The 144,179-nt window shown below is 35.9% G+C and overlaps 1 protein-coding gene across 1 annotated transcript; it reads right to left on the bottom strand.

Annotated features, from left to right (window-relative positions):
- Positions 1-36,467: 36,467 nt before the first annotated feature.
- Positions 36,468-116,655, bottom strand: tox3 (TOX high mobility group box family member 3). Its single transcript, NM_001128012.1, has 7 exons — positions 116,351-116,655; positions 60,595-60,657; positions 52,273-52,524; positions 44,301-44,570; positions 42,639-42,866; positions 40,394-40,474; positions 36,468-37,782 (listed from the first exon to the last, which is right to left on the bottom strand). Exons 1-7 carry the CDS (start codon positions 116,447-116,449, stop codon positions 37,033-37,035), a joined length of 1,743 nt encoding a protein of 580 aa, NP_001121484.1. The 5' UTR covers positions 116,450-116,655; the 3' UTR covers positions 36,468-37,032.
- Positions 116,656-144,179: the final 27,524 nt, after the last annotated feature.

Here is a 144,179-nt window from a genome sequence, read left to right as displayed (position 1 = left end):
ACCATAACCCAACCTCACAAACATTTATTGTCCCAGAACCCATACCATTTATACTAGAGGTACCAAAACCTGAGTATATTTGTAATTTAATACAGCCGTTCATACATGACTAGATTTGGGTACTCGGTTTGTCAGATAGGAGTATCTGGGCAGGGGCAGGTCACACAGTAGTGATGTTTAGTCTGTATGGGACCGGTGGGATCATTTAGAATTGATGAATCTAATTTCATCTTTCTATTATGTTCCCACAAGGAGTTATGGACATTGGTATCATTGGACCAGTCCCATACACTCAGTCCATACACAGGAGGCCATAAAACTCACACTGTGTCCTGCTAATGGTGACACCCCTTGCATTCCTGAGGGAGGGGGGAGTGTCCAGTTACCTGATCCCCTGCAAACTGGGATAAATAGTCAGCTCTTCTGACTATACTCTGATATTCTGTGGAGGACCAATTTCTATTGGAAGTTTATCCTGTGGTTTCCCCTTGCCTCCAGGACTAGAAGGACTTTGCTTGGTATAGTATAGGACTTCTATATTTTTCCCTTTTATTTTAAAACTGTTTGTACTTATTTTATCGTATGTCCTTTTTTGTAACATCTTGTTTAAACTCGCACTGTTAAACTTTTTATAATATTAAATATAAAATTTAATAAGTTTGTCCGTGATGCTCTAAAACGTACCTAACCTCCGAGTGTGTAACTGTGTTGTGTGCCTTAGCCCTCTGTATGCTGTATGCTGATTAACCCTGTGACTGCTGGTAAGGAGTGTGTGTGTTGGTTCTTTACATTAACCCTTTCTCTACCAGTGTGCTTGGCATCTCTCATCGCCAGTGTAAGAAGTTATGAGAGTGGTGGCAGCAAGTTGTGTATGAGTGTGGGAGCGTTGGTTGGTCTTTGGGGTGCTGTGACGCTAGTCTGACCTGGGTGTCAGGTGTGTGAGACTGAGCAGGGGACCCTCTAGACAGCCACGCCTAAAGTCACGTGCGTCTGAAGTGGCGTTTTCGTGACATCTTCCATAAAGGCCAACTTTGTGCAGTGCACAGAAAAAAAAATAAAAATCCAGAAAAAATCCAGAAAAAAATCGCCAGCGCTCGGTCTAACTCACGCTGTAGTGTTGACCAGCTGCTAGAAACACACTATTGTGCCAGCGCTCGGTCTAACCCCCAATCTGGAGTTGACCAGCTGCTATAAACGATAAAAAGCCATTACCTATACACAAAGAGAAAGAAAGTTTGCCAGCACTTAGTTTGCCTTTAAAAATAATTTTTACAAAAAATGAGGTGTTAGTACCACACTTTGGCCAAAATATGTAAGCTCACATGCCACGTCAAGGCCCCTCATTATACGTGAGTCCTACACTGTCTAATGACTTTGAGTATATGATGCAATTAAAATAAAGTCCCCCAACAAAATGTGTTCTAGCTGCTATGTAGCCTTTAAACCAATGAATCACTTTCATGTGTGTGCTAATGAGCTGGGGCTTAAAAGCTCCCTGCTTTTTCACTAGAGCCTTTTTGAGCTAAAGGTAGGTGCAATAGGTCTTAATACTCAGTCACATTGTTTGTTGGGGGACTTTATTTTAATTGCATCATATACTCAAAGTATAGGTTAATATGAGTAACTTTATTAAATTGGAGCTTCATCTTGATTTATATATCTGTCACGGTCGGCACCCTAAACCAGAACTGATGCCAAGTTCCCTGGTCTCGGCTCGGCTTCCCCAGTATTGTGACCGCCTTTGGCTTTGGGAGGAGCCCTCAGCCCTCAGCTACTCTGCAATTTTGTTGCAGAGTATATATCCAGGTCTCTACTACATTCGATGACATAGGTTTTTATACAAACATTCTCAGTTAGGATGTATTATGCTGGCTACTGAACCTATTTGGGTTGAAACTGCCTATTAGAGTGAAACTGCCCAATAAGTATTGAGCATCTGTATATATTTCTGTATATTATTATAGGTTTTCCATTTTGCCCATCTACAAGCCAAAATTACAGCAGGCTAAGGCAATAGAAGAGATCACTGAATCCTTACCCAAATAGAAAATATATATATTATAACATTTTATATTTTAATGTTGATTTATCGATTTTCAACTTGAAAAGCTAATTGACACAATGTTCAAGATTACACCTTAATAGACATATTTGGGACATAGCATTTACTGTATTAGATCAAGTGTATTAGCAAAGCTATATAAAGAAATATTTTTATTATCTTAATCTATATGTAGGAATAACAGAACAACTGTCTACTTGGCTGCTGCAATCTGCATTATATTACACACATTGCCAAATTCAATTTTAAATAATGTAGCATATTTTTTTCTGAAAGCACTGTGTATTTGAGTGCATTTGGAACAGAAAAAAAGACTCAAAAGGACACAAAAGAGATGCTGAATTATGGAAAGCATTACTGAAAACAGGGATGTCATGCACTTTTCTGTATAAATTGAATTAGAATAGTGTTTACAATCTTTCTTGCAAGTCAAATAAAACACATCATTTTCAGAAGAAAGGTAAAATGTATTCCACTTCTTGCAAACCCACCTTTAGTTTTCCAAAGATCTGTTTGAATTGTATAATTTAGAACATTTGACTGTAAATGATCATTTAGCAATAAGATGGAGGATTAGCAAAGATTCTGTAATGAATAAAACTATTGTCATTTTGCCTCAGGAGGAGAAAGAAAACACATTACATATAATGCCGTAGATAATGACCTCCTTGTACAGCTTTGCTACAGAGATTATTTTATAAGACACCCGAGTCATATGCCATTAATCAGAAACGACAGTCTTTATTCGTGTATATTTGACTTCAAGCTGCATAATGCTCAACTTTAATAGATCGGGATAAATGACCCTACCTAGAATACTTTTTCAAACTGACAATGATTAATGGTGAAGCACCATTTATGAACAGAAGAGTAATGCTGAAGTAAACAAGGAAAAAGGACAGCCATTTCATTTAGAGCAGAAAGGCTTTATAGGTTGAACAAACTGTTATATATCCCTCGGAGTCATTAGATAGAACAATCTGCCAATATCTGAGTTCACTGAACAGCAAGATGTTTATAGTTTTAGACTGTTTTCAGTTAACATAAAAAAATATGTAAAACAAAAAATGTAAAGCCCAATTTAACTAAATGATAATAAACAATTGTTTAATTTATATGTAATAATTTATATGTAATATATATTTTTATTCCTTGGATCAGTGTTGGTTATTTATACACACTGTACAAACTCAAAATAAGTGACTCTTATGATGGGAGGCAATGAAACAACAAACATTTTTAACAATAGTCATTTCCTTTTCAATAATTTATTGCAAACATTCTAAAAAATAGACTCTCTATCTTCGGAGCACCAGAAAATCATGAACATGACTACTTATTTCCCTAGTCTCAGATGTGGAAAGAATAATTATCAGCATGGCAAACACTATTCGAAGCAAGTATTTTAGTACTCATCTAATTTAAGCACCTACACTTAAAGGAGAAGGAAAGGCATTTGGGCATTTTGCTGCAAATAGATTTGCCACATTAGTGCCACCTAGAACGTTATGTTTATTCTGCAGAAAGCTCTACCATACCTGATTAAACAGCCCTAGAAGCTCCCTCTGTTTGTTTAAGATAGCAGAGGTCATTTTAGCTTGGTCTCTGTAGCATCCTGCTGCAGCTTTAGCCATTGGCAGCTCAGAACACACATTCTGATGGGAGGGGGAATTAATTCTTATGAATTGTTAGGGAAGGGGGAGCAAAAAAAGGGAAGGGGAGAGGGAGAGAAGAGAGAGCTGCGCAGACATGTGCCCCAAACCTGAAGGAGCCCTAAAGGAGAGGAAGTCTGATACCGAAGAACATGTTTGCATAAAAGAAGACAAGAAATCCTGTGTTTCTTTTGATAAAGAAATGTAGGATAATATTTATATATCAATATCTACACTAAGGGGGAGATTTACTAATCCACGAACGCTCCGAGCGTTCAATCAGTGTATTTTCAGCAACTTTTTTGTATCTGCACAACTTTTTCGTATTTTTCGTGACTTTTTCGTACTTTGCGACAAAATTTGTGCAACAAAATTGTATTGTCACGCCGAGTATGAAAGTTTTGGATTCATTCAAGCTTCGGTATCGTGACTTTCCTTGGGCCAGGTTGGAGCTGCACAGTGCCATTTATTCCTATGGGAGGCTTCCAAAATCATGCACAGAAGGATCAAAGTTGGAAAGGTTTTCCTGCATTTTACGATCATTCGAATATGAAAATTTTGTGACTTTCTGATTGCCAATAAGATATTATCGTGACTAATACAATTTTTTCATAAGCATATTTGTGATATTTGCGATCTTAAGAAATTATCGTATCCAATCCGATTTTCGCATTTTCATTAATGTGCCCCTAAGTGTAGATTTTAGTATCACTAGTATTAGATATTATAGAAATCCAAAAACTAGGAAAAAAGCTTCAGCAGGTTAACTGCAAAACATTTATTGTGGGTAGTGGTAACACAACATGTTTCGGGTCAATACCCTTTATCAAGTTGACCCGAAACATGTCGTGTTACCACTACCCACAATAAATGTTTTGCAGTAAACTTGCTGAAGCTTTTTTCCTATTTTTTTTTATTTGTACAATTGTATTTGGTTGCAGCACAGAGCAACAACTAGGAGCTAAAAGCTTTTGTTCGCAAGTATTTTATACAAAGTTCACCAATCATTTTTTATTTTTGTAGATATTATGTTTGTTCAAGAAATCATCCAAGCCCCTCTTAAAGGCATAAAAACTGCTATCACTCACTCAGAAGGGCATTCTACAACCTCAGTGACCTCACCGTAAAAAATACCACAGCTTAAAATGAAAGTTCTGTTCTTCTTATTCAGTGCTGCATAACTGGCGGTCCATGGTCCCCCTCCGTATGGCCACACCTGTATGGCTGCTGTGACTGCTTACCCTTGTGTAAGCTTTAAATAGTGTCAGTACTGAGATTAACTGGCCCCCTGCATTGTTCACAGGCTGTAAACCCCTGTATTGCTTAAGCATGTAATCCCCTGTACTGTTTACACCTTTTAGTCCCTGAATTGTTCACCCCTGAATTGTCCACACCTCAGGCTCAGACTATAAACCCCATATTGTTCAGCATGTGTGTATGGCAAACACAGGCACCATAGGGCAGGCAAAGCATGGGACACACAGGTAAGGAAGAGTATGGCACACACAGACAGCATAGGGTAGACAGAGTAGGGCAAACACAGGCAGGGTAGGGCATGTCAGTCTAAGTATTATTTATTCTTGGTTGCTATGGGTTACCTCACCAGAGCAGCTGTTTGAAAATGTTACTAGGTACCCTTATTAGTCATACTGTTTTCAAAGTTTCTCTCACAAACTGGCAATTGCAATTTTACAAAAAGAACATTGATTATTATATTCTGTTTCTTTACTCTGTTTAATAAAAGTCCAATGTCTACTAAATAAAAATATTCATACCAATCTTATAAATATAAATCCCTTATTTTCTATCTATCATCTATCTATCTATCTATCATTTATCTATCATCTATCTATCTATCTATCTATCTATCTATCTATCTATGCATCTGTCTTATCTATCTATCATCTGTCATCTATCATCTATACATTAAATTGTCAAAAGAAATGTTTAATACCATCTGCAAAACCATGCTTTTCAGTTGAATTGTATTATCTGTTTGTTATTTACCATAACTTGATTATAATTTTGTAAGGCTTTATAACCTATTTAAGTAACAGAAATGTAGTGATGCAGCTAGTTCATTATCATCTGTGCTGTGTGTGAATCACTGTACATTTGTCTGATTTACTACTGATGCCAAGAATAGGATAAACATGGAAGAAAATAAAATCAAAGTGGCATATGATGTTTTTATATTTTATGTGCTCATTTGGTAAATGGGAAGTCCTAATGGTGGCTGCCTAAAAATCTAATATAGTAGAAAATTAAGTTCACTACATTCATAACACATTTATTTGCTTGTTTATTTAAAAGAAAACTCATTGCTTTTTCTTGATAACTACGAGTAATTTTATGTACGCTCCTCGAGCTTTGCAAATACCTTTTTGTCTCAAGAGTTCTGACTTTTCAAAATGATTTAAAAATAGCAACTGTAGTAATCTGAACATATCTTAAAAAAATATTTATATTTAAAGAGGCAATGTAAACGAGATTCAAACATAAGTCTTTTCACACTGTTATTCACACTTCTTTAATATTGCCAGGTGCAGGGGTTTTCTTGATATCTGTCACTGCTGGGAATGTCAAACTCTTATGTGTATTGGACTCACTTTCCAGGGTGTCACTTTTGTCAATATGTTGCACTATGTTTTCCTGATTCTTGCAGTTTGTTAGCATCTCTCATTCTGTATTATACTGTAGGATTATTCTAATTCTGCTAAACTTTCTTATTCTGGGGCTTCTGTCTGGAGTCTTTGTGTTCACTTATAGAGGTTGCATGAATCTGGGCTCTCTTCAGTCTTATGGAATTTCTTATTCCAGGTTCCTGTTAGAGTCTATAACCCTGCCATTGGGAAAAAGGTAGCTTGCTACAACCCGGTGAGTACTGACATGGAGTGAGTCTAGGGTAAAGGGAAGATTGTTTCATACTTACTGTGCTCTTCCTTTCCTTGATGAACTCCATGTCAGTACAGCCCACCCTTTTCTGATAGTTTAGAAGCTTGTTACAAAGACGCTGCTAGGTGCTATGGTTGGTCTTTTAAAGATTTGGGGAGGGTCCTTCTGATGGGAGCAGAGGGAGGGACTATTCCGGTGAGTACTGACATGGTCAGTTCTCAATCGTTAACATACAGAAAGTTGTTATCTTCCTGATGTTTCTGTGGTGAATTTGACTGCCAGGTATTTTTCATTTGCTTCCTTTACCATTCTGTAAAAAATAATGTTATATCATCTTTCCAAATGACCATGATGTCATCCACAAAACAAAGATACAAGGAAATGTGACTTTTAAAATGATAAAGGAAAAATTCCTTTTCAAGTTTGTGGAACAACAAATTGGCAAAAGCCTTTTACTGCAATCTGCAAAGGGGTGGGGCAAACTGACGCCATACTGAAGGAGTGCTCAAGAGACACAAGGAGACCATTGCAGCATGTAAGGCAGCAAATTTTGAGAGAGACGAGCGAGATTACCAGCAGGACAAAGTTTACTGTTGACGAGAGCAGCAGAGGAGACAACGCACACACAACTACACACTGGTACAGAGAGGTTCAAGGTTCCAGTCTGTACAGAAAAACGGTAGTGAAGTAATTGCGGCGAGTTCATCGCATGACCCATCTACTGATTCCAGCCTAGCATTTGCACTTTCTAGATGCAACTGACAAAGCAGTGGCTCTGTTTTTAGACCAAAAGTAAACTGAACAGCCAGCCACAAAGAAGAAGAATCCAAGGGCCCCTATTGACTGGGAAGACTATACCATTCACAGCAGGAAACAGACATAGTGATTAATTTATCTACACATAACCTCTCCTTTACAGAAAAGTTTATATTAAACAAAGGGTTGGGCTTTATCTCTACCTATAATAGTGACTTTTTAAACTGGGAAATTGATTTGCCCAAAGTACAATGTGATGCTTTAATAGCCTTTGAATAAGGTTGTTTTGACAGAAGTTAGTAAACTTTGGGGAAAATTTAATAATGGTGCCAATTGTAGTAATGGACAGGGCTCTCTACATTTTAGAAGCTATAAGACAATTACAGACCCCCGGTAACTATAAGTTATTTGAAAAGGATCCTGTCTTTCATAGTCAAAGGGAAATCGGTTTACTGGTTAATAAGGCATATACAAATCTGATTTCGGAAAAAGTAAGAGAGTATTTATGTATTGAACATCCACATACGCCAGTACTTTACCTCTTACATAAGATACATAAATCTTTAATGGAACTTCCGGGGTAGCCAATAGTGTCAGGGATGGGATCTGTAATAGAACCCCTGGCCAAATTTGCAGATCAATACTTGCAGCACTTAGTAAAATATTTCCCTTGTATTTAACTACATAATAATGATTTATTAAACAAATTGACAAGTGTACATGATGGTGCAGATAGCACCCTCTGTAATATAGACATAGTAAGTCTATACACTTCTATTCCTCAAGATTAGTATGATTTTTAAATAAATAGTCGGTCAGTCAGGTTTTTATCTTCATTTGTAGGGTCCAGTGTCACAACCTAAATGGTTTATTTCTTTTTTCACATGGGAATTTGTATAGCTGTACAGCAATTTATGCATTTTATTTATAAGAACATAAGGTTGTTATTGTATAAAAAAAATGGAAACAGAATTAAAAAAACATGGTTGTATGCTATGTACTATGGTGACACATTGGAAAATTAGAATTGTATAGATTTTCACATTGTATTGCTGCACAACTTGTCGCACTTTTTGTCGCAAAGTACGAAAAAGTTGCGCAAATTAAAGAAAGAGTTGCAAAAAGATGCACAGTACAAAAAATACGATTTTTTTTTTATTCGGAAGCTATCATACTTTGATAAATAAGCCCCTGAGTTTTGTGTATTGTCTTTCTTCATTTGAGGCCTGAAATGTAACAACTTTGACCCACTGTGTAAGTTTCTTATGCGGTTGAGATCTGAATCTGAAGGAATACAATGTGTTGGAAGAGCCATTAATAGAAACAGACCTTTTCTTTGTTGGATTGTTTAACCTTGGAAAGGCACTATATCAGGTTTGAAAGTAAATATTATTGGAAATGTCAAGGGACATCAATGGGGGCAGCAGCCACTCCTGCTTTTGCCAATGTGTTTGTCCACAATAGCAGTATTGGGGAGCTCATCCATATGGCAAAGATTGTTTTTTTTAATGTGAACTATTACATTTAAGAAAGTTTTACAAAGGTGAACATGCCCTTTAATAATGCAAAAATTGAGAGCACTAACACAAGAATCCTCTTTATAAGCCAGCATCATCATAATAATGATCAAGTTGTATATATGTTATGTTATGTGAAATGTTATTGAAGATACTCCAACAGATATGTTGTTATCTAGACAATCACAGCTTCAGTTGCTGGTGCTGAAAATAGTATGTACCCCACAGAGAGGTGGTAATGTTGAAAAAACTACTCCTCTAAAGAGAAGCCTTTTGGATAAAAAAGCTAAACAGTTTAGTCACAACAGGGTTGAATGAATATTGGAGTTTTGCACGTTTTTTTCTGACTTTTCTATTTGAATATTGATCTCTCCTACTTTGATTATAATATGTGCTCCCTTTTCTTTACAGATGATTGGCTGTCCTATACTAGCATTATTTGACTATAATAATGGTAAAATTAATGTTACAGTTTTAAAAATTTGTTTTAAAAATTGGGCAGTTGCTAGTGATGGGCGAAATGTTTCGCCAGGCATGGATTCGCCGCACGTCCAAAAATTGTCGCCGGCGTAAAAAAAGAATAGTCGCGGGCGTCAAAAGAATAGCCGCACGACAAAATAATAGCCGCGGGCAAGGAAACAATACCCACGCGACAAAATAATAGCCGTGGGCGACGAAACAATAGCCGCGCGACAAAATAATAGCCGCGGGCGACGAAACAATAGCCGTGCGACAAAACAATAGCCGCGGGCGACAAAACAATAGCCGCGCGACGAAATAATAGCCAAGGGCGACGAATCAATAGCCGCGCGACAAAACAATAGCCGCACAACGAAATAATAGCCAAGGGCGACGAATCAATAGGCGCGCGACAAAATAATAGCCGCGGGCGACGAAACAATAGCCGCGGGCGACGAAATAATAGTCTGTCTTTGTCTGTTTGTGTTTATCCCTTGCAGGTGCACATTACTGCTGACGGGTTTAGTTTAGTCTTTAATGTATCCTTACCTTCCCCCAAATATACAAAAGCCCCCTTATCTGTCCAATATGAAGGGCTGTGGGGGAGGGAGGAAGGGTGGGAGGCAAGGGTAGCATGGTAGGTATGGGTGGTGAGTGTGGGAGTGGCCGTGGTGAGGGTGGGAGAGGCCACGGCGAAGGTGGGAGAGGTCATGGTGAGGGTGGGGGAGGCCATGGTGCTGGCCGTGGGCAAGCTGCATCTGTTACCCCACAAGAGCCCAGCCCATGTGGTATGCCCAGCAGCAACAGCAGCAGGTGGCATTGTGTTTCAGTGGGGCAACTGATACTTGCAGGTCTTTGCCAAATTTTTTTTGCAACTACTTACTGACCTATACAGTTGCAGTAGATACAAGTGAGCGGCAGGAGGTGGCATCACCTGTCAGCTTGGTGCTTGGGGACATCCCATCCCCCTTATTATTTGATCCTGAGTTGGACTTGGGCCTAGACATCCAGGATCTTTTTGATGAACAGACAAAGGAGGAGGAGTATGTGGCACAGCCCACCATATCAGCAGTAGGGGATGTTAGGCAGGGTCCCCTAATGACAGGGCAGCAGGCTGCTGGTGATGAGTCTGACACCAGTAATACGGATGTGGGTGTGGATGCCACATACAATGCAGGGTCTGGTCTGGGGAATTTGAGGATGACGGCTCAGGAGGATAACGGCAGCAGTTCAGAGGGGAAACTGTGTGTTGTTGATGATGGTTATGAAGTGCCGGCCCTACAGACAGGGTCGGACTGGGCCGCCGGGATACCGGGAAAAATCCCGGTGGGCCCCGGCTGTAGTGGGCCCCCCGACGGCCCAGACCCGACCCTTACCTGCGCTCCCCCTGCCCGACCGCTCCTGCCCCGGCGCGTTTAATTAAGCGCATTCAGGGGAGGACGTCGGGGTGGGGACCTTCAAGGGGGGTCAGGGGAGGCCCTGCAAGGGGGTGGGGAGGAGGGAATTAGGGGACATGGCCGGCGGGGGCACCTGCAGGGCCCCTGGGGCAGAAACCCCGGTGGGCCCTTCACCCAGTCCGACCCTGCCTACAGAGGCAGAAGACCCCACCAACCACTGCTAGGGAGGGTAGGCAACAGGGCAGCATTGCACCTGGGTCTAAAAGCTCTGGGCATACGGGCAGGGAAATTCAGCCTTCGGATCCCCAGCCCTCCACAGCAGGCAAGTTGGTGGCCTGCACTTCAGCAGTGTGGGCATTTTCATGTTCCAGGCCACTATGCAGCTCTGCCTCTTCTGCAGCCCCCTCTGGTTCCTTCTCACTGCCATGTCCTATGCAGCCTCTGTTCCAGGATCTCCCAAAGCTTCTGGCAGTGCAGCTGCTGCCCTATCAGTTGGTTGATGCAGCCCCCTTCCGACAGCTTGCGCTGCCCCTAAATTTGCCAGGAAGGCTGTTCCTGCCCTCCATTAGAAGGTGGTGGAGAACGCTGTTGGTGGTAGGGTGCACTGCACCACAGACATGTGGACCAGCAGGCATGGGCAGGGATGGTCTATATCCTATACTGTGCACTGGGTCACCCTGATGAGTGCTGGGGAGGGTGCGGGCAGGGGCGCTCCCCTCAGGCTAGAGTTGCCTCCCAGTGGGGGAAAGGGCAAACCCCACACATCCACTTCCTCCTTCTCCTCCGCTATGGATGAGCCACACCTAAATCGTCCCCGCCGTTATGCTTCAGTGCCGCAAAAACACTGTCAGGCTGTGCTGAAACTCCTCTGCCTTGGGGAGAGAATTCATACTGCACCTAAGCTCCATGCCACCTTCCAGACTCAGGTGCAGCAGTGGTTCACCCCCTGCCAGCTCCAAGCAGGTCATGTGTTATGCAACAATGGTTGCAACCTGCCTAGTGCCCTTCACCTAGGCCAACTGACCCATGTGCCTTGCCTCGTACATGTCCTCAACCTTGTTGTGCAGCTTCCTGAAGAGATCAGGGTCATTGTACTGGAGAAGGCACGTAGGATATGCAGCGACTTCCGCAGGTCCCCCACCACCAGCACGTCTTTGGAACAGATGCAGTGGCAGCATAATTTGTCACCCAACTGGCTGATTTGTGACCTGCAGATGCCCTGGAATTTGACTCTGCATATGGTGGAGCACCTTGTAGAACAGTGCTGGGTGGTCAGCAATTACCTGCTGGAACACAGTGCCATGGATAGGGCAAGGGTGGGGTGGTCACTGAAAAGTGGACACGGCTATCCACTGGCAGCGTGGATATGCTTGCATTCAAAAAGATGAATGAGGCATGGATAAGCGGGGATATCCAAATGCTCATTGCAGACATCAGAGGCTAGCCTTCTCTCCTCCTCACAGATGTACCCTCCTCTCTCCATTGCTGCCTTATCCTCCTCTATACCCTCTTCTCATAGACTGCCTATTTCCCATCTGGCTGCTATCTGTGCTGCTGCTACTGCTGCTACTACTAGTAATACTGCTGCATTGCTGCCCATTTTTTTTACTGGTTGGGGCCTGTCAAGGCTAATTTTCCTGCTGCCGCAATATCATCAAATTTCTTTTTGTTTGGGGTCTATTAAGGCTCCTAATAATGTTGTTGCTATTCCTGCTAAAATATTGTCAATTTTTTTCTTGTTTGGGGTCTGTTAAGGCTCCTAATAATGTTGTTGCTACTCCTGCTAAAATATTGTCAAATTTCTTCTTGTTTGGAGTCTCTTAATGCTCATTATAATGTTGTTGCTACTGCGGCAGTATCCTCACATTTCTTCTGGTGTGGGATCTGTCTTTTTTTTTTTAATAATCTTCCTGCTGCTGCTAAAATATCATAAAAATTCTTATGGTTTGGGGTCTGTCAGTTTATAATAAATTTCCTGCTGCTGCAACATTATTTCTTCTTGTTTGGGGTCTGTTAAAGGTCTTTATAATGGTGTTGCTACTGCTGCTGCAGCAATATTGTCAAATATCTTTTGGTGTGTTATCTGTCGTTTTTTAATAATCTTCCTGCTGCTGCTAAAATATCATCAAATTTCTTATGGTTAGTGATGACTGAAAAATCCGTGAAACGCATTAGTTGCATGAATTTTTTGCTGTACGTGTCTTTTTTTGCTGAGACTGGGCCTATTTTGAGGTGCCTGCTCCTTTTTTTGATGCAACTTCACCCATTTTGACACAACTGTGATTTTTTTGACACGTGACGAATTTTTTTTGCAGCAGATTTCGCTGCAGTTTCGTGAAACAATTTGCTAATGGCGAAATGTGGAAATTCACTGCGAATCCATACAAAAATTTGCTCATCACTAATTATGTTTTTGGGTCTGTCAGTTTCTACTAAACTTCCTGCTGCCGCAATATCATCAAATTTCTTCTTGTTTGTGGTCTGTTAATGCTCCCTATAATGTTGTTGCTACTGCTGCTGCCGCAATATCGTTTAATTTCTTCTGGTGTGGGGTCTGTTATGATGTCTTGTTATGATGATTGTGCTGTTTTGTTATTTTTATATTAAAATAGTTTTTCTGCCTTATACATTTTTTTTTTCTTTTAACTACTAATCACAACTATGACTATTCTTGATGTCAGTCATGTAACATTACATTACATAGCATTTTATATTCATTACATTTACACATAAATATATGGTCTATTCATTTTAATGTGGGATACAAAGCACCCAGATATTATCTGTTCAGATTTAGTATTAGTTATGCCTGTGTTTGTAAGCTAGTAGTAATATATAAACTATAGATGGTACTATTTTAGTGTAGTAGTCTACACAGTAGTTTCCCATTACCAGTCGAATAATCTTAAAAATCCCAGACATGTTTTTAAGAAACTGGCAAAATTGTAGCCTTTTTTTTCTTTTGAAAAAACACTTGTAGCATAGCAGTTCTCTAACAATGTAGGGCATGTGTGTAGCAGACAGTATACTAAGCAATGCATGCAAATTGGTCTTCCCATTGACTCCAATGCAATTCAGCAAATTTTGACACAAATCAAAAGAGGTAGTTCTAATTCTAAGCAACTTTACATTATTTATTTTGCACAGTTTTTGAATTATTTGCCTTTTTCTTATAACTCTTTGCAGCTTTCAAATGGGGGTCACTAACAGCAGCCAAAAACTATTTTATTTTTATTGTTACTTTTTATTACTTATTTTTCCATTCAATCCCTCTCCTATTCATATTCCTGTCTCTCATTCCAACTCTACCTTAGCAAGTCTATGGTTGCTAAGGTAATTTGGACCCTAGCAACCAGATAACAGCTAAAATTCCAAACTGCAGAGTTTGATTAATCACCATGATTAATAAAAAAATGACGACCAATTGCAGATTGTCTCAGAATATTACTCGCTACATCATACTAAAATTTAATTTAAGGGTAGACAATCCCTTTAACACATTCAACAAAGCTTGAAAGTAAGGGAACATTGGTAGTCACAAATATTGGTAGTCACAAAGCTGAAAAAAAGTTGCCACCCACAAACAAAAACCCCTAGAATCTAATTTAGTTTCACACAAATGCCACACCGCAAAAAAATCTGATGCACAACAAAAAAAGTTTGCATCAAACCAGTTACACAAATTTGCTCATCACTAGTCTCTAATACATTTGTGAATTATTTCAGCCTTTATGTGTCCAAAGGCAGAGCTACAGGTACTGCTAAGGCATTCTTGGAACCAGTTTTCCTAAAGCATGAATGTAGGAACTGACAGTATATTATATAATATTATATAATATATTATATAATATGTCTGATATTTTGATATCTTGTTGTTTAAGGTAAGAAGCCAGTTTCAAGAAGTTTTTTTTTTATTATGGCAAAACAACCCCCAAAACACAAGCAGTCCTGGTTTTACTTAAAGGAACAGTAACACCAAAAAGTGAAAGTGTATAAAAGTAACTAAAATATAATGTGCTGCTGCCCTGCACTGGTAAATGTTGTGTGTTTACTTCAGAAAGTCTACTGTAATTTATATAAATAAGCTGCTATGTAGCCATGGGGGCAGCCATTCAAAGGAGAAAAGGCACAGGCACATAGCAGATAACAGATAAAACACTATTGTATTCTACAGAACTTATCTGTTATCTGCTATGTAACCTGTGCCTTTTCTCCTTTTTTCCATCTTGAATGGCTGCCCCCATGTCTACACAGCAGCTTATTATATAAATTATAGTAGTGTTACTGTAGCAAACACACCAGTTTTACCAGTGCAGGGCAACAGTGCATTATATTTTTATTACTTTAAAGCTGTTTCATTTTTTGGAGTTACTGTTCCTTTAAGATCAAAACTGCATTTTCTAAATTTTGTTTTGCCTTAAATAATGAGTACAGGAATATAATTCCTTAATATATTAAGAGAAACAATATATAAAAATGAAGAAATATAATTATGCACACAAGGGAAAGAAAATGAAAGAGAAATTCAGGGATGGATTATTTTAAATTGAATAGGCAGCTTTGCAGGTTCACATGCAACCTGTGTGTCATGTCATTGGACAAATGTGTACTAATTTCTATTGGGCTCCCGCAACACAGAGTACAAAGTGTATTATAGCTGCAGTTATAGTTAGCTATAGTTACGTTTACGGCTATAATTCTCCACTGCATTCAGTAATTCTCAACATACAAGTATACAGATTCTCAACACAAGTATACATCAAATACGTTACACAATGTGTTATTATAAAACTCCTTTTCTGGAGGAATAAAGCACAAGCACAACACTGGCACAAATAAGCAGACAGTTTTATACAGTGTCTGCTCACTGAACTTTACATGACCCTCTATAAACTATTCTCAGAAAAAAAAAATTAAACACTGCTTCCATATATTGACACTGATTTATACAGATACAGCAGATACATATGTATTCATTACATCAATAAAGGAACAATGCTTATATGTTATTGCATTACACAAAGCAGCTAACTGCTGTTAAATAGACTGGTATATCAGAAAACACTACAATATACAGTATATATACATATGAAGCCTACAGTAAATATAGAGTCTATATACATATGAAACATAAATATATGCACTCATTCTGTTGGTCAGGGATGGGTATCAGGTATTTACTGGCTGTGGGTGCATTACATTGTAGTTGAATAATTAATAGTAAGACATCAAATAAATGAAGTTCTGTATTTTTTTAATTAAAGTGCAGAATTCTTAAACATTTTTTTAATTGTGTATCATGACATATCTAGAATTGAATAAAGTCATTCAAAATTGAGCAAAGTTAACAGATTTGGCAAAAGAAATGGAGGGCCTTTGCTGAACCCAAACATAGTGTTATCTATATTTAATTAATGGCAAGGCACGTGGACAGATACATATAACAGCAAAACCATTTTGAGTTATTTAGGAGCTGATGTTTTATAGCCTTTTCACTGTCTCTGCTAATCATAGATAGAGCTAGCATACAGATCTCAAGCCAATTGAGCAATAACCACTGCATCAAAGATCTCTGGGTCACAATATTAATGGGTACCTTTAGAACACAACAAAAATGTAAGGAGAGGGAATTCAAACTGATGAAACATTTCAACACTCTAGAATGTGGCCTAAACAGAGACAGGAGTTTTATGTCTAGATATGAATTTAACTAAAAGATCTGCCACCTAGAAAAACACAGATAAGCACAATTTAAATCTCAAGACACTTTCCTTAGGTTGACTTCACCTCACAACAATGTGCTAATTGTACTAGAATTTGCTTCCTTGGCAGAGTATAAATATGTTTATCAATATCTGGGATGAAATATTATCTTGTCTTTACAGGTCATAATTCCTATTTGTAGTTTATTTATTACAGCCTGATATGGACTTGTGAAGTGGATAAGATCCCGATCCATTTGTTATCCCATCCAATAGACCTTTATCTTGTATCTTCACTTTTTTCTTGTCCAATTACTACTTGTGTACTCTCTTGTTAACCCCACCCTTTTCTGTCTTGGTCTATGTCACACTATGTGACCTGACTGAATCCAGACCCCTGGACTATCTACAACCCACCCTAATTACTTTTTTTATCTCTATCTGTAAATTCCTAATTTATAGCCCATGAACCTTTTTCAATGATATAACAGTATAAATGCTGTGCCTTTCCCAGCTTTCATTCGTATTGTGCCTGACAAAGGGGTCTGGGTGCTCCCAAAGCTAAATTACTCAGTTAGCCAATAAAAGGTATAACCTAACCTTACATTTTCTGCGAAAAGGGGAATGAATAGAAAATTTTAGCCTTTGATAAATTACCAAACTTTGTCTGAGTGAAAACTCTGGCAAAACAGTGCAAAAATTCTCTAGCGCTGAGGTTTTTCGCTAAAGAAATGCCATATCCGCCTTTTGGTAAATCGGTGAATTTTGCCCAAATAATAACACTTCATCGTTTAGTAAATATGTCCCTAAGTGAGACAGTTTCATTTCATAGAAGGAATATTCAGACTGAATACAAAAAATCAGCTGATTTGAGAACACTATTTCCCCAGATCTATCTAGAATAACAAAATCTATGCTGTTTTAGTATCTTTTAACTGCATGTTTAATTCTTGAGGTTAATAAAAAAAAAAACCTGAGAATTCAGTCAGTATACATGGATTTTCCCTAAAGCTAGAGGTGCAAAACAAGGAAGTTTTACTGGATTATGTATTGTTATGTCAAAGCAAGACCCCCATACACAAGAGAAACACGAGACCCTGTTTCTGCTAGTCTGGGAGTAGAACTTCTGACCCCTTGCACATAATGCAGTTCTTATGGAAGGGAAAGAAAAATAAATGTAATGAACAAGTAGTATTGTTATTCTTTTTTTGGTGCGGTTGTTCTTGCACTTCAATGCAAAATGGGTGCTTAATATATTTTATGTCTAGTTAACATCACTTCTGGCACTCACCTTTACTCATATGTAAAAGAAGTTTATTATGTCATAATAATACATACCATTATGTAAGTATATCAGTGGCTCCTCCTCTGCTGTAGTACAGCAACCCCCAACACATTTTAGTGGCCCCCTAACAACTTTTTCTAAATGCTAACAAACTCCAAGTACAAACCCCTGCCAGTTTTACCTCCCACAAGCAGTGTAGGGCAGGCAGAGTATGGCACACAGGCAGCATAGACCAGGGCAGGCTGAGTAAGGAGGGAGGCAGGGAACCCCATCATGACTACTCAAGTAACTAATCATGACCACTCAAACATGAACAGTTTGTACTATTATGTACAGTAACACAATGCTGGCACTATTTCTACAGTCTGTTTGAGATGTGAACAGGTGAACAATGTAGGTGCCTCAGGTCTTGCTTGCACCATCCAGGACGTAGCCATGATGGAATAAATGCTTTCTAGAATTTTTTTAACTTATTTTTTTTTGCTGCTCTCTACATATATGGTGAGTCTGAGGTCTTACAGATGTAAACAATACAGGGCCTTACAGTCTGAATCTGAGGCGTGAACAATGTTGGGGGCAGTTAATCTCAGTACTGATTCTATTTAATACTTACACCAGGGGCGGGCCAAGTCCACCGGGCACCCTAGGCAACCAAGTTGGCCAACTCCGCCCACCTCCCCGCCCCCGAACAGCGCATGTGCGCCAAAGCACAGGAGGAGGTGCAGGGGGGGGGGTGCTATTAGATCGTTCATTGCCTCTGCCGCTAATGACAAGCGGCGGAGGCAATGACAAAGTAGCACTAGGGGTAGGCAGGAGAGGCTCCTGCCTGGCGCCCCTCAATCGTTGCGCCCTAGGCAGCTGCCTCTTCTGCCTACCCCTAGTTCCGGCCCTGACTTACACAAAGGTAAGCAGTCACAGCAGCATACATATGGAGGGACACACAATGGGGGCCCCAGGCCGTCATTTGGATAGCACTAGTCTAAAGCAAGATTTTTCTAGTTTTGGAGCCAAAAACACAGTATCTAGAAAGCTCTTGAGTATTTTTAAGAGTACTGGAATTCCTTTTCCCATAGTTTACTACTTAAACAAACTATCAGTCACCATCTTTTTCGTCTCTGTAATAGGACACTACAGTACCTTATACTTAATAATATCGAAGATAGCTGTTTATGTCAAAAAATTTTATTTTTTTTCTAAACCTTTAGCAATTGTGCTTCACAAAAGGATAAGTTCCCTTACTGCCATTTTGTAAGCAATCCAAAAGATAAATCAATTAAATTAGTACCAAATGTTATACAGTTGTTACAGCTTAATGAACACCAAAAGAACAAACGTGAATGTTAAGTAATCTTCCCACAAATACAATCTCCTTAATTGATTTATTTCTATGCAATATTTAGAGGCATATTTATCAAATGGTGAACTCTAATTTTCACCCTTTGATAAATACACTTCTAATAATCTCTAATAATTTCATATTTTGATAAATCTGTCCCTGTGGATGTGGAGAAAATCCCTATTTATCAAGAGAAGAAAATAAAACATACTAACAAACACTGGCATTTGGGATCCAACTATCAATAATTAAAAGGGTACACAATAAAAAATAATTAAACTAAAGTAAAACAGTATGCCCTCGATTCTTTCGGCCATGATGTTTCCTATAGATAATTCAAATACTTTATTTTCTGTGCTACCCACGTCCTTCTCTGCTTATGGACAAGGAGCATTAGGAGAAGTCAACTAATCATCTGTAACATACAAAAATGACCCTTGATATTGGATCTGTACCAACCAAATCTAGAGATTAAAACAAGGGTGAAGGATATTAAATTCTGATGAGTAGGAAAAACTTTTTTATTTTTCTCAGTCTAAAAATTATGGTGACAATTAGATATTTCAGTGGCTGTGTTTTTCAACCTGTGTAAGTAAATTACCTATTATGCATAAACATCTACGATTTCTTTGTTTGAAAAATCAGACTGATCCTTTTACACAAACAATAATCCTATATTGAAATGACTGCTATGTATCCCACTGCTTCATATTTAAAATGCAGTGCTTTGTTTTATTTGAGCATACTGTACATATATTTTTTAAGCATTTGTGAAATGATCATTTCTAAATTTGTATTTTCTCTTACACCAAGTGATTTTAGGGTTTTCATCTTTTTTTCCTCATTGTACTGTGTTAGTACAGAACTAAAAACACTTTGGGATATTTGTTTTCCATTTATCTACCACTCTCTATAAGGGTGTAAGGGGAGGAGGGAATAAACCCAGAGCACTCACTGCTCAGTGTATCACTCAAGATGATTCCCCTGTTACAAAGTACAGGAATTAAATATTGCCTGTCTCTTAATGGTTACAGGCCTTTAACAAGGTTAGGATCTTGTTTTCTGCTACCTTATTGCCTATTAAGAAAACGTAAGTCAGGCTAACCTCTTTTGAAATTTTTTCCTACCTTTCTAAATGCCTTTGAAAAACACTTTTTAAAACATAACATGAGAGCAAGAGATGAAAGCCTCTAATGGGATGACTTTGGAACAAAATAGACAAACAGCAATGTAGAATATGCCATTAAAGTTATTTTCTTTATTTCTTCCCAGTAAATGACTAAAGGTTGCTTAGCTTAAAATGTAATATACACACACAAGCAAACAAGTATGTTTAGCATAGTGTGAACTAATTTCTCAAATTCCCTTTACTTTTATGTAGCATGCATTTTTGATAAGTCTATATTAAGCTACATTTGAACTGTAACAAAAAAGAAAACTTTTGTAGACTAACATAGTTGTGTCCATTTAGATGTTAATTTGATTGTAATCCTTTTTTATTCTGAGGGTTGCATTTAACCAAGGGATAACAGCATGCACTGCTAACTGATCCTTGCACCTGCCGTTTGCATTGTTAACTTTGCTATAAACAGGGGAGGAGCCCATCAGGACCAGCTGTTTGTGTGCAAACAACATACAGGTCTTTACTTTTGCAGGTGTGCAAGCAGATAGCACTCCAGGGACTGGCTGCAAAGGATTTATTTACTCAAAGTAGAGTTTATGCTGTTACATTAGTAGTCTCATTCTAATGATTTAATCAGATATGTGTATTTTTTTTAACTAAATATTTCTTATAAACATTTTAGGGCTTTAAACTTCAAAAGTAAAACAGTCTTATTTTTATTTCTCCTTTTTATGCATTTGTTGCTTTTGTTCTTCTTGCTTACATTTGAAATCAATCATCTCATCAGTTATTATTTAATTGAATATGTCAGAATCTGACCGTAACTAAAAGCATCTTGCAAATCAGCAAAAAAATGAAGTAATAACTGTTTTGTGAGTGAAACAATTTATTAAATATTATACTAACGTGAAACTAGGAACAACATAGCACTAACTAATGTGATGGGGCAGAGTGGACATACATTTTGGATTTGAAAGGTACAAGTAAAAAACAAAAAGAGGATTTGAGAAGTAAATGTTCTGATCAACTACTCAGCACCCAAACATGACATTAAAACAGATTTAATCAACGTAGAATGTACTTTAAAATGTCAAAGAACATTTTTCATTTAACAATCTTTTTCCATGGCAAAGATTTTTTTACTGACTGTTGGCTGAGCCACGTTTTGTAGTATATCACCCCAAAAAAGGTCCAGGGTGACAGATTAAGTCAGTAATTGGTAAACTCTCTGCCTTCCATCAAATACCGTGACAGTTCAGGATAAAATCTATGTTTTATGTCTCTTGCCGTAAAACTATGTAGCCATTTTCAATTTCAGATGAGAAGGCATGTGAACTATTAAGAGTGTAAATCATTTATGTGAAAAGTTATTGAGAGCTAAGTTAATAAATTGGCATGTCTCTAGGTATCAGTGGAAAAAACATAGATTTTAAGCTTATAATTTAAGTTGACAAAATTATATTGTTTAACAAAGTTAAGAATGAAAAATCTTTTATATATGCAATTCAGGCCTAGGCATTTTAAGAAACAAGTCTTTTTAAGTGGGCAATATTTTAAAGTAAAACAACTTTTTTAATCATAAAAATGTTATCTACCTATGCTGCTCACCTGTTTCCTCAGGTAAGGAGTCAGTCTCCACCCCCCCTCAACAAAGTCAGATTACTTTAGGACTGTAATGAGAGTTGCCTTTCTTTGTGCAATGTCTTTACTTTATAAAAACCCAGCAAATGCATCTTTAGCATATCCGTACCACCTGCCCTAAGTACAGGTGCTCTGTTTCAGCCTACATACATCAATGCTCCCTAACATTTGTGTCATGTGGGAGGAGGCGCTTATGTGTGACCCCTCCCCCCCACCCCTCATGAATACAGCACTGGTGAACATGGGTGAGGCTCTGTTTTGGAGTGTGAAGAGCTGCGATGAGTCATTTATACTGGAAAACAATGCAAAGTGCAAAAATGGTGGATTGCGCTGCCTTTCAAGTTGGATATGAGCCTTCTATGTATTACTCAGTAACCACACAATTTCTAAGGGCACATTTATTAATTTTTAAGTTGCAATTTTCCTGCTATTGTGTTTTTATGTTGCTCCGTGGTCTTTTTTTTTGCATATTATTTACCTGCAACTGTAGGTCTTTTGTTTTTCTTTTAAAGTAAAATCTTGGTAGGTTTTAAGCGAGATTTTTATGTTTTAAAAACTCATAACAAATGGAACACAAAATGGACCTTCTTTCTTCCTCTGCTAAAATTACCTGTGCAGTACTCTGGCAAGGTCCTACCTCTGCTGTGACAAATAAAACTTAAAATACATTATCATATATCCACTGTTTTGATCCAGAGGAAAGCAAAAAATCCAACCTGAAGCCTGTGCCAATTATGCCTCAAGAGGAAAAAATTCCTTCCTGACCCCCATGGCGATCAGAAACATTCCCTGGATCAAGCAATTGTAGTTAACATGAATTAAATGCAATGCTGACTCTCAAGTTTATACCATATAAAGATACAGAAAGCACAATATAACAATGCATTCAGGAAAACATCCACATTTAGTTATTAATAGATAATATGAGAACAAAAAGAGAAACTCCTGACATTTTGCAAAATATGCAAAAAGGGGGAGGGTGGATGGGATGTTTCTACCTGCTCAGAAGATAAGGAAGGGAGTGCTTCTTTTTCTGACATCAGATCCCTCTCTTTCTCCGCCCCCAGGCCGGCTTTCTCCTCCCTTAAATCTTTCCTTCTCACCTAATAGCAGTTGCACCTGGTTCTGCCAGTTTCTAAACATAAACAAGTGTAATCTGGCTGCTGGTCATTCGGATCCCTTGTCATGCAGCCCCTGCGCTTATCGCCCCAGGGCTTTCGTTTATTACATTAAGTTAAACACCCTCCAGGTTGAATATAGCATAACAGTATTTAGCAAAAGATAAATTTATAAACAGAATCAGTGCCCACCACCTCTCATCCAGAAAAGATGATTCTTTTAGCTAAACATTAACTTTACACCATTATCTAGCTTATACCATATGAGATAATACACTTTGCATCTTTGCATTGACTGCAAACTGTCCAGGTCAGCCCCAACCCCCGGTTAATAGTAGAGGAGAAGGTATTATGAGAATTATCTACAATACCAGTTATACCGTAATATTAAAAAAAATATTTCTCTCCAACCATAATGATTTTTACAAAATGTCCGTAATAGCTTCAGAGAAGCAAGGGGAGCAAGATGAAAAATATTCACCTTCTAATTTTTCTATAACACAAATACAAGGGACAAAAACATGAAGTTAAAGCCAGTGGTAAAGCAGACAGAGGGGGGTGTGGGATAATGGGTAAGTCAGTGCACACATGAAATTGTGTGCCCCCCCCTAAGTTACACCTCTCTATACAGCAACTATGAAAATATATTTACCTTGACAATGTGATAGTTTGCATATTTTATCAAATTTCCTTAATTCTGTAAACCACTTTGAGGGTATTGTAAACCCCCCCAAAAATTGGTGACAATTACATTAACAAATAGTTTTAAAATAACTAAACATTTGTAATTAATATAGTATAATTGAACTTTGCTTGGAATTAAATATATTTTTTATTATGTAAAATTCTATACTGGACCAGCACTACTGCTGTGTTTTTCTTGTCATTTTAATTCTATATAATGATAGAAAAGAAGTTGATCTTAAGCATTTACAATTGGAACTCCCAAATATTTCTATGAAATCATATAGCAGAGGAAAAGATGCAATTTATTTTTTGGGGGGACCTGCATTCCCCCCAATCTGCAGTTGGGGGGATGCAGGCACAGGTAACCTGGTGCCTTTTCATTGTAACCAGTTCAGAGCAAAACACTTGTTTTCTTGAGCCTGAACAATTTTGCATCTCAACAGCAGCTTTAAGTTAGAAGTGCAAATTATTTGTAAATGGGGCTTTAACCTTGTGAGTTTAAACTTTAAAATAATGATTTTCTTCTATACTGTCTGTGTTGGTTTCTTGTTTTTTGCGAATAATGTATAATTTACATGTAGCCTCGTCACGGCATTTTGTCCTAAGATGGATCAAGTACAGTTATAGGACCCATTATCCAGAATGCTTGGGACCAAGGGTATTCCGGATAAGGGGTATTTCCGTAATTTGGATCTCCATACTTTAAGTCTACTAAAAAATCAATAAAACATTAATTAAACCCAATTAGGATTATTTAATACTTAGGGGCTGATTTACTTACCCACGAACGGGTCGAATGGAGTCCGATTGCGTTTTTTTCGTAATGATCGGTACTTTGCGATTTTTTCGTATGTTTTGCGATTTTTTCGGATTCTGTACGAATTTTTCGTTACCAATACGATTTTTGCGTAAAACGCGAGTTTTCCTATCCATTACGAAAGTTGCGTAAAAAGTTGCGCATTTTGCGTAGCGTTAAAACTTACGCGAAAAGTTGCGCATTTTTCGTAGCGTTAAGTTTTAACGCTACGAAAAATGCGCAACTTTTCGCGTAAGTTTTAACGCTACGAAAAATGCGCAACTTTTTACGCAACTTTCGTAATGGATACGAAAAACTTGCGTTTTTACGCAAAAATCGTATTGGTAACGAAAAATTCGTACAGAATCCGAAAAAATCGCAAAACATACGAAAAAGTCGCAAAATGTTCGTTTTCAAGTCGGAACTTTTCCAATTCGGGTCGGATTCGTGGGTTAGTAAATCAGCCCCTTAGTTTGGATCAGTTACAAGGTACTGTTTTATTACTACAGAGAAATCAGTTTTAAAATTTTAAATTATTTGATTAAAAATGGAGTCTATGGGAGATAGGCTTTCCGTAATTCAGAGCTTTCTGGATAACGGGTTTCCGTATAAGGGTACCCGTACCTGTACTGTATTATGCAATGCATATTAGGGTTTTATTCTGTAATTAGGGTTTTATTCTGTAATAAACATATACATATATATATACAATTACAATTTGCCAGGAAGCTGCACACCATGACGTACAGATAATACCTGGGTGCCAGTGCAAAAAAATAATAATACCGGCATGGAGTGATGGCACACACAGGATTTTCACAATTTCCGACTTCTGTGTGAAAATCATGTGTGTGCCGTCACTCCATGCCGGTATATATATATAGATATATATCAGTCCTGATGGTGTCTGCACTCCAAGGCTTTAATATTCTGTGGGGTGCACAGCCAAAATCTGAGTATTTAGCATGAAATAATCCATGGCCGGCACACCCTTAAAATTAAAAAAAAAATGTTATTGAAAACTCATTGTTTTAAAAACCAACGTTTCGGTCCTCATTAGGACCTTTATCAAGGATCCTTGATAAAGGTCCTAATGAGGACCGAAACGTTGGTTTTTAAAACAATGAGTTTTCAATAAAAAATTTTTTTTGAATTTTAAGGGTGTGCCGGCCATGGATTATTTCATGCTATATAGATATATATATTTTTTTTTTGGCACTTACTAGTCAAACCTTTTGTATAATTAACTCGTCATTATGTGTAAATACACAGGAAAGGGTCATTTTTACAGGTCTAATCATCTCTATTTAAACATAAAAAGCAATGATCCATCAGTGCTTTATAATAAGAAGAATGTTGTAATTAAAAGAATCAGCATAAAACAGTGTCACAACAAATACTCTTTAACTGTGCCTATGTTACGCAAAGGTGTATAGATGTATATATTGTATAGATTGTATATAATAACCTGAGTGCTTCTGGTTCTATTGTATAACTCTGCTCCACTCCCCAATACAAATGTCTTATTGCCAGTAGTATGGAAGAATTAACTCAGGTGGACCAGTGTTGGCCTACTCTATATGGCATATTTAGTGACAAGCATTCCCCTGCATAGGAGGAGGATCGTGATTAAAATGAAGAGAAAAGAACAGCTCCAACTTTTTGCCCCAAATGCATTAAGATAAAACAATGCAATTTCCACTATTAAAGATAAGGAGATAATGTTACCATATAGCTTTCACACTAATGAGGGAAGTAAAATATTAGCATAAAAGCTTACACACAAGCACAATTATAATATCTAATTCCAGGTACATAACATAATGCATTTGTATGGGATTATTATTGTAAGTTTAAACCAATGAAAATGTTTCCCTATTAAGAACAGCACAAATACTTTCAAGGTTTGATGCACATTTAAAACAAATTTCTTTGTAATGACAACGTACATTATACAATGTTTTTATTACCTTTGTCCCTGGGGGCACTTTTTCAATTCATGAAAAAGTACAGATGTTTAAGCATGGCAGCATTGTGTCATATCAATACAATCAATTAAAAATAATACTTGATAATGTGCTGGGACAGATTTATCAGTGATTGAACTTTAAACCTGCAGGATTCCCAGCTATTTGAATGAATCAAACAGGCTTATAAAGTCCAATAAATTTGATAGGCCAGTTGAATTTAATCAAATCCATTTTTAACACTGACCAAGCTTTCCATGGATTCAATATGTTGGTCCACCCACCCCAAAGATTAACTGGTTGGAGATATTGGATTTCATAGAAGGCTACAGACAATGTACTTTTGTATTTCATTTGATCAGTATCAATATTGATCAATTAAGTATGGATGTCATTTTCAAGGTGATATATTTTAGAATGATTTAGTCCCAATTCATTGAATTGGATTGATAATGTTTTTTTGCAAAGGTCAATCCAATAATCTTTACAGTTAAATCAGAAATGAGCCTTAATGATTATTAAAAAATCTGCTTCCATTTTACTTATAAAAAGAATAGTAAGGGGGGGAAAAAGAAAATTGTTTTGCAATTAAAGTGCCTTGTTATAAGTATCTGTTTAAATATTTCCTTAGAGCAAAGTATGTCTGTGATGCCAAAATATATTAGCAAGAAGAATAATGTGTAATAAAGTAACCTGTGCATGAGAATAAGGCATGTGTATCTTATTCAGGCTTAAAATTACCTGTCCCACTTGTATATTTTGTAAAAACACAAGCATAAAATGATCCTATTTTACTCCTACCTACTTAGCCCTTCTAATATATGCTATTACTGATTGTGTGTTTCTATGGCAGCGAGGCCTACAAACTGTACCAGGAGACTGCCGTGATAGATTACACATACATGCTGTGTCATTTCCAATTAACTCAAATTGACTGTGTACTGCATTATGCTCTTAGTGCAGAGAGGATCAAAAATATGTACAAAATTCAGAGGGTCTCTCTCTTTTTCCCATCCTATTCTAGGTGTCGGGCAGATCATGCTACCATGATGTTTAATGCTGCTGCTGAGGGGGCAGGTGGTGTATAGACACCATTCAGACTTAGCCTATTCAATCCAAAGTCTCCTAACTCTCCATTCATGCATAGCAAAACACCATCTGCTCCTGTTTTGCCTCCAGCAACCACAGCTGACCAAAAAAATGATAATAACAGCTGTTGCAACACAAAAGCCAAACAAAGGAAGGGAGGGAAAGGTTAAAACCAAGACTGATGCTGAGATAGTGGAGTGGGGAAGGAAAAGGCAGCTAATTCAAGTGACCAAGAAACCTCCATTTAATTAAAACAGATGAAGACTTTACTTAAACCTGAGAAATGTAATCTCTCTGCAGTAGGGTAAAATATATCAAGCACATCACCTGATGTTCTCAGCACACAGAGGTTATTAAAACCATTGCACAGTTGATACAATAACAGTGACCTGGGCAGAAGTTAAATGCCAGTGGGCTGTTTGTTATGACAAATTTGCAGAGCATTGCTTATTAGAAAAAAAATGTTCTAGCCCTCCCCCCTTTGCCATGTAAAATGTGCCTTTGTTTTCCAGAACAGGTTAATGCAGGGTAGAAAATATTTAACCAGAGCCATAAAACACCTGTTAGGTTTTCCATAAGGCTTTCTATTAAATGTTGACTAACACTTTACTCAACAGTGTTATATATGGCAAGCACAAACATCCACAAATCTAAAGCTATGGAAAACAGAATATGTTTATACCTATATCACATCCAGGATATCTTTATCACTTCTCATAGTATAAGCATGTACAAATGTTACATAGATTGAATGATGCAAATCCTCCCTGTTTTCTGAAAAATTATGTGTTATTAATACTTGGCTTTAAATATACATTGTATATACTGCTACTGTAAACACTGAATTATATTTAATGACATATACACATAACTGTTTATTTAGTGACACATTATCAAACAATATAGACATACATTTTTTTGCTTGTGATCATTTTATCATCAAAACAAAATATTCCCAAAGATCCGAATATACAGATGTGTAAGACAAAAGGTGATTATACTAAGACAAAATAATACAAAAAACATTGCCTCTGGTGTGGGTGTGTATATATCTATATCCATATATATATCTATATACAGTCTATAGAAAGCACTCACGACATGAATATCCATTGGATATCTATAAGAAAGAACAGCACATCAGGTCACATTAATTTCTTCTCTTTATTCACCATGCGATTGAGTGCTGGTTCTTCTTATAGGTATGTTTTTTTTCTGGTAACTTATATTTTTAATAGTTTTTTGTTTTTGTTTTTTAAAGAAAGGAAAGAAAATAAAACCAATCAGATAAAATACAATAAAGTAAAATAAAGCAGATGACTGCATATTTTCTCTAATTTGTACAGTGTAGTAATATCCTATTTCCAATAACAGCTATCAGAGAGAATACTGCTGTGCTTTGTTTATCTTTCCACAACAGCGTGGAAGTATGATGTGTGGGTAAATTTAACATAGTAGTGTTAGTAGGTTAAACTTTGTAGGACCTGCTGGATTTATTTAAAGAATGATATCCAGTGTGATTATGCATTAACTATTAGCTATATACCCTGGTCATTTCTATGTGGACGAAAACATTTACCAAGTGGTCCAGACCTTAAGATATGTAGGGATCATGTTATGCAAAGGAGCAATTTTGTATTCAAAGTTACTGTTGCTTTAAATTGTAGGTAAATTTCTTCCCATGGGGGGAAGGCTGGTGTCTTCCATTTGTATGCAATAGCAATCTATACTATGGTCAATACATGGTTAGCAAGTTTCTGCTGTGGCTTGGTAAGTCCAGTAATGGGTTTGCCAGGGAGAAAAGTAAGTATATCTACCGGGATTGATGCATAAGATGTTTCAAAAAGTCATGTACCTTATCCCAAAGCTTTTGTATAGGAGGACAGGAGCAAAATATATGTGGTATATCACTTGGTGCTCCATTGCATCTCCAACATGTTTGTGAGACCTATGGGTACATTTTATTCAGTCTTACTGGGGTTAAATACCAAAACATCAATACCTTGTATAAGTTCTCCTTGGTATTTACATGTTTTGACCTAGCACCCAATTATTGCACTGGTTTAGAGTGCAGACACACAATTTGACTTGACAATTTGAATAAACTACATCCAACAACTCCACCCCTTGGCTCTGCATTTGCTGACATGGTACAAGCTGGAGGATAAAATTACAAATTCTACCCTGACATTTTATTCTGTGATATTTTTTCAAAGAACTATACCTACAATGTTTAATTTAACATTGCTTTGTGTTCAACAACATACAATCTTTAGAAAAAATGCTGTTTGCTTAAGTATTATTTTTTTAAGAATATGGTAAAGCCACCTTTTGCAGCATTGGTAGCTTTGCACACTATTCATGAGTAACCTTGGTTATTTAGGTTAGTTTGTTGATGCTTTTGTACCTCATGCCACAGATTCTCAATTGGATTAAGTTCAAGACTTTGAATGGAGCATTGTAAGGTTTAAAGTACTAAGTGGCAAATCCTATATGGTTTCAGCTGGCATCACTGCACTTGTCACTCCAAATCCCACAAAAGCAGTCACAGCATTTGCATTTCAAGTACTTTTAATAAAATCGCATGCATAAAATCACAAAAGCCAGCACAATGTTTCATTGTAATATTGCCTTACCTTGATTAGGGGCTCATTTACTAACCATCAATTTTTTATTTTAAACTCGATGCAAAAAGTTGCAGAGAAAAAACGCTGCAACTTTTCTGAGATTTATTATGCGTCGAAATGGCATTTGCCGATTCCCCAGATTAAACTTGCAAAGTTCATGTAGAAGTCAATGGCAGAAGTCCCTTTTCTTTTCTATGAAGGTCTTTCTTTTGTCTCAAAACTTTAGAGATTTTTGCTGGGTTTTATCCATAATTGTCGCAGCAACAATTTCATAGTTTTTTTCATGGCGACAATTCGAAAATTGGGTTTTTTACAACTTTCCTCAGAGCGACTTTTCCTTGTGAGTTTTTTTTAGTAAATATCAGATGTTAGGGAGAACAAATTTACTCGAATTTGAAAATAAAAAAAAAATGAGAACTTATGGTGTTTTGGTAAATCTGTCCCTAAGTGTTGATAGGCTCCACTAGAAACAGCACATTATATTTATGCTCAGTCTTTCAAACAGCCTGTTGATAAATCTCACTGGTGCAAGACATTAAAATGTGGCTTTTGAGAAGCAGGATTTGGCCAGTAATTCAAGAGACAAACCTACCTTTTTAGTTCTTCCATTTGATTATTGTCCAAGCCCTATCAATCAGAAGCATGCCATAACTAATGAAATCTTACAAGACAGAAAGAGGTTATGTGTAAGTTAGAATTTACAGATCTGCATATTCAGATATACCAGGTTCTTACATGTATGTATGTATGTATGTATGTATGTATAACTTTATTTATAAAGCGCCACAAGGGTATGCAGCGCTGTTCAATCTTACAATATACAAAATTACACACAGGGAGGACAAGTGTTATAATAAATACAATAAATAAGTATAAATACACAGGGAGTAAGTGCCATGTGGTATGAGACACCGTAGGAAGGAAGGCACAAACTGGAAGGTAAGAGTGCACTAGGTATGGGCATTTGCCCTTAAGCGCATTACTGGGCAAAATAATGTTTTAGTGCTCCAGAAGGTAACAGCTGAGCTTTTTCTTAAAGAGAGTGGGTGAGTGTTCCCTACAGAGGGATTCAGGGATAGAGTTCCAGAGGTAAGGAGTAGTGATAAACAAAACTGTTCCGTTTCGCCGAAAAATTAGCGAATCTTTCAAAAGATCCGCAAAACAGTGAAAAATTTGCGAAACGGCGAAAATGTCGTGCAACAAAAAAAATTGTCGCCCGCGGCTATTATTTTGTTGCGCAGCTATTGTTTCGTCGCCCACAGCTATTATTTTGTTGCGCAGCTATTGTTTCGTCGCCCGCAGCTATTATTTTGTCACGCAGCTATTATTTCATCACGCGGCTATTCTTTTGATGCCCGCGTCAATTTTTGGAAGTGCGGCGAATTTTTCCGCGGCAAATTTTTTCATCCGTTTCGCGAAACAATCCACCAATGGCGAAACACGGAAATTTGCTGCGAATCCATGCCTGGCGAAACATTTCACCCATCACTAGTAAGGAGCAGCGAGATAGAAAGGTTTAAGACGAGAGAGCGCAGTGGGTGTGGATGGTGTAAAAAGACAGAGGCTGTGAGAGGAGCCGAGGAGACGACCAGGAACGTGCAGAGAGACCAGTGAAGAAATTTAGTGAGAAGCAGAGGCGTGAAGGGCTTTGAATGTTAGCAGAAGGATTTTGTAAGCTATCCTTCGCTTAACAGGCAGCCATGCCAGAGAGCTTAAGTGAGGCTGAGCAGGTTCCCTCTTAGGAGAGAGCAGGAAGATCCTAGCAGCAGAGTTTAAGATTGATTGCAGGGGAGAGAGGTGGGAGTCTGGGAGGCCAGTTAGTAGGAGATTGAAGTAATCAAGAGGGAAAGGATAAGGGCATGTATTAGTGTTTTAGCTGTTACTTGTGAAAGAAAGGGGCGTATCTTGGCAATTTTGTGGAAGAAAAAGCAGCAGGTTTTGGCAGTGTTATTAATATGGTTAGAGAAGGAGAGTGACTGGTCAAAGATGACCCCAAGGCAAGGTTAACGGACATGCCATCAATAGTAATGGTGAAAGGAGGAGGAGGGCCAGGTTTGGGCGGGAAGACCTTGAGCTCTGTTTTAGCTAGGTTAAGTTTAAGGTGGCGTTGGTTCATCCAGGAGGAGATAGCCAGGAAGCAGTTAGCAATCTGGGTTTGGACATCAGTGGTTAGTGCAGGGGTGTCTAAATATATCTGGATGTCATCTGCATGTAAGTGATATTTAGACCAAAAGAAGAAATAAGGTCTCCTAAAGAGAGAGTGTACAGGGAGAACAGCAAAGGACCAAGCACAGAGCCCTGAGGCACTCCCACACTAAGCTGAACTGGTGTAGAGGATTTGTTAGCAAGAGCAACAGAGAAGGAGCTGTTAGAAAGGTAGGAAGAGAACCAGGATGCAGCTTTATCCCGGATACCCAGAGAATAGAGAATTTGCATAAGGACAGAATGGTTGACAGTATCAAAAGCAGAGGAAAGGTCAAGGAGAATGAGAACTGAGTAGCGTCCCTACTCAGTTCAGTCTGGAGATCATTTGCCACTCTACATAAGGCCATCTCAGTGGAGTGCTCAGGCCAAAAACCAGACTGCATAGGGTCCAGCAGATTATGGGTGCAGAAGAAGTTAGTGACACAAGAAAAGACAAGACGTTCCAGGAGTTTAGAGGCTAGGGGCAGGAGAGAGATGGGACGGTAGTTAGAAAGGCAGGACGGATCCAGCGTAGCCTTTTTAAGAATGGGTTTGACACATGCTTGTTTGAATAGAGAGGGAAAAGTACCAGAAGCCAGAGCGGAATCGAATATGTGGGTAAGAGCTGGAGTAAGGGCAGGGGCACACTGTTTTAGTAGGGATGAGGGCATAGCATCCAGTGAGCAAGTAGTAGGCAGAGAGGAACGGAGAAGCTGAGAAACTTCAGACTTCAGCAAAGTCCTGGGGTGTATGTTCAGATACAATTGATTCATTAGGTGAAGGATGAAGTAGTGCGTTAAATATGGAAAATAATCGCCGTGGGTTCGATTTATTATTATTCAAGTGTGTTATAGTATACTTGCTTGGCCTGGGATAGGGCAGTATTGAGACACACCAAAAGAAATTTATAGTGGAGGAAATCCGCTTTCGCACAAGATTTCCTCCAAATGCGCTCAGCAGATCGTGCACAGGAGCGCAGAAATCGCGTCTGTGGGTTAAGCCCTCATCTATATAAGAGAATATTGTTCTGTATACAATTCAATCCATGATCTAATGCGGTCTATTATAAGAAAATTAAAAAGGAAAACCATATTTCACAAATGGGCACATTTATATTTTAATACAATAAACAGTAGCATAGTGATGATTAAATATTAAATAGAAAATAAATTATTAATACTGCACAACACTAAACATATTCTATTCATGTTTCCAGGACAAAACTCTGTCTAGTAATGTTAATTGTTTGGGAATTAGGATTCTGACCAGGTCTATGAGTTTGCTGTTTTTAATTTTCATTTTATCATAAGCAGTTTGAGATTGTTGCCAGCAGTAATTTGCAATTTTTATCAAGACCTCTTCATTATAGCTTGTGACAAGACAGATGCTGTAATTAATCTTGCAAGACAACTGGGGAATTGTGTCCGTAACACTCGCTGTACTGCAGGAAAAGGGAAAATACAACGCTGGCATTAAATGAACCCACTTTGTTGTAATATGTAAACAAGAACAAACAGATCTGACATTATCCCTCCACTGTATTTCTGAGCAACCAGGTATCTGTCATGTCACATAAAAGATCATTTGTATAGCACCTTCAGTGCCTGAGCTCTGCTAAAACTGTATCCTAGTCGTTTACACAAAGAAATGAAATGCAGCTGGCCTACTAGTTAATATTTAATTTAACATGACTAACGTTGCAAGTTGCATTTGCTTGCCCTGGTGATTTATGCACTGGCCATCAAAAAATGATTAGCATGAATTATAGGCCGATTGTGAATGTAGGTTATTTTAGACTTGTTGCAAAAAAAAAAATGTAAAATATAAATCTAAGATTTTTTTTTTAAGCACAGAAACATTTTCAAGCATTGTTGTTGGCAAACTGTAAAAAGAATGAGAAGTAGTTTAAATGGATAATAAAAAGATCATAAAAGATAAGAGACAAGAAAATTTTGTTTTTTTTCTCATTCATGTTGGCTAAATAAAAGCCCTCTCAGGAACAAAAGAAAATGTAGCATATTTATAAAGAGGTTTAGGGAGGTTTGGCTGCAAAGCTAAACTTCAAACGCATAAGGCAACACTGGCGATGCAGACTTCAGTGGGTATTGGTCTAGAAAATATGTCCTTAGGGCTCATTTACTGGGCAGCCTGGCAAAATGGATATAAACCAGATGACTCTCGAGGACTTGAGCATAGTGCCTATATATAAACTGAGCAACAAATCTGAATGGGACAAAGCGCTAACAATATCATACGTTGCCCTTGTTTTTTTTATTTTGAACATTAACATACAAGAAATGTTAATGTTAATCAAAGGCAGACTATCATGGTTTCCCCTCAATTCCTTAATTGGGAAATCATGTATATCTATGTATATATTTATTTATGTCACTTCAGAGTATTTATACAATTTTAAGAAAAAAAATTATTAAAAAAATGAATATATATAACAAGAGCACTGTTTAAGAATGCCATTAGCCTCATACTAATAGCTAGAAACTGGCCTGCAGATGAACTCATGGCATGCCAGTGGTAATTGCCAATTTAGACTCATTGTAATTGACTTGTAAGTAGTGAATGAAAAAAAGGAGTTGAGAATTGGTTTTACAAAAAAGACATGTGGTTTATATATTTTATTCTAGGCTGGCCAGAATGTAAAAAGCTGCACTGTCCCTTTCTCCACTGCTCAGAGGAATCTCCTGAACTAGGTGCTCAGGAGCCATTAGGTCTCATTTACAAACTCAAGTGCATTTCGGATGTTCATAATGGAGGTAATATCAGTTTTCGTGCTTAGTATTAAAATTACATTAATGTTTGTATTTTTGGGAAAAAGTCTTATGCTCCTGTTGGTGCACCACACTGAAGGAAGCCTGGAACTACCACCAGAGTGGTACCACCAAGTTGGCGGTAGCTCCAGGACTCCCCAGCGTCAATAGGAATACTTGTGCTCAATTAAATAACAAGGGCGGGAAGCAATGGAGCTGTGCGTGACTATAGATAAGTGCAAGAAGACTGTTTGGATGCAAGTGTCTTTAATGAATGATATCAATTGCATTTACATTTGTATATAAGCCCTATTTTATTTGGTTTTAACCCCCCTTCCCCCACAACTGTGGGCAAATTCCAATGAGGCTTATTGATTAAAAGTGCTAAATTGCATGGTGCCACTATATATTTAAATTTCACTTTGGAACATGTAGTAGACTGATCAAAACTAATTGCTGATTCTTTGCTACTGGTAACTGCACTGGTGCACTTTAGCAGCTATACTAGTTAATCAGTCCCAGTACATTACTTTATTGATATAAATGTGCACAAATACAGGATAAATAATCCTATCTATGGACAATCCATGGACAATCCTTGGACAAAAAAATCTAGCTTATAATGAATATAGCTAATAAATAAAAAAAAAAAGTTAAAACAAAATGAGGTTTGACTATATAATTATTAAAAAAGAAAGTGGTTATGCTTCTTTATCTCTAAGGGGAGTCTTTATCCCTTGTCCGATTATGGTATTATGTGAATAATAGGTTGCAATGAAACTGCACAGTTCATGTTTCTATATATTAATGTTTCTGCTACCATGTTTTGAACAGTGAAAATTACCTGTGTTTCTAGGAAGGAATCTGGGGTTTGTTGAAATCTTAAAATAAACACCATGCAAACTATTAATGAAACATTTTTATTCTATCGCAAGATAAAAGCATTTCTCAGTTAAGCAAAAATACAAAGAACTTAACTGCTGCTATCAGAACTCATAAAAAAGTATAAAACAGCATAAAAACACAATAAGCGATGTAGCAATTAATGGTTGTGTAACCAGTGTTACATTAAAGCCTTGTTTATGAAAACATTGTACAACATATTTTAAAACTTACACCCCAGAAAGAAAATATATACACCTTACTCAGGGTACCCTTTTTAAATATCTTCTGTAGTACAGTATTTGTAGCATTAGTTTAACATTAGCTCTTGAAATAACCATCATTAAGTGCCTTTCCCCTTCCAAAAATACATTGTTTCAATAAGAAAAGTGTCACTTACGCACATCATATTACCATTTTTTTTTTTAATCAGGATGTATACGGTGGGCCACAAAAGCAATATACTTTTACAGAGTACTTGAAAATCAAATTTTGGTTGAGAATGAGTCGTTTCATTTTTTTTTTTCCAGCATACACAAAAAAGTTAGACAAAATAAGAACTTTGGCAAACATCTGTGATTTACATTATATCATATGACAAAAATGCCATTGACTACATATGTTCTACAAATGCACTTGCATGATTGTGAAATTATCACATTACAGGTAGTTACAAATGCATGTTTGAAGTCTTTCTCTCAATAGCTTACAATGCATTACAGTCCCTTAAGAAAATGCACAGTGGGGTCCAGCATAGAAGTTCTGAAATCTACAGCATTTTCCTGGTAGTTTTTTTTTTTTTTTTTTTTTTATAGACCACACAATTCACATATTGTAGGAAAATCTTCAATAACTTAGAAAAGGCATCACATGAAAAACAACAGGGCAGATTTATTTACTTTGAAGAAAGCTGCTTCATTGGATGCTAAAATATAATTTACAGTTACATTATATTTTTTATTGCCTATCTAATAGACACTTATGAAAATCACTTGGTCCATTATGCATTCAAGCATAAGCTACATAAATAATTTACAATGTACGCACCTTCCCATAAAGAGAGGAAGAAACTAAGTGAAACCAACTGAAGTATTAGAAAATACTGACTTGGGATAACAATTGAGTCTGTGCCTGTGATTGAGTTAGTGGTTGATGGTGCTGAGATACTGGAGATGGACTGCTAATATGTGGAATAGGAGATGCTATCTGGGCGGGTACACCAGATTGGGAGCCAGCAGGTGACTGCTGTTGTGGAGACAGCTGAGACTGATGTTGAATATGTTGCATCTGCTGCTGCTGCATGTGTTGTAAGTGTATATGTTGTAGTTGTTGTTGCATTTGCTGCTGGAGTTGCTGCTGTTGTTTCTGTTGCTGGAGCTGCTGCTGCATATGATGCTGAAATTGTTGCTGCTGCATTTGTTGTTGAATCTGCTGGTGCATCTGGTGCTGGTGGAGCTGTTGTTGCTGCATTTGATGCAACTGCTGCTGCTGCAACTGCTGAATTTGATGTTGCTGACTCTGCAATGATGGACTCACTTGAGAAGAAGGAGGGGTGGCAACCATTGGGGCACCCATGGAGCTCATCAAAGGTGTTCCAATGTTAGACGGCATATTTGGAGCAATGGTGACTGAAGTGACAATCTGATTTGAAGGTAGCCTCATGGTTAAAGGTTTAGGTGCAATTGCCCTAGGAATTGATTGCTGAAGATTCTGAGAGGCCACAGAGACAGCTGCATGCTGAGAAAGTGATGTATTTAGCAGAAGAGTGGATGATAGATTCGTTGATGCCAGTGTTTGCTGAACAGACCGGATTGTTTGAGCTTCAGCAGATTCTGCTGCAGCCTAAAATTATAATAAATAAATAAATATGCAGAATATATAAATATATAGTTTTAGGATTACATATAGTGACTTTATACCTTTGGGATTGCCCATACAATTTAAATGGAAATCGATTTGCCATCTGTTGATAACATTACTGTTTATAATGTTTGTTTTTCATAATAAGCTGCCCAGCCATCACACTGGAGTAGCAAAATGCTTTTCTCAAAATGAAATAGGATTGCTTTATACTACTCTAAAATTGCAGTAATACTGTAGGTGATATTTCTTTCTTTACTACTTAAATGCTCTTTTTAATTCTTTAAGAATTTTCCCCTTCGTTAGATAATCACAGTTCTATTATTTCTCCTCCAGTTGCTAAAAACCAGTGAGATACTTCCATGTGTTGTGTTTCTATTTGTTGGAAAAAAAAACTCCAGCATTACACAATTCAATTGCATCAAAGTTGACAACTGTTTTACATTCAAATCTGGTGGGGCTTTGGTCACTATGTTTTTATATATAGATATATATATAGTTTTCAAGTAGAAGAACTGTCTGAAAATGTTAAGTTAGCTCTAAGGCTTTTATTAGGACAAAAAGGGGAGCAGGCCAGCAGACAAGCTAATTTGGCATCATTATAAAGGACCTGGAAGGCTCCTTAATTTTGTATCTGTTTTCTTATTTGTTTTATGCATAGACCTGTCTCTTTGCTTCTTCAAAGCACTTCTGCCAGGAAGACTATTACATCAGTTCTTCCTCCCAGTTAAAGGAAGAGTAACACCAAAAAAAATGTGTAATAAAGTAATTATAATATACTGTTGCCCTGCTCTACTACTACAGTTTATATAAATACACTGCTGTGTAGCCATGGGGGCAGCCATTCAAGCTGGAAAAAAAGGAGAAAAGGCACAGGTCACATAGCAGATACCAGATAAGTTCTGTAGAGTACAATGGTGTTTTATCTGTTACCTGCTAAGTAACCTGTGCCTTTTTTACTTTTATACACTTTCAATTTTTGGTGTAACTGTTCCTTTAAAACCCTAGTTACATTTTTCCTTATCTATACTGTAAATTGTTCTTTAGATTAAGAGCAGAAACTCTTTAATATGCACACTAAATTCATATCCGGCATATTACAAAACAACAGTGAGCAAAATTATCTTAGCAGAATTTATATTTATTTGCACATTTCTAAATGATTTGCAGTCAGTTTAAATATAAACAAATCCATGACTTTAATGGGGAATTTAGCTGAATGGATTAAATGTCTAAAACATACTGTATATACGGTTGAAGCCAAAATTTGAGATTCTGTTTTTAAAATGTAAACCTTGATCTTGAGGTCGCTCAGTCCTAAAATTAATATAAAATCAAAGGTTTTATTTTCAAATAATATGAAGTCGTTCAGACCCATGCAGAAATGAAGTCTCTCCTATGTTAGCACAGATGATTTTGTTAATAAAACTGTTTATCTAAATTACATCTGCTAATCAGATTACAGTAGAAAACTAAACAATCATTCATTATGGCTAAAGAACATCACTGTTGTTAATTGCTTTTGCTGTAGTTAAATTAATATGTGGATAATGGTTCCCATATAATAAATGAACATTAATTGGATGGCTCAAGCAAACATGTTATTGCAGATTTTAACAATTTCAGAAGAGCATAGGGCATGACTTAAATAATGACAGCTTTTGAAAGTGATATTTAAATGATTTTCTTGCTAAAATATAACAATATATTCCAGTTTTAGAAATCATATTATTATATCATATTATAATGCTGCTAGGCTTATTTTCAGAAAGGGGTTGTGGGAGCACTCCAAGGCTAAATAGAGTATACAAATACAATGTAAGTGCGACTGATCTGGCCAAATAAACTACAAGCATACAAAAAGAGAGGGGGATTGATCAATGCACATTCCCTGGTCCCTTGTTTCATAAGTAAATTGTCTATGCTAGTGCATGTATTGAGAAAAAACGGGTTTTTAGTTACAAAATTATGATCATAAGATTGGTAGGCTTATTTTCAACCAGTGGCATAGTGGTAAAGAGTGATGTCTGTGCAATACACTCTAGTTTAATGCTGACATAACTGATTTCATCAACATGGTAAATATTTCAAAGCACATTACTTAAAATCAGCCAATTTATTCATGATGTCACCAACATGAGTAAGCATTCCTCTTTCACTGCAATGGGCATGATTGTTCTGCACTTTAAGTTAGTCCATGGGGTAAAATCAGTCTTTTTTGAACCACCCACTGAATCACAAAGAATCAGCTTGCTGAACGTACTGTTGATTAAGAAAATGTACAAATATATGGTGCTTCTAAAATGTATTAAATTCAATTACTTCAAAAATGTTCTATTAAGACAACTAGATATACAAAATCTTTTTTGGGGAAGCACAACCCTTGTCTATGCTTTAATTATCAGTATTGCCATGTCAGTGCTATGAACTGTGTGGCACAACTGGCTCAATAAACAAAGGATTCCACAAGTAAGAAGTGATCAGTGCTGCTACTTCTTTCTCTAACCAAGGGCCTATTGAGAAAACTACTAATAATCTAGTCAATAAAATTTGTGATGAATCTTTATAACATCATCATCTGACCCGAGCCTACCTTTGATACAAGACTTGCCCGATAGGCTGCAAGAGCTTTTAAGTATTCCTTCTTGGCTGCTTCTGTTTTCCTTTTATACACCTTAAAAAAGCAAAACACTTTTAAGTCTTCTGAGGACATTTCAATGAGCCACAAAGATAGATACATGATCACAATTATCAAATGTGCACTGGTTGTAAGATTTGTTATTTTAAATAGGCAAAATAGCCACAGTTTTTATTATTTTTGTAAATGTTACTATTTGAAAAAGTTTTTTTTTAAGTTACTGTGATTATTTTCAAAATAGGTGTAAATTATCTTTATCTTTTTACTTCTCTCTAAAGTATTTTCACTATGCCAGTACTGGCATTTAGGGCAACGGTAAATATGTATTTTCCACCTTTAAAATACTTTTATTTATTAAATATGCTCATTAATACAGCATTTAAAATCGGGAGTATACCTAGCAGAAGGTAAAATGCACACTTCATGGTATCGAAACATCATATTTATAGTTGAATAAAACCTTTATATGCTGTAATATTCTTGAGTGACCTGGATTGCTGCTATGATGGCTATCAATTTAAGAACTGGTTGCCTATTCTGAAGTGCACAAGATATGGTCCTTGAATGCAATAGAGTTTTCTTATGTACAGAAATGTACCTTCAACAAGTATTTGAGCTTATAACTTTATAGCCCAAGACAGCGATGGGCAATTTGCTAGCAGTCTGCAAGTGCATTTATAGCAGAGCTATAAACTTCAAGGCCTCATTTGTATCTCATGTCAAGTGCAACACAGGGCGAGGGATTCCCTTTTAATTCTCAGTTATTTTTTTTTACCAAGGATTATAAATGCGCACAATATGCATAGCATACTAGGTAAATTCAGTGATATTACATTTTACACCTTTGAAAATAAAGCAATGTTACTTCAAATGATCTTATTCACGCTTAATTAAAGAATATATACATACTTATCCACTTAGATAAAGTAGTTCAAGTAGTATTATTAAAACTGCAGAGTAAAAACGCCAAATTATATTAATACATATACAAAGAGAAATCCAAAGTACTGTACTCCCAGCACTTCAATCTATTTAAGAAATTATCAAACTTTTCTATAAGGATTTTTTTCCTGATTTTAAAGAAATCACACATAAATTAAATAAGATATATTTGTCAACTTAACAGAATGAAATTACAGCCCTATGGCAGTGGATCTTTGCTTCCCAATGTATAGCATATGTGGCAAGAAATGGTTCAGACCAATTTTTTCTAAACAGGATGATTCAATAAATGGCAGAAGTTGGACTAAAAAAAAGATCACTACAAAAATCATAATGTCCTGCTCTCTTGCAAAAAAAACCAAGCTCTATATATTTTACTGAAAACAGAACAGAAGTAAAAAAAAAACATGGCACAGAGGTATAGATTCCCTTTAAGCAAGTTGATAATGGATGTCTACTTCTTTCTCCCTTTTTTTCCCTTTTTTTTTTTAATTCAATACTGTCTAACATCAGGCATGAATGAACTAAAGCAAATTATATCACAAGGATTTTTCTTGGGTTGTAAAGGGCAAAAATGCAATGTGTTTAACAGAAACAGAATAAAGAACAATGACCTTGTAAACGCATCTCAGAGAAAATAAAGCTCACCTTATATTTGCTTATAAAACTCTAAAGAAACAGAGCTGCTCATATTTTTATTATACAACAGCCTAGCCTGCTTGTATAAGTGCCAAACTAGAGAAACTCTTTGAAAATTCACCCATTTTCCTGAATGACTGTGATTATGTTTTGCCTGACTTCCTGTAAACCCAAGCCTGGCTCTTAGTATTTTTGTACCATTCAACAAAGACCCAGTTGTTGAGCACAGCTACAAATAGGCTTGATTAATCACCGTCATTAAATCATAACAAGGGAAGTCTGGTGGAGAGCAGATGTCTTACACAATGCCTTCATGTTACATTAACAGACTCCAAATACAGACTCCAAATAATAATTACAAAAAAAAGTTTATAACCTCATTGGTACTTAAGTTACAAAAAATGTTGTGGTTTGAGATTAGCCTGTGTATAATGCATTTTAAAGTTTCAAATGGATAGACAATAAATATAGCATTACACATAAGTAAATAATTGCTTGAAATTTGCATGTTCCTATTTACATATATCTGTCACTGATGACATAAAATCTGCAATGTAATTTTCATTGCTCTTGACATCTACTTATTTTTCTGTTGCAAAATGTGATTATTGTAAGATACCTGTTTCTGCTCTTCTCCTAAGCCATCCCACATAGATGCCACTATTTTAGAAACTTCTCCAAAGGTAGCATTGGGATTTTGTCCTTTAATTGCAGCTTGAGTGTCCCGAAAAAAGAGAGCATATGCAGAAACAGGCTTCTGGGGTTCATTAGGATCTTTCTTTTTCTTCTTCTTAGGTGTCTTAGGTTTCTTGCCAGAATCTGGGGCAGCTCGTTTTTCCCCAATTGTCTAAAAATGTAAAATAAAAATGAATGCATCTAGTAAAATTTTCTACAAAAACATCAGTTGTTAACTATACTTAAGAAGACAGCCTATGGATCACACATATTTGGGCAATAAGATCATATGCAATATTATCACACAAGTGGACAGATGTGTGATTGCTCAAGTTAAGGGCTGATCATCAGTCTGCTAGTGAGCTGTGTATGATAGTGATTTCGAAGGAGCCAAGGATTCCCTGCATGCACTATGCTAATGAATACATCGGACAAGAGTTAAGTGATTTTGATTTATCAATTACTATTACATTGCCTCTAAAAACCACACCAACCACTTTATACTATGAACTATATACAGGGCAAAAAGGATAGAGAAGGTATATCAAATATGGAAATACTATCATGTAATCAATTTACTCATGTTTAGTTGGTGTTTGCTTTTTTCATTGTTATTTTATTATTAATCCAGCAAGCAATAAAAATTATATTCAGAACTGCAAATATACAGTTTAGGTAGAACCCTGGAAAGAATGAGTCATAGCACATATAATATCTTAGTCAAATATTAACTAGAGCAGATGTAGAACAGAAGGTAAATATAATAATTGGAGCCACTGAAACATGAATAAGATAAAGGCACAATTTTGCCATCAATACACTGTAGAGCTTGTTGTTGTTCTTTCATCTATTTTCAAGAAAAACATAAAACCCACAATACAGTAAATTGCTCATGAGACTACATGATCCTATAGGCAGAAGCTACACCGCCTAATTCTATATAAGTAGAGAGAGAGGTAAAAGGCAACATCATGTTAAGCAACTTTGCAATATACATTCATACAAATTTGAATTGGTTTTGACTTATTAGTATATATAATTGCTATTAAAAGCAATGTTTGCCGAGTCCTTTTCTATTCTCTGCCCTGGAGGCTCTGGCATTTGAAACAATGTAACACAAGCCAGCAGACAGACAGACAGACAGACCTGTCTTGCTGGAGGAGCCTGGCACTTGCATTCAATAGCTTTCAATAACGATTACATTTACAAATAACTTTTAAAGCACTACAATTTTTTAATACATTTGCATTGTAAAGTTGCTTGAAATATTATGTTTTCATTTATTAGGCAAAAAATGTCCTTTAATCAAAAACATATCTTTTATTATGTGAACATATGTGTACAACCAATGTTTCGGCCCATTTGGCCCTTGTTTGGGACCTCTATACATTTTTTACCGTGCACCAGGGTATTTGGAAAGACATTATGTGCTACATCATAGAACCTAAATCTCAGGAGAGTACCTTTGAATATAATACACAGATATTGCTTTTTGGTGATGTTTTTCCCTTCTAGGTTTCTTTCTAGGTATGACTTGCCATTTTATACAAAATAAATATTAGTATGCAATAACATTGTTTTAAAAAAAAAATGTCTCAGAACTCACTCTGTTCGTCTCATCAACATCTTCATCATTAACAGAGCTTGAAGGAGAAGGAGTGGCAGACTTGCTTGCAGGAGGAGAGGGAGAGGTGTGTGGAATGGCAGTGCTACCAATGTTGAGCCCTAGCTGGGCACTGAGTTGAGATTGGTTTATTGTGGTTAGCTGACTAGGAGACATTATTCCTGCTCGTGCTGCATCAGTCATATGAACCAGTGACCTCATAATCAATGAGTGGTCTTGTCTGTACTGGGACATCTGAGCCTGCCTTTGGTCCTACGTAGAAACAAATAAAAAGAATGGGATAACAGAAAAATAATTGCACTTAAATGATTATATCTGCATATGGGTATATATAAAACACTTCAGGATATTAAGCTGTTTACAGACGCAGAAAAAAGATTTAAAATCATTTACATAATTCAACCAAAAATAATGTTCCTTGCTAACAAGCAGAACAGAAAAATAATTATAGCAATATACTAGATAAATCATTTGAAATGCCAGAGTTTAGAAAAAACTATACAAGTACAAAACTTATTTCAGTTCTTTTTTAAATTTTTTCAATGATTTGAAAAAGCACTTTGCAGTATTTTAATATACAAATATCTTTTGTGTTCTTTAGTTTAAGTATCTCACTTTAGTGTATAGATTTTAAGCATTGCTGCTGCAATTCTTGTGAAGTGTATAATTGTGGCAGATGTAATTTCCAAAACATCCAACAATATCATCTTGAAATTACTAAAGCCTTTGGCTTTGCTGAAAATAATTCAGTACCTCTGCTGAAATGTAGAAAAACACATACACAGACAAAAGATTTTGTCTCCCATATAATAATATATTATGGACTTCAAAATATGTAGCTGTATTTTGGATGTTAACCATAGCAATAAACATCTTCATAAAAATAATAACTGCTTGTTTTAATAGAATGTTCCACACATTAAACATATTAATGACCCATGAAATAACTGTTTTATCTGCAACACATTAAGCAACATTGCCCCAACACTGTATTAATTGAAAATGCACTCATGTTCTCTGTATATCAGGTCATAAAAGCAAAACCTAAAAAAAAACAAGTGCAAAAGGAAATATGGAGTTGTAAAGAACTGAACATTTATTTGGAAAGGTATTTTTCTCTATAAACATTGGTCTTTCAAATTATATTTGATTTTACAACAGCCCCCCTAATGTAATACTAAAAGGCACAAAGATTGCCCAGGTGCAGTAACCCATAGCAACAAATTTAATATGTAATATTAATTTAAATACATGACCAATAAATGCACCTACTGATTGGTTGCTATACATACAGTTAACAGAGACAGTACACACCTTTTTGCAGGAATTATAAATGGATGCACATCCATTTAATGTCATTTCAGTAGTTAGATTAGCTTGTACAAATTAATTTTGGGCAGGTCTTTAATTAAATAAATTCCTGTATTTTAAATCAGGGGCAGCAGCAACAACATTTCTATCCCATCTTGTCTCTTTATAAAGATGACTAGACCTGTAGAATACTTTTCACCCTTTATTGCATAACCCTCAAAGTATCTTAACTTCAATTTATGTTCATAGATTGAATGTCAAAAATGTTAAACGAGCTAGTTAAGTTTAACATGCTTATTTGAAATAAAACCTCAAACATAATTGAAATGGGCACAGAGGTGGCATGTATGGAGTTTGAATTGTTAACTTAGACACAATGGGGTTTTAATTAGGTTTTGCTGTGTGTGTAATGTTTTGAATATATTGAATTTATTTTAAACAAGGTGTATCCATCTGATACAATGGGTGTATTAAAAGAAGTTGTGTAGCAACCAATCAGTAGGGAACGTTTACTTATCAGCTGTATGAAACCAGACATGTGATTGGTTTCAATAAGTAATTACTGTAGATGTGGGCAAATGTAAGCCTATTTGTTTACATTACAGTATTGTGATTTAATACATATCATTATTGCTGTAATGATAGAGAAGAGGTGCATTAAGCATAAGGTCATACATATTGAGCCCTTAGTAAATTGTTACTGCAGTACTGTAACAAGGAAAAGTGGAATGAAGTCATACTGTATATATTCATTCCTTAGCGTTGTGTACTTCTCACTTGGATGGTGGTTGTACCCAGGCCCCAAAGGCACTCCTTACTTCTATACATGTATAAGTATATGATTTAATTGGTGGCATTTGGTGTGACTGCACCAAAAAGCATCACCCCTTTGCGACCACAACAACATTGGAATTCTAGGAAAGACATTGCACTGTGGGGAAAAAACATGGCGACTGTACTTACTGATGTATGCGTGCCCTACAGACATAGGTAAGACCTGTGAAAGCTATCATGGACAAATCAGTGAGTGAGAGTAGGCCGATTATTGGGTCACTGCCTTCATTTCAAAGCAAGTTACCTAATGCATTTACCCTCACTTTGTGCTATCCCTGTGCTCCATTGCATTGACTGGAAAAGCCACTTATAGTCATTTATAAGACAATGCATGTTCCTATTTTCATTATACTCTAATTATTTAATTTTAAAAGAAATGTTCCTTAATATCTTGGCTAACCTATAAAAATAAGCATGTATTTTGTAATGTATTAGCCAATAGCAAAATAGCAAATAGATGCAGAAAGCAGAGAATGGAAAAAATAGAAACAGCGAGGCAAGGTGAAAAATGATTTGAAATGCACCTCTTTCTGAAACAAATTTGAGTATTCAGCATATCTCTTTTATGTAATAATCTTGCATATCCAGCATATTCTCTATTATATAATAATCTTGCCAGTATTTGGTATACATTTAGTGGATTATCTGATCTAAAGCACAAAATCTACTAAAACTAATTAATTGTAAAGGGCATATAGACCAGTTTTTGTTTGCAGTTGCTTCTTGCATGCTATTTGATTTTTACTGCACTAAAAAATAAGGTCTGCCAGAATCCTATGCAGATGTCATTAAAAAAAGGTATTTCTGTTAAAAGCCAAAGACGGTAATTTATTATGATGTCATAAGACAGAGCAAAGAAATCGCTATAAAACTTTAAGAACCTATGAGGAAAACATAGAATGGATTTCACTTGTTTGGTAAATCAAACTGCCTTTTGTTTGTGAAAAATAAAATGTAGCAAAATGGTCAATGTTGTTGGCCTTTTTTCTAACATTTAGAGGGGTCCGAAAAAGGGGATTTTCAAATTTCATCAGCGCTAACCTTCTCTTAGCTACAACAGACTAAGCAGGAGAGAATGTTAACAAGTTCAATTTCCATTCAATCACTGCTGCTGTTCTGAGAAGTGTTTCATTGCAGGAAAGAAATAAAAATAATCTATATGGTAATTATAAGGACAAATTCCCAAGTAACTTTCAGCTACATGAAAGGTCAGTTCTATTCAAGATATTTTATCAGTGCCTTGCACATACTTTCTGTCCTGTCATTTTAAATCTGAACAGTATTTTATTTTCCCATTTACAGCTACCTGCAGAATTAAGTACTTAAGCCAAATAAGAAAAAAAAATGTTGAATTCTGGCATAGGCTATAATAGCGCAGAGATAAATCGTTCAGCTGTTCACTTGCAAGCCTCTAGGGCTGCAGATTTTTTTTCTCCTGGTGCACTGTGGGTATTCAAAACTTGTTCAACATGATTTCATTTCATTTCAGGCACTGCCTGAAAAAACTAAATTACAGAATCAATCATACAGAAGGTCAGAGTGAGACTTCATTACAAGTATTGCATGCTTGCATGAATATCTTTCATTTATGACTGACCCAATATGTCACAATAGCTGTCTTGTAAAAATAATCCACTTTCTGAAATTGATGTAGCACTGATGTCAATACTGCTCAGCAAGCTGGACAGATTATAGGGAGGTGTTAAAAAAGAAAGGGGGCTCTGGAGGCAAGTATGTTGCTACACAGCAGCTATCTTTTGGACATCTAAAATCATCATTAAAAAAAAAAAACAAACAATGATAAACGATGGCAGTTATAGCGGCAGTTTCCGTGACTGAATTTCATTTATGCCTGCCTATTGACAGAGAGAAAATAATATATTGTAATTGAAAAGGAAAAAATATAGCATAGCAAGCAGGAAAATCAATATGGGAAAGTTGATTTGTGCCTTGATTTTTCTTTTTCAAGCTGTTCTTTTTTTCTTCTAAGACCTTATTTATTAGGCATAGATTTATTTCCCCATCAAAAGCATAAATCAAATCTTGAAATAATCTCTATTTTCATTACAGGAAATAAATGTAATAGAATTTAAATATATCTTTATGACCTTTATTAAAGTAGTAATTAGGTATTTCTTACTTTTGTGCAGTGTGGTGTAATTGGTGACTGTAATTAAACTGTATGAACGAATTACATTATATAGCCACAATGATACAGGCTATGCATGACATATATTAATGTGGATATACATTATTTAAAGAAATGGGGGTAAAAGAGAACTTGCGTGACCATATATTAATGTACATATCCTACATTTAAAGCAAAAGGGGTAAAAAGGAACTAAGGCCTTGTCCAAAAATTATACTGTTGCACAATTGACAATTGTATTTAGAGTATGTCTGCCTTTATATTATGAATGTAATTTGTCAGAACCAGGGTAGTAACAGTACTAGTAACTCAACCATTGTTACAATAGAAATTTGACACTTAGAGGCAGATTTATTATTCATTAAGGGTCAGATTAGGGTAAAAATGTAATATAATAAATTTCATGTGAGTTCTTCATCCTGACTCACTGACCTTTTTTATTAATCCACAATTGCATTTCTATAGAAAATAAAAATCTTGGTATCTGAACATGCTGAGGTTTTTTTTCTGGAAAAACAAAAATGTAAAAGACAATAATGAAAAAAAATCAATGTTAAAAATTAAATAAAATTAACTTTTTTTTTTTTTTTTTTTTTTTTATGGTTTAACCAAAATCCAACCCAACTAACAAAAAATAATCTTACACTTGGCAAAATATTATGAGCTTTGTCAATATATGTGTATGTATGTATACACACATATATATATCACATCTTTTATGCACAGTGTTCTCATAGTGTCCATGAAGGCATAAAAAATTCCCTGTTCATTTTCAATAGTCTTCCTTTGGGAAATATGCGACAGTAGTGCAAAAAATATTATTTAGCTGGACAGAAAGTACCCTAAGGGAACTTTGACATAACCTATTTTTAACGGTACCTCTGGCTATTGCACATTAAAGTTTATAGGGGAAAGTCTCAAGATATCCATAGAACAACATGTATACACAGGATTAATCATACCCCGACTGTATGCAACATTCATTTGTTTTTAAGGTGAATGTCTAATCAAAGAGAACTTGAATGGATACCATTTGTACAAGAAAAAGCTATTTTAGATTCTTCTTTGTAATTTTAAAATTATAGATGCCCTTTGAGTGACATGTGATTGATTCTACCATGATTTAAAAGATGTTGATCATTGGGATCATCATCTATCTTTATTTTAAAATGCTGTACCATATTTGCTCATATACAGAGATACGCACAAATCCAAAATCCAGGGTTGATGTAAGCTGCCATTTAGACATCACAAATCAAAACTTTTGCAGTGCTGCTAACATTTCTCTAAAAACTCATTTACAAAATGCAAAACATTCAGGATTACTTAGACATAATGAAAAACAGAAGAAAATATTGAAAATTGTAATTGCTACCATTGTGTTTCTAAAATAAATCTCTAACAGGTGGTTCTAACAGCAAGAACATGCAGACAGTTTCTTAGCATTTGTGATCTAATCCCCTTAGTTTGTATCTTACATTAGAAACTCAAAAAAAAAATGTTACTGAAGTGTGTATTTTGATTTACTCTTAAAATTCATTCTAGATTCAATTTATTCTACTCCTAATTAGTATACACTAAGGAATAAGAAACTGCCATTAAAGTTTGTTATAAAGCTTTTTAATCTATATTTTTTTTTTATTGGTAGATGAACGGATTTACCAATAACTAATCTAATGATTCATTGCTATCTAAATTGATAAATATTTGCTCTTCTGGTAAAAGCACATAGACATCTTATTAAGAGCTGTCAAAATATTGATTCTGGAGATTTTAATGAACTGTGTAACAAACAGAAAGGCCAAGCAATCTAGATAATAAATTGGCAAATTAACGCAGGCAGGTGTAAATTAATTCACGGCTGCCTTTTGTTCTTGCTACGCTGCCTATTCTTATGTTGGAGAAAGGTGAAGTGCTGGAATCATTAGTTACGAACATTAGCTTATACACAATAACAAGATTCTGTACTGCATATTGATGGCTCCCTGTTCTGCTAAGTGAAGCAAAACAATGATTTTCAAAAGGCATTTTGAAAAACCAATAAGTTTGAGCATGCTCTGTTTTACAGCTAAACCACAAATCTTGGCCTCAGCCAAAAACCAGCTGCCGTTTAAGAATTTTGAGAGTTTATCAAAGCTGTAGATATTGTCTTTTAGTGCTCTACAACCTTGAACATCTAAGACTAAGAAAATAATACACTTTTTCACATCAAATATTAATCAACCTAAGATAAGATACCCCAAGACATCCTCCTTCTCTACCTAATCAAGATGCCTGGGGAGTCAATAATTTTCATTAAGAGTAACTCCTTATTGCTTTATTAGACCTTTTTGCAGGTATTCTAACTTTGAAGAACATTTTCTTTGTTTGGCACAGGTGTTTATACTATTTCCAAATAGAAAGGGAATGTGAATATCAGTAAGGGCAAGCATCTATTATTAGCTTATAATGTGAGTCCAAAAGTAGTATCCATAAAGTGTAACAAATCTCATAAGTGTAACATATCAAGCAATGCCAGAAAGGTTTACAAAGTCAGACTGTCACCTTTTAGCTTGTTTAGTTCATGGAAGATAGCAGAAAACTAAGCCAAACAATATGGCTAAAGAATTGTCAAAATAATGATGTTAAAAAACATTAAAAGGAATTTCATTAAATATCTGCCAGTACATGTGGCTAAACTGGCAGGTCCTTTCTGACAATAATAGGCTTCAGAAAGAACATAAACTGAAGTTCAAAGAAATAATCTTAGCAGAAAAAATCAAACATTATATATAATAATGCTTCACACTGTCATATGTATTTTTCTGAACTATACCCACTCAAATTGTTTGCCTTCATGCTGTCATTTGATGCCCACTCTATCCATCTCTTAATAGGTTGTCTGCCTCATTACAATTATATATCTCAATAAGGAGAATAACTGATGAAGCATATTATAATCAACTAAGCAATAAATTAAGAACAACAAGGTAATAATGAAACAGAATTGACTGAATCATTTGGCATACATAACACTATTCACCTAATTATTTTCCCTTCAATAATGCAGTTATTAACTAAGCAAAATAATTTTACATGCTCCTTAATAGCGATTACAAATACATTTAGAATTTCTAAAGAATCATGTGAAGAATGTGGTCCTTTTCCTTCGAAAATGACACCATTCTCTCTCTTTGTTTTCCTTTGTTCTCACAGGCATTGTTCCTTTTGGCTTATCTTTATTGTGTGACAGCATGATGGCTACAGAAGGAACTTTATACCATTGATGTCATAGCACAGCCCCCGTACTGATTGATCGGACAATCAGTGCAAAGTCAGATTATATAGATATATGTAAACATTTTAAATAGATTTTAATTTTAAATGAATTTGATTTTAATTGTAACTAGATTTTAAACCTATCTAAACTCAAAGAGATGATACAAAAAAGTTTGCTGAGGGATATTCACCAAGAAGTTCCAAGAGGAGTTCAAACAAGGCCCTAGTATCACAGGGAACCTGTGGGAAAAAAAATGCACTCCCAAAAAATAAAATAAAAAGCAACTTTTAATAGTCCATCATATAGAATATACAAACCCTGTGTTTCCTAGCCTTATGCGTTTCTTGCCCATATGGTACTTAATCATAGGCAAAGAGATCAACATTTGATTTCACACTTACCAATGACAGACTATTGTTGTGTAATGCACCTTCCTGCTCCATTAGATTTCGAGAAATAGTGATAGAAGGAAGATCCAGACTTTGAGGAGGAAATTGGGGTGTAAATTCATTTCCTTGAGCAGCCAGTGCTTCTCCCATTACTTGAAATGGCAACAGGACATCGGTCATGGCTAGCGCAGGGTCTGTTTCAGGAGGTGGTGTAATTGGAGGAATCTCAAACTCTTCATCTCCAAGACTAGGAGTATGGAATGTCTGTAAATCAAAAACAAATGTAATCTAGTTTAACACCCAAGAATTATCAAAGCCTTCTATTCTTAGACATCTCAGGATGTCCACAATAGACAGCATAAAACAATTAAACCATTGGTTCAGTTAATATGAAGCCCTAGTAGTCACACTTCCTTATACCCTACAGGCAATATGTGGAGCTATTTATGGTTTTTTTATTTATTTATTTATTTTATTATAACTATTTATGTTTTTTTGTCAGCAATCACTGAAACAATGTGACGAGAAAACTGACAGCTCAAAGAATAAGTCTTCTGCCACATGGGGCAGTTTCTTGGTCTGCATATTAGTATCCAAAGACACAGCCTGGGTGCAGACAGAAGGAGCAGATTTTAGTACTGAAATGCGTAAGCATGCATTGTTTTGTCACAATTAATTCTGTGGGTATGCACTAAGGCTGATGCAGTGTCTCTGCATTCTATTATTATATCATTCTACTATTTTAATTTCAATTTATTTTAAAATTAGAGCTGAATTAACTGCATATCTAGTTTTTAAAAAATGGTGTATTTTTATTGGGAAGGCTTGATGGCATCAGTTGCAGCAGCATTTCTGAGGCTGCTGCTTCCATTTCAAAACCAGGAAATTTGGCGGTGGCATTTCTGGGGCTTCAGCTTCCATTTCAAAACCAGGAAATGTGGCTGTTAATATTACCAGAGGTGGCTTTTTGGTTCTCACTTTGCCTCATGGCAGGAGCAGCACTGCAGTTGCCCTGCTTAGCAAATCATTTGTCACATTGGTGAAATCAACATGTTTAGAGAAGATTTGCTCATTTTTGTTTCAAATGTATACAGAGACACAATAACTACTGTAATATAATAATGGTCTGTGCCCTGTATTCTACAATCTGATAAGTTTTTTGCAACATCCAATAACATATAATAAATTCTTGCAGCAGTTTCAATACATGGTCATTAATTTTCTTACTGTATTTTTATAACCAAGCACTGGTAGAATTTATTTTTCCATTCTCCACTAAAGTAAATATATGTCAAGCAGAGTTTGAAAGCATTTCACAAACAGGTCACTCTGATTAAAGATTTAAGCCTAATTATCATACTGCTATAATGTAGAACCCCTATTAACAGTGTTTTAATGTGTACTTAATTAGTAACATCTGTCTATGTTTGTTTGAGCAGCAGATACATTAAGCCTAGTTGCAAATCAGATTGCCTATTTATTGATACCTAGCTGCAATAAAAAATAGCTTACATTATGCAGTACTCATGCATCATAAATTCTTACAATTGTCTGAACACTTTGAAGTTTATTCTGCCAGAACACAGCAGTTTATTTTGATTTGTGTAAGCTGAAAACTGCAGAATGTCCCATTGTTTTGTTGTTTGCTTTTAATACACAAGTGGAACACTTGCTACAATTATTCAGTATAAAGAATTCTTAAGCAATTGCATAATTTTGAAGTGTGTTTTTAGAGTTGTGCTTGTAGAGTACACATCAGTCTAGCTGTACAAGACTGTTTCCATGTAGTTTAAGTAATTACTATTTCTCATTTTTAAGGGAAAATATAGTCTAGTTTTAATTGGGAATAATGCTCTTTTATATACTTTATAGGGTAAAGTTGTATCCTCCTTTTTGGTTTTTCTTAAAGGGGACCTGTCCAAATTTTTTTCTATCGTGTTTATCAAGCAAAATAAACTTTACTTACACTATATAAATTATTTTAATCTTATTTTCTTCAGCCTTGGAATTCACAATTGTAGCAAGTAGGCAGGCACCATTTTGTGGACGCTGTTATCAAAGCAGGCACTGCATCCTGCCAAAATCTTGTTTCTGTGCCAGTATGGGGGGACCTGATGCCCATGTCTATGCACTGGCTACACAATTAGATGATAAGAAGGGAGGGGGAATGTGAGGAGAGCAGCAACATCTAAGAAGTTCTGAATTGAAAGTGAAAGTAAGGCCTAAGGCATAGAGGCGGGGCAGGCAATATATGATTGACAGTTGGGATTTTTAAATGCTTTTATAATGGGTATGAATGTGGTAATAAAAAAAAATGATTTTGGGTTTCTTGTTTAATTTGAAAAGGGCTTTTATTATACAGCTTTTTATATCTGGGTGATAGGTCCACTTTAAATATTTAGTAGTATATTCTTTTTTGATGCATCTGAATAAATATAAGTAATGGCTACTGTTTTATTTGGCTTTCCCTCTGTTGACAGCTACAGAGCAGGATTTTTATTCATGAGTGACAGGGGTGCTTTTGAATGGTTACCAAAGAAGTCAGAAGCACTATGGCAGCATGTATAAGAAAAGGAAAGTCCTTACATAGTAAGCCATGCAATCATATATTACACTCTATGTGATAAAAACTAAGTATAAGGAAAAATACTACATTTAAACACATTTGCACAAGTAGGATTGTATGTACAGATTTTGGTATGCCAAAACCTAGAACACCTAGATATCCTATAACATTGTGAAATGTAAGTCCTATATGCACCTTTATAGTTAAACGCCGTAGGTAACTAACCTATACTATATGTGTACAAGTATGCACACATATGTCTATGAGTATAATTCTATTTAAATATTTTCATTCCATATACTATTAAAAGGCAATATTAGTAAACTGTAAATGTAATTTTAATTAAGAGTGGGGCTTTTCTAGCTGGCTTATAAAAAAAAATGACATGTTGAAACAAAGATCTCATTAGCCACAGTAGATTGTCATCCTTCAAACTGTTAATGATGATAGAAATTAATAACCCTAAGAAAAGAGGTATCTGTGCATAAGCGGAGACCTATTTTTTCATGAGAAACTTGTCACTTACCATTACATGCTAGGAATGATTAGACTTTGGACTAAGGTTCTAAAGTATGATTTTTGCTTGAAAAGAGAGAAAAAATATTTTTTTATTCCAAACTACAATGTATTTAGGAATGTAAGCAATATTATAATATTTTGCTCTGCTATGTAAATAGGGTGTTTATTTTCAGCCAACAAGAACTACAACTTGTAACCACAGCAGATAGATTGGGCATGATAGGAAGCAATTGGCTAATGAAAATAACCCAATGGCTGCATTCGCAATTAGTTGGCAATGCTATGGTCTTATAACAGATGCAACAGTAATTTGTGACTCATTTACTACACCATTACTGCTAAATGAAATCTAACATATCACTTTAACAATACGGATAAACACTCCTTCTTGTTATGTGCCATTTAGTTGTTTTTATTATCATTGTAATTAAACCTTGAAATATTATTTCAATAAATATCTGAGGTGCTCAAGAAAGAGGCTGCTACATACAAAAAGAAGGAGATAATTTCCATTAAGACCTTCAGATATGTTAATAATAATAGTAAACATCCTAAAGTGATCCTGGTTTTACCAAAACAAGGAAACTAGTAAATACAAACTAAAGCCTTACACTTTCAAATAGAAAAATAATAGACATTTATGAAACTATAAAAATTTAATTATTTTTCATGTGTTTCCACAAACATAGACATTACAGACATGTAGCATATAAAAATAGGTTTTCTGCTGGCTGAGAACCAATTATCTTTATATCCTCATTTGTCTAAGTAATTTCAGAAGGGTATATTTTTTTTGATTACTTTTCCTGTGGTTACCAAATTCATAACATTGTATTAACCACTGTAATAATTTACTTGTTAGAACTCCCTACTCCTTGTAACTCCTAACACTCTTTACAGTGGTGTTTAACTTAGAAAGTGTGTTAAGCCTGATATGTTACTGCTACAGTTCTGCATGAGTAATTTGATATAATAAAATGTGACCTACTGCAAGTGTGCTGTGTGCATATTATAAATATATGTGTGTGTGCTTGCACGCACACGCATGTGTGTATATATTTAATATTCATTTATTTTTTATTTATTTAATTTCATTCATCCTTTATCATTGTCAGGATACACAGAAAGTTGTCTGAGATTTAAAAGGAGACATATACTTACCCACATTTTTAAACAGATTACTATGTAGTTTATGCCACAAGATACCATGGCAAAAACATTTTCTACTGATGTAAGATCATGTTTGCCTAGAGATGAGACATTCTATCTCCATGGAATTTCCCATGCAGCAAATGCAATGTATTCTTATCAGGAACAATTTCAAAAGCATACATTTAAAAATACATAAAGATGCAGATCAGCACTTGTACAAAATATAATTCACTATGATAGAGACTGATGCGCCATGATAATCTGTATAATTTTGATGTAAAATAATAAATTGTATGTTGTGCACAGGGTATGAGTAGGGCCACTTCAATAAATATTATATATATATATATATATATATATCCTAACAGGAGATAAAAAGCCTTCTAGTCCAAACAGTTAATGGAATTGTTCTATAGATAAAGTAATTTTACAATATTTACTGGACATAATTTATGCAGATTGCATTTGTTGAATTCATAGTTGTTTAATTTTTTGTGTTATTTTCAGAGGGGTCCTTGTATTTTATTATATGTTTTTAATGGTGATTGCTTTATTCATTAAACTGGTAAAATGAACCCGATGTATAAAGTTTTACATTTACATTGGTAGAATTTGGTATAAACCATGCAGGCCACAACTACATAGGAAAACAAATGTACTTTATAGCATTCATTGACCCACTGTTGTTTCTTTATACAACATAAAGTACACACAAGCATAAATATAAATAAATAAATATAAATAAATAAATATATATATATATATATATATATATATATATATATATATAGCAAGAAAAAAGAGCTGCACTCACCAGGACTTGGCAAAAATATAGTAAGTTTATTTAAGCAAAGAGATCCAACGTTTCGAGCACTAACTGTGCTCTTCCTCAGGGAAAAAACCAAAAGACAGTGAGAACCCACCCCCTTAAAAAGCCCACCCTAGTAAAAAAAGGGCGCCAAAAAGGAATAATGGTAACCATGGTGACCAGAATAAACAAATTGTGTGAATAGACATGATCAAAAACACATAGTAAGGAGAAGAAGCTGGCAAACAAATAGCATATAATAAAAACAAGTACAGCAACAGGAGAACATCAAAAGTAGACATGTAGCACGTTCGGGAGATGCAGTCATATAGTAAAATTAGTCACAGCCCTAGTACTGTTAGAGCCACATACAGAATTACCGGATCAATCGTAGCACAAACAGAGGTGCTGGGGCTCATGTCAGATCGAGCCAAAGGATAGAGCAGTCAAACAATATGGTCATGCAATGAAAACACAGCCCTGATGGTGTTAAGAGGCAAGAAGAAAGTTACCAGAACAAACGTAGCACAGGCAGAGGTGCCGGGGCTCATATCAGATCGGGCTGATCCCTATATGCTATTTGTTTGCCAGCTTCTTCTCCTTACTATGTGTTTTTGATCATGTCTATTCACACAATTTGTTTATTCTGGTCACCATGGTTACCATTATTCCTTTTTGGCGCCCTTTTTTTACTAGGGTGGGCTTTTTAAGGGGGTGGGTTCTCACTGTCTTTTGGTTTTTTCCCTGAGGAAGAGCACAGTTAGTGCTCGAAACGTTGGATCTCTTTGCTTAAATAAACTTACTATATTTTTGCCAAGTCCTGGTGAGTGCAGCTCTTTTTTCTTGCTTTATATTTTTTAGCCAGCACCCTGGGCATTTGAATTTCAATAGGGTGTGCTCCGTTTGTTCTTGCTATATATATATATATATATATATATATATGTATATACACACACACACATACGCACAACTGGAAAAACAGAATGTAAATGGAGTATTCAACATAATACCAAAAATTAAGTACTATTTAGATTATTTACAATGTAGCCTAAAATCAGTACATAAGGCAACCTCTCAAAAGGAAAATCTATAATGTATCTGAAATATGCGAGCGATATTCCTCTGCCTCTTGCATTAGGGCCAGAATAACGATATATATTAAAGCATTTATCCTTTTTTGATGAAATACAAAAAAAAATAGCTGAATGCCATCTGTACAAAAATGTTCAAAACATTTGTTCCTTTTGATAAAAATGCAAATGTGGAGAGGTTGTTGTATCAACATATAACAGCCTATGTCTGCCACGGTGAATTATCACAGCTGGAATTAAATTGTCTCTTAACAGCTGCTAGCAGCGGACTTTTCATCAATGCTTGATTCAAATGTAGGAAGAAATTCTACAGAATGAAACATTATGTTATCCTTACAGATGGGGTTTTGTGTTCATTATCGCAAATAAATGCTGGGCCCCATGCCAAACATTATTTGATTATCTAAACAAGTGTTGATGGTCATAGAAGGGATGGGACAAATGTCTGGAATGCTGATTTCACAACTGTTTTAGTGATCACTATATACTGTACTTTATGTAAATCTATAAATATAGAAGACTTGCACACAGTTGATATATACAAGGATTCTAGGCAAAAGTTTCTTTTCACCATATATCTCTCTGTTGTCGCTACCGAGGGTGAGAATTTCCCAAGCCACCAATAAACTTTAGCCCTTATTGAATGTATTTATTTAGTTGTGGCTGGTTTCAAGCATTGCTATAGGAATGCCTTTTCGCCAGAGTAAACAATGAAATGTGGAAAGTGCAATCTACAGTGTGTGGCAGGCAGATCCTCGATTCAATATTCTTTTGAAGGTAAGGGGTTGAAAGAGCACTAAGTGCACTGCACATATACAGAAAAAGTAGACTTTACTGATGCGCATGAAAGTGCATACAACATTTGTGGGTGCATATATACAATATCCGTACACATGCCTGTATGTTTACCAGTACTTCACCCAAATTCCCATTCTTCATCTGTGTACATAAAGTGAAACATAAAAAGGAACTCATGGGGTTTATCCATAAATTAACATGAATGAATCAAAACATCAGTATGTTGTCTTAAGCACTCAACAATCATATTTGTTGCACGAAACCCAAGCAAACTTTTATACAATGTAGTTGGGTCCAAATCTACCTACTTAGATGAGAAATACATAATCATTTGTATAAGTGCTTGATATGCTTATTGTTACCAATAATGGATGGATGGATGGACTGACGAATATAAGACTGTTAACTCTATAGTGCTGTATAGTCCATGTGATTTAATGGGATTCCATAGGATTTGCTTAAAAACTAAAAGCATCATGTTACAACTCACCCATCATCACAAAGCAAATGTCTCTAACAATACCCAGATGAAAATGAATTTTACAGCAGTATATATGGTAGTTTATTTTTGCTATAAGTATCAGCTGTTGCTATCTACCATGGCAAGCATCTTTAGGTGACTAGGGACTGAGGGATTTGTGCACTACAATTCATCAACAGAACAATTACCATAGGTTTGCAACTCTGGCCTCATAATGAGAAATCACTGTTTTGGTATGCAAAGCTGATGCAGACTGGTAGCTGACATGAAATGTACTTAGCAGGTTAAAGAAAGAAATTAAAGAAACTTTAGTAGTTACAATTTGAGTGATCTAGTGCTTAGAGAGGGAAATCTAATAGTCTTATAGTCTATAACGTAGATAAAAAATAATATAATGATCAGTAAAGCTTGGGGGTTCATCACTCTTATTTATGGCCCCGTCCGAGACCCCACAAAACATCAAGCAATTTAATAATTTCTATAAAAATGATACCTGGTGTGCCTGGCAATACAGACAACATCATGTAGGTCAGCATATTTGCCATAGCCCTCCCATTAAACAGAATCAATCATTCATTCTTATTGTGTTTATAGTAGTATTTGTATTTCCTAAGACCTGATTCCAAACAGCATGTGCTTCTAATTGTCAAATATGTGCCCTTGTAGGAACAGTGCTTGATTTCCCATTAGGCAAGTTCTTACTACATTGGCATTCTACAGATGCAACCACCTTATGGCCAGCTAAATTGAGTGGTAATGTAGTACTGTCAGGTTATTTTCTTTTTCATTAAAGTCTTTATTTTGTGCTCCATGAAACACATTCAGATGCAGAGCTTCAATCTTATTTATCTTCTTCTCTGTGTCTGATAAATTATCTAAGCAAACAGATGTATATAAAGAGAAATAAGAGTACACCTACCTCATTTGCAGTGAGAAAAGCATTATTGGCTTCAGTCATATTCATGTAGTTATTATTCCCAAACTGAAAAATAAGAAAAAGGAAGATTGGCTGAGTAAATGTGAAGGCTGATACACTAAAGCTCATAATTATTTGGTAACAAGAACAAAAAGGGACATTTATATTCATACAAGATGTATGTTAAATGTGAAAATTCTAATCCACAACTGCAAAGACAGCAAATCTTCTACATGAGAAAAATAATTTGCTGTTCCTTTGCAACAAATTAGGTTATTGTATATAAATGCCAGATCTCTCTCAGACATTCTGACTCATAACAGCAATTTTTGCTTGGAGAAAACAAAATTAAACGTAGACTGCATTCATTTTTTTTAGGTTATGTCACTCATAAAGGTTTGACAACTTTTCCACAATCAAATCATAGCTTGAAATGAGTCCTAGCCACTGTAGTTGCATTGACAACTTGGAATGCATCTGCTATTTAGGGTGATATTAACTATTGTAATAACTAGTGTACCTTAAGGTGGCCATACAATTCCGATCTTTCCTGCAACCACCTGCCGATTCAGCCCTGAAAGCAGATTTTGTTCAGGGGCCGTCAAAATCTTTTAATCTGGCCGTTCGATGAGATGACCAATATCTGCAGCCTTCGCGATATCGGTCGCCTTGTTGATCCGCCATACACGCACCGAATACCATACGAAACAAGGTTTCGTACATTATCATTGGTGCGTGTATGGCCTGCTTTAAAGTGATATTGACACAGATCAACAAAGAATGCCCCCTTAAGTCATCAAAAGGTGTTTTGTTTTTTTTCAGTCTGAAAAGGCAAAGTTAGGCAATTTGAACCATTGACTGCAGCACTCTACAGCATCAATAAAAGACAATTTGTTACATTCAGGACATTGCCAGGATCCCAACTTTAAGTGATTACAGCATAGCTTATGCAGTTTTTTTTTTAAACAATTGAAAAACAAGCCATATTTATCATAATCAAACAACAAGACACATTTATTTGTGCGATCAATAATAGTATTTTGTGGTTGCTTATACTACAGATCAGCAGAGGCCTACATTCTGATGGAATATTTCTCAGCTCCGTTTTATAAAGAAGTTCTCAGAAATCTGCAAGGTATGAGTCGATTGAGCATTTTACATTTCAGCTAGTGACTTGGCAGATGAAGTATCTACCGATATTCATCTATCCCGTAGACTTGAATAAAAAAAAAAAGCTAAACTGTCATAAACAAGAATAACTATTATAGTGTGTTCTAATGTGTTATTGTTTTTCCACTTGTTCATGAAACCATGGAAACATGCTGCTAAAAACACTAGTATTTATAAGAAATGAGTTGGATGAATACCTAGCTGGGTTCAGTCTGCTTGGTGTTTATTGTTCAAAAAAACGTAAATAAAAACAATACCCAAATACAAAATGCTGCATACGGAAACAATGTCATAAAAGCAATTAAACTTGGTACAGATAGCTGAAATAATTAAAATAATGAAGCCAGTAATTAGCTGACTGACAACAGACATCTGGATTTTGTGACGGTGCTTTAGCAGCATACATACAGTCATTAGCTAAATCCTGTGTAAGACAACCAAAACAACTGTCATATACTTTAAAACGACAACTGTCTTAAAACCGCAATAGCCAGAGCTGAGACATATTACTTATTAACTGAGGTGTGACTAAATTCATAATATTTATATTAAAGTCTCAACAATAAACCAATTAGTGGACACTGTGAACAATAGTAACAGTGATTTTGAAAAGTGAAATTTCCTTTTATCAATGTTTCTAGGTGATTTAGGAGTACAGGTATAGGACCCGTTATCCAGAATGCTCGGGACCAAGGGTATTCCGGATAAGGGGTCTTTCCGTAATTTGGATCTCCATACCTTAAGTATACTAAAAAATCAATAAAACAGTAATTAAACCCAATAGGATTGTTTTGCATCCAATAAGGATTATTTATATCTTAGCTGAGACCAATTACAAGTTACTGTTTTATTTCTACAGGGAGAAAAAGGAAATCAGTTTTAAAATTCTGAATTATTTGATTAAAATGGAGTCTATGGGAGACGGGCTTTCTGTAATTCGGAGCTTTCTGGATAATGGGTTTCCGGATAAGGGATCCAATACCTGTACTAATATTGGAGAGACTTTTATAAGCAACAGTAAAAAAGGAAGTATGTTGATAAGACATATATTAGGGGAAATTTATTAGTTGTAAATTGGAAACAATAGCATAAATTAGAACAAAAGTTCATATTTATTCACATTATAGTCATGATGTTATAGTCCCTGGAATACACACAACAAACCAAATTTACTCTCAGATCTCAAACTAACTGGCCTCTGGGACTCCTGCTGTGGACAACCCCACTGTATAAAGGCCTCGTGGGAGACAGCCTCACTGTTAGGGGGCCTTTACTTGGAACCAATTAAAAGGAGAGTTGCACAAAAGACCATTGTTTATTATTGCAATACCCATATCCAGGGCCCACTGAGTATGCTTATCTACTACTAAGAGAAAATAGAGAGTCTCCAAGATAAAGGCTCTTCTTTGAGTACTAAAGGCAAAATATAACCTTACTAAAGTTTAGAGCATTTTTCTACCTATCACTCCCACATTGCATTTATTATGCACTATAAGCATAACTCCACCCACACAAATAAAACAAATGCATCTAGTTCATGCCATCTCCCCTGCAAAATAAGTAAATCTTAGCTTACCAGACACTTTAAAACATATATGAAAAAATGTACATTTTTAATCTAATAATAAACCTAGATAAAATCTGATATTCCCACGTGAATTAGGTAACTATATTTTAGCTGATATTTAGATGTATCTACAGTCTGCAATAGGCAATATGTGGTATTGTGGACTAATAAATTATGCAGCTATTGGGTCTGACTAAGGAATTAATTGTTTTATAAGTATGGAAACTTATTGAAAACAAAATAGAGTTCTTTATGTATGCTTTAGAATTTGTACAGGGTTCAGTATATAGCTTTGTCAGACATTGCTTTTAATACTTATGTATTGTTGGACTTAATAAAGGGAATGAAAAATCACCAAATTTCACCCATTTTTTATATTTAATAAATGTTTTGGGCTGAACCATTGTATCTATGTATAAATGAATTAAGTCCATTACCATTGAAAAAGGGCCCAAGCTGCCCTGTGTGTGTGTGAGAGAGAGAAGCAGAAAAACCAGCACTCGCAGGATAATGAAAAAATTAAAGCAAAATGTATCGTAAAAAAAAAAATCCTTTTTTTTTTTTACAGTAAATATTGCTTGAATTTTTTCATAATCCCACTGTGCTGGTTTTTCTTCTACTCTGTTGACCTCCTTTACTTGCACCCAGGTATTAGCTCCTTTTGGATTAGTGAGTGCCTCCTTTTTCTATGTATGTGTCAAAAGGTTGGTCCTGCAAAGAGAACCTTACTCAAGACATCCCTCTTAGCAGGACCTAAGCATTGAGAAACAGTCCAGTGCACACTCCAATTTTTCATGTGGATATTAATTTCTCCCGGATGCAAGTGGGCCCTGGGCCATTTTTCCCTACATTGGGAGTATGTTAATTTTTTTTTTATATATATAGTGACATAGGGGACCAGGGAATGTATATTGATCAATCACCTCTCTTTTGTGCTCTGTAGAGTGCTCCCGCAACCCCCCTTTTTTGTTTAAATATATATATATTATATATATATATATATATATATATATATATATATTATATAGATAACAGAGTGACAGCACTCAAAGGGATTTATACCATATAGTCAAAAATATAACAAATGGTAGATGCAAATCGTGAGGTTTATTAATCCTACGTTTCAGTTCCCTACTGGAACCTCCCTGACGAAGGTTCCAGTAGGGAACTGAAACGTAGGATAAATAAACCTCACGATTTGCATCTACCATTTGTTATTTTTTTGACTATATGGTATAAATCCCTGTGAGTGCCGTCACTCTGTTATCTGTACTTTATCTTTTTTGCTGTGGCACCCGGGTATCGATTAATGGTCGAAGGAGTGCTCCCTAATCTGCTCTTATATATATATATATATATATATATATATATATATATATATATATATATATATATTATATATATATATATATATATATATATATAGATATAGATATATTATATATATATATATATATATATATATATATTAGTGTTATACATAAATTACACACTTTGGATGACATCAACTATATAATAAGGAATGTCATTTCCATGCAAATGAATTCTTATCTCTTACAAACCCGCTGTTATTTACTGAGCTCTGATAAGCACTCTAAAGCTTCCTTTATCTCAGAAAATGCATGTCCTTGTGGAGGTTAGATTATTTTATTTAGATCTTCAGCACTATTAACTTTAATAATATATCTATAACATAAGTAATGCAGTATTGTTTAAAAATACCTGTAAAGAAAACTACTGTTTTACCTATAAAATAGTAGCAGTATATTTCATTGCAATGTCAAATATAATCAGTTTTAACCCTGTTATGTCCTAGTTTTCCCTTTCTAACCCATTTCTCTTGAAATATTTGTATAGTTAGGCAAGGTCAAAGCATATTACTAAAATTTAACAGGGCATCCTAAGGCTGGAGGCAGGAAAATGGGAGCTGAGATATCCACCTGTAAACATAGTAGCCAGTATTCCCCTAAAAATGCTTTTTACTGGAGTCATGGTGATCTGCCACTAATGGACCTTGTCTAATAATACTGCTTAGCTGAGCTATGTTAATGGAAAGTCATTCTGTTTCAGGGCAGATGCACTGCAGGGGCAAAGTGAACGTAGTGACAAGTTGACCACGAATAAAGTGGTTGGAAGGGTTATACCATCTGATCAAGACCCTTTTGAGGTCCAACTCTGATGAAACCCTCCTTAGTTCATAAAGGATAGAGACACAAAAATTATCACATTAATCACCCCAAAGCATATTCTGAACTCACATTAGAAGCCTAATAGTGTGAAGACCTAAGAAAACAATGACTGGTAATACCATGTAAATGCCTAATTTATAATTCCTATGCTCCTGTGATGCACAAAACCATAAATCTTACGTGCTTAAAGTATACTGGAACATTGTTATCTCTTTACAAAAGAAGGGTTTGTTTCACTCAATAGTTTATGACTAAAAATGTTTAGGAAATGTCAGTAGAAGCTACATGCAATATATTACAATAGCTATACTTCTTTCCTCTCATAGCATTATGCCATTTGAGTAGCTTTTCTGTAATAGCATAGGCAACAAGGCAATATATAAAAAAAAAAAGTGAAGACACCCATAAACATCCCATTCTCAATATATATATATATATATATATATACACATATATATATATATACACACAGCTATATATATGGTAGATCTCGCTCTATTAATAAAGGCTTCCCTTTAATTTCCTTTAAAAGAACCATTGCTGGTATGGCTGTCAGATATCTACTAAAGTATAAATGATGTACAAATTTTCAAGACATTAAGGTAATGCAAGAAATAATCTCCAGGCAGCTTTTAGAGCCATGTTAATTATGAGTGCTGTAAACCTTAATATTTAATTCAGTCCACTGTACAGATATAAACAGGCATACTAAAACTCTATAAGCAAACATTAATGTTTCATTTGTGCTCATTAGTGATTTGTTTAATGCAAACAAACACATTGCAATAAAGCATTTTTAAGATTAAACTCACTTATAACCTACAAGAAGTTACAATGGCAGAAAAACAGAATAAACTAGCTATTATCTCAAGGGTCGGTACAATTCAGAAAACAAATTAGGCTCCCAGTGAAGAAAAAAATGAACAGGGTAAGAAATCCTCTTCTGAACAGTTAGCATGCGAATGTAATTACTGAAGAAACTACGGCTAATCAGCTGCGAACTGTATCCATTAATTAGTATTTGCCCTGGAGAAATAAGGAAAATTGGTAACAATGTTAACACTAAAATGTTCAGATGAGGGACGCAAGGCCCTTAGCATTCAATCGAGCAGGTGGTTTCAATGGTCCATCTAATTCGAAAAGCTTTCACCTGAAGTGAGGGCAACACTGCCATATTTTCTGCATCTTTATTAGCATATAATTAATAGCTCATAATTTAGACACAGGTTGCGGAGTTTGGGGACCTACAAACTGATCACAATTTTCTGGCAGACTTTTTTAACCATGTTGAAAATGTTAAAATGATAACCAATTTTTTCCCTTCTTATTTTCTACACATGCTGTGCATGCTTATATAACAGTAATACATTTGCAATGTAATATGCATTTAGGGTTGGAGGAAGTGAATTCAGGAAAAATGGGGAAAGGAAAATGTACTTAGTGTACCTGTTTTTCTTTATAAGGTACACCAGTTCAAATTACAGTATGTCTTAAAGTTAATATTTATTTAATGTTTCTGCTCGATGTATATTGTTTTTGTTGTGTTAACAAGAAAATTGTAATTCAGCAAGTTGCAGTCATTACATAGGACAATTTATAATTTATACATATTCATTTAGGTCACTATCTACTGGTAGAAGCTTTGAAACAGGTGTATTATATTCAATCAACATAATCATTATATTATCTACTGAAGTATCTTCAGTGAAATATGTAAATGCTATATAGAATGTTTTTGATAGAGATTTCAAAATATGCTAAACCTAAAAATACGTTCCTTCAGTTGGTCTATATGTTTGATTGTGTTATTTCAAATCAAAACAAATGTTTAACTCCAGTATGTGAAGTGACTGTGTGACAGTAATTGAGAGCTCGTATTACCAATTTCAGTATCTAACAACCAACTGTGCTCTAGGGTAGCCAATGATTTATTCCTATTTCTAATGCCTTTTCTGTTTCCAATAAATTGTCTGTCAAGCACAAAAAAACTGCAGATACGAGTTAGAAAAAAATAAAATCAACAGAACTCTATATGCAGAATATTGGACTGAAGTAGATTACTACACACGCATAAAACTAAAGAAAAATGTCTGAAGATTTATACTGCCCAACCAGTGGTGCATCCATTGGCCACTAAGGAGATAATCTGGACAGGCAAGCCAATCCAATCACCTTTAGCCTGCTTGGACAGATAATCCAATATGTTGATGTCTCTTCCCAGTGCTTGTGTGAGGTGTGAACAGATCTATAAAGCACTAGCACTAGCACAGTGTAGAGCCCAAGCAGACAAAATGTCTTTAATCCCGTGTCATTCCTTTAGGCTAATATCCGATTGGAAGGTTAGTCGCCCGCGATAAATCTCTGCTACCACAAGCAACCAATCTCTGTGGTAGCAAAGATTTATTGTGGGCACTAATCTGCCCATGACACATAGGCCTTAGAAAAACATGAGAAAAGCCTATATCCAAAACTGGTGGTGAATGGTAGGTAGTGCTAAGAATATTTGAAATTAACATTTTTGAGTGGTGCCCACCTGTTACTGTCAGTGTTTGCCATAAGCACAGCATTTTTCGTGATTTTTGATGCAGTGGTGTTGGTTGATTCTCAAGAGCCCTGCAGCTGGTAAAACTTCAAATGCACAACAGCCTCAGTAGCTTTTATGTATCTAAAAAGGTACTACTCTGAATTAACTCCTGCATCCTTGAGCAAAAGATATATATGATATGGGCCTTAAAATGCAATAAGTAAATGTGGCAAAATCACCGGATTTACAGAATGTGTGGTGAATATTGGAAGGAGGGAACTTTTATTCAGTTTTTGAACTCTTGCTTTTTCTTGTTGTTGCTATAAATTCATCAGTACTGGTGTCACCTTCAGATAAAGGCAAGACAGAGTTTTTTCATTTTTATTAGAGAAATGGGATCTATTATTTGGAAAAAGCCAATTTATAAAAATGAGCAATTCTTTGTTTAAAAAAAGGTAATAGATTCCATACCAGTATTAAGTGACTGAGTGCCTTCTTTCTAGTAGACCTAAATTGGTAAACTTGCAGAAATAAGAATCTTCCAGGCCATTTTTTAAGTTGTTTTCCCAAGACATTGGCAAATTCTATTTTAACTTTTAACCAAAGGGTTGAACCTCATGGGTAGCTGCACTTTTTTATTTGATCAAATGGCTGATTTAGGATGGGGAGATTTTTTTTGTTTTTTTTTGTTTTTTGTTTTGTTCCTGATCTTGTTCTGGCAGGTGAAAAACAAATGTGGAATAAAGGGTAAATGTGATAGCATGTTTACAACAAAGATAACAGTAATCTGATAGTTCAGTATAAATGTAATTACCATAAATAAAGCTGGCTATCCATTACCTAGACAATCGGTTGTGTAATTGAGACTGTGGAAATCAGATGCAAAAGGCACTTACTAGAAATAGCTGCAACATTATTGCAAAAGTTCTCTGCTCTGAAAATAATAATAATCATTATCTACTGTTAAATATGTTCTAGTCGTTGGCACTAAAAAAAAAAACTGTGGCTAAAACAATCTGGAAAATTATTTATAGGAGAACTAAACCCAAAAAATAGAAATATTTATATACTGAACTTATTTCACAACTCTCTTTAGTAGTAATGATCTAAGCCTTTAAAGTTTTCACAAGAGCTCCCCATATTGGATTTTGTTAGCTGTATCAGTGACTCTGACATGCTTAGTGTGCTCTGGGCAACCTTTGTACAACATTCACAAACATTAAGAGAACAATAAACATATTTAACAAAAAATTGTGTAGCTGAAGAGATATTCAGAAGAGATGTTCACCTCATAATTATCCCTCTGCTGATCCTTCACTTCTGCACAGACCCTGTACTGGGTGTGTGGGGGGGGGGGGGGGGGGGGTCAGTGACCCCTATAAACACTTCAGGTTTATATTTCCTTTAACACACTAAGAGCATTGTTGGTGGTTTCATAAGATCTGAACATTAAATGTTGCTTCAAATTATGAAATGGAAAATGAGGTTTGTAGCTGATGCTACAGGGCTAATTATTAAATTCTGATGTTAATTGTGCTTGTTTCACAGCTGCCATTTACCAAACATCTGTATTAATTTACCTATAGTTAATATTATATATTTTGACATTGTTATATTGTGACATTTATATTCTATAAATACAGTATATTGTCTGCTGATCTTAAAGCTCAGTAACTGACAGCAGCACAGAGCATGTGCAGGGAATCAGCAGAAAAGAAGATGGGGAGCTACTGGAGGCATCTTTGAAGGCACAGATCTTCCCTGCTAAAGGGCTGTGGTTGCCTTGGGCTGGTACAAAACCCCAAACATAATGCACAACATTTCCACCATACTTCTTTAGTTAGGCTTTAGTTCTCCTTTATACAAAACAAAGTAGATATTTAGATTTGTGGCCCACCTGTTTTCTGCATTGGCAAAAATGCTGGTCACTACAATTGCTGTCACAGCAACACGCAGATTTTTAAAAGACTAATCCTTTAGAAAAGTATATAAAATAGTCTGCCGATTACAGACATCTCCTTAAGATCACTGCAGTGTCAAATGCCAAGTATGCCATTTGCCTAGAGTCAAAATGACACTTTAATATGGCTTGATGATAAAAAAAAAACTACAATGCAGATTTCAAACACATATTCATAAAACGCATCACTTCTTCACAAAGCAAATGAGAGACACATTCTTACGAAATTATTATCTATGCATATATAAAGATTAACACAAAGATTTATAAAACATCCCACAACATGTCCCACTAAAAGGGCAGTTATTATTCAAATTAACTTTCCACTGGCTTAATGCTCAGTGAATTGTTTTGGTTACTACAAAGCCAGACACACAAACATAAACATGCATACACAAAAAAGAGATCTGCAACATTTTATGACATTTGCACATTTTGCCTGAACCTTCAGGCATACATGACATATAAAACATCAGATTAGAACATTAATTAAAAATAAGCAGTTTCACCATATTTATTTTTGTCAGGCTGGCTGATTGAATGACAAATTAAATTAACGGTGAATGCTGGGTCTTGCTGCTTTGATGGGAATCCATGCGAAAGTGGGACAATATGAACAATACTCTTTCTAATTAAAAGATGAGAATCTAAACTCATTCTGCTTTTGTGTGATTAAGCTTACTGTACAGATTGACATGGAATGAATCTGTTGGAAAAATAAAATGGAGACAGCGACAAAAAGGTTGCAGTTTAACAGCATCTGTTTAGATACCCACACATATTATACATATATATCTATATATGAATATATATTTCCCCTTGACTTTTATGATTGCTTTAAAGCCCACAGAGAGATGCCTTTACCAGATGGGTAATCTTTGTGCCTTAATTTGCTTTTCTCCCTGTTCTAAAAGTAATGTTTGTTTATTTATCTTAAATCTTTTTGTAGGAAATAGCTCGCATGAGACACAAGATTTAATTTCCGATGAGATGCAGGGACAAGAGGCAGAGAAATTATGGCCTTCCAATGTAACTACAACATAATACCAGAGAAGTGCTTATGACTGAAACATTCTGTAAATGGAACATACATTTCCACAAGACTCTGCTTCCAGCTGCCTTCATTGTGATTAATGGATTGCTGTCTTAGCTGTATCAGTAAAGCATATTTACATGGGCTATTTTAATGCAATGCCATCCAATCACACTCTACATTTAGCAACAGATTACCATCTACTGGCTTGCTGACATTCTGTTTCTTATAAAAACACTTATACTGTATATTTAGCTAAAGCCACTGTAAATATGGCTTTCTTCCAAACTATCAGCATTTTTTTTTATTCTTTCATAAGACCAAACATATGTAAAAGCAAAGTTATAATTCTTAGCGTCACCATTTTAACTAGAGAATAATACATAGTTACATAGTTACATAGTTACATAGGGTTGAAAAAAGACCTGTGTCCATCAAGTTCAACCCATCCAAGTAAATCCAGCACATCTAACCCACACCTACCAATCTATACACTCACATACATAAACTATAAATACAACCACTAGTACTAATGAACAGAAATATATAAAATACAACATTCAACAACATACATTAAAGAAATTAATAAAATCATTTTTACCACTGATCATGTATGTAGTATAACATGGTGTATGGTATCAGTACATAAGTACTTCTATCATATGCTGCTTTGGGGTTGTTTAAACACAGCTGTGGCATTCTATTAAATATAGCCACCGATTGGCCTGTAGATAGACGCATCATATCAATGCATTGTGCTTTCTCTTTGTGCTGAGAATGAACAGGCCATACATATAACTGAAGTACAGAGTAATATATGCTGTTATGACAATTATATATGCAATAAAATGGCTACAAAAGGTAGCCATGAAGAAGTGTTAGCTGCATAGCCACAAGATTGTACAAGACCCTTCAACTGCTTTTAAATTATGATTTTTAATGAATAACATTTTTTAGACCATTTTTTTAGGCCTTAAGTCACCATGTGGTACTGATTAGTAAAATACTTATTTCAGGATGGTTGATCTTAATAGGTTACTTGCAATAAACCAAATATATCAAATCATTTGTTGTGAAACTCATCCAAAAAAAAAAAATTCCAGAAAGGACTCAACAGATGTTTGGCATCAACATGGAAATGTAATACCAAACCAGTAACAAACCCATAGCAACCAGTGTGAAGGTAGCATTTACAGGTCAACTGTTTGAAAACAAATTATACTACAGGTATAGTACTTAAAGATATCTTTTCCTGTGATCTAATTACTACTGGCAATATCAGTACAGACCTACTACTGGCCATTGAGGTATTTTCTGATTGACCAGTATAATCATTGGTCTGTATGTGGGCTATCTAACATGTAATTTGGCAGATCAGAGTTGAGCAATCATGGCAGCAAAATATGGAAATTAGGCTAACCAATGATCAGGAACTGCCTGTGACACACTTCAAGGGTGATCAAACAATCACCTAAAGCAAGCAATGAAATGGATCACTGTAACTGGCTAATGGATATATAATGCCAAATGTATACTACCCGTGGAATGATTGACTAGAAAACTGGAAAGGTGACCTGCATCTTGCCAGCTGTATATATTTACTATATATTTAAATCTGAAGTTCAGAAGTGCCACCTATACAACATTTTTCACATTCTGTTTCTTGGTCCATATAAACTGTAAGATAAACTACCAGTATAGTTTCAGACAGTTATGTGCATATGTCACATGCAGAAAATATAAACACGTTATTGAACATCATAAAATGGTATTGAAAAATTCCTACCTTTCACTGGAGTTTTTACACATGATTATAACTAAAATTGTACTACATACTTTAAAACAGTTCTAAATATAAGGTATGCCGCCATATGTTATTGTACAGGTATAAAATGAACTTTTTTTTTCAAATCCTACCCACAATTCTAACTAGATCTATTAAACTGTGCTTATGTGGCCTATGCCAACCCTTACCCAAGCATCAACTGTACTAAGCCCACCCCTTTTCTAGCAAGCCACACCACTTTCCAGACCAAAAATCAGAAGTATACTTCATAAGAAGAAATAATTGTGAGAAACCCAACTTTCCTTTATTGCAGTGGTTCTCAACCTTCCTAATGCTGCGACCCTTTAATACAGTTCCTCATGTTGTGGTGACCCCCAACCATAACATTATTCCTAAGACCATTGGAAATATGTGTTTTCCGATGGTCTTTGGTCTTATCCTCATAGTATCTTCAGTTAGAGAACTAAGACAACTATAGCTATAAGAACCAGGTTACCCAAACTTTCCACACCTTTTAAAAATCACTAGAAAAAGGTGAAAGATTTGTGGGTATTACACAAACTGATTTAGAGTACTTTATGAATTAAGAATAAATTCAAAACTACAGATTTTTTATTTATCATTGAAAACTCCCCAGGATGTATTTAAAGTCAAAAGTATTTGTATCAATAGAAGGGTATCTAAACTATTGGTTGAGTGAATACCTTTCTATTGTGGAAGCAAAAATTTGTAAAGTACAGGATTCGTATGTTAACAGTTTTGGAAAAAGTTAATTTAGGAACTTCAAAAGCTATTTTTTAAATTTATTTATCAAACATAGCTAATTTACAATTCCCAGGCAAGTAATAACAATATTTATGTCTCAGGCCTCTCTAAAATTGTACAAAGCAGTAAATATCTGCACACAAACCTGAATGCTGCTTTCAGTTTGAAGGTTGTATAAATAACCATGGATGGCCTGGTTCCATAATTATACAAATGTTTTAAAAAACAAAGTCATGGGGTATATGAAATATATTGCAAGCATTGCAATCTATGAATAACATTATGGTTCCAGTATAGGAGCAAATAATGATTCCATGCACTAAGCAGGAATAATTAGCTAATTATGTTTATTGCTCCCAGTAGCCACTACTTTGAGCAAATCCCATCAGCCTGAGCTTATGACTGAAAATGTGATTATTTAATGGCAATATATCCCAACAGTAATTCACTTGCCTTTAGTGCACATTAATGTGTGTAGATATTACTCTAAATGAGGTAATTTGAGCAATGCAATGACCTGTAATTCTGTAAGATATGCAATGACATTATTTGTGCAGATGGATACATTTCAGACAAATATAATTAATTAAACTAGTAGGTAGCCCAAATAAAGATTTCTTCCTATATATCATGTATGAAGTTGCACATTTAATATATATATATATATATATATATATATATATATATATATATATATATATTATATATTACTTTTACTTTATATTACTCACACATATTCTCCCCATATACAAATTTTTGTAAATACCCACCTTTTATTTATTAATTTGAAGGACATGTTAACCCAAAAAATATTTTTTGCCTAATAAAAGAGAATTCTAATAAATCTATAATTCATAATTCTAAGCAACTTTCCAATATACAATTTTAGTGCTTTAACAGTTATTTGTAAATGTAATTGCTATTTAAAGCAGCATTTGATTAACAATGTTGCAAGAGCCAGACTTACATTGTTTAAAATGTCAGAGCCACCCCAGAGAATCGAAAAGGACAGACAAACACTGCTTTTAATAGCAATAATGTATACAAATAAGCAGAGTTGCTTAGAATAAAGCTTTATTTTATTAGGCAAAAAATAATTTTTGGGGTTGACATGTCCTTTAAAAATATACTTCTACATGACAAACATACAATGAGTGCAGCATTAGAGAACCATTGCATACATATCAAGCAAGCGCAGATCAACACCACCAGACCACACCAGTTTGGACCCAATGGTTTGCTGCACCATCTAAGCATCTAGCATTAAAAATCCAGATGGACAAGGACTAGAAATAAGATTAGCCCAATTTGACAAACATGCAGATCTGGCAGTGTATGGCCACCTTAACGTAAACATTATTTCTATTGATTAGAATCCTATGGAAAAGCACTGTATTAAATGTAATGCAATACTTTTTCTTTTTTGAGGCTTGAGTACATTGGTAGGTTGCCACATTTATAAAAATCAAAAGGCTTTGATAAATATGAAAACTGCATAAAACAGTCTGAAAAGCATTCATAATTCAAACTTCTGGGAGTCTGTAAGGATTCTCTGGTTAGAATTTTAATAGATTTGTTAATAGTGTTTAAAACTTTTCTTTGATTACATAGTAGATAGATAGACAAACAGGTCAATAGATTTTTGCACTTTTGACCAAGCTCCTTCTATACTGTAAGTGACTGAACCTTAATCTGCTTCCATTTCTATTTTAGTAGGACCGTTTATTTTTTGGAAAAAACATAGTATGAGAAACATGAAAAAGCCGCTATAAAATTTTACAGTCATAATAAAAAAAAAGAAGTCATAAAATGTACTGCTTCCAAAACACTACAAGTATCCTGAGATTCTCTTTAATCATTACAGGCACAAGAAAAACTGAAAAACTAAGGCTTAGTCCTGATCTGTTAATTGTTATTGTTTGCACAACAGTGGCCGAATACACTGCAAACCAGTTGTTCAATCTATATAAATCTAAGAAACACACGTTGCCAAGGAGTGACTCATATATCAGTCTTTAATATGCTACTAGGCTAACTGCATTAAACAAATCGCTTTCCCCACAGCTGTGGAATAGAAGTTATATACAGAGCAGAGGTTATTGTCCAATTTAAATCTTGGCTTCATTCCCAGAACAGTGCAAGATTCCAATTTGTGAAAATGTTGCTCTTTGCAACTGCCAAAAAAACTACAGAAAATGGCATTGGGAGCCTTCCAAGAATATGTCTGCAAAATGCCAATCAACAAGTTGCTTTAGATTAACAGTATGACTGTACCAAATTAATTTAAATTATAGAAACATATGGCCGTCATGTTTGTCTTGCACTTACAGCAACACCTGCTTTTCATGAAATAGTGGGAGAAAACATGGTGGGATCAAAAGAGTATCTTTTAAGCACCTTGAACTTGATGTATGGATTTTAGCAATGTGCACAGAGATGCCATTAAAACATTATTAATTATTGTTTAATGATTATGAACAGAAAAGGAAGGCAAAACAACCCGGTTGTTTTTTGTTTTTTTTACTGTTTTTTTAGTAGACAAAGTATTGTCATTTAAATTATGGAAAGCCCCCTTATGCTCTCTTGTTCAGTGCAAATCTGTCTGTATTATCCAGGACTAGGGCAAGGCCTGTTTGAGAGAGCTGAATGAAAAAGTAAGGTAAGTATACAACTTGAAGTTTTAGCTTTATGGTGCTCTTCTGTAGTGTTATAAAAGCTAAATCTGTCATTATCTTTAGACATTTTAACTGGTATCGACTTTTATTGCCCTCCTTAAGAGTGAAAATAATAAATCTGGACTATAATGACTGAGTGGCTAACTGTGGGCTCACCTCTATTTGCGAGTCTTTTTTTAATGGCATGAAAATAATGTTTCAAAAATTGTTCTAGGAGGTGCTCCTCTGTTTTATTTCTGCATTGTACATTGTTCCATCTGGCACAATTCTGTGGGTCCTTATGATGTCCTTGAAGTAACCTGAGCCCAGTCTGCAAACTCTACATTTATGCTGTATATTTATTTCAAAGATAGACATTTTGTTGATACTTTCTCTTTTTGCATGGCATTATGGATAGTGAATTTCCTTCTGGGTGCATTACTTTGTTAAGGGTGGGAAATTCAATTAGGATTCTCCCTGTCAGGCCATAGTTCAGGGGTGCCCAAATAACCTGTTTTGAATAACTGCATGTGGCCCATTTTTCCCACCAATAATTCTTTGCTAGCCTTGTCTACCAAACAAATAAAAGGACAATACACAATTTCCTAGCCACTCAAAACAGTTATTCGTATACTTATTATTATTATTATTGTTACTTTTAACAATAATAGCTGGAAACCAAGCCAACATGGGGAGAACAAACTTTTTGCAGATAATGCCCTGGGATTGAACTTAGTTTTAATTGAACATTGAGCTGATTTTGACCTTTTTGCTGAACAGAAAAAGGGGATTTTGGATTCACCGGAAAATCCTTTTCTTATAGGCCTGGACCGTCAGTGCAGACGTTAGGGGTTTAGTCATCCTTCACCTCTGGAGGCTGGTATTCTACACTAACTCTCCCAAGGTGTTGCTGCTACAGGGTGGGACTTACTGCACTAAGAGTCCAGGTCTATGAGAAAAGGATTCTCTTGACACCAGATCTCTGGTGTTGCCCCAACTGGGGGTGGAGGGCTTGTCTACTTAAAGATACCGGCTGTTAATTCGGTCTGTGGTGGATATGGTTGCACTGCAGCCTTGGGTGTTACTCAAATAAGTAATGGTCTGCTAGCCCTATAAGTCAGGTCTCCCCTTTTGATGTGGTGACCAGATATTCTACAGTCCATTGAGTAGGCAAAGAAAAAGGGCAGTGTGGTCAATTTTTAGTGTGTGTCCTGAGGTGGGGGGGGGGGGGGAATCTCTTTGGCTAGGGTGCTCCGCAGTCTCCTAGCCAGCACAGGACAAAGGCTTCTCAGCTAGCCCTTATGTGGCTGAATATCAGTACATGCCTGAGATGAGTAGCTGCTCAGCTAGCCTGGGGCAGTTACTCGGGTTGCTCTGCATGCCCTGCTGTACTGTAATTCTTGTCCCCTGAATCTAGCAGTGTAGTCCTTCTTAGTATACTCAGTGTCTTGTAAAGAGCTGTCCTTACCTCCTGTGGCAGGACAAAAGAACTGAGGGGAAGAGGAGGAGCCAGCACTATACAGAATAGGATAAACTTTTGTCCTGCCTCCAGAGGTGAAGGATAACTAAACCCCTAACATCTGCACTGACAGGTAATTTGAAAGACATTAGACTGACATTTCTTCTATAAAAATCTGAACACTGAAATGCAAGCACATTTAAAAATGAAGAGGATAGAAAAAACACTTTCAGCTATCCTGTAATTATAGATCATTCTATGTTTAGAAGAAAAACAAATACCATAATTAAATGTAATGCTATACAGGTGGCGTATCGCAAATATGAGCAAGCTTTATATTTCTACTATTGCCTTGCCAGTATAAAATATGTCAAACAAATATTTTGGGAAACATATATTACCATTAGCCCATTCATCTAGGTGGAATGATAAAGAAACTTGCTTACTTTTATTCAAGGTATGACACTGATAAATGAAGCTGTGAAATTCTATCACACTTTCAAACAACCTGGGTTATTCCTCCAACATGTGACTCTTGTTGAGCAATTTTCTTCATTCATCTTCATTAAGGAGAAGCTTGACCCAGCTACCAGAATTGACTCTTGTGTATATATTAACCCCTGGCTGCCATAACTGGGGCATCCTTAAATCTGTTTAAATATCTTGAAAGCATTTTCAGAACATTCAGAAAATCTCAATATTTGTAGCTTCTGAACAATATATATATTCTCTATGAGGTAGGTAGTTTATCTGAAGACTATATAGAAGTCATACTAGGGAACTTTATTTAATTAAGTTAAACACATCTCATACTTTTGCCTAAAAATTTACACACTACAGCAAAAAGTTTACAATTGCTATAGACCAATTACAGTGTTAAAGCTGCCAGCACAGGTAAAAATAAAAAGCACAAATAAGCATGTAGACAGTAAGAGCGATTATATTCTTTAACATGAGATCTGTTGGCTCATGAGCAACATCTAGTTTCCTATCACAGTAAGAATGGGTGCAAATATTTTGAGGTGCTTGGTAGACAAGGGCATAACAGAAATTTTAAAAAATAGTCAAAGCTTAGTCTTTCTACAGCTGCTACCTGTCCGGATGTTAAAATGGTCTGCCCATTTTTTTTTCCAAATTTGGAAACAGCCAGAATTTTCCAAAATTTCCACTGCAATTGGCCAACCCCCTGTGTCATCACTGCCCTGCCTGGAGTTTCTGTGCAGGAAAGGTGGCAACCCTAAGCCTTTCCTCATGATTAAATTCCTTTTCAGTTTAGTTGCACAGTTCCTAGCTCATTAATCACCTTCATATGGACTGGTAACCAAACCTGTGTATAGTTAGCATTGGTCTTTGGGTAAAAATGTAAATTGTTTTATTTAAAACAATTTTTTTAAGGTTGCTTTTTCTCTTCTTGTGCCAAGCAATCATGTCTAACCCACATTATTAATATGGTAATATTCACCATAATATTAGCAAAGGTTTTACAAGCCATGTCTTTGTTGTTAACACCACTCTGAACAGTTTGATCTGACAGCCTTCTCAGTAAAAATTTGTCAAGAAGTTTCAAGGATAACATTTTAACTGGGGATATACTTTGTATAGATATGATTTTAGTTGCTGGATAGCTCATAGGTATACACTATAACAATTTCCATAAAGGTAATTTCTGAATACAAGCATAGTGTTTAAAGTGCAAATTCAGATAACGAATCATTAAGCTGGTGGACATGCCTAGACCAGATATGCAAAATGGAATTTGGGGCAAATACAAGCAAAAGCAGAGAGCCTATTTAAGCACAAGTACCGGCGGGATGGCACACGCGGCAGCACGATTTTGGGAAATCGCGCCACCGCGTGTGCCATCCCGCCGGCGACTTACATGTTCGCCGGTGGGATGGCGGGTCATGGCAACTCAGGGAGATTAGTCGCCCGTGACAAGGGAGATTTGTCGCGGGCGACTTATCTCCCCGTGTGCCAGAGCCCTAATAAATGGAGCCAATGCATGCAACAACTGCATCCATTTTAGCATGACCACAACTGTGGCTGCAATCCAAACTAAACCCTCATATCTTTACAAAGACAAGAAATTCAGACTAATTGTTGTTGTTACAAACCACAGTAGGTAACCTCATCTTGATTAACATAAGATAATGATGTGCCACTAGCTTCAGATAACAACTTACAAAATGTGCTTGTACAAAATGTGCTTATATATAAATATGTAAAATCACAAATTGAAAAACCTTAAGCGTGAACTCAGCAAAATCGAAGCAAGTATAAGTGTGTGTGTGTATGTGTGTGTTTGACTGGGTTACAATTTCAACATCAAACATTTTCCATTCAGAACATTCTGTTGCTCTAAAATATATTTCTCTCGTGCATTTGGTTTCCATATTATAAGCTTCCATTTAAATCACAAACACGCCAATGTCAATCTCAAGCATTCAAGGTCATACTCTTACATTGTAGTTTGCAAATTTACCATCTTATTCAAACAATTTCCATTCAGTCTCTTTTATGTAGAACTAACAATTCAATAATGCAATATTGCACAGTGAATTTTAATAATGTATTATCCAACCTAGAATAATTCCCTAGTTTTAAAGTCTCAGAATTAATGAAGTCTTATTAGTTTCTTTCCAGTGCTTCAGTAATTATTCTTCCCAGCTTTTTATCATACAGAGAGCATTTGTAATAACGCTATATCTAAATTTCACATATGCATGATAGATGTAGCATAATACAAATATTTTTATTAGTAATTGTAAAAATATATATACACTTGCACTGTATTAACTGTACTTGTAGCAGCATATTTATAATGTAATGTAAAAAGTAGAAAAATACAATTACCAGCACTGACTTTTATACCGTATATATACTCATATGTAAGAAGCAGCTTAAATGTAGTTAACTTGTGTAAAAACCATTGTAGTTAATTAAATTGCAAATTTTCTCACTATTTTATTAACTAAGCCTAGATCAATAAAATTTACTTTACTTACACAACTTTGATGAACTTCATTTCAGTTGTGTTTTCAAAGTACATTGAGGTGAAATATATTAGCATAAAACTGCATTTTTATAAATAGGTGAATGAGATCTTTAATATCATAGCTATATAAATATAAGTGCAATTTAACACAGCTTAATGTTAATGATGTTCAAAAATACTCCTCATACTGTGGTTCAGAACTATTGAAGCTTTTTTTCAAGCAATGAGCGCTGTTATCTCTAATTTCTAAATGCATTCAGCCTATCCTGTTCTGCCATTTTGAGAAGTTCTTTCTTCCTAGCACTACCAGAACAAAGCAGCAGTGTAAGATTTTTTAAAATAGCCCTTTCTTGTTACAATAGTTCAGATTTCAGATATTTGTATGTAAGTTGTGCATTATAGAAAAGATCCTTCAAATGCCAGCAACCCACCAATATGGAAGATAAACGGCTTTGGCAATACATAGGACTGTCTATTGCCAAAGCTATTCATCCTTTATATTAGTACAAAACATATAAATTATTATATTTACAAAGTCTAAAAAAAATTAAGGTCACGTTAAAGACCCAAGTTTGATGAAAGTGATTTTTTCTTTTTTTTTTTTTTTTTTTAACTGCCAAGCAAAATAAATAAATAACACCTTGATTTTCTAAAACCCATTATATGGCCAGTGTTTTACTAATACATCTTCCCAGTTCATCAGAAGAGCAAAGATTAGGGCCTGGTAGTTGTAGGTGTACTCCTGTGGGAGATTAAGTGGTATGCAGTTTACAGAGGTTTAAATATTCAATGAAAGAGATAGATTGAGACAGATATAGAAAAGTTTATGTTAAATACTTTAGCCAACATACTGTGCTGTATCTGGGACAATGAAAATAGTTTTAAGAACTGTTTTATATTATATACAGTTATTATATATCAGTATTAACTGATTTATATTTAAAATATGCCAAAATATCAAATATCAAAATATCATTAATTTTGACTACAATATAACTAAGCACATCTAAATTCACATTGTATAGTCAATGAGAGTTTACAAAATACTGATAAAATGCAACTAACTGAATAGGAGATGGTTGCAAACATTAAAGGCTATTGCAAATTTTGTGATTTTGGGTGTTTTACCCTCCAGTTTTTAATAGCCCAAAGACACTGGGCTATAACACCCTAACTAAACCATCAGTTCCCTAAATGTACTCTCAGTTTTCAGGTAAGAATAACCTGTTTTGAGGTTTTTCCCCATTTTTTAGTAGCTCAAAACATATGGGTTCAAACAAAGACAAAATTGCCTCATTTGGCAATTCCCTCAGGAAACAACACTCTTTCATGTGGCAGTATCCAGATTTGTTTCTTTTAATGATCTGTTATGCAATGTGCAATAAAGGTATCAACTTAAAAACTAAAAGATGTTAATGGGTGGTACAGCAAAAAAAAATGTTTTTAACAATACCTGTATGTAAGCAGCATACAAGTCATCTGTTTATGTCCAATTATGCTGCCTGTATACATCACAATGTATTAGTTTTACATTTCGGGAATATGTTTTTAACTTTATCCTTTTTAAACAAGTATACGCTCCTAAACTTGTCATTTACAATTTGTTATTCATCCTTGCAGAGCACACATTCCATCCTGTACTTAGCCAATAAAGACTGCATTTCAATTAACTACTGTGTAACATGATCATTAAAGAACTGTGTAAACAAATAGTGGCTAAAATGAAGCCAGTGCTATTCCCCATATGTTTGGCAAGAATACCTTTAGGGCATTGTAGACTTGAGGTGTGGTGTGCTAAGCTCTGTACAAAATAAGTCAAAAGAACGTGGCTCATGAGGATACAAAAGCCCTTTGACAAGGAAATGGGAGCGTGTATATATCTGACAAAAATCTGGATACATTATTATCTCACTGCATAATATAATTGCTTGATCCTGTGTTTAAAATACAGTTCAGCCACACAGAGCGAATTGTTATTGTGTTTAAGGTGTTTATGCAGCCCTTTAAAAAAATATATATATATACTTAACCCAATTGTAGGTGTTAATTCCAAGATTTTTGTCTATATTCGCTTAACTTTAGACCTTATTCAGCACAGGGGATACAACAGGCAATTTGGTACAAGGTACAAATATGGGAGGTTTAAGCAAGCATTTGGATAAATGCAATGTTGTGCTTTGCACTGTATCTTGATTTGTAAATCATGTCCATAGTAAATACATTTACCATAGTTGCTATGAAATGTAACAATTAGTCACAATATTTGTTAGCAGTTGTATCTACTTTGTTTTAAACAAATCATTATTTACATGTTAGAGAATTGAAAATGTGCAGATTGCCAGAAAAAGTAAATATTCTGTTCAGGATTGATTAATTTGTTTTAAATTACAAATTGTTTTATGGCAAGTTGCTGAAAACCCATTCTCAAAGAACAAATTGCTAAGAGATCTGTGATCTGTTAAAATGAACTAAGACTTAATAACACATATGTTTGCAATTTGCATCATTACATTTTTGTCAGTTGACTCATGGTTAACCCAATGCATTTTATAAGAGGAGACAAGTTAATTGTAGATTACATTGTGGTTAATAAAATTCACTAAGTTTGCCCAGGAGCAGTAACCCATAGCAACCAATCAACAGGAAGCATTTACTGATCACCTGTTAAAAAGCAAACATCTTATTGGTTGCTATGGGTTACTGCTACTGGGAAAATGCAGTGCCTTTCATTACATATGAGGGAGTAATAGGTCTAATTCCATGATATAATGAATGATATTTGGGTCTTTGTAGGAAAGGTTGATGCTTAATATAACTTTACTTTTTCTACAAGCATTAAAATGCCCAGTGTTTAAAGGCCCGCTATAATCTTCCAAAATCTTTATTGCATGTGTTATCTTCTAGAAGAGATCATTTAAGGTGAGCAAGTTTTATTCCCAGGTCAGAGATCTTTCCTCCTAATGTAAAAAACAGTATGTGCCACATTAAATACTCAGTTGTTTAAATATTGTGAATTATCCAATGTTTAATTCCATGAAATAATGTTTCCAATATTTTATCATCCAACTTCCAAATATCTAAAATTTACCAGTTAAAACATTTTGTTTTATTAAGCAGCATTGGTTGGGTTGTTTGTACAGGTATCCCTTATCCGGAAACCCCTTATCCAGAAAGCTCTGAGTTACGGAAATACCATCTCCCATAGACTCCATTATAAGCAAATAATTCTAATTTTTCCTTTTTCTCTGTAATAACAAAACAGAACAGTGTACTTGATCCCAACTAAGGTATAAGTAATCCTTACTGGAGGCTAAACAAGCCTATTGGGTTTATTTAGTATTTGTAAATGATTTTTAGCAGACTTAAGTTATGAAATCCAAATTTTGGAAAGATCCCTTATCCGGAAAAACCCAGGTCCCGAGCATTCTGGATAACAGGTCCCATACCTGTACAGGATAATGGGTTTACGTTTAAAAGAAGGAATGATTAAGCCATATCCACATCTGGATTCCAAGATTATGGACATAAAATTGGATTTTGGAGTCCTACTTTATATCATCTTGTGTGCATACATATGGTAAATGTGGTTAGTAAAGTAGATCGACGAACAAAAAAAAGGGGCTTTGAGCACTCATGAAGAAACGGAAGCATTAAGAATGCATTAAGAAAAGCAAAAAGAAATTGAGAAATTGTCTTAAAGCTTCATTATGCTCATAACATTTTTTGGAATATTTTCTGTTATCCATGTTACAAACCAATATCTAAGCAAACTTTTTATATTGCATAACATTTTTCTCAGTATTATTACTATTTAACATTGTTAAATCATACACATTTACCATTTTTTTACCGTAAATTCAATTTTTTTGTGCTAAAACAAACTCAAATTAGTTTTTCAGAAATTTAAATGTTCAAGGTTTATTAAGTGCAAAAAATTTTAAAAATAAAATCTGCCATCTAAAAGCTAGAAAGTTCACGCAGAAGCCAATGGGAGTTATCCAAGCAAAATGTAAGCAATGTTTTTTCGTTTTTTTTTTTTTAAATTTGGTACAATCAGTGAAAACCATAAGCAGAATGTGATTTTACTGTAATGAAGTCTTTTTCACATTTTAATCATGTTTTTTGCAAATAAATAAGCACACGTTTGAATTGTGTGAGGAAATTTACAAACTACTATGCCTCTCCGTGTAGAAATGGCTGATGGCAAAAGAAAGATTTAAGTAGGGAAAGTGGCATTAAAGGGAGTGAAATAGGAGATGAAAACATACATTAAGATAGGGAGGGCTAACGAAATTAAACAGAAGATAGAAATACAATCTAAAAAATATTATTAATGCAGTGTCAGAAAGAAAGTGGATTTTTGCAGATTAACCAATTTAAATCAATGAATAAAATAACAGATTACACATCTAAACCAATTCTTTAGATTCTTCCCCTTAGGCAAGGAATAAAATCTGTCTGTTTTTATTCCTTAGACAGTAACCACAACAAAATACTGCAAACTATTTGCACAAGGTTGAGACACCACACTGAGCTAAGATTTCATCAACTGACCCTCAGGTTTTTAGGACAAAACGTATCAACAGGAGACTGTAACGCCAGCATGTTTTACTATGATGAATGAGTGAAAGCAAAGGCAAACTTTGTACTGCCAAAGATTTTCAAACAAAGGTAATTTGAGGAGATAAAAGAGGAAAAAGAAGATTTGTAAAAGATGTATGTGCTTCCATAGACATGAGAGAAATAATAAATGAAGAATTTACAATACAGGTATGGGACCTATTATTCAGAATGTTTGGGACCTGGGTTTTTTCCATAATTTGGATCACCATGCCTTAAGCCATGTTTTTCCTTTAATAATGATTGCCAAAAAAACAGTTTTTTCTTTCATGAAATATGACATTGCAGCTGGTAAACACAAAGCCATGTGGCCAAACAAAGAATAATATCACCATGTCTGCAAAGGTATTACAAATTAGTTTATTCAATGTCAGCAATAAAAAAACTTCCTATTACCATTGACAGATATCTTAAAATACCTATGGAACCATACCCTCCCACATTAAATTAACTGTTAATTAAGTCCATTAATTAAGTCCATTAATTTCAACCCTTCCAAGTAAACCCAGCACACAAAAAGATATACTGACCTATCTACGTACTTATATATATGAACTATACCAACATCAATACTAACTTTAGATTGTTAGATTGTAGTATCACAGGCATGAACAGAATCTGCCATCACAACATCGCTAAGAAGAGCATTCCATAACCTCACTGCCCTCACCCTGAAAAACCACCTACGCTGTTTCAAATGAAATTACCATCCATCCATTCCTGCTCAACTCCTCATAAAAGGCAACTAAATTTGTTGGCAGGATCTGTTACGCATAAAATCATGCCAGTCCAAATTATAGTATTGAACCCTGGCACCAGGAAGACAGCAAACTGTTCGGTTGTAGCGATCATTACAACAGATTACCCTGACCACTTTCCTTATAATTGAATCCCCTATAACCACAATCTGTTTAGGCCTTGCTGTGCTCTCTTTTCCCACCACTGCTAGAGAAACTGGTGCCCATTCTTCACACAATGTGGCAAATCTTTTGGGATGCACAAACCCCGGAGAAGCCTCCTTTTTCCTTTACCCCACACTACATTTTCTAACCGTCAAACAGCGTACTGCCTTCATCATCCTTCTGCAGTTCTTCTCCCCCCAAACTATCTAACCCCACTAGCTTCTGCTCAGTGAGCAAGAGACTCCTCTCAAGATTGTCAATTGAGCACAGTGTTGCAACTTGTTCCTCTGGGGGTTTAACAAGAGCCTCTGAAGTGGCAATTCGCTCACACCCACGAAAGAGGTAATCACTTTGGAACTGTTGGCAGACCTGTGCCAGACCTTCAGTCTTGCTCCCACTCATTCTCACAGTTACAGAAAAACAGTTAAGCAAAACCAGTAGGAAAAAAGATTTGGAACTTTGTACCTTGTTTGAAACTCAGCAGCAACCACCAGAGCCAGCTCTACTGGAGTCCCAGTGGTTCTATTAGTGTTCAGGTGCAACTAATCAAACTGAGGGTAACTACAAAGTAATGCAACTTCTGGCAAACCCGCTGTAAGACTTATGGTTCACCAAACTTTGTAAGTTAGCACCAAAAATAGCAAAACTTTTGAAAAATGAAACCCCAACAGTTAAACAAACACCAATGACTTGAAATAAAGTTATAAAAATATACTTCTTTTTTTGTTGATTTGAACTGTAATAAGCTTGAGGAGCAAGAACATTTACTCATATCATAGATCATAAAGGCAGCATTTTGCAAGTACCCTGCCGTCTCTGCTGTACTGCTAATTAACAAAGAACCAGCCTGAAAAAATGCATTAAGAGCCTTTCAACAAAACAGCAGGGTATTAAAACTGTTGGTTAACGTAATCCTAGCTCAATCTGTGTAGTTTTGTCTGCCCATGTACAATATGTTTTTATCATAGCATATTCATGAAGCTTTACTTTTTGTTATTTTTTTTTTAGAAATAAATATATGCAATTCATGTTATAAAGGCAATTGCACTTAAATTAATGCAGTGTGACTGAAGTCAAAGAGGCATTTAAGTCACTTTTGAACGTAGCATAGCTTTGGCAGCAGGTTAAGTGCATGTTGAGCACATTCACCCTTCTGGGTACTAAGTTAAGTCGCCCATATGCAGATAGGACAGCTGTTTTTACACTTTGTTTAAATTTCTACAACCTCATCACACAATGATCTGAAAAAACTGACCCAGATGAGTAGGTAGTCAATATTATGGTTGAAATAAGCCAAGCTGGGCAAATAAATCTATGGCATATTTAGCAGTGAAATTAGTTAAATTCCTTTATGCTGATGATAGGTTCTTAATATAGTTTTCCATCATCTCATTCCAATCATCCCCTTCACCCAAGAGGAATTATGGAGCCACTTCTCATAAAGCATATACTACAGTAAAAGAATTAAGATTACAGATAGTTGAAGTATACAATGTATGGATTAGATTCTATTTGTCAGATGTTCAAATAAAGTGTTTTAGCAGGTTAGTTTTCCAATTATTAAGTAGAATGTCAATTCATCTATAAAATATCTGGCCAGTTAAAGTTTATAAAAGCTTTAAAAGAATTATTTTGGGTAATGACTTCTAAGCTTCCGCTTACCACTCATAGTCCTTATACAAAATATTCCTTCCTTTTCATATTTAAATATGTATATAATTCAGAGTCATCAAGACAGAAATTTTCCATTTTATGGTAATAAAATATGTTTGACACTGCTAAATTTGTGTAGTTATATTTCCTCCAAACAGAGTTTGAAACTCTACCTACTCCCTCAACTACTTTGAACACTTTAACATTTTTAATGTTCAAAATTTAAAAAGCATACTGCCCAATAGTCCTCCTATTGTTTAGTAAAAACACCACACTTTTGGCTCACCTAATCAAATATTTACTCAGTCACACTTACTTCACATTTTCTAGAACAGGCAGCCATCTCTAAAAAGGTATTCTCCCTTCCTTTCCCTCCTTGCTTCATACTGCACGTGTTTCATTCCCTCCCACCCCCTCCCCTCTGCCAGATCCGCTTCTGATTGGCTGGTGGGCATGTGTAGCTCAGAACAGAAGACAGGATCAAGTTACACACATGCTCAGAGAATAGGAAGGCTGCCGCTGGCAGCCAACAGGAAGGGGAGAGAGATTTCAGTGATGTCACTATAGTCTTCACACTGCTGTAGGCTGCCAGCACCATATCTCAGAGAAGCAAGCAGGGATCTGGGAATTTAGATATGCAGTAACTACTTAAAAAGAATGCCTTTAGACTTACTTTTAATTTTATTAACCTTTCATTGTCCTTTAAAGGAACAGTAACACCAAAAAATGAAAGTGTATAAAAGTAACTAAAATATAATTTGCTGCTGCCCTGCACTGGTAAAAGTTGTGTGTTTAATTCAGAAAGTCTACTATAATTTATATAAATAAGCTGCTATGTAGTATGGAGGCAGCGATTCGAAGGAGAAAAGGCACAGGCACATAGCAGATAACAGACAAACTCTGTAGAATACAATAGTGTTTTATCTGCTATGTAACCTGTGCCTTTTCTCCTTTTTTCCAGCTTGAATGGCTGCCCCCACGGCTACACAGCAGCTTATTATATAAATTATAGTAGTGTTACTGTAGCAAACACACCAGTTTTACCAGCGCAGGGCAACAGTGCATTATATTTTTATTACTTTAAAGCTCTTTTATTTTTTGGTGTTACTGTTCCTTTAAGCACTTCAGCATGAATGGAGTAATAAAGCCATGAAAGTTACATTCACAAGTGTTTAATACATAGCACTATGGACTCTATATTGTAAAGTATAAGGATTGTATACATCACCAGGGAATTCCATGACCATATAAAGACACAAATCCAAAGGCTTAATGCTTATATACAGGTCATGAAACGCTAAAGTGACACAATGCTTATTATAATACACAAGTCTCAGTGACTCCTGTACTGATTATAATATGATGACATCACTAAGCACTATTTGTAAGGATATAATTTACAAGATTTTCATGGCTCGTGTATTATAAGTCCAATAAAAAAAACCCCCAAAAAAACCATGTTTATATTTGTGAATTTACTCCCAAACAATGGAATGTGCATAGCTAATGCAAGGACAAGGAACTGTATAATAACTCCCTCTCTCCCTTAGTCTCAAACAGAGAAGATATGCAGGAAGTAATAGTGAAAGGGTATCAACTTCTACGAATACTATCATCAAAATCTCCCATTATGACAACTATAGTGAAGAGTCAATAAGGTGGGGAAAAGTCTAGAATAAAACCATTCATTTAAACATACCCAGTGCTTCTAAACATCAAAATAATTGGGCCAATTACTTTACAGTCCCTATCTATTAGCTTTATATTAAATATAAAGTAAAACTTATTTTTTTGGCTGGAATGAAAGGAAGAAAAAACATTACTAGTTCTGTATTGCTTTTCTAAGAGTGATAAAAAAGGCTGAATAAAGCTTGCATCAAACTTATTTTTCACTAAACTAAAGCAAAAATATTACCATTTTTATAATATCCTTTAATAATACAATACAATTTGCCACTTAAAATGAATAGGAAGCAACAGCAAAATTATACTTACTAGCTCTAATTGGACCCAAGGGTCCAGCAATACTTTTAATGAGGTCCTTAAAAGTTTTATTTAATGGTGGAAGGAATATTTAAAGCTAAGAGAGGGGAAGTTGCTTGTTTATGCACCACTGGTACACAGGCCACCTCACTGATATAGACTCAGTGAGATAGACTATAAAATGTATATCAGATCACTAGAATAAAATATCATGTAGCAAAGTAGGAAATACAGTAAAAAAATTATTATATACATAGGACATTTCTGTCCTGTAAAATACCATTGATTAAACTACATAATGCAATTTTTATCATATTTTATACAATGATTTTAACATAAGGAAGCTGCCATACAGTACTTAAGTGTAATTCCCAGCCATTAACAAGTGGATCAGGACAGGGGCATATCTCCCAATATTTGAAAAATGAAAAGAGGGATGTAAAAATTTGGTGCGCGCAGCGCAGCAATTTTTGACCACGTTCACTTTTTTGACCACGTTCACTTTTTTGACCACGCCCCAATTTCCACACCCCATCCATTTTTTTTTAAATACTCCTTTTATATAGTTGAAATGGTGGGATCAGACGTAAAAGGTGCTATACCCTCATACTGTACTAACAATATAGCAAAACAATATAGCAACTCCTACATATAAAATACAAATAGAGAGAGAAGGCAGTCAGTTATAAGTGAGTTATAACTATGTACCAGTTTTGCCCCCAATGGCCCAATAGACAGTGTCTCCCATAGACAGTACCCCCCACTGAAAGTGCCCCCAATTGCCCCCATAGACAGTTCCCCCCATACACAACGCCCTCATAGTAAGTACCCCCAATTCAGACAGTGACCCCCATACACGATCCTTCTTCTTGAGTGGCTCCTCTCCTTATGCGGCTTCTTATACGGTGGCAACAGGCCCTTTTATATGGTTGTGCCCCGTACGTACGTGTGACGTCAATACGCGCGGGGGGCAACCGTATAAAAGGGCCTGTCACTGCTGCGCAAGGAGAAGAACCGCTGAAGAAGGAGCGCCCAGTTCCAGAGGCAGCGCCTCCTGCTGTCCCGGATATTTCAATGAATGTCTCGCATTTCCGTAATCTATTGAAGTATCCAGGACAGCGGGATGCGCTATTAAAACCAGGACAGTCCCACAGAAAGCGGGACAGTTGGGGGTATGCAGGGTAGAGATGTAGCGAACTGTTCGCCGGCGAACTAATTCGCGCGAACATCGGGTGTTCGCGAACTTGCGTATGTTCGCAATTTGGGTTCGCCGCGTTTTTTTTTTCGCTGCGTTTTTTCTCAGCCTAAAAAACGCCGCACAACCACACATGCCGTTTTTCAGCCTAGTACTGGTGTAAGCAAATCCCGTTTCCATGGTGCCAATAGCGCGAAATAGCAAAAAATGCCGCGTATTTCCGCTATGACATTGCATGTTGACATCAGCAATGCATGGCACTGACGGATCATATCTTAATTATGATCTACCAGTACAGTTTATCTTCAACTTATGACCATATGTATCAAAACAGTTTTCTTAGATTACTCTCCGGTGGCTTCCTGTTATTCATATTTTTAGATTATTTATAACAATAAAATGACTTAAGGAATGTTGGTTTGTTATAACAGTGTGAGTTTTCTTGCAGTTAAAAGTAATTAACTTTTTTTTATGACAATGTAACAGAATCAAAGACATTGCAGCAGTAAATTTGGATAGGAATCTATGATGCTTGATGGCAAATAGAAAATTAACAAAAAAAAAAGGAAGGCAGGTAATTTGTTTTCAGAAAAGATGGCAACCTTACTCAAAGTAGATGCAGTACTGGTAAAGGCTGCAAACTCCTGAAGTAAAGATGTCCACAGACTAAAAGACCTGCTCCTTTGGCAAAGTTGACAAACTAGTGGTTCTTTCCCAATATGTCCACCTCAAGGTGGGCCCTCAGGCCAAACGATCAGATCCCATTGTCAGGATGCAGGAGACAAGGACAAAATCAAAAAGCCAATGTGTCACCCCCATGTGGGACTTCTAAGCCTGCCTGATGAACACCTGGCTAATTTTTATACAGATATAGGTTGGGCAGACCCATGTAAGGGTACCCATACATGAACCGATGGCAGCTTTTATTAGCCACTTCAAAGGTTCAAATTTCCTCTGCTATGACCTGTTTCTGCAGGAGGATATATTAGACAAACATAAAACCTGCAACTGTATAAAAGTGGTCATGTCAAGCATAGCACCATATGAGCATGTGGATCATCGGCAGTGCACACAATGCAGAACTACACATTTAGAAACAAAAAATGTAAAGACTTATTATAAATGCATGGCCAGTTTCAATAAAACAACCTGCTATGAAACAAGGAATTTTTCTAAATATTTGCAGCAAACCAATTTCTATTTTTTTTTTTTAATACAACGCAGCATTCTGGGACAGACTGAAAAGCATTAATAATGCACAATAATTCCAAGGCACATTAGTTACACTAACATAATCATGGTAAACAGTCATGCAGTCCATATAATGAAATACAATGTTCATATTTTATTAGAATTCATAGGTCATGTGGAGTAGAGAACATCATATTCGATTATTAACCTGTAAATGCTGCAGAGCCAAGCTGAGTAAGTGGCATGCTTAAAATGCCATTATATTTTAATGTCATTTTATCATCTTTAATAATGTAATAAACATTTTGTTTTGTGTCATTCTATTATAGTATTTTGACATTCATATTTAAGTATTTTAAAAAGTCATCTTTGTGATTGTTGTCCAGTTACTCCAGAATCATTATATTCTGTATAATGTACAACAAGAGATACATTTTAACAATAGCAAAGTTCAACAAAGAGTTTTGTGGCATAGAAAGGAAGGGAGAGGTTGATAACCTTTGTTTTTAGTATATATTTCATGAGAACATATTATGTGAGCGTTAATTATGGCAAAGTAAATCGCATATTTAATACTAACATAAATCTGACATTAAAGTTTGTTACCCAGCAGATCTGAAGCTGCATAATTTCATTAAGGCCAGTTATGTTCAACCTACAGCTCTCAGCTCTTGCTAAACACATGCTAGGATATGTAGATGTGTAACAATGGGAAGACATCAGGTAATACATACTTAGGCATTTTAAATGAGGGAACATATACCATAAAATATACAGAAACTGTCTATGTAGTATATAATATAATATAGTTTATGATACAGGCTAGTATAGGCTGAGATTCCCCAGGTATGTTCAGGTGTTCTTGTCATTCATTTTATTAGGTCTATTGGTCTAAGTGAAGTCGTTTGCACATGGATAAAAAACTGGCTACAGGATCGGGTACAGAGGGTCGTTGTTAATGGTACGTTCTCTACTTGGAATAAGGTTCTCAGTGGGGTCCCTCAGGGTTCTGTACTGTAATTTGTTCATAAATGACTTGGGGGAGGGTATTATAAGTAATGTATCAGTGTTTGTAGATGACACAAAACTCTGCAGACCAGTCAATTCTTTCCAGGATGTGGCATCCTTGTAGCAGGATCTTGACCAACTGGCAATCTGGGCAGCTAAGTGGCAGATGAGATTTAATGTGGATAAATGTACGGTCATGCACCTGGGATGTAAAAATATGCAAGCCACTTATACCATTAATGGGACTGCACTAGGCAAATCCATAATGGAGAAGGACCTTGGAGTCCTTGTAGATAATAAACTTGGCTGTAGCAAGCAATGCCAGGCAGCAGCTGCAAGAGCAACAAGGTTTTGAGTTGTATTAAAAGGGGTATAGATTCACAGGAGTAGGGGGTTATTCTTCCCTTTTACAGAGCACTGGTAAGGCCCCATCTAGAATATGCTGTCCAGTTCTGGTCTCCAGTGCTCAAACTGGACATGATTGAGTTAGAGAGGGTCCAGAGAAGGGCAACTAAGTTGGTAAAGGGTATGGAAAGTCTCAGTTTTGAAGAAAGACTGGCCAAGTTGGGTCTGTTTACACTGGAGAAGAGGCGCTTAAGAGGTGACATAATAACTATATATAAATATATAAGGGGATCATACAATAACCTTTCTAATGTTTTATTTACCAGTAGGTCCTTCCAACGGACACAAGGGCACCCAATCCATTTAGAAGAAGGGAGGTTCCGTTTAAATATTCGGAAAGGATTTTTTACTGTGAGAGCTGTGAAGTTCTGGAATTCCCTCCCCGAATCAGTTGTGCTGGCTGATACATTATATAACTTTAAGAAGGGGCTGGATGGATTCTTAGCAAGTGAGGGAATACAGGGTTATGGGAGATAGCTCTTAGTACAAGTTGATCCAGGGACTGGTCCGATTGCCATCTTGGAGTCAGGAAGGATTTTTTCCCCTCTGCGGCAAATTAGAGAGGCTTCAGATGGGGTTTTTTGCCTTCCTCTGGATCAACTAGTAGTTAGGCAGGTTATATATAGGCATTATGGTTGAACATGATGGACGTATGTCTTTTTTCAACCCAACTTACTATGTATGATACTAGTTACTACTATGTCCCTATCATTAAATAATCCAGTATAAAAATAAAATTATATAAAACAATAAGAAACCCCAACATGTTTCTACCATGTTTCAGAAGGTTAAATAATAGTTACTTTGATGTGGTCACAAAGGAGTTAAAATTTTTTATATAATAGATATATTCATAAGATACATACATAAGGCTATTAGCAAGAGGGCTGGAGACAGGGTCATACTGGATTCCTTCTCTTATCAGTTGTTATAGCAGTCTGATCAATGATGAAAAGAGAATAATCAGATATACAGAAACAGGGTACATTGCCCTATAAAGCAGTATTACATACTAAGGACATCTACTATACTCAAAGAAGCATTATTGCATCTAAGGCTACATAAAGTTAATTGTTTTAAAAATGTTGATTGCTTTGTTTCTTGCTGGTATGACATTTTCCTGAGCTTGTGTTAATATTGCTCCGTGTATTTAACTACCTAATTAAATGGAGTGTGACTTTTATAGAGAAAATGTCAGTATTTTTCAGGTCATTAAATTCATCCAAATCAGCAAAGCTTGCATTTTCCTTGTCCAGTATGGTGTTGGGGGTGGGGTAAGACAGATGATCAGCTTTAATAACAAACACAATCTCAAGTGGGGGAATTTTTTTGTTTTGGTTTTCTCTTTTAAATTTGCATAAACACTTAAAAATATTTCCCTGTATTTGATTATTGTGTCCATTTAACAGTAAATGTTGGACTTGACAGTCATTGGTGTGCCAGTTTCTGAGAACTCTGAGATGTCAGTTTCTATTAAGGATGTCTAGAACTTTGCATGTTCCATTAAAAATAAATTATTTGCAGTGAGGCATCAGAAAAAATAAGGTACATATGATGTGATATGTAATAACTTGCTGCATTCCTTCAGGGCTTGTGAGTTGTCGACTTCACTTTCATAAAAACATTTCTTTGATGAGAATGTCTTGTGAAGAGGAGGAGCCGCATTTTTCTCCTTATACTTTCTTTATATCCCTCAGTTCTGTACTTTCTGTATTTATTTAAAGCTCTGGAAAGAAAACTCCACACTCTATGCAGATAATTTGAACATCTGAGCAGAAAAAGATTAATTGCTTTTGATTAGTGCATGTATTTTGGCATATAAGGAGAAATGAAAAGATTAGATTACAAGATATGTCAGAAAACATGTTTCCACTTCTGCATAGCTTCTTAGTATTAACTTGAATATTAGAATGGGCAATTTTTTCATAGGTTAGTCAGGGATGATTCCTGATCTTTATGACTTGTTCCGTGTCACAGGGAGCTGACAAAAGAAAGTGCCTAAGGCTTTCTGAGGTGGGCCCTAGCAACAAAAGAAAACAGTGGTTTTACCTTTAATTTATTTTTTCTATGAGGGTTCAAATTATTTTGTGCATATTTTTTGTGTAATTATATTTATACAAATGACATGGACTGCCAAAGGCCAGACTTGCAAAGCACATGGCCACTGTAGTAGGTCTCAAAGGGATTGTTATAACAATTTCTTATGATAATATATTATATATATATATATATATATTTACACAAGTAATTGCGCCATAAAGAGCGCATACAGACCATGTTTGATGTCACTTCCGCATTTTTACACGTATCCCAGTCAGAAGTGTACATCTGCGCATGTGTCTCAACCCCATGGAATCATCATACTACAGGCGGAAGTGGGCATATGCCAAAATCACTAGAACACAACCGTGTTCTAGAACATTATTACTAGTAACTAAAATATCAAAATAACATGTATATATATATATATATATATATATATATATATATATATAAAGCTCTGCAAATGAAATAACTTTATGGGTATATTGATTTTTCTCTACATATCGGTTTCTACTTGTTTTTTTTTTGTTTTCTGTATTTTTTTTTGTTAATGTTGTGTTTTGCTTTGTTGTTTATCTATACTGTTGTTTTGAGGTATTGACTTAACCTTTTTAGTGCCACAGGACGTAGAATCTACGTCCTGTGTATCAAAGGACCAAAGTGCCACAGAACGTAGATTCTACGTCCTGCTGCACTTCCGGTTTTGGGAGCGGAGGAATGGCTTTTCAAGCCATTCCTTCGCTCCCCACTCGTTCCCCAGCCTCCAGACAATAGTCAGAGGTGGGGAACGAGTGGCCCCTGGGTAGCGATCACCCAGGGGCCCCATGGGACTTACCTGCCATCCACGTGGCTTTCTGTGCAGCTCCTCTCCCTTCCGCAGCTTCCCCCTCTGGCCCCCCTGCTTCCTGCCCCGCCCCCTCACATGGGCTGATGCTGCTGTGCCAGATCGAGTTTCTCCTGCAGATCCTGATCTTCTAGACCCCAAGTAAGTGGCAAATACACACACAAACACACAATCACACATTTATTACACTAATACACACTTATACTCACACTTACACACACACACATGCATTTTTGGGAGGTTTTCAAACATTCATCACTTACAGCACTTAGAGAAAACTCACACTTGGTTGCACACTCGCACACATGCACACAAAACACATTTTACACACATGTACACACACACTTACACACTTATGTAATTTTGTAATTATTTTTTTTTTCTAATCGCATCGTTTTTATTCTTGCCTGAAAAAAATGTTTTATTGCCATTGCGGATAGTGTATTCGCTAACCGCACTGCGCAATACCTTTTGTGTATTATTTTGGTGTTTCTACTACATTTTCTGTGATTTTGGTGGATTTTTGGGTATTTTACTGCATGTTTAGCCATTTTATAGCATTTTCAGTTATGCATAGTTGTTGTTTGCTTGACTTTGTCTGTAAAACTTATTTGCCCTAGCCAAAATACTCAAACTGTTATTCTGCCCGCAGATATTATTAGGCAAAAAAAAAAAAATGATTTTAGTGATTTTTTTTTATCTTTATCAATGTTATTGCTTTTTACATTGTTCTTTGTTACTTGTCTTTGCACATGGACATTTTGTCTGCTGTATTTCAATTTGGCATCCTCTGTACCCCACATAGTTTGGTAAATCTATTCATATTGGGCATCAAACTGTTCAGTAGACTAGTGGCGTTCATACTTAGAGTGTTTTATGTTGGTACGTTACTAAATGTGGGGTACATAATGGGGCAACATGCAAGCTTTGTGACGATTTTCAGAAATGTCACAAAAACAGTTCTGTTTAGCATAGCTTTGTAGTTTGGTAGTTTGCAGTAGAAAGTTTTATTTACCCATTTTTGTTTTGTCAGAATGTGTACTTTCGGAAAATATATGGTTTTCTAGGGTCTCCTTACTGTTAGGTGGTCGTATGGCACATAATACACATACCGGGTGCAAAAACTGCATGAGCCGAAGCATCTTATGTGAAAATTCATATGCACTATTTTTACTTGGGTGCCCCTGTACCCCACATAGTTTGGTAAATCTATGCATATAGGGCATCAAACTGTTCAGTAGACCCCTGGCGTTCATATTTAGAATGTTTTGTGTTGATACGGTACAAAATGTGGGGGTAAATAATGGGGTAAAATGCAAGCTTTGTGACAATTTTCAGAAATGTCATAAAAACCGTTCTGTTTAGCATAGCTTTGTAGTTTGGTAGTTTGTAGTAGAAAGATGTATTTACCCATTTTTGTTTTGTCAGAATGTGTACTTTCGGAAAATATATGGTTTTCTAGGGTCTCCTTACTGTTAGGTGGTCGTATGGCACATAATACACATACCGGGTGCAAAAACTGCATGAGCCGAAGCATCTTATGTGAAAATTCATATGCACTATTTTTACTTGGGTGCCCCTGTACCCCACATAGTTTGGTAAATCTATGCATATAGGGCATCAAACTGTTCAGTAGACCCCTGGCGTTCATATTTAGAATGTTTTATGTTGATACGGTACAAAATGTGGGGGTAAATAATGGGGTAAAATGCAAGCTTTGTGACAATTTTCAGAAATGTCAAAAAAATCGTTCTGTTTAGCATAGCTTTGTAGTTTGGTAGTTTGCAGTAGAAAGATGTATTTACCCATTTTTGTTTTGTCAGATTGTGTACTTTCGGAAAATGTATAGTTTTCTAGGGTCTCCTTACTGTTAGGGGGTCTTATGCCGCATAATGCACATGCCGGTAGCTTATATTGCAGTGTATACACTTTGTATGCACTAACTTCCTTTTGGGGTCTCTAAATGCCAGATACAGTGCTGATCCTATGCACAATGGGCATCAAACTGTTCAGCGGACCCTTGGTTTTCATATTTAGGGTGTGTTTTCTTGGTACCTAATGTTATGTGGGAGATATGGTGCTTGAAAGTGGAAGATTTGATGTGATTTTCAGGTATTTCACCAAAACTAGCAATTTTGGGAAAGCACTGCGACTCTGTAGTTTGGAGTAGAAAGACATGGGTACCAATTTTGAATTCGCCCGAATGTGTACTTTCCAAAAATATATGGTTTTGGGGAGTCAATGTATTTTTGTGTGTTTTTACCCCACAGAAAATGCAGTAAACGTGTTGAATTTTCAGTAGCTAAAGAGACCTCTGGGGCAATCTCTATGCACTAACTTCCTTATGGGGTCTCTAAATGCCAGATACAGTGCTGATCCTATGCACAATGGGCATCAAACTGCTCAGTGGACCCTTGGCTTTCATATTTAGGGTGTGTTTTCTTGGTACCTAATGTTATGTGGGAGATAAGGTGCTTGAAAGTGGAAGATTTGATGTGTTTTTCAGGTATTTCACCAAAACTAGCAATTTTGGGAAAGCACTGCGACTCTGTAGTTTGGAGTAGAAAGACATGGGTACCAATTTTGAATTCGCCCGAATGTGTACTTTCCAAAAATATATGGTTTTGGGGGGTCAATGTATTTTTGTGTGTTTTTACCCCACAGAAAATGCAGTAAATGTGTTGAATTTTCAGTAGCTAAAGAGACCTCTGGGGCAATCTCTATGCACTGACGTCCTTATGGGGTCTCTAAATGCCAGATACAGTGCTGATCCTATGCACAATGGGCATCAAACTGTTCAGCGGACCCTAGGCTTTCATATTTCGGGTGTGTTTTCTTGGTAGCTAATGTTATGTGGGAGATAAGGTGCTTGAAAGTGGAAGATTTGATGTGTTTTTCAGGTATTTCACCAAAACTAGCAATTTTGGGAAAGCACTGCGACTCTGTAGTTTGGAGTAGAAAGACATGGGTACCAATTTTGAATTCGCCCGAATGTGTACTTTCCAAAACTATATGGTTTTGGGGGGTCAATGTATTTTTTTGGGTTTTTACCCCACAGAAAATGCAGTAAACGTGTTGAATTTTCAGTAGCTAAAGAGATCTCCTGGGCAATTTGTATGCACTAACTTCCTTATGGGGTCTCTAAATGCCAGATACATTGGTGTTCCTATGCACAATGGGCATCAAACTGTTCAGCGGACCCTTGGCTTTCATATTTAGGGTGTGTTCTTTTGGTACCTAATGTTATGTGGGAGATAAGGTGCTTGAAAGTGGAAGATTTGATGTGATTTTTAGGTATTTCATCAAAACTGGCAATTTTGGGAAAGAATTGCGACTCAGTAGTTTGGAGTAGAAAGACATGGGTACCAATTTTGAATTCGTCCGAATGTGTACTTTCCAAAAATATATGATTTTGGGGGGTCAATGTATTTTTTTGTGTTTTTATCCCACAGAAAATGCAGTAAATGTGTTGAATTTTCAGTAGCTAAAGAGATCTCCTGGGCAATTTGTATGTACTAACTTTCTTCGTACCTAATGTTATGTGGGAGATAAGGTGCTTGAAAATGGAAGATTTGAGGTGATTTTTTAGAATTTTCATAATTTTTTATAGAAAATGCTAAATTCAGTAAAGCATTGCCGTTTGGTACTTAGGAGTTGGAAGACATAGTTACCCATTTCGGATTCGTCAGAATGTGTAGTTTTCAAAAATGTATGGTTTCCTGGGGTAAACCTAATGTTCCAGGATTTTTGGCTTTGGAATGTAAAGTGTGCCGTATTCTGCTGTAATGCTTTGAAAATTTAGTAATTTACTGCTGGGAGTTTTTGATCTATAGAAGTCAGAAATCTCAATAAAACTATACATATCAGGTATTGGCACGTTCGGGAGACATGAGGCTTTCCAAATCAGTTGAATTTTTGTCCATAAAATAAAATGTGTTTCTGGTAGAAATCCTTATATCATGAAAAATTGCATTTTTTCTTTTTTTTTTTGTATTTCAAGCTCTAAACCTTGTTCCAGAAGTGGAAATACACAAAAACTCAGGTAGATTTGGAAAGCTCAGGTTCTCCTGAAAAAAACAATATATAGTTTGCCTACCTAAACTTAACCCTGCCCCCAATAAAAGCCCCTACATTGAGAGAGCACAGAATGTTCACAAAACGTCTGGCACTGGGGGGAACTGAAATGACGAATTCGGCTGGCACTTAAAGGGTTAAAAACTACTGATTTATCTTATGGTAACAAAATGCTTTTCTTTTTCAGATGCCTTCTGTGGAGATTGAAATTATTGAAGTATTACATTTATGGAGTTATTGATTACTGTCTATTTTGTACATATTGAAGATGGTTGCTATATATGACCATAGCAACTATATGGCCAATGCTCATGAGGGACTCTATGATTATTGTAATGAATTGTTGTTGGCTTACCGTAATTACATTATGTTTAAAATTATGTTATTTTGATATTTCAGTTACTTGTAATAATGCACTAGAACACTGTGTTCCAATGATTTTGGCACATGCACATTTCTGCCTGTAATATGATGTAATGGAATGCAGTACATGTGCAGATTACACTTCTGACTGGGATGCATGTCGAAAAGCGGAAGTGACATCAGAAGCGATCTGTATGTGCTCTTCATAGTGCAATTACTTGGTGAGAACATAAGGGTATATATTCATGATGAAGACCCTTTATAGGTCGAAACGTATTGGGGTCTTTGTTATGCATTTTCTTTGTGCTCAATAAATTTAGATTTTTATTACTGAAGTGTGCAGATACCTTTTTGATTTATTTGTATATTTATCAATTAACTAAATGGGTTAACTCCTGTATTTCAGCACTTCTGTATATTTTTGTGTTTTGGGTGTGCGCTCTGATACTTTGTGATATATCTAGTAAGCTGTTACCCCATACTTTGTAGTTTAATGAAAAAGAACTTTCACTGTCAATAGAAAATACTTATTTAATTTCTGAATCCTTTCTTTCTGCATGTAACTACTGCTGGACACTTCATACTGAAAACAAACAAAAAAGTTTCATTCATGAAAAATCTAGAATATTTACCACTTTTTTAGCTTCTTCCCCGTGTCCCCACTTTTCACAACTAAAATAATTTTCTTGAGAGGACAGTAGCTATCACATGCTACTGGTCAAACACTTATAAACTTGCTCAAAATTCTATCACAAACAAAAAAAGTTTCCAGTGTTTAAAAATGTTTTACTATCATCAAATATATCCAGAAACTGTCACCAATATTTGTAAATTACAGAAAATGACTGCATAATTAAAACGTAAAAGAAAAATTTACTCAAGTAAATAATAAAACAGAGCCTATATAAAAGTAATCTGCTTTAACTTTTAAATGTGATTTGATTACATTAATTACCTGTCTCATTTTGTTAATGTGTCTGGTGGCAAAATTCTCCCTCGATATTATTGTTATAGTTAAGAAATCTCAATGCATTGCACTAGAATACAGAGTCTACACAATGTGTTGCAGGGTACCCTATGGACTCACCATTACTCATACTGCTTGGTAAATATGGCCAACTATACAGATGGATAGAGACCTGAGAGGCATTAAGCGCCTAGTCACTCTATTACATAAATGAAGCAATCTCTTGTTGGGCCATTAATTGTTATCACAATTTACATCTTCCTAATGGAAAGAGAATGTTATAAAAGGAGCATCTGGCTGCTTTTTATTAGCTTTGGATAGTGCACATTCAATGTTCCAATTTTCAACCTGCAACATCTGTGTGGAATTGAACAGCTTTCATTACAAGCGACACAGAACAAAGTTTTTCTGCTACATTTTATTCAAAAGAACAGTTACTAAAAGGATATATAGGGACAGTTTAGGAGCAGAAACGTCAAGTCCAGTACTGCATGAGATATAAAGATACAAAGCATTAAAAAAGGAATAATGTGCTCAGGTCTCTGCTAGGCTCAGCAGACTAGTGACATTATTGTAATATTTAAAATTCCCTCTTGTATATTATTTGACACAGGATGAAAGAAAGTATCAATTACATGATTTGGTACAGTCATGACGTTTCACAACTTACTTTAGCTGTTTTGGCCTTTTTCAGAAATTGGGCATCGTACGTCAGTACATGTTTGTTGTTTCTCAGTACATTATTGTTGTTTTGTTAAAAAAGACAACATTATCAACTGGTCAACTGTTTGCTACAAAAGTGTGACTGTCAGCCCGCCTGTTTTCACTAAAAACTCTCTATCCACCTGATAAGTTGCCCTGAATTTGACTTCATAACTATGTTCCTGAAGCTGACCTCATGCTTTTTATTGAAGGTATCAGATTATGATATTCACCTCTCTACTGTGTAAATAAAGTTAGCTGCAAACTGTTGTTTTAAGATAATGGTGTAAACTTTCCACTTTTGGTTTCATGTTGTGGGAAAAAGGTGTGTAAATCCAGTAGGGTGAAGAGGAAGTGTGTTGTGTATGAGCTAAGCGGGGGAACAGACATCACATGCATTTATATAGTAGTGCAAAAGTGCAGATCGGCAGGTATCAATAAAGCATTTTGTGCAAACTTTGTATAATAAGATCGTCCTTGAACACCAATGTAGTTGCCTCATTGTAGGTCTGCTTGAGCTTAATACCATATATACTGCTTTAGCTAAACACTTTTCTTCACAGCGGCACACCACCACACTCTTCTGATGGCTAACATACTAGGCACCACTCTGGGCGAGCACAAGTATTTTACATAAAAATACAGGGCAAGGTAAAAATCTGCTTCCTGTTGTGATAATGGAATAATAATGGTATATCCTCCTATTTGTCTGGTGCATTTTTGCCTGTCATCACACTACATGTCTCTACCTCTATTTCGACTGTAAATATATCAGCCACACTGTATATTGTAGGTAAATAATATTATTGGTCTTCACACCTTCTACGTTTAGCTGCTTACTTAACTTTGTGCAGCATTTCCACAAATGGATTTTATTCACTAACAGAGAATTGTGGAGAAATGTGGATTTGCATGTTCATTGTTCATACACATTAATTATCTCTTTAGTACAATCATTGCTTTGAATGGTCTAAGCCCAGGGGAATACACTAAGGAGTTTTGCCATAGTAACACAATGACAAACACTTAACTTCATTGAATCATTTTAAATTTTTCTATTATTTATACCTCCTTTAGAAATATACATAAGCTACTAAAGATTTTTTTCTATTAAGGACAAAATGAACTTAATTGGACTGTTAATTTTTAGCAGCTGCAAATGGATAATGTAAACAAATTAAACAATTTAGGTAACAGATTGACTAAAAAAATGTTTTTCTTTTTACAAATTTGAATAAACTCATATCTCATATCCATGAAGGTCTAATATTTACTAAAAAGTCTGAACTGAAAAAGTACATACTTGGGAAAAGTTGCAGAAAAGTTGCAAAACTGCTACTTTTTCAATTGTCGCACTGTAACCTCTACTTTTACGAATTGTCAGACAAAATCCTCCAGGAAAGGGACAACTGCTATTAACTTCTATGTGATCTCAAGTTGTAGCTGGTAAATTTTTAGATTCTAATTTTTAGCCAGTTTGCTGCATAGTAAACCTAGAATAACTTACAACTTTTTTTCTGCAGCTTTTAGCGCTACAAAATTTGAATAGAATCTTTTATAAATAGTGTTATTATTTTAAGGATATGGATTTTTTTAAAAACATGTAGGCAATGTGGGCACAAAAAGAGTGCAGGTTGTGAGAAAGTATGGAATGTGTGTATAATTGTTTTGTGCACTCAATCTATAATATTATATATTGTAATTATTATATTTTCTGTGTGAAAACTATCTAGCAGTAAAAGATATGGAAACCTTACAGTTATCATTTCTATTCTGCAATTGAGAATACAAAAGAACAGTCTACCAAATGGGTGGAAACTGAAGTCTTTGCATGCGGTTTTTGCAGTTCTTAGACTTAAGTGGCAGTTTTATAGAATCAATATCCTATCTAAATGCTGTACCTCCTAGTACCTATAGTAAATAACAGGGTGGATGCTTACTATGCAGTTGCCCATTAAATACAATTAGGTTAAAATGGTTAAATGGTTAAATGCTTACTATGCAGTTGCCCATTAAATACAATTAGGTGCAGCATGCTACACAGTATTTTTTGAACATAAATCTCTTCCAAACAAACACAACTGCAGCAAAAGAACACTGAATGCTTTCATATTTTCAAGCGTGTTAACATCTAATACATACACCACACAATGTAAAAGGACAATTGAGTGGCAAGCAGCTGAAAATAGCAAATGGAATTTCATATCAAGTATCTGATTATGTGACAACTGGAAGGTACTTATCTGTCTGTCTCTCTCTAATATATATATATATATATATATATATATATATATTATATATATATATATATATATATATACACAGAAAAAGAAGCCGCTCTCTCAGGACTTAGGTGCAAAAACTAAACAGTATTTATTGTGTAGACGAACTGACGTTTCGGCTGAACACCTCAGCCTTTCTCAAAGTTACGGACACAGTGTAAATGCTGCATTTACACTGTGTCCATAACTTTGAGAAAGGCTGAGGTGTTCAGCCGAAACGTCAGTTCGTCTACACAATAAATACTGTTTAGTTTTTGCACCTAAGTCCTGAGAGAGCAGCTTCTTTTTCTGCTTATCTTGTCATACGTGAGTGTCAGTATTGCATTTTGAGTTATATATATATTATATATATATATCGAACCAAGGGTGGCACACCGCTTCAATCCTCATCCCAGGTGCACGGTAAAAGAATTTAAATATTGAAGAAAAGACCAGCAACACCGGATCTATTGCAAACAATCAATTATATATTGAAAAATACATGAACAGCCAACGTTACGTTTCGGTCCCCATCGGGACCTTTCTCAATATATATATATATATACACACACACACACATACACACACACATATATATACACACACACACACTTTTCTTTATGGATCTTATACATTTTGTTTATTTTCCACAGACCACAGTTAAAACAAACTACAGATGGAGCACATTGCATTGTAAAATATATTATGAATTACACAGAGTAAGAATAGCGCAGCAATACACATGCACAAGACCTCTGATATAGAGACGTAGCGAACTGTTCGCCGGAGAACTAATTTGCACGAAAATCGGGTGTTCGCAAGTTCGCAAGTTCGCGAACTTTTAGCGAAGTTCGCAATTTTGGGTTCGCCTTAGCTGGAGCCAAATTCTGACCTCTCACCCCAGAGCCAGCAGATACATGGCAGCCAATCAGGCAGCTCTCCCTCCTGGACCACCCCCTTCCATATATAAACCGAAGCCCAGCAGCCATTTTACATTCTGCCTGTGTGTGCTTGATGAGTTAGCATAGGGAGAGAGCTGTGCAGGGGTTTGAGGGACAGTTTAGGTAGCTTTGCTGACTAGTAATATACTTTCTACTGCTCTGTATGTAGCTGCTGGGGACAGCTGTCCTGCTGATCTCATCTGCTGTAACCCAATAGTCCTTGTAAGGACTGCTTTTATTTTCTGATTACTGTTACTCTTCTTTTCATTGTGTACTGCAGCTCCGTCTGTGTGTGTTGGAGACAGGTGTGCTGCACATAGTAGTGCACTAAGCACCAACCACACATTGAACCGGCTGTAACCTTTACACGACTTGATTGGCATGTAGACGCCGGACGTTTTAAAGCAGTTTATTACACAAGTTTAGAAATGTAGTGTGATTTCTGCCCTTTACAGCACAAAACGCAACGCTGTGTCAACAACGTATTTTTCAGATAAATTTTTGCCCTTGATCCCCCTCCTGCATGCCACTGTCCAGGTCGTGGCACCCTTTAAACAACTTTAAAATCAGGTTTCTGGCCAGAAATGGCTTTTCTAGGTTTTAAAGTTCGCCTTCCCATTGAAGTCTATGGGGTTCGCAAAGTTCGCAAAAGTTCGCACTTTTTGGCGGAAGTTCGCAAACGGGTTCGCGAACTTTTTTTGTGAGGTTCGCTACATCTCTACTCTGATATACTTCCCTATCTCCACAGAAAACTCTGGCAACCCTCTCTCTCCCAGGACTATGGATGATTACTGACAAACTCAATTTTCTTCAATTTCTCTTTTGTGCTAGGCACAAAAAGGCATGAAAACATGAATGCATAAAAATGGCATTCATAAAGGAAAGTTTTTTAGCACCTACTACCAATGTGCTAAGCCACAAGGACTCCCTGTGCTTTACACCTGCCACCAAACAGGTGAAAATTACAAAGATACTTTTTTTTTTTATTATGCAAAATTAAAAGGTGTGTGAACATCCACAACTTTTTCATGTAGCAATTTGCCCACATTTCAATGCAATTTACTAGCAAGTACAGTATTTTGTGCTGTAAATATGCAGTTCTGAAAAAAAATATTGCACTAGTGGAAAAAAGAAATATGACAAAAACTGTGCTAATGTTTTTGCACTTTGCCCAAGTTTAAAAAAATGTTTGCCAATATTTCTTTATGCAAAAGTAATGTACAGAAAAATAAAGCCAATTTATGTATACAAACATATACATACACAAATAAGCCATATAAAATTAAACAGAATCTACATGAATTGTATTCATGTTCAGTTATGTTGCCTGATTAGTACATAGCGACCATCATAAATGAATGATGACTCTCCAGCCTCATAATTACTACATCTGCTGCAGCCAAGGTCACCATCTTTTCAAACAGGAGCATTTGGAAGGTCTCTCTCTAGCCTCATTATATTTCTCACAAGTCAGTTGAAACAACACTTGGTATTAATGGAAGGTGCTACTATTTGATGATTGCATGCCGTATATCTCAAAAAGTAATACACAGACATTTCACCTCGCGCACTCAATGTAATTTATCTTTTTGTGAGAAAAATGATGAAAGGCTGTTTTGCTCGTGTATTTATATACTGCACTAGCAGTTTTATGAAGTTATGTGATGCAGAAAGATACACAGGTGTTCTTTAAATACCAAATGGACTTGAAATTTAATTGTTGGTTTAATACTGCACCTTCGAGCTACAGATTTCATTCTGTTATTAACCCATTATCTGCTATGGCTCAATGCAAACATGACAGTTTCCAATCATTATTTGTCAATTAGATAAATATGCAGACATGTCAAGAGGCTTAATATAACTCATGCATTTTATTTCCTCCTACACAAGTATTATAAAGATCAGTGCTGTCCAACTGGTGGCCCACAGCCCCCCAACCTGTGTAAGCTTTAGATGGTATCAGTACTGAGAGTAACTGTCTCCCTGAATTGTTCACATCTCAGATTCAGGCTGTAAACCATTGTATTGTTTAAACATGTAATAATCCTGTACTGCAAGATATACATTTAGTGCCACTTGTTTGCAGGAGGATAGATCTACCTGGGATAGATCTATACTCATTTAAGTTTGATAGCATTGCCCAGCACTGTCATCGTTTATGTATTGTAATAATTTAACATTATGATAAACATTTGTGGCTTTTTAAACAAGTATACCCTTAATTTGGCAGTGGAATTAATACATCAATAAAAGTTGAAATATATGCATCAAGAGACAATATAGGGCAATGCTGTTTAACTTTCAATATGTTGTCTACTAACACCGTATCTAGACTGCACATGCTTAAACACTATGGCCCCCTGCCTGTACTCCCTCTCACATCCCCAGCACCCACAGGGTGGGCATGGGAATTTCTTTAAAGGAAAACTATACCCCCCCAAAACAATGTAGGTCTCTTAAAAATGTATTGCATGAACAAATTCAAATGTAAAACCCTGCTTCATCTAAATCATAAACCATTTTCATAAAAATCTACTTTTTTAATAGTATGTGCTATTGGGTACTCCTAAATAGAAAGTTGCCATTTTAAGAATTAAGGGCCGCCCCCTGGGATCATAGGATTCACAGAGCACACAAACAAGCCAAGGCACACATTCATGCTAGGTCATAGTATCAGCCAATTAATGCCTTTTACTTCCACACTACTTCCTGTTACAGTTAAAGCTGCATTATTTCTGGTTATGTGATCTCTGAGTACACAGCCCATCACTTAATGGTAGATCAAGGGAAAGAATGTAAAAGGGCAGTAGTTTCTGTATATATATATATATATATATATATATATATATATATATATATATATATATATATATATATTATTTATTATTTATTTATTTTTTTAAATTTATTTATTTATTTTTTTCCATTCCAGTTTGGCAAGATTCTTTAATAAGTCACTAAACATAATATAAACTATCTGTTGGTTATGTATTCATTCTGGGGGTATAGTTTTCCATTAAAGCTATAAAGGAAGCTGACCCTGTGGTCCAGGTCCCCTGCGACTGTGGGGGTCTGCTTCCCCTATAGTTAAGCCAGTGTTGCTTACCACATGTTCAAGTGCTGAATTATATTAATGTGATGTTATACCAGGAGACCTATGGATGCAATCAACAGACTGGGAATAAATAAAAACCCTTGGAGTCCACATCCACTCATGGGTTTCTAGAGTTGGGTCTAGAGTTAATCGCTGACTGTGCATTTACAAGCATAAATTCCTGGCTTGGAGGCACATTTTTGTTGCATAAAAACTAGTTGTATTGGCAAACAAAACCTCCTGTAAGTACAGCCCATATTTAGAACAATCATGAATTTTTTCATGATTGTATTGCTTCTGACTCTCCCCTGAAATAAATCATGCCTATAGGCTAATATGTACAATTACTAGTTGTTTATTACCAGGACAAGTGCATTTTCTTGGCACTATTGGATCAAAGCACTGGAATAAATAAGTAGCGTTAGGATCCTAATTCACATATTTCCTCCAATGGGTATATTTATCAAAGTGTGAAAATACAGCTCACCAGTGTTAACCAGAGGGCAATTTCACGGCTCTATTCACTTGTATATAAGTTTTTAGGAGCATATTTATCAAGGGGTGAAATTGAGTGAACTAAAATAACCAATACAAGTAAATGGAATTGCCCTCTACAAACTGTACTAAGCATTTTATTAATATGCTCCATGGCACTAAATGGTGTAAATATTCTGACCTGTTCATATTCTATTAGAATACAAAATATTTTTTTTATTTTTACTTAAATTGTGAAATGTAAAATGTATTTGTATGTATTTTTTACTGGTCATTTTGCAAGAACTGCAAATACATACATACAAAAATCAACACCAAATCTGTACAAATTTTCATGGTTATGTGAAATTGTTAAGGGTACTAGGATACAACTTTATTACATTACTTTAAACATGATCAATATGCATCCCATTTAGACATAAAAAAGAGAAACAAAAGGCATGTAAAAAACATCCAGTGGAAGAAGCATTGTGGTCTTTTCTTTCTGTGTGTTACGGACCCTTTATATATTGCACCTCTCAAGAGCATTTCATTTTGTTGAATGAATCTTAATATATATCATTATTCCTGGGATAACTTCTTTAATCCCAGGGATAACTTCCAAAAAAAAAAGTGTAATTTGATAAAAATACATACAGATTTTTCAGTTAGCATTGTTAAATACAGACAATATCTTTGAAACTCATCATATATTCTAATGCACCCTTAAAGCAGCTCACTTTAATAAACCATATTAATAGCTATATTAAATGCTAGAGTTAACCTTTGACAAATGACAGGTTAAGAAACATGTAGAGCTAAGGCATGTTTCCCTGCACAAGGAAGTCTGGTTTACATCTTGATGATGCCAAAGGGTTATGATGACAGAAGTCAGCCTTAATCTTATTAAGTGTGGGATTTGTGAACAACCTGTTGCCTAGAGTGTGATTGCTTGCAAGTCTGAAAAAGACCTATTAGCTTTGATCAGTACAGCAATTAGCTACGCAATCACTCTGCAAATCATGATTAGCACACGTGCAATATATTGATTGTGGACCCAGTCAAGATAAAAACCCCCATAAATCTATTACTTTTACAAGAACCTTTTGCCGTCTAATTGCATTTGTATCTACTCAAAACTGTTCTCAAATGTCTGAAAATCATTACCTGCCCATCATTTTTGGACGTGAAAAATCAGTTATCATTTGTTTAGATCAGGGATCCCCAACCTTTCTTACTCGTGAGCCACAGTCAAATCTAAAAAGACTTGGAGAGCACCATAAACGTTCATGGAGGGGCTAAGATTGGCTATTAGGCAGCCTCTATGCACACTATCAGCTTACAGGGGGCTTTATTTGGTAGGAAATCTTGTTTTTATTCAACCAAAACTTGCCCCCAAGTCAGGAATTCAAAAATAACTACCTGGTTTGGGGCACTGAGAGCAACATCCAAGGGGTTGGGGAGCAACATGTTGCGCCTGAGCCACTGGTTGGGGATCACTGGTTTAGATCCTTGAAGCTAGCGGTTACCAGTTTAAGTCATTGGTGACAACTAATCAGACCTCCAGTACCCTACAATGTTAATGTTAATATTGTTTCCTTTACCTATTATTCAAAATTGCATCACTCCTAAAACAGACAGCAAAACCACTTTGTACCAAAGAACATTTTTACTAAAAGGAAGACAAGAAATCCAGTTTCTTTTGAGAGGCTCAGTTCAGCATTTCTGTGAGTGCTTATGGCTGCATTTACATCGACCTTTCTAAAAAAAAAAAGCTTACATAGTTTTTACCTTTCCTTCTCCTTTAATTACTTAATAGTATTTACCTAATGCTTCTGCAATGCTATACCTAAAATTATACCCTCTTGTTCAACATACATTCAACATATTTTGCCTATTCTTTTAGTAACTAAAGATCTATGTTTTTGTTATTTGCTTAGCTAAACAGGGCAGACAGTGAAACTGAAGCTTCTCCATGTTTGTTACTTGCAATATGTAGATTACCAGTGCAACTGATAAACCCCTGCATAATGAATTCCTGAAAACGCCTTCTTTGCAGGAACCAATCATGGAGTCGCTTCAGTTTTCCCTCTTTAGCAAAATAACAAAACCCATAGATTTTTCATGATTAAAACAACAGAAAAAAAATCTGTGTTCAGCCATCTTCACTGAAATCAAAGCAAAGATGTTACTGGCTCTCCCTAAGTTGAAGATGGCACAGGGAGTGACATCATTGACCCCCCAGTAATGTCACTGTGCAGACATCTGTCTAAAGCTGCCAAATGCTTGCTGCTTATGTGTACAAGATCAACTAATATCCCACTGAATGCTTGCTGTGCACATATTCATCAAATTCACTGGAGAACATTGAAACCGGGGGAAAATGACGTAAGGTGACAGGAAGCCTGGGGGGGGGGGTAAATGGTCCAAAGCAGGAAACTCCAGACAAAATCGAGGAAGTTGACATGTCTTCAATAACTGTCCCTTAAAGTCATTTACAGCTTGCACAAAAGTTAAAAACATAGTGCCATTAGTGCACCATAGTACATTTATTTTGTTACCTTCAATACTGCTGTGGATAAGTAAGTAAAAAAACTGGTCTACACTGAGGCAAGCAACATAGCAGCCCCCTTTAAAAACATATAAATGTAGGCTTGCAGAGAAGGAAAGACTTGTGCTTACAGAAACGGGTCACATGCTATGTTTAATGTAAACAGCCTGGAACACCAGGAAATGAAAAGACCCTACATGCATTTACAGGTTGTCCACATTACATTACGTAATCTATAGTTTTAAAATTCTTCTACATGTCTAGAAAGTATTATATTTTACACAGGGCCACTTTGCTTCGCTTGGGTTTTGGTAGAAAGTCATTAATACTGCATGGGTGGGGCTATGTTTACACAACTGATAAAACACAGCTGAGCACACCAGAGCTGATACAAACACACTGCCTTAAAAGTAGGTCATATGCTTTTCACTGACAGGATAGGAATAACTAGTACATACAAAATATTTCATATTTTTGGGGTTATGTTTCATTTAAAAGAGAAAATAAATGTTAGACCTAAATTTGTTTTGTTATAAAACATACTATTTTAAAAAAGTTCCATGTATTTTTTTCATCACATAAAAGGTATATTTGTTTTGATTTACAAAAGATTTATTTTTAAATATTAGATTACTTCAATAAGGGCAACATGTCAAATTACTGAATGTTGTAATGATTTGCCAGCTCCAAAAATATAATTCCTTGCATACCATAAGCCCTGGGTGATGAGGAATAAACATGTGTACCGCAACCAAAGACCGAACACTTCAACTTTGAAGCTAAGCAGGGGAGTGGGAAGTGCTCATCCATACTGCCAGTGCTTAGCTTTGATAACCAGGAAGCAGTTATGAGCCGTTTGATGCTCCTTGGCTACCTTTGTGTATAATGAAGAGTAAATGGATTTTCCCATGCACAGCCAATGGGTCGGGGGTTCAGCTTTGATAATCAGTAGGTATCCTACCTAAACACAGCAAAGCAAAGCCTGTCAGAGTTGAGCACTGGCCAGAGCGAGGAAATATGGACAGTGTACCTGATCTATGGCAAGCTTAATCATTAAAACCTCACCATGATTTTATAATTTAATTCATTTATTTCTTTTAATTAAGTGCTACAGTGATTCGAGGGAAATAAATATAAATTTTGTATGAGCTAACTGTTGCATATTAGTTTTTTAACAGATCACAGGCTAAGCCCTGCCATAGTGAACACATTTCCCTATGTACTTTTTATCTAATATTGATAGAGAAGCTGTATTAAACTACATTTTGATACTTTTAGTTGGCAGCGAGACAAAAAGAATGTGCCAAAGAATTCTGAATAATGTGATACTCCTGGCCTTTCTATGGAGAATAACATAGTTCAACTAAAGAACCGATTGTAAATATTACTTTCTATAGAATATGTAAAATATTAAGATAATATAAGTCACTAAGAAGTTGTATAACCATATAAAAGCACAAGGCCGAAGGCCAAGTGCTTTTATGTAGACCATGGAACTCAGAGGTGACTTCTAATATCCTCATATTTTGCAAATGAAAGGGGGTACATTATTTTTTATAATACATAAATCATTTGACTAAGCACTAATTATACCTGATGACATAACTTAACACTGCTTTAAAGGATATCATTTAGTTTATTCATGAGTAATGTATAAACTTTGGCTCAAATGAAACTAAGTCATGTAGCAAAATGAGGTAAGAGCCTTTTGGCCATATTGTTCTGTTCAATAATCAAGAATTGTGGCATACATTTTTAACTAATACACAACTTAAAGATGAACAACATAAACTTTACACGTTTATGTATAAATAATATGTAAAAATGCTGACTACGTCTACTAACTACTATATCAAGACATTTAATCCCTGCAGGTGTCACTAAGCAAACACAATGGGATTAATACAATGAATTAAAACTACTGAAAAACATTTTCCAGTGTTACTATAATAAAATAAAAAGTACTGTACAATTCCTACCAACAACATACCTATGCAAGTAATAATACAGGCCCTTTTTGCAATCCCACACCACTTCTGGTATCAGCTCTGGCACATATGTTCAAGCACTTTGCCTACAACCAAGGAAAAGGGGTTCTATATACATGGGCCACTGCTTGGTAGGTGATTGAGGGGGCATGAAAAACTTAATCAGAATAGGGCCACTGTATGTATATATATATATATATATATATAAAAAAAAAGGACGCAGTTAGGAAAAAAAAAAAAAACAAGTTAATGGTGAGGCCTAGAAAGTTTTAAGGTGACATGCAAATTGTGGCTCATCAAGACATGAAGACAGAGGTAAATAGCTAAAAAACAGACAGTTCACTAAAATGATGGGGTGCTACACAAGTAATGTCAGGACTGGTTAAGAAAAGGGCAAAGTCTTATTGAGAAGCAAAAATTCAGAAAGGTGTAGACAGATTTGTAGTATTATATTAAAACTAGAATGTTGGCATAGCCCTGGAAAATAAATGTTATTGTAATTTTGGCAGCTAATGAAGCTATTTACAGGTAGTGGAATAAGTGGATACATTTTTAGTGTCTCTGCACAGAAAATGTATGCATTGCTAGTATCGCTAGTAATATGCTGTCTGTAACCTGCACTGCTATTGAGGAACAAACAATCCCCTTACTCATCACTGAATAAATATATCTGAGAAGAGATAAATCAAACCTCCAGGCAATGGACTGAGTTAACTGATTAGACAAGAATAGTTGCTGAGAGTGTGTTTTTGTGGTTTTTGTGTGTGTACACTTTATATATTATGAAAATTAATAAATGCAGTAGCTACTAAAGTAATGTTGTTTCAGCTTTTTCACCATGATAAGTTTAGAAGTCAGCATGGTGACCCAAAGAGTTGGTTTAGAACCTTTATTACTAGTGTTGGCATTTTAAAAAAACAAAAAAATACACAATGATGACTTAATAATGTCTAAACAGAATAGTGAATCTATTTTCTTGTGACCAACTGGTTAAGCATTTCTGTACTAGAGGATGTGATTGTGCTTTTATAGTTGGTTTAATGCCTATTGTCCTGTTACTAATACTAATTGACACAACTTCAACTAATTTTGAGTTCTTCGTATGAGGAATGAGACAAACTTCCAACAGGAAAGGCTGTTAATATTATGGTCTGATAAAGTGCATTGTGGGTAAGTCATGAGGGGAAATGCACCATTTTTAAATGCCTGAGTAGAAAAATTGTATTCCTAGCTGAGATATCTGCAGAAAAACATCAGATTGGTTAGTTTATTCTACTATCTGTACACAGTAATAGCAAACAAGAATTTTAGTTACATTATGCTGGCTTCAGTTCTTACTTTGTTGCAAACAGGGACCTGTCTTTCAGTTGTATCACTTTGTATTGGTATGCCATTGTTTTGCTACCTCTACAGAGCTATGGAAAATATGTGGATCTCTATAAATAAATAATAATATATTGTGCATCGCTATTCAGTAGAAAAAAGTTATTAATTAACTGTTAAGGGCATGTGGGGGTGGGGAGCATTTCTCTTGTTCATTACTGTAATATTAAACTGGCATAAATTCTCAGCAATATATATTTATTTTGCTGATGCCCATGGGACAAGAAATAAACATGGTTCAGCTCACCTATGCAGTACATGAGAAACAATTCCACAAATTATATTTTCAGAAATGTGAAAAGAGTGTCTGCAATGCCCCCAAAAAATGCCTAGCAATCTTTAGTCAAGAGTGTGCTTCTGATGCTGCTTTAAAGCTGTCATGTCTTATGAAAGGTGGTTAGGCAAGGCTTACTGAGCGGTATAATCTTAATATAACATGAACCATTAATTTATTCCCCTAACAATAGGGAAAGGGAGAAGTATCTGCTCACAGCTCGTCAAACATTCTGCATTAGATCTATTCATCCCCTTCAAATATTGTTGTCACAACACAGCCACATAATGACAAAGGACTGCATCTCAGAACACATCTCCATCACACACCATACTACCAAACGATACCAAATTCATTAACAAATTTACATACATTAAAAAGCGAGGAAAGTCAACATGCAAAGCCTAAAAAGTTTGCAAATGGCTAGAACTGAGCAGTGGGAAAATGAGTATAGGACAGAAGAGGAATAACAATATATGAGGCAAGTGAGATATGTGCTGTGTGTGAGAAATAAAGGCTCTGCTTAATTATAGCCTGGTGACAAATCAATAACACGAGTTATTTTAAGGCAACAGCGATGACGAGCTTTGTGTGTAAGAGAATCTATAGTAAAATACCTTGCCGGCTTCTAGGCTAAGTGCAGAGCACATAAGGGGTTAGCATATCAGTACTTTAACTTTCAATCATGCCTGAATCCCATGAGAAGGGATGGAGTGTAAACAAAAGCGCAATATTCACCTTGTAGCTGTAGTAGTCTAAACACTGAGAAAAGTCCAGGTTAGAAGGATCCCCACTCAAGGCATTGCCAGCAGCGGCGGGGTAAAACCTTACATCCATGCTTTAGGGAGTCTGATCAACTTGCAGTTGTGTCCAGTCTTAAAGCAATCGGCCTTCAGTTGCGCGTCCTTTCTTTAAGTCTCAGGTGCAGACGGAGGCAAGTTTGTCAGCAAAGTCCGATTTAAAAGGCTGATCGGAGGTCTTCCAGTAACACCGCATTTACAATCGCACAAAATCTAAAGATGAGCCTCAGTGGTGAGAGCGAGCTGTCGGGTGCCGTGCTTGTGTTTATTTAAAAATAAAACCTGCCGTGAGGAGCTGAAGCACAAGAAGTGCCCATGCGCCCAGATCAGCAGCAGCTGCCGCTGTACACAAAGGAGCCACGCGTTTGCTTATTGGGATAAGCAGCTCCCAGCGCTGCATACAGTGCCGAGCCCAAGAACGCCACTCACACCCTGAAAACAGCCCAAAGCAGAGCCCATCAGACCACACGTAACAGCTACAGATATAATAATAATAATAATCGTGCATAAACCCCAATAAAAAAAATTATCCAGCAGACTTTATTCCATCAGTAAGTATTTGTGCAAAGATGGATACATTAGTTTGTATTAACTGACCTCTCTGCCTGTTTAAAGAAAAAAGGAGGGGGAAGGGGATTATTGAAGAACAAAACAGAAAAAAAGTCTTTACAAGCAACGGTTGCAGAGAGGAGTTTGAAGTAGTAGAGAGAAAAGAGCTGCTGCTGGCAGGGCTCCCTGGGAGAAATGAATAAGTAATAGGCAGTGACAAGCAGGAGCTGGGCCCCTCCCTCCTTCTTCTCTGGGCCACACCCACCCAGTGCAGCTGCTACTGTGTGTGCATGCTGCTGGCTGCCGCTGCTGTGTGTGCTGGGAGAGTTTACTGCTGGGGGATCCTTGTGTTGCAGGAACTAGTGCCGGAGTTGTGATGTATATTCATTTTATAAAACTGCCATGATGTGCACTGTACATAGACTTTACAGTGTAGTGCGTGATGAACAGCTGTGTTATATATGTAAGCCTTTCTTTAATTTGTGCTGCTAGTGAAGCAGTTTGTAAGAAGTTTGTTATGAGGACATGTCAAACAGGGCCCATCCAAGAGGTGTTGCCACCAAGGGCATATGGCTATTGCCCCCACCTACTCCCGTTTGCTTTCCTACCACCCACTTGCTACAACAGTACTTGCTACCTCTAGTTCTGGCCCTGGTAAGCAATAATCAATAATACACCATTTGCTCTTCTAACTGCAAATAAGGCACAACAATGAGTGGATAATTTTGCAGTGAAACATTGAGTAGCATCAATTATTTGGCTTTTCAATTACATTAGTAAATAATGCCCATTTTTATGAATGCTTTATTACACATTGATTGGGGAGCATTAGAGGCAAAACACAGTGCAAGGCTATTAAAGACATTTGAAAAAGATGTATGTTACTCTAATATATTAATAGTCATATTGACCCAGAGGTAACTTCTTATACGGTTGTATGTTTTAGTAGTGGGTGCATCCCTTAAAATACAAAAGTTTATGTTTTGTTCATACAATGGCATGGTGTAACAGCAACAAGGGTAGGTAGAAACTGCTGAAAGTCAATGTTGCTGCTATCACATTAGTAATAATAATAATAATTTCTTACAAATGTCTTCTCCTAACCTTCAAAGCCCTCCATTCCTCTGCTCCTCACTACATCTCTTCCCTTGTGTCTCTGTACGTTCCTGGTCGACTCCTTCGTTCCTCGCAGAGCAATCGCTTGGTTGCGCCCCCCACTACTACTGCTGTTTCCCGCCTTAAACCTTTCTGCCTTGCTGCCCCTTACATTTGGAATGCCCTCCCTGATTTCCTCCGGAGAGAATCCTCCCCCAGTCTTTTTAAAACTAAGGTTAAAGACTACCTTCTGGAGCACTCGCCCAGCACCTGATCTGGGAACTGGCACTTATACTGCAGTTGTCACCCACTGTGACCTACAGCACTTATATTTGCCTATTTGCGTCTGTTAGTTACCCCTCCCATATAGATTGTAAGCTCTACGGGGCAGGGACCTCCTTCCTCTTGTGTCCTCGACTCTTAACTTATTGCAACTGTATCTGGTATTTATCTGTATTTATTGTCATACTTTGTATTTATCTATTATTATCTTATTAACACCCTGTTTGTATTAATGTATTCTACTGTACAGCGTTGCGTACATAAGTAGCGCTTTATAAATAAAGATATACAATACAATACAATAGTTCTGAACTGTGACGTAATGTATTGTTAGCTCTTAACTTTCATCACTGCACCCAGTTGCAGACGCAGTTACCTCTATGGTGTCACTATTGTTATTATTATCATCATCCTTTATATTATCTTGCTGAAATGTTATGCATCACCTCTCAAAACATGTGTACATTCAGGAATACTACAAACCCATGATGTTGAATGTGACCCTCAATTATAGAAGAACAACCAAGAAGCTGAACTGACCAGTAGTTGTGGAAATGTAGATACTCTAAGTTTAAAATATACTGAAAAATTAATATCTGGATTTTATCATGTTATAATCTGCTTTTTCAACATCAAAAGTTGCTGTTTATAAGATAATAATTAGAGCAAATTGCAGTAATATAGAAGGCTTTATTATATTATATAGTGAATAATGTACCTCCTATTGTAAAATATACGGATATTATAAGTTACCAAAGAGTTTCATGACCATATAAAAGCACAAGGCCGTGTTTTGGTTTTGCATCAGGACAGCTGCCTCAGGCTGCATGGAGTCCCAGAACACCCTTGTTCTTAGTATATGCAACTCTCCCACCGCACATGCCAGGCAGTAGTGATGTTCAGGTTCGGGTCGACCTCAGCACATCAATTGCAGGTTCTGGTTGAACGCTTCTGGTCACCCGCCCATGACTTAACATTGCCAGCTTCCTTTTCTGGCTCTCTAATTTATAGGCTTGCGCCTGGCATGCCCTGCCCTTTTGACATTATTGTGGTGCGGGCAGGTCTATAAATAGAGGGAAGAAGCTGGGTCAGGTAGGGTTAGGGAGCAGGCGGGTTAGGGTCGGGTGTGGATCGAGGATTTCTTTACCCACACAGCACTACCGGGCAGGTAAAAAATGGGTGTTATTGTCTAAAATCACTCTCCACTGTAAACAACTAAACTATATGCGTGTGTATGTTTTTTTCTCAGTTATACTTTAGTGAACATTTTTACAAGATGTCAAAGGCAATCTTGTAATCTTGAAATAGGAAATATGCCAATTATGACTTTCTGCAGCCTGTTAGGCTGTGAGATAAGCTGCAGTTCATTATGCAGAGGGCTTCTCTGGTTAACCCTGGTTCGGGCCGACCTCAGCACATCAATTGCGGGTCACAGGCGGGTTTGGGTTGAGCGCTTCTGGTCACCCTAATTTGAATAGATAACCCTGTACTAGAAAAAAATGACATACAGACACAATAGCAACAGACTAGGCTGTATAGAATACATGAAAGATGGAATTGCAAACATCCATGATGAAACATAAATGAAATAAAATGACACTGACCATTGCAAAACATTAGAAAATTAAGCATATATTAAAATTGTACCAATATGGACATGCTGTAACTGGAGATATTACTTTCCTAGCTTCCAGGCATAACTTTTGAAAACAGGTAAACGGAAAACAAAAGCAGAAACTCAAAACAGAAAACTGCAGTGCCTAGGGGCTGCAAGTGTGCACAATTATCATTGCCACAATGGACATTTGCAATGCAACCAAGATACAAGAATACAGGAGATTTAGGATTAAGCCTAAGGCTACTGACAATATAATAGCAAACATTTTCTGATAATTCTGTTAGTTAATTAATTCTGTAAACTATGTAAGTTAATAAAAAGTAGCCCTGTGACTAAATAAAGCAATGGTATTAATGGCAGCAGTTCTGTTTACTAAAAAAATGTATACTGCTCTCAACCTAGTTGCCAATGCATAAAACAATGGTCATCTACTGTGCTGCTTGCTATCTCCATTTTTCAATGGTTAAGCTGGTAATAAGCTTCCTTTCTCTATTAAGCTGCTGATGGACTAGCGAGCTTTCTATATTTGTATTACTTCTGTACTTGCTATCATTTTACTATGTTTAACGCACTGTTTAATTTCATATTCTCTGCCTACTTACTGTAAGACAACATTTATACATTTAATAAACAAAACAAAAAAAATTAAATTCAGGTCCTTTGTTTTAAAAGACAAGGAAAGTAATTTGGTAATTCTTTTGCTAAAGCGTCTAACACATGAGACCAGAAGTTTAATATTGTTGGGGAGGGTCATAGCATGTGCAAAAAAGTTTGATGTGTGTGTCCGACATCTGGGGTAATTATCATCCAGTCTTACTCCTTTTGCTTTGAGTTTCAGGAGGGTTGTTTATAACAAGTGGAAGACTTTATATGGAATGAATCTGTCTCATGTTTTCTGGTGCTTCATCCCAGTCATCTTGGGTTAGGGTGGGAATTGTAGTTTGCCAGTGAGTTTGGACAGTGTTATAGGGGGTGGGGAGATCAGCCAGTAAGTTACAATATAGCTTGGATATTTGTTTTGCAAGGTTCTCTGCTGCAGTGGTGTCATATTCATTTATGAAGCATCAATAAGGAGAGAGTATTTCAAATGGTGCATTAAAGATTTGCTAAATTTCAACATATCTGAACAAAGTTAGCTGTCCTGTCCTGCACTTCAGTTACGTAGGAAATAAAGGTTACATTTTACAAAAGACTGCTTAGGTATGCAATACCATGAGTGGCCAGTATATGAGGTCTTTCAGGGAGAAAAAATCAGAAAGTTTAGTATTGCCCCAATTTGGTTTGTGGTAAGAGGTGGTGGTTGTTTTAGGTATTTGAGAGTTTGGATCCAAATAGGACCTCCAGGTTTATAAAACAGTAAGGTCACCAACAGGTCACCAATATAAATCTTGGTTTTGGGTGCCAAACACCAAACCTGAATTCAGCCAAGGGGAGTGGAACACTGTAGAAACAATGCTGGACTGGCAAGTAAAAAAGTAACAGAAAAAAACTTTATTCAAATAACATGTTTACTTAAAGCCTCGTGCTGTGCCTGTGATTATGTGCCACGTAGACACAAAATGCATAAGGCCTTTCTGTAGACATGTTATTTGAAGAGTATTTGAGATTTTTTAAGACACAAAATGACATTTTCTAAGCAAGCTCCCCTTCAATCAAATACCTTTATGTTTTATTCTTTGCTTCATTCTTTATTATTTTGTTTTTCATTTTTGGTCACAACAGAAAGTTTTTAACAGCCTCTACTACTGTTTTGCTACAAAACTTTGACTTGGTAAAGGAATAGTCCTTGAATGCCATGTTATAATGACCTTAACTATAGACTATTGTCCGTACTTGGATTAGTGAAGAGCTAAGCTTTGTGCCCTTTCTAAGTAAGTTCCCCTTTATTCATCCATCTTTTACTCTTTTTTGGTCATAATAGAACATTTTGAATTGCCTCCACTACTGTTTTGTTGAAAAACTTAAACTTGGTTAGGGATAGTCCCTGAAAGCCATGTGACTGGTGACCATAGGACACTATTATATGTATTTATAATGATAAATAATACATAAAAATGGATTAAGTGATTTCATCACGGGGTTGGGGCTTGTGTGGTGAATTGAAGACAAAAGGAAAATAAGGGGTTATAATAGAAAAATGCTAAAACTGCCTCCACCATTGTTCTATTGAAATATCCAACTTGGTATAGGAATATGTTGAAAGAGAGCCGTGTGACTTTGACCATAGGATTCTATTGTATTCATTTGTAATGATAAGTAGTACATAACAGGAATGAATTAAATGTTTGTAGTGATTCAAGCAAAAAGGTGGGGCTTGTATGGTGAACTGAAAGCCTCTTTTTCTTCAGTCTGTGCAGGATGTTAAGACAGCACTAACTGAGCCAGCTGCTTGGATGTCACATACAGAGTTTCATGGTTGACAAAGAGGGGTTTGTGAGTATTGCAAATGTTTGGATGACAGCTAAACTGTGAATGCAGAACATAATTTGCAGAACAAATGTGGTTGAAATAGATAGTTTAAATCACAGGATTTTTTTTTAAATATAATTATTTGGCTGTGGGTATGGCCCCAAGACCTTGTGGTAGACAATAAGAAATGGCTAGGTTGCAGTTGTGGTCTTCAAAGCCTATACTCATTAAACCCCATATTGTCTCAATTTGGCTAGTGGACATTTGTCTAATTGGATATTAAGCAGCAAGTCAAATAGATATATATTTTTTGTCTCGTAGGACTGCGTTGTATTTGACAAAGACTCAGAATAGAGATGTAGCGAACTGTTCGCCGGCGAACTAATTCGCGCGAACATCGGGTGTTCGCGTTCGCGCAAATTCGCAGACTTTTGGCGATGTTCGCCATTTTGGGTTCGCCGCGATTTTTTTTGGCGGTTTTTTTTTTTGGCGTTATTTTTTGGCGGTTTTTTTTTTCCTTTCGTTATTTTTGCTTGATCCCCCTCCTGCATGCCACTGTCCAGGTCGTGGCACCCTTTAAACAACTTTAAAATCAGTTTTCTGGCCAGAAATGGCTTTTCTAGGTTTTAAAGTTCGCCTTCCCATTGAAGTCTATGGGGTTCGCAAAGTTCGCGAATATTCGCGAGTTTTGCCGAAAGTCCGCGAACGGATCCGCGAACATTTTTGGCGATGTTCGCTACATCCCTAACTCAGAACACAGTTTTGATTATTTATGTGCAGATGAGATACTTAATTACTGCAGCCATGATCATTGCTCGTGACTTTTAAGGGAAAAACTTTTCTCTAATCTCACAATCCGCTACAAATACAATAGTATAACCTGGATATGTGAATTCCATACCCAAGATGATGGGGAGATATGTTACCGTGTTGTACATTTAAAGGCTATCTGAGCTTATTTACACTTTTGAATTGGAGACATCCAAAAGTATTTTAACTGTTGTGTGTGTTTTTGGTGCTTGACTTTCAAGCATTTTAAAGCCAAGAGCACTTTATGAATAAAGATTTTTTTGTAGGTAAAAATTGGTAAGTGCCTGTTTATGTGGATGCTCCTTTTTTAGTCTGTTGAACTACTGTAGAAACTTCTTTTGTTTATTCAGAGTTTCTTTTTACTCTTTTCTACTTGGTCTGTAAGTTGGAGTTTATACTTATTTAAGAATCTGGGTCTAGGCGCTATACATTGTTGCCATGGTAAAGGGAAGGTTTCCAACATCTGACATTTTGTGCTGATAAAGAATTGTTTTTCCTACAATAATAACAAATCCAACCTGGGTGCCTATTTTATGTTACATTTCCTGTTTGCATTTAGCCACTTGTTTCTTGAATTGTATATATTTGGAGTTAAAGGGAGACTCCGGCTTCCCAACCAAAATTTGTTATGGAGCCCCACATAATTCAGAAACTGTTAAAATACCTATCACTGTAACCTGTTCCTTTCAAAAGTATAAATAAATACCATTTTTACATGCTGAAATCCAGCAAAACAGTTATTTTCTTTCTGCATAATTGAAAATTCTGTCAGGAGAGGAGTGACTAAAACATTAATGTTACAAATTCTAACAACTTCTCCACAGTTTACAGACAGCATACAGGAACTACATAACCCACAATGCTTTGCACTGTAATGTTCCTTTGCTTATTGACATCATATGTGCAGGGAATTGTAGGATATAGAGAATGCAGGCTGAGGACAGTTGACTACTGTTACATTTATTTTCAGTCTCAATGTAGTCAGACAAATCAGCAGAAGGACAGGGGGGCCAGGCTTAGGTAACTGTGCCAAACCATATAATCATGAAAAAGCTGCATATTTTTTTATTTGAGGTAAAGTACAAATTTGCTTTAAATTATGTTTACTTTTTAAAAAGCTCAAGTTTTGTTTGGACGCAGTCCCCTTTAAAGCCCATCCTTGCAGCCTTATCCATCCACCTGTGCTCCCTGTGCAGCCAAGATCCTAAAGCTGTTTGTCTACAACTATGTGTCATAGAGTGTGGCAGCCTGCTTACTATTTCCACCTACAGTACAAGCCAAGTGAATTTATCTTTGTAGTGCAAACCGTATACAGATGTAGAATATGTATTCAGAAAGAAGTGCTACAGCCAGTAGCTAAGAAGGCACATAAAAAAAATGTAGTGTGGAGCAAGGTACCTACCAACACTATGCTACAACATAAAGAATTTAGCTTTGAAGCCCATGAAACAACACAAAATAAATCTAATAAATGCAAAGCAGTCAATAATATCAGCAAACAATGCACAATCCAAGTTATTTTTAACTAATTATTTTTTTTTAACGGTACTATACACTTAGTGCCCTTAATGCTCTCCTATGCATTGCAACCCCTAGTGCTTCCAAAAAATTTGACTATAAAAATTCACCATCTAAAGCCTGGTGAGTTCATGTAAAAGTTACTGGGAGTTGTATTAGCAAAAATCAAGCTATTTTTCAATTCAACTTTTAAAAACTTATTGAAAGTTTTTTTTATTGCATTTTAAATAATCGGGTTTCTTGCACGCTTGAGTTTGGTGAGTTTACAAGTTTTTTTTATGAAAATCAGTCTCCCTGGGTATTTGATCCAAAGTGGATCTACTTTACTTGACTGCAGTGAATAGCAGAACTGCCTAAAATGCTAGTGTGCACAACTGCTAACTAAAAAGGGGGAAGTTACAGGGATTATGAAAATCCGAATTCTAGTAAAAAAAAGGTGGAAAATTATAAATCTGAAGAAAAAGGAAGCAGGTGGTTTTATTTATTTTTTTTCTCAGTTGCAATACATAATTAAAATATTGTTGCATATTTGTTCTGATTTGGTCTTTAAATTGCTATCAAGGTACTAGGGTAATGGGTGATTGCCAGGGTCACTGATTCAATCAAATTGATAGCTTTTTAACATGAAGTTGGAATGAGACAGAATAGAAAAAACCTTTGCCTTTAGAAAAATCTCTGTGTTGGAAGCCGCATGAAAGTTTTATTTTCATTTTCAGACTAATGCATTTTTTATTGCCTAATGTTTCCAGTAAACTGTACAGCATAGGTCTTAAATAATTTTTTTATCTGTGTTCATCAGCTGAGATAAACCTTTTACATTCTAATATAGCAAACAGATATGAAAGGAGAATTCTGGCTAATGTGTACTAGCTGATCTTATATTAAAATTTGCATAACAGACACCAAAAGCTAATGGCAGGTTTTGGGTACCAACAATTGAGTTATAATAATACATAACATACATTACTGTGAGCTTTAGATACAGGATGCAAAGTTTCTTCCCAGGTTGATCACTTAAAGGTATAGTTTACCTTAAAATTAATTTAGTATAATTTAGTAATTAATTTAGGTGTATTCTAAGACCGCTTACTTCTAGGGGCACATTTACTAACCCACGAACGGGCCGAATGCGTCCGATTGCGTCCGATTGCGTTTTTTTCGTAATGATCGGTAATTTTGCGATTTTTTTCGGCGTCTTTACGATTTTTGCATAAAAACGCGAGTTTTTCGGCGTCTTTACGATTTTTGCGTAAAAACGCGAGTTTTTCGGCGTCTTTACGAAAGTTGCGCAAAGTCGCAATTTTTTCGTAGCGTTAAAACTTGCGCGAAACGTCGCGCCTTTTAATTTTTAACGCTACGAAAAAGGCGCGACTTTGCGCGCAAGTTTTAACGCTACGAAAAAATTGCGACTTTGCGCAACTTTCGTAAAGACGCCGAAAAACTCGCGTTTTTACGCAAAATCGTAAAGACGCCGAAAAACTCGCGTTTTTACGCAAAATCGTAAAGACGCCGAAAAAATCGCAAAAAATACGAAAAAGTTGCAAAATGTTCGTTTCCAATCGGAATTTTTCCAATTCGGATTCGAAATCGTGTTTTAGTAATTCAGCCCCCTAGTCTTTAATTTAAAAATATTTTTTTTCTGTTTTTTTCAATTATTTTCATTGTGTCGTGGAAGAGGCAGAATGTGAAGACTGAAGGAAATAGTATGGAAACCATAAAAAGAAAGATCAGTTGAAAAGTTGCTTAGTCTAGGTCCATTTATTATATAGTAAATGTTTATTAAAATGGGAAGTTTGATCTTAACTAAAAATTTGCCTCTTATTAGGTGTTTTTTTCATGGCAACTTCACATATTTACTAAATACTGTAATTCAGTGCAGTAATAATGAGTTTGCGTTATTACACCAACAATTGTTTAAATGGCTTATATGGTTCCAGCTATAGAAAAAAGTTATTGTATCAGTCAGTGGACAGTACAAGTATGGGACATAAGGTTTCTGTAATTCTACTAAAAAAAAATATTAAACATTAATTAAACCCAATAGGATTGTTTTGCTTTCAATAAGGATTAATAATACTTCAGTTGGGATCAAGTACAAGGTAAAAAGAAAAAGGAAAAAGGAAGATATTTAAAAAAATGTGAATTATTTGCCTAAAATAGTTTCTGTAATTCTGAGCTTTCTGGATTACAGCTTTCCTGATAACTGATCCCTTACCTATATTACATAACATCAGCCTAGACTTTTAAATATTATGGCATATTTGCATAGTGCAGAGTTATTATGCTAAAATCTTCTATACTTAAGTCTTAAGGTGGCCATACATGAGCACATTTAAGATGCCGATTTGAGTCCTTTAGCCCGATAAGGCAGCTTATCTACCTACCTGATTGATATGTGGCCGAAAATTTGCCCAGGTGTCGATCTGGCAGGTTTTTTTCCATCAGATTGGGGGCCGCATCGGCTCACTGATGTGGTCCTCGCTCCGATGGGTCCTATGCCCGTTGTTGTAATTCAGTCGGCCTTAGGGCCAAATGATCTAATTACCCCAATATCGCCAACTGGTGAACATATCGAGAGAAAGATCCACATGTTTGGCGAGTGGATCTTAACGTGTATGGCCACCTTTAGCAAATAGCCAGTGTTGTGGCAAATTTTTTATACTGGTGAGCATTTATCAAATTTCACACATTGTAAATATGCCTTGGTGTCTTTCCAGACTTTAGAATGGCAGTTTTTCTAGGACTGCATGCTTCTTTCGCAGACTTTTTGATTAAAATAATTCACAGAGATACTTGTTAATGGCAGATAAGTTAAATCACAGTTAATTGTAAGAATAGACATATATCTGCCTCACTCGTATAGTCTTCTCAGCTAGAAGGTAAATGAATATTGGCATAATTTGTATGGTAATCTTGCATTAATAATTTAGAGGTGGAAAGCATTGGTTTTTATATTAAACTGTGACAATTCAAAGAAAGGTACAAAAAGTACCAAATGTGACAAATTCTTTTCTTGTCCTTTTCATGTAGGCTATTGCATTTCCATACATATAAGGCAATGCATTGCAAATGAAGTATGAAGTGCCTGTCTTTCTCTGCATCATTTAAGCCAGTGGGTTTTCTTAGACTTGAGGGCAAGCATGTAAGTCATAAAAAACATTTTAAAGCATTTATTTGGGTGTTTGCATTTTTGTTTTCTATATCACACTATAACTAATCATACTATATCGCTATTTTGGTTAAATCTGAGGAAAAGGTAAAAAGTAATACACTTCAAAAACACAGTTCAGGAATAAATTTCCATTTTTTTCCTATACATGTTCTGATTTGTAGAACTGGAAATAGGGTGTGGCTTATTGGATGGGGTTTGGGTGAAAAATGGGGGAGACTGAGTAGTTTGGGAAGATTAGAGGCATATCATAAAATGTCCTTATTTTTCCATTTAAAGATATTGGAAGGTATGCTTCCATGCTTGCATATGCAACATCCGTATTAAAAGTGTACTTAATATAACAAAACCTTTAACGTATGCCAAGTCCACATAACCCCATCTAGGTAAATCATGTGGCAGGCATATCATCATGATGACATTTATTTATATAAAGCCAGCAAATTACGCAGCGCTTCAAAATAAGATTGCTATTAAAAGGGGGTGACAGATAGTTTTAGAAGTAGAAGCAACCATACAAGGCTTTGCAGCCGAAAAAAGAAAAAAAAAAAAGAAAAGATTCATGTACCCTTATAGAGTTTACCTTGATGTGAGGTATGGTGCTAGATATATTAATATTATTTCTAGTAGTGGGCAAATGCCTTTAACGGTGTCAATGATGTATGTAAATAAAACTGCCCATGCACTGTTCAGTTCGCTTTAATACGATTATGAATGCAGGATTATTGTTTGTAAATCACTAAGAATGGGGTTGAAATCTGTAAGTTTTGAGAACCATATTCTCTGCTTAAAAATGCAATTGAGAATCATACACATTTGTTACCATATAGGGAGAATTTAATTAATGTAAACAGATCATTTTCCCAATAACACCCTGTTTTACTGGCCAATAAATCTTGTAAGAAAAAATAGATAATGAAACAAAGCAGAAATCTATATACTATTCAGCAATATCCATCCCATATTGGACAACATACTGTAAAGTACATTCAGGTACAGATTAACACTGAGATCAGAACTACAAATACAATAAGCAGACCATTATAAAAATTAGTACCAATAATAAATCAAAACTCATTTGTAATTATAATTAAAAGACAAATAATTAGGGCACAATAGCTCTTGCCAGGTCAGTTGCACCTAGGGTGAAAATACCCTTTTAGCAAATATAGTTTGAAATAAAGGAATGCAGATCAAAACATGTTTCATATACCTGTACCCCCACTATAGCAACATTTGAACAGTAAATTCACCACTTACCCTTTTGTTCCTATGCCACATCAGTGACAAGAACTAGACATATCCACTTCCTTCTCATGAACATAAAAAAACTACAAACCTTAATGTGACCTTTACTGTTATTTTGAAAACATTAAACTCTCCAGGATAGGCTACTGCAACACATTGTTACATATACACACCAAAGATTTTTTTTTGTGTAATATTTAATTATAGTGTTGCTCAATCTGCAAACTGGTTACAAATTGAATCTTCTTCTACTTGGTAAAGGTTAAACTCTTCACAGTAACATTATTGCAATGCCACTTGCGACTCCCTATCAGTTTTGCATTAAATCTCCTCCTACACGCCTCACGTTCCTATGCGCATCCTTATTAATCCACTCATTTAAATTAACCTTCCCAGGCCTTATGTGCAGAACAGGGTACATGTTATTCAATCCATTCACTTATAGTGCTTAAAGGGGACCCGTCACCTACACATAAAAAGCTGTACAAAAAAAGTCCTTCGCAAATTAAACATGAAACTCAATTTTTTTTTTATTACAACATTAGTACCTGTTATAAGTGTATTTAAAAATTTGAGCTGTCGGTCATATATTGCCTTTCCCGGCTTGACAGTCAGGCATAGAGGCAGGGCAGGCAATTAATTTCACTTCCATTTAGCGCTTCCTAGATATCATTGCATTTATGTATCCTGTACATGGGCATGGCCATCAGGTGCCAGATTATGGAAGATAGGTAAAATTTTGGGATGATGTAGAGCTTGTGTTTAGAAAATGGCAGCTGTCTGCTTGCTGTGATTGTATATTTGCAAGACTGAGGGAAACAAGATTCATATAATTTATCTAGTATAAGTAAAGTTTATTTTGCTCACATAACATAATAAAAAAGAATTTCTCAAGGGGACCCTTTAAACACACAAAACCATTTATTCTGAGCACCTTGTCTATTTTATCCTCTAAAGCCTGAAAATCTGTAGGATATAGGTGGCAATATTTTTGTTCAGGCAATTGACAAAAATAAATGGTGGCAGGAAACATGCGGTAGAGGTGCACTACTCTGGTATCAGAATTTATTTTCAGGCAGAAACTTCTAAACAAATTGTTGCAAACCAAAACTCAGCCTAATTTTGGTCTGTAAACAATGGGCAATTTTGCACTAACTTGTGATTAATATTTTTTGGCCAGCTGTAGAACCAATGAAAGAAAAGCACTTTTTCCTGTGTTTATGGGCTTTGCTTTTTGTTATGAAGCTACAGCTCCCAGCAAGCCATAACTGTCTGATGGCAAGTATAGTATCAGTGGGACAATAACAGTCTAGATCTTACAGGGAAAGGGATGGAACAAATAATTCCAATCTGATTGTAGACAAATAAAAGCATTTAAGCCATGTTTAAAGGGGTGATTTACTTTGAAATGAAGTTTTAAAATGTAATAGAATGACATTGTCTTAGCAATTTTACATTTTTTATATGTTCTAGTTGTTAAAAAATAGAATCAAGAGCAATTGTAAATAATAATTATTTGGACTTTCCTATTTGAAAAGATCAGAACATCTGACCGGCAGCATATAATTTATAGTTATTTATGCAGTATCACATGTTGCTTATTAACTTATTATTACCAGTAGACTGATCCACCTGTGCTACTGTGTGGATAACAACAAAGCACTCTCTTTTGGTGAGACCAGGGGACAGGCACTGTTTTAGATTGCATCCTGTTTAAAGTATGGGGATTATATAATCACATAATTTGTGGACAAAACACTCAAATCACGATTGAACAGCCTTTCATTTCCAATATCTATAGAGCAAGCTGTTTTTGCAGTGGCACATTTGTATCTGACATTCAAGAGATTTTCTTTCTACTCTACTGCATATTGATTGTGTGATATAAACTTGTTTAAACTGCATTATGTTATAGCTACTTTTATATAATAAATGAAAGCTGCCTTTTTAGGCTCCTGACACATCAATCACTCTCTTCTCTATCTTCTTAAGGCCTTCATGATAGTTTGGAACATAGAAACATTTGTACACAGGAAAAGATTTCCCAGGCACTAAGCGCAGGTGATAGGGCTAGAGAACAAAAACACAGAATCATACTCAAATCTTTTGTTCTAACTTCATTTGTAAAGTGCATCATGCAGAAGTTTATTTTTTTTTTTAATCTTTGGATTATTGTGTGACTATTTCAATAGGTAACATATGGTGTGACTGCATCAAACTAGCACTCTTTAAATCACAATTCTGTTTGCTGATGAAGTGAATGCTGCACTTGTTAGGACATTTGTCTATGTCTGAGCCATACAATATGGAGCGTCAGTGCTATTGTTACCTTTGATTTATACTCCAATCCACTGGTGTTAGACACAATGCTTGTGCTACTGCAGAAAAACAGTTTATAGGTTTTTGTTCATTACTATATCATTTTTGCAGTAAATAAAGAAAAACTTTCTAGATTTTTTAACAAAATCTACACTTTGCACATCTAGTCAATACAGTTGTGTGTATATATATATATATAAAAACAAAATGAAATACTGGCACTCACGTATAATCCACAGCTTGGCCTGGGTGCAATCCTCAAAATTAGAATGAACACTACTTTGAGAAAGGCTGAGGTGTTCAGCCGAAACGTCAGTTCACTGATTTACCATTAAAAGTTTTTTATTTTTGTACTTAAGTCCTGTGAGTGCGGCTTCTTTTCCCAATTCGTATATATATATATATATATATAATATTGAAGGCTCAAGCTACTTTAACAGCATATATTAATAACAATGTTCAAGGATAAACTGCAAAATATATAGTAAATAAAGCACCCCCATTGTTAAATAAATAGTAAAGTGCCCCCTTTTAAAATATATAGGGATATTATAAAAGCACAAGGCTGATGGCTTTTAAAAGGGTAATGAAACTGTAAGGTGAATTCTATGTTCATTATAACACAAGAGTCATATGACAGAAAATGTATCACTAATTATCAGTTATAACTGATGACATCACTAATCATTGTTTATAAGAAAATTATTTACAGAATATATAAAATCTTAATATGTACTTATAATTTTCAATATGGGGTTTTTATTCTCTATATCCAGGTCATTAATGACTAAACCTTGCGAATATAAACCAATAGTGACTTTAACCATTCCAACTTTTTCATCAGAACATTCTATTAGTGGAATATAGGAGATCAACTTTAAAGGCAAGTTCGGGGTATTATTTTGGATAGTCCTTGATATGTATTCATCCATGTATGTAGTTATTTGATTAACTGTTTATTTCAGCAAACTGAAATGCCAGCTCATTTGCTCATGTGCCACCTAAATGTAATCTGGATTAAAAACACATGCAGAATAAGCTTTTTTATAGACAAGAATATGACACAAAGCCAGATGCTTTACCAATTTCTATTTAGCTCTGTCTGTTGATTTGTTTGCTGTCCCAATTACTTTGCATATCTGCATAGGGAGCATTTATCAGCAAGTCAGCTCTAGTTCCACATGATTTGCATTCACCTACATTACTCATACAATCAGTAAGAATATATAAACATTGTAAAACATCCTTCGTCTAAAAATACATATTCAAAGCTACAAAACAAGATGGTTTAGGCTGCCAACAGCAGAAACTAAAGTGATCATTTATATGCCTACCAAGCAAACTATTTCATCATCAAGCAAGACTTTTTGATTTCGACTGAAAATATTTTTAGGCAGATCATAATGAATTAGCTAAATATTTTCTGAAACAAAGCAGGCTATATATTTTTGTACCAGTTTGTTTCACCACTCTAATAATGAAACCCACTTGAAAATCTCCCTAGGAGGGACAGCATAGAATACCAAAAGCTATGTGCAAATTTAATGAGAAATATTTTATATTCATGAAAATAACTTTATTTGTAGGGCTATACAGCATCCAGCTCATTTGCAGGATTTAGATTTTGTTGAATATTTAGGGTTCGGATTTGGTTTGGGGACAACTGGGCGTAACAATTTTTCCTTCACAGATTTTGCTCATCTTAAAGTTAAATATGCAATTATGGTTTGTGTTTGATTTTTGTGGAGGCTTTGGTATTCAGGTAACACAAAATGATGGATTGTTTGCATCTAAATAAATTATTTGCAAGTTTTTATTCTGTTTCACACCATTATTTCTATAGACACATATGTGTCTTTACTAGGCAGAACTGGTTGAACAATAGCAACACATAGCACATAGGAAAAAAATCTTCTGGTAATAAAAAATTTAAATCAGCATTTACTGAGGCTTCTAAAAAAGCACAACCTAGTTACAATCTACTCAATCTAATAATGTATAAAACTAAATATGTTAAAAGAAGCCAAACATTGTCTAGAATTTTAATGCATTCTTATATAACAGGGAGATAGTTAAAGTAAAACAATCTGTAAAGCTATTTTAGCTTTATTATTATTGGGTCGGTAAAGCTTACAATGACTCTCAATCTATTAAGCAAACATTAAATAGATAAAAAGTTAAACTAGAAAGGGCGGTTGGTGGCTCTGCCCACTTTTTCTAACCTGGAACTGCAGTTACCCAGTGACTAACTCTGCAGAGTTTAGGGATTAATAGTTAAAGAACGGCAGCAGTTTAAAATTTAAACCAATAAAAGTCAATAGGTAAATTGTGATTGGTGGTTGATAGGTGTGCCCACTTTTTCTAAACTTGAGTCAAAGTCACCCATTGACAAACAGTGGGCACCCTCAAATAGTGTGAGAATGACAACATTTTAAATTTAATGCCAATAAAATTCAATGGATTAAATCTGATTGGCTGTTAGTGGCCCAACCCACTTTTCCTATTTTTGAACTGCAGTCCCCCAGTGACCAACTCTGCAAAGTTTGGGGACTCAGGCTTAAAAATTGTGGGACTGACAGCATTTTACACTTCACCATTGAAAGTAAATAGGTTAAATGTGACTGGCTGTTGGTGGCTCCATCCACTTTTTCTAACTTTGAATGGCAAATACCCAGTGACTAACTTTGGAAAGTTTAACAACCCTGGAATTAATACTTAAATAATGGAATCAGTTTAAATATATAAAACAAATAAATTTAATGGGTGGAAATGGAGTGGTTGTTGGTGGCTCCGCCCTCTTTTTCTAACCCTGAATATGTAGTCAGCCAGTGACTGACTGTGCAAAGTTTGGGGACCCTGGTGTTAATACTGTGAAAATGCCTGCAGGTTTAATTTTCCCATTGAAAGGGAAATAGGTAAAATGTGATTGGCTGTTGGTGGCTCCACCCACTTTTTATAACCTTGAACTGCAGTTACCTGGTGCATAACTTTGCAAAGTTTGGGGACCCTGGTGTTATTACTGTGAGAATGGCAGCAGGTTGAATTTTCGCCAAGTCAATAGCTAAAATCTCATTTTATGTTCACAGCTCCGGCCACTTTTGGGCATGCAACAATCATCATATTTTTATTCAGGCTGAGCCCATGACTATGTGATTCAAGTCTGGGAAGTGTGGCCTCAAAACTGTAAGATTGGAAGCAGTTTCAATTTCCCCATAAAAGTCAATGGGTGAAATTTGATTGGCTATTGTTGGCTCCTCCTACTTTGGGTCATCCAACAAATGTTGCTGTTTCATTCAGGGTGACCCCATGATTATGTTATTCAAGTTTGGGGGGTGTAGCTTCAAAGCTGTAAGCGTGGCAGCAGTTTAAAATCTTTAATGTCAAAGTTAATGGGAAAATTGGGGTGTTCGGAGCGGCACCACAAACAGACAGGGGGTGGGATTGCTTAGAAAAGCACAAGCAACCTGCTCCGCTATAGGGCAAAGAAGTGTGGAGAGTTTGAGTGTTGTACCCCTAAAACTGTAGGAGGGGTAGCGTTTAGAAAATGGGGGGCGCTTAGAATAAGAAGAAGAAAAAGCGGAAGAATAAGCTGAAGTCGAAGAATAGTATGTTGGGTTTTCAACCCAACATAATAAATTCATAGTGCAAACTGCTCATCTGTAGCATAGGGGCCTGTATCTGTTTATTCTGTAGCAACTTTAATATTCCCCTTGCCTGCTTCTCAATGTTAAGGCAGTGTGAGACAGGGTGGCTTTATTGCCTGGCTAGAAATCTCCTCTCCCACAGGTGATGAAGCACCGGATAATACCAGCCTCTTTACTTTTGGGTGAATCTCCACATGTATAAAACACAGTACATGTTGTAATCTTGGTTATTCTCTTAAAAATGCCTCCTTCTGCATTTTTGGCAGTTTTTGCAGTTTTGGCAGGGATTGCTGCATGTACTGTGTTTTTTACATGTGGACATTTAAACGGAAGTTGTGGGAGAGGAGAATGCTCACTGGGGACGAAGTGCCCCTTCTGACATTGTCCTTATTGTCTAAGGGGCACATCACAATCACAATTATAATCTCAAATTTCTGCAAATATGACATAATCATAAATGTTTGAAATGACAGAAAATAATCTTGCCTATGGTTATGCAAGTTCAAACCACTTGAGTCAGGAAACACTGCAATTTTCAAGTTTTCGAGAAAAAAAACATATCACAGTTGAGAATATACATTTTTTGCTGTTTTCTATGGCATCATTACATCATAAATTTTGAAAATTACAGAATTCAGGATGACAAAAAATTAAAAGCCCAAGTACATGCAACTGTGCTTACTAGAACTGATCTTGTTATACACAAATGCACTTCTATATGGGTGCAATTGCTTAAGATGCACTGTCCTTTTGCATATGCAATTATGTTGAAAAAAAACCAAAAAACATGGTGCATTGCATGTGTTATTGCACTTTGCACACTTCACTTGTCCTTTTGAAGTTCTTTGGTGATTTTATCAGAAGCTGTCCAGTCTAGTGTAGGTGCTGACATATTGTAAGCTCTACTGATACAAAGACTGATGTGAATGATGTATATTTTCCGTAAAGCACTGCAGAATATACAGTATAAGTGCTATATAAAGAAAAACAATTGTACAGCTATTTTTCCAGCATGGTCCTTTTTCAATAGAAAAGAATTACCCTTTTTCTCCAAATCTGTTTGGGTAATTGTGTGCCAGATTTTAAGCTCATAATCAGATACAGCAAAATGATAGCCAGGAAAAAGCTGCTCCAAGCAAAGTGAAAAATCAACTAAGCATTTTACACATTTAAATAAATACAGTTTTTATCGCTACTTTAATCAACACTGTACACTGCTTCGAAGCAAACGTAAACAAGTTATTCTGGCAGGATCTCTTTGTATTGTTTTCAGCTGTGACCTCCGTTGGCACTGCACTACCTTTTAATATTTGCGCTCCAAAACTGACAGAACCCCTAATGGGTGCGCTATGCTTCTGGGTCCCTAACAGTTTCTCGGCCTGTGATAAAAAAGATAAAAAACCACAATTACATTAGTGTCATACAGCATGGGAAGTTATCACTTACTGAAGAACACCAATAGTAATTTCTACACCATTTACAAATAGGGTTTATACATGTTAACCCACATCACCTATAAGAGTTAATAAAAACATGTTTGAAAAGTATATTCTGCACTGTGATCTTTGCTTATTTGCATAGTTTTGCCCTTACACACGTTTATTACATTCCCCCGTAAACGTTAGATTTTATAACCAAATGTTTTATTGAATCTGGTGCCTAATTATAGAGATCCTTCAGTCAAAGTGAAGTGAAAGCTTTTAAGCAGCTTTCTAATGTACATAAATTACACATTTGTAATGTTTTTAAATAGTCATTTGTAAATGCAATTGCTATTGAAAACAGTATCTTTCTGTTGATATTATATGTATTCCTGGATATAACTCATGAAATATTGTTGCAAGCCAGCTTATTAACGATGATTCAAAAACTTGGAGGAGACCTAACTCCTGTTGCATTTAATTGCCAGAACCAGAGAGGAGAATGCTGTTTAAAGACATAATCAATTCTGGAGTACAAATTAAGTAGTAAGTAGTAAGTATTTGTCATTAGGATGAATGCATTGTGAGGCATCAGTCAGTGGTTCAGATTGTAGAAGTTTATTATCTCTTGTGGAACCTTGTGTTGATGTGTATTTGATAGTGAACATTACTCAAAGTTACTTTGGTTTCATATTGCAGTACTTTTAATATGATAAATATTCTATCTTTGCTTTTATTGATCCTGAATCATTTCTATTATTTATTTATATAGCACCATCATTGCTTGCACCACGGGGGGCAGCTCATGAGAGCTTACAGTCTTGATTGTAATCTAAGCATTATTATCAATACACTGTTACTTATGTGTATTAATATACTGTATATTTTATTGTATGTTTCGCTGTGTTCTTTGGTAATGGGTCCTCTTTAAAATTATTTTCTGATACAATGAGCTCCTTTTGTGTTTTTTTTTCCCTTTTTATGGGCTCGTTTTAAACTATTTACATTATAGCACCTACCATCTATCTACAATCTACCATCAAGATGGCTTATTACATGTGTTAAATTCGCTTGTGTTCCATATTATGTTTGTAAGATGCATAACTTATTTCTATGAAAAACATATCACAATGTCTACATGGCATGAAACTGTACCAAAACTGTCTCAAATTGTGTCTTCTTACTTCTGTTTGAAACAAATATAATAAAGTAAGTACTTATATAATAAAAAAGTACTATGTTGATTGTTGATCAATATATATAGTAACATAGTAAGTTAGATTAAAAAAAGGCGTACATCCATCATGGTCAACCATAATGACTATATATAACCTAACTAACTGCTAACTGATACAGAGGAAGGCAAAAAACCCCATCTGAAGCCTCTCTAATTTGCCGCAGAGGGGAAAAAATTCCTTTCTGACTCCAAGATGCCTATCGGACCAGTCCCTGGATCAACTTGTACTAAGAGCTATATCCCATAACTAAGAGCTATATCCCATTCCCTCACTTGCTAAAAAGCCATGCACCCCTTTCTTAAAGCTATATAATGTATCAGCCAGTATGACTGGTTCAGGGAGGGAATTCCACATCTTCACAGCTCTCACAGTAAAAAATCTTTTCTGAATATTTAAATGGAACCTCCCTTCTTCTAAACGGAGTGGTTGCCCTTGTGTCCGTTGGAAGGACCTACTGGTAAATAAAGCATTAGAGAGGCTGTGATATGATCCCCTTATATATTTATTCATAGTTATCATGTCACCTCATAAGCGCCTCTACTCCAGTGTAAACGAACCCAGTGTCACCTGACACCTGAATAGAGATGTAGCGAACCTCACAAAAAAAGTTCGCGAACCCGTTCGCGAACTTCTGCCAAAAAGTGCGAACTTTTGCAAACTTTGCGAACCCCATAGACTTCAATGGCAAGGCGAACTTTAAAACCTAGAAAAGCCATTTCTGGCCAGAAAACTGATTTTAAAGTTGTTTAAAGGGTGCCACGACCTGGACAGTGGCATGCCGGAGGGGGATCAAGGGCAAAAATTTCTCTGAAAAATATGTTGTTGACACAGCGTTGCGTTTTGTGCTGTAAAGGGCAGAAATCACACTACATTCCTAAACTTGTGTAATAAACTGCTTTAAAACGTCCGGCGTCTACATGCCAATCAAGTTGTGTAAAGGTTACAGCCGGTTCACACGCAAAGACAAAACGCCGCAGTAGTGGATACGGAATATATTATTGCTGGTGGAAAAACATCGCTCAGGTGATTTTATTGCAATGCACTACTATGTGTAACGTGTTTGGTGCACTACTATGAATAACAGCAAACAACACTGGACACATTAAAGAACAGTAACTTAAATTATAAACAAAAAAAAATTAATAATAAAAAAAAAAGTGATCTCTGGTTGGTGCTGGGGGTGAACTACTAGGAGCAGCACACCAGTCCCCAACACAGCTAGACTAATAGCACTCGGCTCTATAAATTACAGTAGCAAAGTAAAAAAACACAAATAAAAAAAAATTATGTGAATGTGTGGTTGGTGCTTAGTGCACTACTATGAGCAGCACACCTGTCTCCAACACACACAGACGGAGCTGCAGTACACAATGAAAAGAAGACTAGAGTAACAGTAATCAGAAAATAAAAGCAGTCCTTACAAGGACTATTGGGTTACAGCAGATGATCAGCAGGACAGCTGTCCCCAGCAGCTACATACAGAGGAGTAGAAAGTAGATCACTAGTCAGCAAAGCTACCTAAACTGTCCCTCAAACCCCTGCACAACTCTCTCCCTATGCTAACTCATCAAGCACACACAGGCAGAATGTAAAATGGCTGCTGGGCTTCGGTTTATATATGGAAGGGAGTGGTCCGGGGGTGGTCCAGGAGGGAGAGTTGCCTGATTGGCTGCCATGTATCTGCTGGCTCTGGGGTGAGAGGTCAAAATTTGGCTCCAGCTAAGGCGAACCCAAAATTGCGAACTTCGCTAAAAGTTTGCGAACTTGCGAACTTGCGAACACCCGATTTTCGTGCGAATTAGTTCTCCGGCGAACAGTTCGCTACATCTCTACACCTGAATACACTTTTTCCTCTTCTTAAAAGAGGTAAACAGAATTAATAAACTTAAAGAGGGTTTAAAGGCAACACACAAAATTCAGGGATTATGTTAAAAGGTGACGCGATAAGGAACTTTTAGTGTTAAAGGGATTCTGTCAAGGTAAAAACATGTTTTTTTTACATAATTCATTAGTTACTAGCACTCCTTCAGCAAAATCCTGCATTGAATCCATTTTTCAAAAGAGCAAACAGATTTTTTTTGTATTTAATTTTGAAATTTGATAGACATATTCTTAGTTTCTCAGGTGCTCCGATAAACTTTAGTAGTGATGAGCGAATCTTCCCTGGATCGCTTTGGCTAAAAATTCATCAAATTGTGTGACTTATTTGACGCAACCACAACTTTTCCCTCACTTGGCAAATTTTTGTCATGCCTAATTTTAAGGCAGTTTCAGCAAAAAAAAAATGCCAATGGCGAAATTCGGAATTTCACAGAGAATCCATGCCTGACAAAACATTTTGCTCATCACTAAACTCAAGTCTTTATTTATTGCTGGTGCGCTGCAAGTTGGGGTGATATCACTCCCATCCCTTTCTCCCTCAACCCCCACAGCCTATTAGCAGAACAGTGAGAAAGTAACAAGCTGACAGCTCCCATGCCCTACCTAGTGGAAGATGTGAGAATAGCACTCAATAGTAAAACATTCAAGTCAGACCATGATGGTCTGACTCCAGAGACACAGAGTAGGAAAAACAAATTGCATTTTGAAGTGCTGGCTCTTTCTGAAAGCACAGGATCAGACACAATTACCTTATATGGCTGCCTACTCACCAATATTACAACTAAAAAAAATACATTAGTTGGTTCAAGAAAAAAAAATTAAATGGTCGAATTATTATTTGAAATGTAGAAAGTGTAATGTAGTAATAAAAACTACACCATAAAAGTCATGACATAAAATCAATTTCTCTGATAAAGGAGTAAATCAGTGATATGCTCTTACTAATTTGCAGCTTACCAAACTTTGGAATGGTTTACATACGTCTAGATGTGATGGAGGATATACTAATGATAATAATTTTAATTATCCTGATATTGACTGGAGCAATAGTACTGCCAGGACAGTAAATGGGAACACGTTTATAAACTTGTTGCATGACAAATTTGTTACAAATTTGTTACAGGTTGTTGAGAAGTAAACCAGGAACCATGCTATATTGGATCTAGTGTTTTCCAGTGACCCAGAACGTATAGCAAATGTGCAAGTGGATGAACCCCTGGGTAATAGTGACCATAATGTTATTTCATTTGATGTTTGGTGCAGGAAATAAATATACACTTGGGCAAGACCCTGAATTTTAGAAAAGCTAATTTTAGCTCCTTAAAGGAGAAGGAAAAGCTAAGTCACTTGGGGGTGCTAAAATGTTAGGCACCCCCAAGTGACTTTAATCGCTTACCTCGTACCCCGGGCTGGTGCCCCTGTTCGGAGAAAACAGCACCACCCCGGGGTACCTGTAGCAATGCGCTTCCTCCTTCCGGCTTCGTTTCGCTGCGACTAACACAATAGGCACATGCGCAGTAGAGTGAAAAGCCGACTTCTCTGTTAAAGTTTGGCTTTTCACTCTACTGAGCATGCACACGCGAGCGATACAGGAAGGAGGAAGCGCTGCAGGTACCCCGGGCTGGTGCTGTTCTCTCTGAACAGGGGCACCAGCCTGGGGTAAAAGGTATGCGATTCAAGTCACTTGGGGGTGCCTAACATTTTGGCACCCCCAAGTGACTTTGCCTTTCCTTCTCCTTTAAGGGCAGTGCTTCAAAGCATAGATTGGTGCATTATGTTTTCTGCTAAAAACACAGAGCGGAAATGGTTGTCATTTAAAATGATATTAAATCATTACTGTTGTCAATTTATTCCATTAATAAGAAAATGTAGAAGTGTTAAGAATCACCCAATGTGGCTTAATTCTGAGGTAAAGTAGTTAATAAGGAAAAAAGAAAAGCTTTAAAGAAATATAAGCAAGAGGGGACAGAAGCTGTGTTTAATGAATATAAACACTATAACAAGTGTTGTAAAACAGCAATCCGTAAAGCAAAGATAGAAAATGAGGAGTGCATTGCATCAGAAGCCAAAATTAACCCCAAAAAGTTCAAGTATATTAATAGTAAAAAGGTTCAGGTTGAGGGTGTGGCCCCATTGATTTATAGTAACAATATGGTTACAGCGGATACAGAAAAGGCAGAAACCAGTTTGTTTCTTGTGTATACAGTAGAGGAGCCACAGTGCCAAGTCCTGCCCAATACCTGCACTGTTGCCTCAGCCCCAACTAGTCAGTGTTTGACTCAGGATATAGTGCTTAAATGTTTTTACAAGATTAATGTGAACAAGGGCCAGATGGAATACACCCTCGGGTCAGTTTTACAGTGGCCTCTGTTTCTAATATTCTCAGACTCGCTTTCATCTGGTCCTATGGAATGGAAGAAGGCGAATGTCATTCCTATATTTAAAAAGGAAGTAAAATCTCAGCTTGGCAATTATAGGCCAGTAAGTTTGACATCCGTGGTGGGCAAGTTATTTGAAGGCTTGTTAAGGGATCACATACAAGATTATGTACTGGAGAATGGCATTATGAGCAGTAATCAGCATGGCTTTATGAAGGACAGGTCATGTCAGACCAATTTAATTGCTTTTTATGATGAGGTAAGTAAGAAGCTGGACAGTGGGGATGCAGTAGATATAATCTATTTGGATTTTGCCAAAGCATTCGATACCATTCCCCACAAACGACTGCTTTCTAAACTAAGGTCTATTGGTCTTAGTGAAGTCGTTTGCACATGGATAGAAAACTGGCTAGAGGATCGGGTACAGAGGGTGGTTGTTAATGTACAATCTCCACTTGGAGTAAGGTTCTTAGTGAGGTCCCTTAGGGTTCTGTACTGGGTCCACTTTTGTTAAACTTGTTCATAAATGACTTAGGGGAGGGGCTGAATGGCTTTTTAGCAAGTGAAGGGAATACAGGGTTATAGGAGATAGCTCTTAGTACAAGTTGCTCCAGGCTTCAGATGGGGTTTTTTGCCTTCTTCTGGATCAACTAGCAGTTAGGCAGGTTATGTATAGGCATTATGGTTGAACGTGATGGATGTTTGTCTTTTTTAACCTAACTTACTATGTTACTATATATATATTTATCATGTACATCATACCTGGTAAACAACAACCCCCCCCCCCATAAATTGCATCTAGGAGTTTAAATATGAATGATTTTGTAATAAATAGAGGTGGAGTCTGTCTAATTTGTACATTTCTTATACTCCTTTGTGCAATTTTAATGTAATACATTGTGTATCCATGGAATTTGTAGCTCAAATAAACGATTTCAGAAAGTGGGAAAAAATGTTTGAAAAATAAGTAAGATGTTTATTTCGCTTCTCATGCTGAAAGCTTGAAACTGACATAGAGAAACATATGTTTCCTTGTCATCATTGATTGTTCATATTACAGTATCTAATTTCTATGTCTTTATGCGGTCAGCAACAAACAGATGTCTCGTTTTTAGAGTGAAAGGGAGTAATGACAAGTAAACAGTATGTAATTGCAAAACTTGTTATAAATATGCAATCTGTTGGTTGGCAAACAGCATATACTTTATGTAATTGTTTGGAGAATTTTGTATCTTTTTAATCAAATTGTTTTGTCAAAAAATACTGAATAATAGTTTTCCTTTTGGAATCTCGTGATATTTAGGCTAGTTAAGTCTTCTTCTGAGCTTGTTAAAACATAATTTTCAATTCTTTTAATTCCGAACTGGAGCATATAAGCTTTTGTTACATTCCACAAGGTATTAAAAAATATGCTTTTAACAGCGAGGTCTTAAAAACCCTAAGCAGTAAATGATAATGTAAAACTATATTTGAAGAGTGGTAAAAATAAAAACACAACTTTGTACAGTACTAAGTAATTAGTATTTTTATATTAAACGAGGCTTTAACCTTTACAATATAGTACAAGTTAGATATACTTGTTAATGTAACAAAAGTAAAGCCAGAATCATAAATATGAAAGCCCCAGTAACAACATTTTTCTACTCACTGTTTGTCCTTTTCTACTGTTTCTACTTGTCTGTTTTACTTTTAATCAAATGCATTAAAAAATTGCTTGACTACTTAGAGTTCTCATTTACTGAAAAATAAAGGCACTTATCTTTTTTTGTGCAATTAGCAGGCAATGCTTTGTGACCGTTCTATGTGACTCTTACTCAGATACCTTTTGATCATTAAACTGGGACAACATATAGATATTTTAGGCTAAAACTTAATGAGGAAAAGAACATGCAGGTTCTTTTAAATGTGGAGCAAAATCTGTTCTCATGCCCTGATAAAAATGCCATTAAAAATCCTATAAAAGTGAATAGAAAGCTAGGGAGTTTCCACTGGTTAAAGGAAAATTATGCCCCCAAACAATGTAGGTCTTTATAAAAAATATATGACATAAATCAGTTCATACATAAAACCCTGCTTCATCTAAATAAACCATTTTCGTAAAAATATATTTTTTAGTAGTATGTGTTATTGGGTAATCCTAAATAGAAAATTGGCATTTTAATAATTAAGGGTCGCCTTCTATGATCAT

Source organism: Xenopus tropicalis, chromosome 4 (assembly GCF_000004195.4).
Source record: "Xenopus tropicalis strain Nigerian chromosome 4, UCB_Xtro_10.0, whole genome shotgun sequence".
Taxonomy (NCBI): Eukaryota; Metazoa; Chordata; class Amphibia; order Anura; family Pipidae; genus Xenopus; species Xenopus tropicalis.
This window is presented reverse-complemented; position numbering and strand designations above follow the sequence as displayed.

Excerpts from the sequence above, each read along its gene's own strand:
- tox3 (NM_001128012.1), bottom strand. The coding sequence starts at position 116,449 with ATGGATGTAAGGTTTTACCCCGCCGCTGCTGGCAATGCCTTGAGTGGG. Across the intron at positions 60,658-116,350 it reads TAGACTACTACAGCTACAAG|TTTGGGAATAATAACTACAT; the intron begins GTGAATATTGCG and ends CTTATTTTTCAG. Across the intron at positions 37,783-40,393 it reads GGGCAAGTCTTGTATCAAAG|GCTGCAGCAGAATCTGCTGA; the intron begins GTAGGCTCGGGT and ends TTATAATTTTAG.